At 42.4% G+C, this 144,179-nt stretch overlaps 1 protein-coding gene and 1 pseudogene across 1 annotated transcript; both read right to left on the minus strand.

The window, feature by feature from the left end:
• Positions 1–5,131: 5,131 nt before the first annotated feature.
• LOC124778863 lies at positions 5,132–5,249 on the minus strand (annotated as a pseudogene).
• Positions 5,250–50,670: 45,421 nt separating this feature from the next.
• LOC124776006 (UDP-glucosyltransferase 2-like) lies at positions 50,671–116,950 on the minus strand. Its single transcript, XM_047250848.1, has 5 exons — positions 116,774–116,950; positions 79,508–79,689; positions 73,001–73,460; positions 51,726–51,862; positions 50,671–50,881 (listed from the first exon to the last, which is right to left on the minus strand). The coding sequence occupies exons 1-5, from the start codon at positions 116,948–116,950 to the stop codon at positions 50,671–50,673; spliced, it is 1,167 nt and encodes a 388-aa protein (XP_047106804.1).
• Positions 116,951–144,179: the final 27,229 nt, after the last annotated feature.

The following is a 144,179-nucleotide window of genomic DNA, read 5'->3' on the forward strand; positions in this document are numbered from 1 at the left end:
CCGCCACTTCCCAGCAAATTAGGGACACTGTTGCTCCTGGGGTATCGGCGAGGACCATTCGCAACCGTCTCCATGAAGCTGGGCTACGGTCCCGCACACCGTTAGGCCGTCTTCCGCTCACGCCCCAACATCGTGCAGCCCGCCTCCAGTGGTGTCGCGACAGGTGTGAATGGAGGGACGAATGGAGACGTGTCGTCTTCAGCGATGAGAGTCGCTTCTGCCTTGGTGCCAATGATGGTCGTATGCGTGTTTGGCGCCGTGCAGGTGAGCGCCACAATCAGGACTGCATACGACCGAGGCACACAGGGCCAACACCCGGCATCATGGTGTGGGGAGCGATCTCCTACACTGGCCGTATACCACTGGTGATCGTCGAGGGGACACTGAATAGTGCACGGTACATCCAAACCGTCATCGAACCCATCGTTCTACCATTCCTAAACCGGCAAGGGAACTTGCTGTTCCAACAGGACAATGCACGTCCGCATGTATCCCGTGCCACCCAACGTGCTCTAGAAGGTGTAAGTCAACTACCCTGGCCAGCAAGATCTCCGGATCTGTCCCCCATTGAGCATGTTTGGGACTGGATGAAGCGTCGTCTCACGCGGTCTGCACGTCCAGCACGAGCGCTGGTCCAACTGAGGCGGCAGGTGGAAATGGCATGGCAAGCCGTTCCACAGGACTACATCCAGCATCTCTACGATCGTCTCCATGGGAGAATAGCAGCCTGTATTGCTGCGAAAGGTGGATATACACTGTACTAGTGCCGACATTGTGCATGCTCTGTTGCCTGTGACTATGTGCCTGTGGTTCTGTCAGTGTGATCATGTGATGTATCTGACCCCAGGAATGTGTCAATAAAGTTTCCCCTTCCTGGGACAATGAATTCACGGTGTTCTTATTTCAATTTCCAGGAGTGTATTATGGTGTATGTTAAATACAGGCGCGTTATGCCTGGGCGCTGGTGGTAGTGAACTGGTGTAAGCCCCGGCACACTCGCTCGCCTTTGAACCTCTTCCAATGATACAGCCCTTGTTTCGCCTCACCTATTGAGACGATGGTGGAAGCGTAACTGTTGTACAGTCTTCATCGAATACAAGTTCCCGTTGTTTCCGTTTAAATTAGGAAAATGGACGGGAAATTTGTAAGATTACTAAACGTATATGCCTCGATGATTGTTTTTAGTTCTATTCGAGTAGATCAACTGATATGTCCTTAAATAATTTCAAATGATCAACTCGATTCCATCGAAGTTAATTTTCCATTAAAATACATTTAATGTCACATGATCAACTGGCCAATAAAGAGATTCATTATTCTTACGTAACAGATCAGCCATCTACAAAGACTTCAAGGAGCCTAATTTAAATGTGTGTGTGTTAATTTTTGTCTGAAAACAGGGTCTGCAGGAGCCATATTTAGTGAATGCTTGCTCTGGATTGACTGTGAAATTGTTCACAGCACTTACATAAAGGCACTCATAGGAACCGTTTTACAAAACATTAAAACATAGAACTGCTGCTGAAACATATCGGTTTATATGTGGGCAGAATGTATGCTGCAGCTTCTTGATTCTAATGATTTAATACAAGGGCCGCCAGATGCCAGAGCATCAGTGATACAAACAAAATAAAGTAATATATTCTAGGGCCTTTAGCCTGATCGGTTGCAATCTGTTGTTTAAACGAAGATTTGCACCATAGAATTGGCATAAAAAGTAATTTCCTAGACATATAAGTATGGTTGTTGGCCTTGGTTGATGTATATTCAAGTGACATGGGACTAACTAACTGGTGAAATGATATGAAGGGAATTCGATTGCTACTCATTTATTTTAAGGTTAACACACACCTAGATTTAGGACAAAATGAGGAGATGAAACAGGACACAAAAATAAAATTTCATACGGAATATTTCAGCTAGGCACCCTCTCTTTGCCATACGCATGACTTCAGTCACATATAACCCCCTGAGAATTTCATTCCCAATGTATTTGAAAAATCCACTACTACACCACTGAGGAAATTAACAATTCAACAGTGTAACATATTTGGATCTGAGTTAACAAAACCAAGCGACGAACCCAAAGCATTTTGGGTCAGATTCAGATGTAGAATAAGTCTCACCCAGAGCGAAAAAATCTAAAAAAATCGCAAGTGCACCAATCAACAAATTTATTTCACTCCATTTATGTCAGTCCTCTCAACACACCATACACATAACTTCCAAGGGGAGGCCACCAATTGTGAAATTCAGATTCAATTAATACTGCGCATAATAAAAGCTCATGGCCAGATTACATATATTTAAGCTCACACAAATAAAATCACCACCGGGAGACTTAAGTAACCAACATAGCAGAATCATCGTAAACTTATATACATGACCAATGGAATACCGTTCCAGTCACAATCACTTAATGGAGATCCAAAATCACCAAAAACTGCACAATGCGCTGTTTAAGCCGGTCAGCCTGCATCTCTTATTCGCGTCGGATTCCGGTTACTAAATCACCAAAAATAATTCTGCCAAAAGCTCGTGTCGGTCAACCAGGACACGTGCTTATTTGTTGACTTTTCACAAGAAAGAACATTTTCCGCACGAGTTCCCTCCTGTCGTCTTATGAGCCTCAGGAATTTCGACGCCACATAATAACGCAGACTGAGAACCCTTGTCTCGGCATTAGCCTATCAGACGTGAATAAATGCTCACATCTTCCGCTACCATTCAGACTATTTTCGAAAGCAAGCTAACTAAACCACAAAAGTTGTCTCGGGTCATGTAAAGACCTTTGGAGTCGCTGAGTCAGCAGAGAGCGTAACTTTCTACTTAATCAGCACTCTGTCAAATCTTGGCCGGCACCAGCATACGAGGGTTGTTTTTTAAGTAAGGGCCGTTCGCGCGTATAGTCCCGTAGTTCGCGCAGACGCCGCAACAAGCCACCGCGCCACTTGCCGGCATCCTCCCCGTTCACACTGATGCAAGTTGCAGCTCTGTAGCTGACGTGTACGCATCGCTGTGCTACCTTATAATGTTTACGATTATTGAATCGCCCGCCGCGTGTGAGATACGGTCAGTGATACGTTTTTTGGCCGCGAGAAGCCTATCAGCTGCAGAAATTCATCGTCAGGTGCATTAGCACAGAATATCTGGCTGCTTTTCATCCCTTCTCAGTGTACCTCATGGCATAATCAGGGCGAATATTCACTTCACTGTATTTTCTGCATGTTACGTGAGATATCACTGTGCCGGCCGAAGTGGCCGTGCGGTTAAAGGCGCTGCAGTCTGGAACCGCAAGACCGCTACGGTCGCAGGTTCGAATCCTGCCTCGGGCATGGATGTTTGTGATGTCCTTAGGTTAGTTAGGTTTAACTAGTTCTAAGTTCTAGGGGACTAATGACCTCAGCAGTTGAGTCCCATAGTGCTCAGAGCCATTTTTTTAGATATCACTGTACACTTCGTTACTTTACACACTTGATGTTTCACTACAATTCTGGTGGTGGATAGCCCTCTTCTCTTACTTCGGTCCTCAATAAGCGTAACACATTTTCGCTATTACAGTATTTGGATTTAGCAATCGACAAAAACAATTCTGAAATCTTGTGCTCACTAATTAAAATGTAACTGTCATTTTCACTATTTACAACACCACATTCTTGTTCATTTTCGGTAAGATGTTGATTTGCGTTTTGAAGCACTGCTTGGCGAACTGCTATGCCTAATATCACTTCGCTGCGGCGTAACAGTTTCTTCATTTTTGAAATTGCTGACAACACGCTTGTGTCGAATACCGTAAAATGTACGATTGCAGTGAAACTTCGTCGTATTTGGCATTTTAAGATGTAAACAGCAGTCACAACCACAAGTTCAGAACACGAAATGCACAAGTAAACTTAAGTGATCTACCTTTATAGATAGAAAGATCGACTGCAATAAATCCCTGCTCATAGTGCAGTCGATATGTTCTTAAAGGATATTACGCCAGTGAGCTGCTACGGAAAGAGCAAGCCAAAATTAAATAACTAGACCCTGTGGGCAAGATTTTGTGTTTGACAGTATTGTGACAGCTAGAAATTCGAGCGCCGTGTCTGTTTTAGGAAGGTATTTAAGCACGAAAACGGTGAGGTACTGTACATAGAACATATATTTTTGGTATTAGGAAGAACCACAGAACTTTGTTAAATAAAAAAAATTCATTTTTGGACTCTCAGGATATCCAGACCCCTTTAACCGTCTTTAAGTCGCAGCAGGTGGATACTTCGGTCAAATTGTAAGTAGTGAGACACATGGCACCATCTTCCCATGTTTTTTTATTAATCTATCTCTCAATCGTCAGCCGTCGGATTGCATTTTCATATTAGCTGGCTTTTAAATAGAGGTAGGAGGGCGGATCCAGATTATCATTAATCAAACATGTAAACCTAAAGAATAAAACGACACCCTTCTTTCCCAGAAGTTGGTTATTTTCGCATACATTCAGCAAGTGGCAAAATCCAATATACAGTTTAGAAAAACAAAAATATGTGAGCAGGATCTGACAGTTCTTTAAATGCAGTAACAATAAAATGGAAGACAGGTATGATGTAAAACATGTAAGCAAAGGTACTGACATTACTTTAAGTAAAAGCTGCATGTTCATTAACTGACAATAATACTATTTCTATTACTGTTATCCATTGTTTTTCCAAATAATTCCAGGTGAATGTTAACTTCCGATACTATTTTATTCCTTTTCTCATTATTGTTGCTTTTATTCTCGTACTTCATAGATCCCTGCTTTCTCTTACAACAAACTCTGTATACACTGTCAATTAGTCTAAGGCACAGTTACAGAAATGTCCAATTGAATGCAATAAAATAAATGAAGTAATAAAAAACAGTCTATCACCGTTCCATCTTACATTTTATTTACCGTCTTTTAAATACCCAAAGCACTCCGTCATCAGGCCATGAGTGACCTACCGGGACCATCCGACCGCCGTGTCTTCCTCGAGGAGAATGCGGATAGGAGGGGCGTGGGGTCAGCACACCGCTCTCCCGGTCGTTATGATGGTATTCTTGACTGAAGCCGCTACTATTCGGTCGAGTAGCTCCTCAATTGGCATCAAGAGGCTGAGTGCACCCCGAAAAATGGCAACAGCGCATGGCGGCCTGGATGGTCACCCATCCAAGTGTCGACCACGCCCGACAGCGCTTAACTTCGGTGATCTCACGGGAACCGGTGTATCCACTGCGGCAAGGCCGTTGCCTCTTTTGAATACCCAGGGTACAATTATTTTTAAAAAAATGCTGAAGGCCCCACATTATAATGATTGTTACGTGCAGAAACAGAAGAAATTTTCTTTAATGAACTATACAACACAGTAGAAAAATTCTTTCAAAATGGAGATACAAAAAATAAGACATCTAGTAAACGTCCCCATTCTATGCATTTACTATGCACTGAGTATTGTTATCATTAAATGAAATCCTTACACGAAAAAGCAAATAAATTATATGTATTTGCGCATTAAATTTCAATGAACTTGCCACATTTTCTTCTATTAATATTAATTACACTTCTTAGTTCACAATATAGACTAATTCGCTTGAATTACGAAGATAATAATCATGGACTGCAAAAGGAAGAAGGGAGGCAGGAAGATTAGGGAATTACACTCCGTCGGCATAGAGGTCATTAGAGACGGAGCACAAGCTGGGATTGATTCAGGGATGGGGAAGGAAATCGGGCATGCCGGCTCAAAGGAACCATACCGGCATTAGTCTGGAGCAATTCAGTGGCATCAGGAAAAACCTTAATATAGATGGTCGGACTGGGATTTGAAACGTTGTCCTCGCCAGTGAGAGTCCAGTTTGTTAATCAGTGCGCCACCTCGCTTTGGGGCTGCAAAAGGATCACTCTAAGCTAAAGATAACTTTTAGGTTAAAGATAATTTTTAGGTTAATAAGCTTTGGTACGAAGCTTTTTCTAGTAAGTAGCCTTCATCCATGAGTTCTGATGTGGAAAATTTGAAAGACAGTATCTACAAGTGTTATTACCTCCTCTTCACTGGACTCAAAACGTTTTCAGGGATAGATGCATTTAGATGGGGGACTAGCTGGAATCAGAGGGTGGTAAAATGGTGAATAGGGAAAATTTCCAATAAATAGCAACTGAAATTCCATAGCTTTCTCATCTTCAAATCACTTTTATGGGGAGGTGCATTGTGCTGAATGACGATGACTTGCAATCCAAGTCTATTATCATGCATTTTTTCATACAGGCAAACAGAAGGAAAGATTAGGGCTTCATGTATGTCGACGAGAAGGTCATTAGAGCCAGTGTGTGCCTCAGCCATTACAAGAAAGGAAAACATTTACTGTGTAGAACGACAAAAGTGAGCCTAGTCTATAATCAGAAACCTATTGCTCTGAGAGTGAATGTGATATTTAGTGAAATACCTTTCGCGCTTGATGTTCTAATTTGGAGATAAATTGATCCTTCACAAAATACTCCTTTTCTTGTCTTCTGAATTTTTTTGGGTTCAAAACTTTGTCTACATGTTAATGTTAGAAAATGAATGCACAGAGCTCACATCGATACAGCTGGCAAGAATACCGCACGTAGTGCGATGGACAATAAATTTGATGGGTGATGGTTAACAACGGTGGTAATGTACTTTTTGATTAATGAAATTTGCCCCAATCAGGGCTTCGAACTGCAGGTTCTCTGTTACCTCACCATGAACCAACAAATCTTCCGAATCGCGAATTGAATATAACTATACAGAACATTAAATAACCTGGAAAAACTCCTTTTTCTTTTTTTCTACCCTCTCAAGAACCTCTGACTTGAGTTTCTATTACTGAATAAAAACAATAGGTAACTTCCGTGCAGTTAACGTCACAGTTCAGATTAAAGCATTTTTGTTACATACATCCCATCTCTATCGCATTTCACAGTGGAAGCCATTTTTTCTTCTTCTCTTTCCGAAAGGCACAGAACAAAGGGTGGATGCACTTCACAGATACCAGTGAACTTTAAACACATTTTGCGATCGTCGTCGTATCTGTCGCATAGCGAACACGAATAATGCCAATGACGATACGCTAGAGGAGGAAAGAAATTTCGGCACCACCTCTTTATGGGAAGTATCTGCATTTGTTTCAGGAGTGCTTTCTAAGCCTGCTCCTCCAGAATTTTCACCTAGTTAGCTAACAGTCTTTTGGTTTAATCCTATTTCTACGGAAGAGGTACGTAGTATTCGCCAACATTGTTTCACGCGTTACCAGTCCACAAAATATTGGCCGCATCCACACGACTATTCATCTTGGAGTATAGAATCTGTGAGACTGAGGGCGTACCACCAGACTGCTGGAAAAATATCCACACAGCCCCGAAGACAACAAGGGCACATAAGCGCGTTATAGCTGGCACAACCAAGTTTAACAGTTGATGCAGCTGTTAAGAATAATATACAGAAGAATGAAAAAGAAAAGTGAGGATCTATTAGATGATGATCAGTATGGCTTTGGGAAACGTAAAGGCACCAGAGGCGGTTCCGTCGTTGTAATTGATAAGAGTAGCAAAGCTGAAGAAAAATGAAGACACGCTCATAGGGTTTGTCGACATAGATAAAGCACTGGATAGTGTAAAATGGTGCAAGATGTTTGAAATTCTGAGAAAAAAAGGAGTAAGCTATAGAGACAGACGGGTGATGTACAAGAACCAAGAGGGTATAGCAACAGTGCAAGACCAAAAACGAAGTGCTTGCATTAAAAATGGTGTAAGACACGGATATAGACTTTTGCGCCCGCTGTTCAGTCAGTACATCGAAGAAGACGACGTAGAGTGCGTCTAAAATTCAGAGGGAGAGGATGTCAATGGTAAGATTCCTAATGACAATGCTACACTCGGAGAAGGTGAAGAACACCTGCAGGATATGCTGAATGAAATGAACAATCTAATGAGTACAGATTAGTTATTTAGAGTAAGCCCGAGAAGACAAAAGTAATGAGAAGTAGCATAAATGAGAAGAACGAGAAACTTAGCATCAAAACTGGAGATCACGAAGTAGAATAAGCCCAATAATTCTGCCAGCTAGACAGCAAAATAACCCATGATGGACAGAAAAATTGGACTTAAAAAGCGAACTATCACTGGCAAGAGGGCATTCCTCGCAAAAGAAATTTACTGAAATCAAACATTGGCCTTAATCTGAAGAAATAGCTTCTGAGAATGTACACACATTGAAAAAAATTTTTGCATCACCTCGGTTCCGAGAGTTCCGGAACCTGTACTGAACACTGGATAGAGATAAACGTAAACATTATTTCAACCATTTTAATTGCTCAAGAAAATCACATATTGCATGTCGTACCACCACACACCGAGACCTTCAGTGGTAGTGGTCCAGATTGCTGTACACACGGGTACCTCTACTACCCACTAGCACGTCCCCTTGCATTGATGAATGCCCGTGTTCGTCGTGGAATGCTATCTACAAGTTCATCAAGGCACTGTTGGTCCAGATTGTCCCACTCCTCAACGGCGATGCGGCGTAGACTCCTCAGAGTGGTTGGTGGGTCACGTCGTCCATTAACAGCCCTTTTCAGCCTATCCCAAGCATATTCGATAGGGTTCATCTCTGGAGAACATACTGGCCACTCTAGTCGAGCGATGTCGTTATCCTGAAGGAAGTCATTCACAAGATTTGCACGATGGGGTCGCGAATTGTCGTCCATGAATACGAATGCCTCGCCAATATGCTGCCGATATGATTGCACTATCAGTCAGAGGATGGCATTCACGTATCGTATAGCGGTTACGGGACCTTCCACAACGACCAGCGGCGTACGTTGGCCCCACAAAATGCCACCCCAAAACAGCAGGGAACCTCCACCTAGCTGCACTCGCTGGACAGTGTGTCTAAGGCGTTCAGCGCACAGTTTGAGGCGTAACAAGACGTCCTGAGGCTGCACGAAAAGCGTTATTCAACATGATGACGTTACTGTCAGGGTTCCTCCGAGCCATAATCCGTAGGCAGCGGTCATCCACTGCAGTGGAAGACCTTGGCCGGCCTGAGCGAGGCATGTCATCAACAGTTCCTGCCTCTCTGTATCTCCTCCATGACCAAGCAACATCGCTTTGGTTAACTCTGAGACGCCTGTATGCTTTGCTTGTCGAGAGCCCCTCCTGGCACAAAGAAGCAATGCGGACGCGATCGAACTGCGGTATTGACAGTCTAGGCGTGGTTGAACTACAGACACCACAAGCCGTGTACCTCCTTCCTGGTAGAATGACTGGAACTGATCGGCCCTCGGACCCCCTCCGTCTAACAGGCGCTGCTCATGCATGGTTGTTTACGTGTTTGGTTGGGTTTAGTGAAATCTCTGAACAGTCAAAGGGACTGTGTCTGTGATAGAATATCCACAGTCAACGTCTATCTTCAGGAGATAAATTCTGCCGAAATTTTTACAGAGGTACAGACGGTGTTTAGAAAGGATAGATTGCATGCAACCGATGGTGGAGTGTTCGTCGCTCTTAGTAGTAGTTTATCCTGTAGTGAAATAGAAGTGGATAGTTCCTGTGAATTATTATGGGTGGAGGTTACACTCAACAACCGAGCTAGGTTAATAATTGGCTCCTTTTACCGACCTCCCGACTCAGCAGCATTAGTGGCAGAACAACTGAGAGAAAATTTGGAATACATTTCACATAAATTTTCTCAGCATGTTATAGTCTTAAGTGGAGATTTCAATTTACCAGATATAGACTGGGACACTCAGATGTTTAGGACAGGTGGTAGGGACAGAGCATCGAGTGACATTATACTGAGTGCACTATCCGAAAATTACCTCGAGCAATTAAGCAGAGAACCGTCTCGTGGAGATAACATCTTGGACCTACTGATAACAAACAGACCCGAACTTTTCGACTCCGTATGTACAGAACAGGGAATCAGTGATCATAAGGCCGTTGCAGCATCCCTGAATATGGAAGTTAATAGGAATATAAAAAAAGGGAGGAAGGTTTATCTGTTTAGCAAGAGTAATAGAAGGCAGATTGCAGACTACCTAACAGATCAAAACGAAAATTTCTGTTCCGACACTGACAATGTTGAGTGTTTATGGAAAAAGTTCAAGGCAATCGTAAAATGCGTTTTAGACAGGTACGTGGCGAGTAAAACTGTGAGGGACGGGAAAAACCCACCGTAGTAAAACAACAAAGTTAGGAAACTACTGCGAAAGCAGAGAGAGCTTCACTTTAAGTTTAAACGCAGCCAAAACCTCTCAGACAAACAGAAGCTAAACGATGTCAAAGTTAGCGTAAGGAGGGCTATGCGTGAAGCGTTCATTGAATTCGAAAGTAAAATTCTGTGTACCGACTTGACAGAAAATCCTAGGAAGTTCTGGTCTTACGTTAAATCAGTAAGTGGCTCGAAACAGCATATCCAGACACTCCGGGATGATGATGACATTGAAACAGAGGATGACACGCGTAAAGCTGAAATACTAAACACCTTTTTCCAAAGCTGTTTCACAGAGGAAGACCGCACTGCAGATCCTTCTCTAAATCCTCGCACAAACGGAAAAAATGGCTGACATGGAAATAAGTGTCCAAGGAATAGAAAAGCAACTGGAACCACTCAACAGAAGAAAGTCCACTGGACCTGACGGGATACCAATTCGATTCTACACAGAGTACGCGAAAGAACTTGCCCCCGTTCTAACAGCCGTGTACCGCAAGTCTCTAGAGGAACGGAAGGTTCCAAATGATTGGAAAAGAGCACAGGTAGTCCCAGTCTTCAAGAAGGGTAGTCGAGCAGATGCGCAAAACTATACACCTATATCTCTGACGTCGATCTGTTGTAGAATTTTAGAACATGTTTTTTGCTCGCGTATCATGTCATTTCTGGAAACCCAGAATCTACTATGTAGGAATCAACATGGATTCCGGAAACAGCGATCGTGTGAGACCCAACTCGCTTTATTTGTTCATGAGACCCAGAAAATATTAGATACAGGCTCCCAAGTAGATGCTATTTTTCTTGACTTCCGGAAGACGTTCGATACCGTTCCGCACTGTCGCCTGATAAACAAAGTAAGAGCATACGGAATATCAGACCAGCTGTGTGGCTGGATTGAAGAGTTTTTAGCAAACAGAACACAGCATGTTGTTATCAATGGAGAGACGTCTACAGACGTTAAAGTAACCTCTGGCGTGCCACAGGGGAGTGTTATGGGACCATTGCTTTTCACAATATATATAAATGACCTAGTAGATAGTGTCGGAAGTCCCATGCGGCTTTTCGCGGATGATGCTGTAGTATACAGAGAAGTTGCAGCATTAGAAAATTGTAGCGAAATGCAGGAAGATCTGCAGCGGATAGGCACTTGGTGCAGGGAGTGGCAACTGACCCTTAACATAGACAAATGTAATGTACTGCGAATACATAGAAAGAAGGATCCTTTGTTGTATGATTATATGATAGCGGAACAAACACTGGTAGCAGTTACTTCTGTAAAATATCTGGGAGTATGTGTGCGGAACGATTTGAAGTGGAATGATCATATAAAATTAATTGTTGGTAAGGCGGGTACCAGGTTGAGATTCATTGGGAGACTCCTTAGAAAATGTAGTCCATTAACAAAGGAAGTGGCTTACAAAACACTCGTTCGACCTATACTTGAGTATTGCTCATCAGTGTGGGATCCGTACCAGATCGGGTTGACGGAGGAGATAGAGAAGATCCAAAGAAGGGCGGCGCGTTTCGTCACAGGGTTATTTGGTAACCGTGACAGCGTTACGGAGATGTTTAACGAACTCAAGTGGCAGACTCTGCAAGAGAGGCGCTCTGCATCGCGGTGTAGCTTGCTGTCCAGGTTTAGAGAGGGTGCGTTTCTGGATGAGGTATCGAATATATTGCTTCCCCCTACTTATACCGCCCGAGGAGATCACGAATGTAAAATTACATTAGAGCGCGCACGGAGGCTTTCAGACAGTCGTTCTTCCCGCGAAAAATACGCGACTGGAACTGGAAAGGGAGGTAATGACAGTGGCACGTAAAGTGCCCTCCGCCACACACCGTTGGGTGGCTTGCGGAGTATAAATGTAGATGTAGATGTAGATGTAGATGAGTTCTGGGAACGAGGGTGATGCAAAACGTTTGGAGCACAGCATCGTATGGTAGTGTATCATGGACAGTGAAAAGAATTGGTACAGAAGGGAATCGAAGGGTTTGAGATTCGGTGCATGCAGAAGAATATGGGAAATTAGATGGTTAGTTAAAGTCAGGAATGAGGAGGTTCTCCACAGAATCGGAGAAGAGAGGAACACAGAGAGAACACTAGTGCAAGACACTGACAAAAAATAAGGGGCATGAGGGAATGACTTCCATGGTACTAGAGGGGAGCTGTAGAGGCTAAAAACTGTAGAGGAAGAAAGAGACTGGAATGCATCTACAGGAAGTAGTCAAGTGCTACTCTGAGATGAAGAGGTTTGGGCAGCAGAGGAATTCGTGGTGAGCTACGGTTAGGACGACCTACATCCGCCCACTTTTTTAACTGCCTTTTAGTTTCTAACAGAAAGATATGCACGCAATACTCATCTGTAGTAACACGTCAGCCCACTAAATCAGTGGAAGTCTCCCAGAAGTGCAGACAAACATTAAAGATTGATTTAGAAAGTTGCTTTTGGTGCACATTCAACCTACTTTGCTCAGATTTATCTCACAGTCAATTCTTTGTGTAAAATAGACAACAAGCTTTCTTCTTATACGCCTACTTCTTCAGCTAAGTCACACAGTTTTAATCACCAAATCACTCAGTATCACCTTTTGAACTTTCTTCATATTTTAATCTGTTAAAAAAATCTTTGGATGTCTTTCTTTGAATTTAGCCACACGTCTTGTATGGATCCTACTTACTCACATGTCAGGTTATTTACTATTTTTGGTTGTCTTTTTCCTTAACTTGCCTTTATGCTGAGTGTTAATAGTCCTGCAGCAACAAATGATTTAACTGTACCCAGCAGTAAAAAAGAATCTCCGCCGGTGAGAATGTTTTGCATATTACCACTGCCGATTGGACATGCGCATGGCATGATATGTGAATCAGCAGCAGTTGGTTAGTAATAGTCTTGAAATGCACACGTAGCGAGGGGTGTGCATTTCGATATAACTGGGCTGCAACTACATCCTTCTCGAGATTGTGTTATGTACAGTTCATTTACTCGCGCCGTGTTTTCTGTATTACCTAAAGTTTCACGGTGAAGTAATTTATTATGTGATGTAGCCAGAGTGCCGGCCGGTGTGGCCGTGTGGTTCTAGGCGCTTCAGCTTGGAAGCGCGTGAACGCTACGGTCGCAGGTTCGAATCCTGCCTCGGGCATGGATGTGTGCGATGTCCTTAGGTTAGTTAGGTTTAAGTAGTTCTAGGGGACTGATGACCTCAGATGTTAAGTCCCGTAGTGCTCAGAGCCATTTGAACCCAATGAATCTCAACCTGGCACCCACCTTATCAACAATTAAATTTTTTTTGATCATTCCACTTCAAATCCTTCCGTCCGCATACTCCCAGATATTCCCCTGTTTCCTGCTATGAGGCAGAATGTACACTCTCCTTAACCCTGAGTGCCTGGATCAAGAAAAGGTAGTCGTAACGCAAAAGTAACGTGAACTCGGTACAAAAACCACACACATTACTGCACTGGTATTTAATGGAATATGCTCTCTGACGCCTGAGATGTTTGCGGCAAGTACAATATTTTATGTTCATATCAGAAGTGTTTATCTCCCAAGGTTTCGATCATGTCAGCCGTTTCGCCTTTACTGGGTCTTCATATGTTAGGAACATCTGGCACGAACAATAATATTCACAAGAACGGTGGCGCCAATTACATAACTGCGATATTAGAAATTCCTATAGCAAACCTTCTTCCTCAAGAAATGGAATACGCAACCCTTTCAACTGACTTTCCAGAATTTTAAACACGAACAGCTGCTAGCACGAGTTTCTTAGAAGTAGATACCTTAGGGGTTGCGAAGCAACTCAAATCACTTGATACGGGCAAGTCTTCAGGTCCAGATTGTATGCCGATTACTTTCCTTTCAGATTACGCTGATACAATAGCTCCCTACTTAGCAATCATATACAACCGCTCGCTCACCGATAGATCTGTACCTACAGATTGGAAAATTGCGCAGGTCGCACCAGTGTTTAAGAAGGGTAGTAGGAGTAATCCATCGAACTACAGACCTATATCATTGATGTTTGTTTGCAGTAGGGTTTTGGAGCATATACTGTATTCAAACATTATGAATCACCTCGAAGGGAACGATCTATTGATACGCAATCAGCATGGTTTTAGAAAACATCGTTCTTGTGCAACGCAGCTAGCTTTTTATTCGCACGAAGTAATGGCCGCTATCGACAGGGGATCTCAAGTTGATTCCGTATTTCTAGATTTCCGGGAAGCTTTTGACACCGTTCCTCACAAGCGACTTCTAATCAAGCTTCGGGCCTGGGGGTATCGTCTCAGTTGTGCAACTGGATTCGTGATTTCCTGTCATGAAGGTCGCAGTTCGTAGTAATAGACGGCAAATCATCGAGTAAAATTGAAGTGATATCAGGTGTTCCCCAGGGAAGCGTCCTGGGACCTCTGCTGTTCGTGATGTATATAAATGACCTGGGTGACAATCTGAGCAGTTCTCTTAGGTTGTTCGCCGATGATGCTGTAATTTACCGTCTAGTAAGGTCATCCGAAGACCAGGATCAGTTGCAAAGCGATTTAGAAAAGATTGCTGTATGATGTGGCAGGTGGCAGTTGACGCTAAATAACGAAAAGTGTGAGGTGATCCACATGAGTTCCAAAAGAAATCCGTTGGAATTCGATTACTCGATAAATAGTACAATTCTCAAGGCTGTCAATTCAACTAAGTACCTGGGTGTTAAAATTGCGAACAACTTCAGTAGGAAAGACCACATAGATAATATTGTGGGGAAGGCGAGCCAAAGGATGCGTTTCATTGGCAGGACACTTAGAAGATGCAACAAGTCCACTAAAGAGACAGCTTACACTACACTCGTTTGTCAGAATATTGCTGCGCGGTGTGGGATCCTTACAAGGTGGGATTGACGGAGGACATCGAAAGGGTGCAAAAAAGGGCAGCTCGTTTTGTATTATCACGTAATAGGGGAGAGAGTGTGGGAGATATGATACGCGAATTGGGATGGAAGTCATTAAAGCAAAGAGGTTTTTCGTCGCGGCGAGATCCATTTACGAAATTTCAGTCACCAACTTTCTCTTCCGAATGCGAAAATATTTTGTTGAGCCCAACCTACATAGGTAGGAATGATCATCAAAATAAAGTAAGAGAAATCAGAGCTCGAACAGAAAGGTTTAGGCGTTGGTTTCTCCCGCGCGCTGTTCGGGAGTGGAATGGTAGAGAGAGAGTATGATTGTGGTTCGATGAACCCTCTGCCAAATGTGAATTGCAGAGTAGGCATGTAGATGTAGATGCATCTGTAAGAGATACTCTGTTCAGGAATATTCTACAGACTGCGTCCTTTGGAGACACGTACGTTTCATGCTACAAATTTCGATGCCCAGTACAAGAGCATTCACTTTCATTTTGCCCATGCAGTGTCAGCTGCAACAGCGGAAATAACTAAGGAATATCGTTCCGAGCATGGGCAGATGGGTCAAGTGGCTCCTGAACGAAGAGCATCAGGTGTAACACAAGACGACTCTAACAAGCCCTCTGTTGTCCCAAAGCTCAGTCATGCAAGAAATTCAAAGCTCTCTTTCCGCGGCCAACGAGCTGTATTAAGAGTTCCTTCAACGAAATTAGGACGGAACTGTGATCTTGTAAAGATCTGACTTGACAGTGCCACACCATTTTTTTGTCAGGGATTGCAAAAAGATACTTAACATGCTAAGCCTCTTCTGTTTCGTCGGAAACAGTGGCTACGTTAACGAACTTGGTTGAGCCAGATAACAGAAGCTGACTGGCAGGATAATTCATTAAAGAGATAGTTCTATTTGTAGGGTGGGGGGGGGGTTATTTGGGGCAGGAGAAAAAAGTGCGAGGTCATTGGTCTCATCGGATTAGGGAAGGACGGGGAAGGAAGTCGGCCATGTCCTTTCGCAGGAACCATCCCGGCATTTGCCTGAAGTGATTTAGGGAAATTACGGAAAATCTAAGTCAGGATGACTGGACACGCGATTGAACCGCCGTCCTCCCGAATGCGAGTCCAGTGTACTAGCCACTGCGCCACCTCGTTCGGTAGTTCTATTTATGTCTATTGCTGATGATCACTGGTTTCAGTAATCAGTTTTTTGCTGTAAATAAGTGGTTTTAAAGTACACTGTGATTTTTTAGTAAAATTTTTAATAGCTTGGCGTAACATTCATGACTTTATTATTATTATTATTATTATGTTACAGGCATTTAAGTTTTCTTTAATTAAGGTGGTCATTTTGAGAAAAACGCACTCAAAAGTTCAAAGTAACACAGAACTTTTACATTTTACATTTAACGGGCCTTGTCCGTGAATACCAGGGGAAACCTTGAAAAAAACCTGTTTTCTGAACAGTGTAACTCAAAGAATAAGATTTGTTAACCCATATAATGCTTACCATCTTTTAACGCATCTTTTGGGAACATTTATGTATGAATCATAGCTTTATCTCTCACATTTTTTTTAATTGTATTTTTGTTGCAAATTAATAAATGGTGCTAATTATTTGTGTGCATCATAGGTACACATTACTCAAAATTCTTTCCCTGTAAGTTCTTTACATGATTATCTTTAAAGCAGGCTATTGAAAGGATGGTGCTGTCATAAACTGTGGCACAAAAAGACTGTAAGTATGATAATCAATTATTGGAAATAAATTCATGGTTTTTCTTCGAAAAAGCATTTTTTTTCAAATTAAAGTCACGAAAATAGTCCACTTTTTAGTTAAGCATGTTTTAAGACAGTATACAAAATATCAGCTCTCTGTCTTTAATAGTTTTTAGTCAAAGTGTACCAGATCATGAAATGATTTAACTTTTGGGAAATTCGAGTTAAAGTTGAAACTTGCTTTTTCTATTAAACTTGCATGGCAGTAAGGCATCCCAGGTCCATAGTCATCTTGTTTCCTATGTCGTTCTTCCTTGCTTCTCTTTTTCACACCATCTTCTTATTCTTGCTTCTTTGGTGGCTTCCAAAACAGATTTTTCTGATTCGAAGAGTCTCCTTTAGTGAATGGCTATTAGAGCTCTATGCATATTTAGTCCACCAAGCACTCCCATCATAACATTAAGCATTCACACTGCACCGCCATTGAAACATAGAACAGCATCTAGTATACATACTTTCAAAGTATCTAGTCCAACTAGAACAGTTTTTGGTATCTGTTTCCATATACAATTGCTGAAAGTTTCATTTGGATTTTGAGTGCTACCATGTAAACATTTCTCTAATAATCTTGTCACTAAGATCCCTACATACAGGTTTTATATCTTCCGTTATAGCAAGTGGCAAAGAATTTTTATTATTGTAGGTCTCACCTTGAGTAACAGCCCTCTGATAACCACACCATAAATCACTGCCAGGTGGTCATCATCTGTGGAGGATTTATGGAAGAAAGTAGCCCATACTGCCTTTCATCACTCCCTCTAAGGAATTTTACTTTGTCATATGGCGTGTCCATAATACCGCAACCTGTCTATTTCTTCGTCTGTAAGCTAATCACATCCATTAATGCACTTACCATCAGCTAATTCAATTTCCTCCAAATTTCTAAGTTCCTCAATCTTGTACCTAACTTTTTTTGGACATGTCCAACACATTTCCTTTTTTTTTTTTTTTAATTTTTGTGTCAGCATAAGGTTTTGATTCACAATCATTTTGGTATCCTTTTGAGACTCCATCTCCTAGGTAAGATGTAAACATCGCACCATATTTCTCCACAGATGTGTGAAATATCTTCACAACACCTTCAGGTTCCATCCCTCCACTATAACGACTAAGATTATCAAACATTTATGATTTTCAGTTCCACTATTACAGCAATGGTTACGCTTGGTAATACATTCCACATCAGTGACTTTATCACTGCTCAAAGAGGTAGCTGTCACTACACCATTTAGGGAACTGTGACCTTTTCGTTGCCAGGATGAGTCCAGGGCTACAGACATACATGTATTGTCGTCATTCACGTCTACACTATCCTATCCTGAACAGTATATTTCATACTATCATTTGCTAGTTCTTGTACAGTCTGTAGAATAATTTTATTGTACCTGTCAAACCTTGTCGTGGGAGGTAAGTCCATAACATCACAGAAAATTTGTGCACTTGTATACCCTTCACCCATAAACCTAGCATAAGCAAGTTACATATTTGTGTTATACACTCTGTTTAGTTTGCCACAGGCAGAACCAAAATCGCTTAAATCACAGAAATTACAAACAATTCCCAATTTTGATGCACAACCTCTTCTAGCATGTTTCTCCTCAACTACCTTCACACCACTATTAACACATTCCTTACATTGCAAAGCTTTATTTATTAGTTAAGATAGAGCAGAGAGTTCGATAATAACACAACCTAAATCAATAGTTGGCGTCTCTATATTATCAACATTAACACTGTCAAGCCCATAGTCCATATATTTCAATTTTAGCTTCGATGCACTTGGAGTAGTTGAAGCTGATTGAAGTGTTGTATCACGTTGTATTTCAGTATTAGCAGGGTTAACCCGTTTTTCATAAAATTTACGTTGTTTTACACTGAACTTCTTAATTCTTTCCATCGCTTTCAAATGAAATTAGAAACTCGTGCACACAGTAAGAAACTCAGGTACACAGTTACTTCGTTGTTAACAAAATATTTTCCCCAAACTAACAATAAACAATGACTAAACTCTCTGTATAAACAGAAGATAATATTAGCCAACTTAAGGGACTAAAAGGTCATAAAAACGAAACAAATGAGAACAAAACTTTATTTTTAACAAAGCTGACTGTGTGACATGGGGACCTCGTGGTGCGTGCAGCCGCTTTTATTTATAGTATGAAGGCTTTCACGACCGAATGACATATCTTCTGGTAAACCTTCCGGGATGTAAGGTCGTGGTCCATGAAACTCTTCGGCTCCTAACTTTTCGTCCAGAGCTGCGCTGGACATCTTCAGAGGGGTCGGCAAGAATCACCAGAGGAGAAACACCCCTCTGAAGATGTCCAGCGCAGCTCTGTACGAAACGTTAGGAGCTGAAGAGTTTCATGGACCACGACCTTACGTTCCGGAAGGTTTACCAGAAGATACGCTTTTATTTACCTGTAATTTTGGTACTTTTTGTGTTCCATTTTCCTTGAGGTAAATTTATTCTCGTTCAGAAAACTATAGAGAATTTTTTTTAGACAAATTAAAAAATCGATTTTTTGATAGTTATTCACGTACAAGCTCCCTTAAGAAACTAATTTAATGCCAAAACTCAGCTTTAAATGTCCTCTTCTAAATAGCATAAAAATGTGCATCACAACTCTACAGTTTGATATCTTAAACCGGGCGTTTCCGACGCACTTCTGAGGGTCTGAACTGCTCATGGCTCATCAGATTCAGGATCGGCAGCGGCATTACTTCTGGTTTCAATAACACGTTCAAGTGAACTTGAAGACATAAAACGTCGTCGAATTCATCCTTGCAGTATGGCCTGATGTTTCTGAAGCGATGTTCTTGACATTTCCTTGCCATTCCTTTTGGAGACATTTCATCGGGAAATGCATGACGTTCATCTTCTAATGGGGAAAGTCTGGTGCATTAACAGGTTCCCTGCAATGTCGATTTTGCAGTTCACTCTACCTCGGTTCTCTAAATTTTACTCACAGTGAGTGTACTGAGTTACAAGGAGTATTTTCTTTGCATCATCGTTGTGAAAAAATTTAACCAGTGCTGTATTTTTACAAGAACTGTACATTTTTCAGTCTCAACCATCATAGCGGAATTAACAGTTTTGTTGGTGTTATTTTATCACAAGGAATTTTCTGAAAGGTTTACTAATTCTTCTTCAGGCAGATCTTCGTCTTCACTTTATTCGTAACTGCTTCAACATCTTTGAGAAAAATAATCTGAGTGTACATTATTATTGTAAATTATCTAAATCTGTCTTACTTAACATACCTAATACCTTATCTTCACTAATTTATATTATACACACATATCAGTCAAGTAAAACTTCATCACTTTTAATTTTAAATACATACTTAACAAACAAGTCAGAAACAGACGCTATCAGGTGTGTTATTTGCATTGCTACCCACACTCGTTTACAAAAAGTAAATACAGAAACTAAACGTTCAAGATAAAAAAAAACATTCATAATAAATAACTCTTTAAAAGAAATGCAAAGAGCTAGAGTTTGAATATCACCAATATTACCTGATTGTAAACCTACGAAAGAAAAGGGACCTGCAGTTGAGGAAACCTTATTGCTGTCAGGAAACGTTCTTCTGTTAAGAGAAATCGGTAATAGCTGTCTAGTTGCCGCTAGCATGCAGGACAGAATAATTTTCAAAGTGATGCGAATCAGTCAAATGCATTAATGGAAAGGGACGACTTGTCCACCTATTCATTTCTCCATAAGCTCGATATTTACTACTTTGACAGATTTGAGTGTTTTACCTTTTAGAAATTGCTTTATTATCGATTGCAGCTTTCAGACGACAAAGTAAAGAGTATTAAATTGTAAAAAAAAAGAAAACCAACAGTTTTGGGGCAAACCACTTTTTAGACGATGGTGACAATTTTTTGCCGACAAGAAGTCCCATTTTGCTTTCCGCCCCACAAATATTAAAACTGTCAACCGATATAGTGGACTATCAATATTTTTGCCACAATAATATCGGTATCTTATATCAGTAATGATAGAATGTAAATAGAAATTTGTCCATCCTTAGTCCAGCCCGGACTAGCAGCGCACCGGCCCCTTCTGCACTGCTCTGCATGGGGCAACAAGAGTCTCTGACGAAGAGAGCAATGGCGTCTACACTTGGGTCGGGCAGCGCGGCGCTCTCTGATCGATGTGCTTTGGGCTCCTCGTAACTCTGACTGCAGTTAGGAGCAGCAGTCTATGGAAAGCGAACAGGTTTAATGGGACTGTGGAGTGTGTAGGTTAGTTTACTTTATCATCAACTTTTTTAGTTTTTCTTGTCATAGAAAATGAGTGAAGAACATACGGGTATACTACGAGTACATCAGATCACTCGGTCAATCTGGGAGCGATCTTGGGTGAGCTCTTAAGTTTCATGGAATAGCTTACGTATCTTCAAGAACATTTGTTTTAGTTTTTAGCAGCAATTCCACTTTAGACTACCATATGTAGAGACAAGGAAGACCAACTTTTGACACTAATTGAGGCGTTGACGTGGGGAAGGGAGTAACTCATGAGAAGCAAATTTGACAGGAGACACAAAAAACGGTTTCGACACTGAGAAATACGAAGTTATATTTACAAGTGGTTACACAAACTCCAAATTAGCTTTATAAATATAAATTTAGCAATTTGTTACATTAGTGTAAGAAATATAATTATGGTGTGCAAAGATTGAGGTAAAATGCACGACATCTGATGTCCATGCAGTCCAGCATCGTCAGGTGGGCCTTCAACTAACTGGTCACAGAGAAAGAACTGTAGAAGTGTTATTGAGAGATTTATACTCCCTTCAACGGTTCCATTTCACTGAACGAATCTTCTGTTTCTGTGATGGGCAGCTTATCCCTCGCAGTTCTAATCCAAAAAGCAGAACTTAACCTTCACCAGTGCTGTATGCAACAATGTGTCAAATACCGGGGTGAAATCATAGAAATCTTCCATTGTCGTCTTTACAACACTGAATGGTTGTATATTCTTTAATTCTCTAATCATGTCAGCTATTTTTCAGGAGTCATCGGTTGTGAAACCTTATTTTCTTCTCTATTATGCCGAAATCTCGGCTACAAGGCATGAACGAATGCCTCGACACTAGAAATTTCATAATGTCCTTATCAACCATACTGTTTGTCAGTGCATACATTAAAGTCTTTGCCGGCCGGAGTGGCCGAGCGGTTCTAGGCGCTACAGTCTGGAACCGCGTGACCGCTGCGGTGGCAGGTTCGAATCCTGCCTCGGGCGTGGATGTATGTGATGTCCTTAGGTTAGTTAGGTTTAAGCAGTTCTACGTTCTAGGGGACTGATGACCTCAGAAGTTAAGACCCATAGTGCTCAGAGCCATTTGAACCATTAAAGTATTTAAAACGATGCGATTTTATATTGGCTGATGCAGTTATCACATCACATCACACAGTCGTAATTAGTCAGTGACAGATATTTGTCTTCCGCTCAAAGCAGTACAGTCGCTGTTACGTAGTCTTCTTTGTTTTGTATGTACTATGTTCATTAAATCAAAAAGAAAATTATCCTAAGTAATACAATTTTGGTTCCAAAACTCTAAGCGCAGCTACTGTACGTCATTCTCTTGAAAGCTACGGCAGTTATGTGAATCTTCAGGTTTTGGCGGCGCAAAGACTGTACCATTAAGTTTCGGGTATGCAGCCGCAAGAAATCTCATTCTTCCAATATTTCGGCTGTATACCGTCCAGCAGCCATCTTTAGAGTAAGTCGCAAGACTGCCGCTCCAGTTTTTTTTTTTCTTCATTGAATTTAAATTCCCCCCCCCCCCCCTCCCCGAAGGGGGCGGTCTGGCAGCATCTTAGTATGCCTCTCTACAGCCTACAGACTTTGTTAAAAAGATGAAGAGAATAAATAATAAATATAGGCGATAAAATCGGAGACTTTGAGTAACATGGCGAAAAAAAAATCGTGGAACTTTAAACAAAGAACAGAGGGATGACAAAATACATACGAAGCAGACAGGTAAAACAATATAGACAATTAAAAAACACGGCGACAGTCTGGCTTCTGTTCGCAAAAGATATAAAATTCACACCTAGCGATAGCATGGTTTCCGTTCGCAACACGAGAAAGACGAGCAACACTGAAACACTGCAGTAAAAAGTTGGCAAATGTGACATACCACAGCCGAGAGCAGGTGGGGGGAAAACTGGACAGACGATGGGAAAATAAAAAAGGGGAGAAGGAGAGGAAAAGCGAAGGGGAGGGGGGGGGAGAGGCGGGAAAGGAGCCGAAGGAGGATGAGGACACATAAGAGGGTGCCGCTCCAGTGCTCGCTTCGTCCCTTCATACCCGTGTACCGCGCGACTGCGCATGCGGCCACAGATGCAAATGCGTCAGAGACGTTAGTCGGCGGCAGAGACGTGCATAATTCGCGAGTTGTATCTATGACTCCGCAGATGGCGGACGGTATACAGCCGAAATATTAGATTTCTTGCGGCTGCACACCCGAAACTTAATGGTACGGCAGTTATATTTTCATTTATAATTCGTCTGCACAAAGAAAAAATAGAAAGCATTTACGTCATAATAAAACACAAAGCTAGGAGTTACCACTAAATGTAATCAAGTAAATCTTATTGCAGACGAAAATTTGACTTATCTGTTTGTATGGAACAGGTTCCGGAGGCATTTTGTCTTACTAACAGCTCCTAGTAACGTTCATACCGAATCAATAACAATATAGTGAACGATTGGTCACAGAGTAAAAGGTGGTTACTCGGTGAATTGTTGACTTATGGACCAACAATTGCATATCCATGTCATCTCACGTGATATTATTACAAGAAGCATTTTGCGTCGTTTGTAAAATCGCAACCGTTCACTACTTTGACATTCTGCCATTTCTATGCCACTGGCAACATGCCTTACTACGTTTTCGATAAAAAAATCTGAAAAATGATTTGTTTTGACTTACTACCTTTCCCATGTCAGTGCCCCAACTGAGGAACACCAACCTTCTAGCTCTTTATTCCATCGACTAAACTCTGCAAGAAAACGGTTACCCTCATACTGCCGCTATCCATGTAGACCTAAATACTAGAGTACTGGTCTGGAATCTTGCAAAGACTAGGATCCGTAGTGCTAACACGTCAAGCATCTGGCTCTACAAGTCGAAAAAGTAACTTTTTGTGCTGAGAAAAACAAGTACGTGTCACACATACAGCCTGGTGCAAGCCTCTAGACGTTACGGTATCTCGGTGACTTGCGCGTCAGTTTCGATACTTATATACTCAAGGAACTTTCACTTATCTTCATAAGGCTAACTGCATCTCTTTCCAGACCTTTCCTCACAAGAAACATGTGCCGTGGTCAACAGGAATGGAATCAGAGACCTCAGCGCTACTAGAGAAAAACAGTGAACTTTTATTTTGTTGTTTTTATTATACTTAAACGCAATTAATTACGTAGTTTTACAGATGTTGGTGCATAGCTTAAAAATCGTCATCATGCCTTTTCAAATTATTTAGATTAAGCAAGGAATTGATAATAACAACAATACAAAGGGAAGAGGATGTAGATGAGATGGAGTATATTACATTGCGCTAAGAATTTTTGGGGTCAATGAAAGACCTAAATCGACGCAAGACCCCGGGTGTAAACAATATTCCGTCAGAATTACTGATAGTGGGAGAGCCATCAACGACACAGCTATTCCCTCTGATGTGCAAGATGTATGAGACAGGCGAAATAACCTCAGACTTTAAGAAGAATGTAATAATGGCGACTCCAAACGAAGCAGGCGCTAACAGGTGTGAAAATTACCGAATTATCAGTTAAATAAGTCACGGTTGCAAAATACTAATACGAAGTCTTTGCAAAACAGAGGAAAAATTGGTAGAATCCAACCTCACGGAAGATCATTTTGGGTTCCGTAGAAGTGTAGGAACACGCGAACAATACTAACCCTATAACGCACATTAGAAGACAGGCAGAGGAAAGGTAAACCTACGATTGTAGCACTTGTAGACTCAGAAAAAGGCTTTTGATAGTGCTAACTGAAGTACTCTCTTTGAAATTCTGAAAGTAGCAGGGGTAAAAAGGCTATTTACAACTTGTTCAGAAACCATATGGCAGTTATAAGAATCGAAGGGCCTGAAAGTGAAGCCGTGGTTGAGAATGGAGTCAAACAGGAATGTAGCCTACCCCCCCATGTTATTAAATCAGTAAAATGAGCAAGCAATAAAGGAAACCAGAGAAAAATTTGGAACAGGAATTGAAGTTCAGATATAAGAAATAAAAATTTTGAGTTCTGACGATGACATTGTAGTTCTGTCAGAGACAGCAAAGGACTTGGAACGGGATGGACAGTGTCTTGAAAGGAGGATATAAGACGATGCTGAGGGAAGCAGATTATGAAATGAGACACTTAAAGCAGTAGATAATGTTTGCTATCTGGGCAGAATAACTGATGAAGGGCGAAGTGGAGAGCGCATAAAATGTAGACTTGCAAGGGCAAGAACAGCTTTTCTAAAGAAGAGAAATTTGTTAATATCAAATGTAGATTTAAGCGTTAGGAAGTCTTTCCTGAAGGTATTTGTCTGGAGGGTAGCCATGTATGGACGTGAAACGGGACGATAGACAGTTACATAAGAAGAAAATAAAATCTTTTGAAAGATGGTATCACAAAACAATGCTGAAGATTAAATGGATATTTCAGGTAACTGAATTTCAGGTACTGAATAGAATTGAGTAGAAAAGAAATTTGCGGCACAACCTGACTACAAGAAGGGATCGGTTGATAGGACACATTCTGAGACACCAGTGGATCTCGAATTCAGAATTGGAGGGATGTGTATCGGGTAAAAATCGTAGAGGGAGACAAAGAGATGAATACAGTAAGCTGATTCAGGATGCAATAGTCAGAGTAGCATGGAGAGCTGCATCAAACCAGTCTTATGATTGAAGGTCACAACAACAATGATAACGAAAGGCCGACTACAGCAGTGTACAGTTTGTATCCATATGCATATAACATCTTCTTAAACACATAGTGTTTTGCGTTCTTCTTGCACATTATTTCACTTATGCTAAGTGAATACGTTGTTTGAAATGCTTTAAGATGTAACTTGACAAGGACGCCAGTGAGGTGTTTGTAATTTTTTACATTCATGTTACGTGAAGTTCGATACTCAAACACCAGTCTCCCAAAGCCGTCTATATAACTTTCAAAATTCTCGAGAAAATCGACTTTGAAATTTTCCGACTATCATTAATATGCTAAACTTAAGTCGATTATTTTCGACAGGCAGTGTAGCCCTGTGGCAGACTGCTTCACTACAGTCCTTCCTGAGTTTTGTTTCTGCCCAGTGGAGACCTCTAAACCGAGGTCTATGTTCTACTAACAAGTGGCGTAAAATACATAAAGATAGGAAAAATCGCTAGCACTCGAGACTGGTAGTGGTAATAGCTGGCTCGAGTCTTGTTTCAGTCGGCCTTTACGCTCCTGTGACATTACTGTTGTGAATATTATCAGACTGAGGTATGTTGTTCCCAGCTGGCCACACGTGGCAAAAGCTAGAACGTTTTATTTGACTTTTGACTTGCGCATAGCTGCTCTAAATGCTTACCATTGCTTTTCACCAGTGTAATTTTACGATGTAGCAAAATTTCATTCTAATGAAAACACCCCTAGTAGGTGTCGAAACCTAGGTTAATGTACCTACCACTCATGAGCAACCGGTTGGCTGTATAATCCTATGTTGAAAATGAGAATATTTAAAATTTTGCATGCCAGCCTACAAAGGTGTGGAAAGAATTACTACCACAAGTTATACCAAGAAAGTAACCTATATGGGCCTTAGCTGTTTGTCTTGTCTGTCGTTAGGTGCAGTTTCATCTCATCTTCAGAACACACATTGACATTCTTAAATGTGTCATTCCTAAAAGCACAGTCTACAGATATGCTCTTCCTGGACGATCTAGTATCATTCTGTACATCTACAAAGAGAACCAGAAATCTCTGTAAAACATCGATTGTGAGAATTAAACGTCAGTGCTCGAGATTTTATTCATCCTAACATGGCAAATTATCCGATAACTATTTATTCACAAATATCCATCCCACCTGATGTACTTCCTCCGAGCAATTTTTTCCCTTGCACTGTCTACTAGCTATCACAGTGATACTTTAAAATAGACTCGGTACCTTTGTATTATCCTACTTGAAATGGAAGTGTGTTCACAGCGATCACACATTACCAATCAGTGATTGCAGTTGCCCTCGCTAGATTATCCTCGCTTCAAACCAGACCGATTTAAACAATACCAATAAAAAAGCGCAATAAACAACTGTTCTCTTCGTTCAGTGACACCTTGATGGTAGTTGTCCTTTTGTTCATTAATGAGGTGTTTCATCTCATACGAAAAAACTGTTCCTGTTATTAATGCCACACAGAATCGTAACGTCTACGGAGCCCTGCAAAGGATATTAACGGGAGTCATTTTGAATGCATTTAACAACTACATTTACGTGAGACAATCGCATACGTGCAAAAACTTCACTTAGAGAAGACAAATAAAATAAACTATTTGGATCGCCGTAACTTGTTTCTCATAAGAAACTGCAAAACAGTGTATGATTCCGTTTATTATAACAAAACCAAGGAGAACACTTAATTTTCGATGATCAATAATTTATATTTCTTCTTCGTCCACGCCAGTGACTTTATGGACCAGAGTATACCTGTATGGATCACCACAAATCTGTACGACTGGTGGCGTTGGCTAATGAGTTCAGCTAGCGCTGCGATACAAGAGCCATTGATAGCCCAGCGGCCAAGCAGCTATTATAACAAAATACATTTCGTGATCTGTCATTAGCTGCTGTCGCTTAAGTCATTTACTGTTCGTATATAAACATGCTACTCGAAGAACACGCGTGATTGTCAAATTAAAAAAGCAAATTTGGAAAGGACTAAAATCCTTGTGGCTGTGTTACAATCTCCTAACTGTTGAAAACCAAGAGTCAGATCTCTTCTAAACATTCACCATATTTGGGTTCATCTTTTTGGTCCCAAAATAAGCAAAACAAAGAAATTTGAATAAAAAACACTTACCACAATTACCTTGAAAAGCTTCATAACAAAATTAGTCCACAAACCAAGCTGGCACATGACATATACCATTGCACATCACAACAAAAGATAATTTCAATGATACCACAACCCTCTCTTCACCACTTCAAGATATCTCCTGCTGATAAAATTTCCTGTGAACTTACTGACGTTCATCCAAGAAACTCTGCCATAATTTGAGAAACTACGTGCCTGAACAATTTAAAGCACACCATCGTCGTTTTTAAATACGTGGCGACACATTTTGCAAATATAGCGTGGTCATGTGACGATTATCTGTTGTCAGTGGGACAAGGAGCATGGCAGTAGGAAAATACTCTGTTCACAAGAACAACCCAAGTTCTGAAGTCTTCGCTGCAAGTTTCAGCCGTCTTACTATAAGCATGGTTTGTGAGCCAGTGTTGCAGTCCTGTATAATGAGTGATTGAAATAGTTAGCAGTTCCTGCAGTTTCTCAAGAAAGTTTTTAATGTGCTTTTCCTTTCTCATTTGCCTCTTCCTACAAAAATTTAATCCCACTCCGAATAATCTCACATGCCTATTTATGGAGAACTTTCTTGGACCTACAGCTGGTTAAGAATACTGCCTATGTGAAGTTGAGGTACTCCTGTGGCCAGCCAGATTCCCAAATCCCTACCCTGTAGAACATGTGTGGGACCAGATCCATCCCACAGCCAACATTTAGGACATCAAGGGCGAATTATAACAGTTGTCGGTTTCCTTCCTCTATCTGATTATATATAGGGTGCCCCATTTATCTTGACCACCAGAAATAATAGGGGACATCAATCAGCATGATTGCCTTGGTTGTAGCTTCGTTTTTTTTACAAGGATATGAGCAGCGGTATGAGTTGTTTTAAATGACAACTTAAATTTTTTTATTCGGTAATTCATTTCCTCTTCTAAAGACCGATTCAGAAATATATCACAGTGTACCATTCACTGAAACACAAAGTTATTAATTACATAACACAACATTGGCTTTGAGCCTGGGATCACAAACTTGTCCACTTGCTGTAGTTGTCAGAAAACAAACGCAAACCAAGTATAAACATAACACAAAATTGACTTCGACTCTCCTGTGCCATTGACCATGAGCAGAACACTCAAAGGTGCTCAAAGTGGTGACCCTAAACACCGATACACTGGTGCATTCTTTGAGTGAAAGAATTATTTACTGCTTCCAGTGTTGCCTGCTGAAGAGAATTATTAGCAAGCACGATATGTTCCTGCATGTCCTCTGGAGTTTTTGGAATATCGCGATAGACAACGTCTTTAATCCATCCCCAAAGAAAAAGGTCCAGAGGATTTAAATCAGGAGACCTAGCAGGTCAAGTAACTGTTGCTCCTCGACCAATCAATGTGGCAGGATACCTTCGGTTCAGAATACTACGTGCACGCAAGGCATTATGTGCTGGACATGCATCGTGGTGATACCACATAAGCATTCTGGTTCTTAGCGACACTTCGTCCAGAAGAGGAGCAAAAATTCGTCTGAGGAAGTCGGAATAGGCTGTGCCGCTTAGACTACCATTGATGAAATGAGGGCCAATAATTGTAGTACCAAGCATGCTGTATGCTAAAAAAGATACCTAAAGGTGTATAGGTTGCCAGGTGACAGTCAATTGAGACGGCCACACGTTCAGAAAAAAGGGATGGGCTCGCCCAGCGCTCAGGACGAGGATGCATTTCTGCTCTGAGTCACGTCATTTTTAGAGTTGTACGTGTACCCGCACAATTACTAAACCTGGTGTTACACGTAGGATGACTAAGGCACTTCTCTGCTCACAATTAAAACTGTGATGAGCTTGAGTGAATAGAATGGTCCACACATAACTATATTACTTTGGGAGAGGAAAAGGGATGTCTAGTTTCAATTCCTGCAACGTACTAGATGCTGAGGATGTCACAGTTATGTAAGAAAAGCAAAGCTGATAAACTGCTGCGACAAAAAAGGGAGACGTGAATGCCGGAGCTGAAAAGACCTCAACTGATAATATTATGAGAACGATGGCGATAGCAGGTTTAATAGGAAAGGGAAATTGGTATAAGACTTCTCATGTTTTAATGGCTTCCACATAATGAATACATTTTGTGACGTAAAGAGATACATACTCTCCTGGAAATTGAAATAAGAACACCGTGAATTCATTGTCCCAGGAAGGGGAAACTTTATTGACACATTCCTGGGGTCAGATAATCACATGATCACACTGACAGAACCACAGGCACATAGACACAGGCAACAGAGCATGCACAATGTCGGCACTAGTACAGTGTATATCCACCTTTCGCAGCAATGCAGGCTGCTATTCTCCCATGGAGACGATCGTAGAGATGCTGGATGTAGTCCTGTGGAACGGCTTGCCATGCCATTTCCACCTGGCGCCTCAGTTGGACCAGCGTTCGTGCTGGACGTGCAGACCGCGTGAGACGACGCTTCATCCAGTCCCAAACATGCTCAATGGGGGACAGATTCGGAGATCTTGCTGGCCAGGGTAGTTGACTTACACCTTCTAGAGCACGTTGGGTGGCACGGGATACATGCGGACGTGCATTGTCCTGTTGGAACAGCAAGTTCCCTTGCCGGTCTAGGAATGGTAGAACGATGGGTTCGATGACGGTTTGGATGTACGGTGCACTATTCAGTGTCCCCTCGACGATCACCAGTGGTGTACGGCCAGTGTAGGAGATCGCTCCCCACACCATGATGCCGGGTGTTGGCCCTGTGTGCCTCGGTCGTATGCAGTCCTGATTGTGGCGCTCATCTGCACGGTGCCAAACACGCATACGACCATCATTGGCACCAAGGCAGAAGCGACTCTCATCGCTGAAGACGACACGTCTCCATTCGTCCCTCCATTCACGCCTGTCGCGACACCACTGGAGGCGGGCTGCACGATGTTGGGGCGTGAGCGGAAGACGGCCTAACGGTGTGCGGGACCGTAGCCCAGCTTCATGGAGACGGTTGCGAATGGTCCTCGCCGTTACCCCAGGAGCAACAGTGTCCCTAATTTGCTGGGAAGTGGCGGTGCGGTCCCCTACGGCACTGCGTAGGATCCTACGGTCTTGGCGTGCATCCGTGCGTCGCTCCGGTCCGGTCCCAGGTCGACGGGCACGTGCACCTTCCGCCGACCACTGGCGACTACATCGATGTACTGTGGAGACCTCACGCCCCACGTGTAGAGCAATTCGGCGGTACGTCCACCCGGCCTCCCGCATGCCCACTATACGCCCTCGCTCAAAGTCCGTCAACTGCACATACGGTTCACGTTCACGCTGTCGCGGCATGCTACCAGTGTTAAAGACTGCGATGGAGCTCCGTATGCCACGGCAAACTGGCTGACACTGACGGCGGCGGTGCACAAATGCTGCGCAGCTAGCGCCATTCGACGGCCAACACCGCGGTTCCTGGTGTGTCCGCTGTGCCGTGCGTGTGATCATTGCTTGTACAGCCCTCTCGCAGTGTCCGGAGCAAGTATGGTGGGTCTGACACACCGGTTTCAATGTGTTCTTTTTTCCATTTCCAGGAGTGTAGAATACCTGGGATAAAGAAAGGACAGCAGTCGATTTTTTTGAAATAAAAAAAAACAGCTGCAACATTTACAGATGTGACAATATACAGGAGCAAGACGGAACTGAATACAAATCATTATTTTTTTAGTGGCAGTGATACAGGTTCAATCGTAATTGACGAAGTACATGACTTCTAAGAACCATGAGAAAAGGAAATGGAAAATATATTTTCTAGAAGAAAATGCCCTCAAAAAAATATACAGGGAGAGCCTGAATTAACTGTGTGCTAAAATATGAGGCCAGCATCTAGAGATGGAATTTAAAAATAGAACAGGACACTGCAGAGACGCGCTAAAAATATAAGTCAAAGAAAGGACAAAAACAGAGATTGAGCTACTGGAACGGCGATATAGATAGATTGATGAAGAGGATAAAAAAGGCATATTTGAAACGGTTACAATACAGGACAACTGAGAATGGAGAGGAATCTAAAATACTATCTAAACAAGCTAAGAAAACTGTGTTGGAATATTACTCAAGAAAGCTGTGAGCTACTCATTCTGTAAGTGGAAAACAATGTCCATGATAGACGGGAATTTGCTAATAAAACGATAAAGAACTTGAATAAAAGTATAATAGATGATGCATTCAGCTCATAAGAAATCCATTCACATAATAATTTCAAACTACCTATAAATTTCATACAAATGTCATTTTTTGGAGGTTTCAATAAAAAGCAGAACACCACATAACGCTAGAGCTGACTGCTGTCGCTGTTGTGATTTTATTGACCAAACACGTGCTGCCATCACTATGTCCACTATGACTTCTCTGGCATTGCTAAGTGATAAGATGTTACAAAACTACCTCTAAAATCGCTTTTTCTTATTATATGGAACCAACTGCAATTACGAGTGCGCTTGCATTTGTAGCTAAAACGTTACCTACGAGGAGGGCATACATATTCTCACACAGTCTACATACGCCGTTAAATTTCTTCAGGCTTATGTGGCACAGTCGGACACCGTGGCACATGAAGAGCTGCCTGCTAACGGGCGATATTGGCCATCATACATTGTTCAATTCCGTTTCTATGTTCTCAGCTGAGTGGGGAAGGTCTGCAAAGGTAGCCATTCAAAGTTATTGCCTCTCACAGTTACGAGTGGCACTCAGTGCCACAGTAATATTTTTCATGCTTACTGCATCGCTCGAGATCAAATTGAGAACTTAGTACAACTGACTAGACAACAACTCTCACAAATGACTTACAGCTTCAATTAATAGCAGAACAAGATGCATAATACATTCAATATTCTATTCAAGAGTGCTGCAAATGATTGAATGCGTCTCATTACCAAGATTGAAAGGCGAATTAGAACAGCTAGACGCTGTGGCCGAGCGGTTCTAGGCGCTTCAGTCCGGAACCACGCGGCTGTTACGGTCGCAGGTTCGAATCCTCCCTCGGGCATGGATGTGTGTGATGTCCTTAGGTTAGTTAGGTTTAAGCAGGTCTAAGTCTAGGGGACTGATGACCTCAGATGTTAAGTCCCATAATGCTTAGAGCCATTTGAATTACAAGAGTCTATTTAATCAGAAAATGCAGTTGAGAATGGGCAATAGTTCAATTTTCACTTTCTTTGCTGGTCACAGTTTTGTTATTGTAGTGAATAACATTAGTGCTGTGTTCGGCGAGTCGACTTCTGCAGATAACCTACTTGCTCATTGGTTACCCTCAGCTGGTTCAGAATTGAGTGGAACCATTATCATTTAACATCTGAATTGAATAATAAGGACAAAAAATAATTGAAGCCACACTTACATAGTAGCAAGACAATATTATTTTACTTGATTCTTGAGATAATACAATGACAGTGTGAACCATCCTACTCAGATGTGAGTAGTTAAAAGCATTCTCCAATCATTAATGTCTGATGGCTATGACGGTTTTAGAGATGGGAAGGATGTCCTTCCTTGATGCTGCTGTGGAAACGGCAGCCATCACTATCCACGACGCTAGCATCCGTCTGATCATCATTACCACAGATGATACGTCTTAAATACTCGTGTTTTGTACCGCTGCCTTGTGTTTGTTCCTCTCTCACGGGTGACTTTTCACCTTTTGACACAGACTGATTCTTCAACATTGTGTGTATTGTGTGTGTTTTAGACCGGGGACCTAGAAACGACGGAAAGGTTTCGTCGCGCCCTAGCTCTCAGTGGTTCACAACCCCACAACAGGCCACAGCAGTCCACCCACCCCGCCGCCGCTCCACACCGAAGCCAGGGTTATTGTGCGATTCGGCCACAGTGGACACCCCCCTCCCCCCCCCCCCCTCCAGAACGTCTCATACCATACAAGTGTAACCCCAAACATTTGCCTGGTAGAGTAATTATGGTATACGCGTACATGGAGACAGTGTTTGCGCATCAATCGCCGAAATAGTGTAGCTGAGGCGGACTAAGGGGAACCAGCCCGCATTCAGAGAGGCAGATGGAAAACCGCCTTAAAAACCATCTCCAGGCTGGCCGATACGCCGGACCTAGACATAAATCCGCCGGGCGGATTCGTGCCGGGGTCCGGCACGCCTTCCTACTCGGGAAGCAGCGTGTTACACCGCGCAGCTGGCCGGGTGGGCTACCTTCAGCATTAGGCCCACCAATCTGCCCCACAGAGAAGCATCCAGACCGGTCGCTTTTCCTTACACATCTTAATCATTTGTATGGCTCATGTTCTCACAAAAATTTGGTATATTACTACTTTATCTATTTTTGTTACGGTTTTATCTGTCTATATTCAACAACAGTTTAAATGTTCAAATAAATTCTGTTAATTGATGTAATGGAATATAAGTAACATTTTGAAAAAAATAATGTGATGTCATAGCAGGATTCTTACAATGTTTTCACTGCTATTTTCATAGGGAAAATGTTTCAAACAGTAACAGAGTTCTTAATACACTACTGGGGAAAAAATCGAAACACCAAAGAGTTTTGCGACGAAACGAAAGTTGATAGGCGTGTTTCTACATCTCAAAGATGACGTCTACTCAAATTTCGTGCCAGTCGCAGACAAATGGCACCACTACCACGACTCGAATCAGGTTTGCTTTAAATACACGCTGTAACTGTCGTAACCATTAGTAACCTTTGAGATTGGACGTGGTGAGTTGAAGTTACTCAAGAATACCTTTAAGGAGACAAACACGCCTTTATTGCCACCTCACTGAATTTGAATAAGGTCGTGTAATAGTGCTAGGAGAAGTTGAATGTTCCTTTTGCGATACTGCAGAAGGACTTCGCAGGAATGCAGCCACTGTATGTGATTGCTGGCAGAGGTGGTCACGAGAATGTACAATCGAAAAAAGACCGGACTGCAGATGGCCACGTGGCGCTACCGAAAGGGAAGGCCATCATGTTTGGCGTATAGAGACAGACGCCCTGTAGCGTGCATTCCACTGACCCCACACCACCGTTGAGTTCAATGGGGTCAAGCGGGGGCTCATTAGAGGGCAAGGTGGTGATCTGTTGTATTTTCTGATGAAAGCTGGGTCTCAGTGCCAGTAACGGCTATGGGTTTGCTAGAAAGAGGCAGAGTTAGAGCCTGTTAGCAACCTGTGTGCTACACATACTGGACGTACACCTGGAATTAGGGCTTGGGATTCGATTTCATAAGACAACAGAAGCACTCTCGTAGTTATGCCACCCACACTGACTGCAAAATTGCACGCCAGTCTGGTAACTGAACAGCATTCCATGGGGTATTTTCCACCAGGATAACCCTAGCCCACATAACGTCGTTGTAACCAGACATACTCCAAGGAGTATCGATATGTTGCTCTGTCCTGCTTGAGCATCAGATCTGTTTCCTGTCAAGCACATATGGGACACCATCAGACAACAACTCCAGTGCCATCCAGAAACAGCAGTAACTGTCCCTGTACTGACCGATCATGTTCAACAGGTATGAAACTCCATTTCACAAAGTGAAATCTGGCACCTGTACGACACAATGCATGCACTTTTGGATGCTTGCTTTAAATATTCTGGCGGTTAAACATGTTATCAATGTACTGGCATTTCACGTTTACAATGGCTCATCTCACACTTACATCAACCTGTGATCCAGTCATGTTAATCACTTAAATATGTTACCTAGACAAATGTTTTCCCGAAATTTCATTACTCTACATTAACTATTTTTTGGTTTTGCGATTTTCTTTACGTCACTGTACCATTCCTCAGTATTAGTTGCAGTAAATTTCCCACTACATTTATGATATCTGTCAAATGATGCGAATTAGAATATGATTTTTATGTTTGAGCTCTACATGTGTTTCACTGTGTCACAGATATGCTTTGCGTCGACTCTGAAGTAATTAAATAGGTCTTGAAACTATGTTCCGTACTTGCTTGCCGCAATCTATTGTCAGATTTTCAAAAGTGGTTCGAATGGCTCTGAGCACTATGGAACATAACTTCTGTGGTCATCAGTCCCCTAGAACTTAGAACTACTTAAACCTAACTAACCTAAGGACATCACACGCATCTACGCCCGATGCAGGATTGGAACCTGCGACCGTAGCGGTCGCGCGGTTCCAGACTGTAGCGCCTAGAACCGCTTGGCCACTCCGGCCGGCTCAAATTTTCACATCAAAGATATTTTCAGATACAAATGCTGGTGCACTGCCACAGCTATATTTTTCATTGAAACTACTGTTCTTTAAACTACTCGGCTTTTATCCTCACTTTTAAATCCTAAGAGGAGCTGGACAAGTCTGCGAAAAGATATGCACATAAGATAGACTGCAATGGCGGCAACCACAAGCATGAAGGCGACGACGTCCAGCAGTAGTCGCTGCCACCAGTGCAGGTCGATGGCGGCGCTGCGCAAGTGCAGGGCCCCCTTGTGACGTATCACATACTCCAGCCACCACACGGCGAGATCCAAAGAGTCCGCCTTGTGCCCACGGAATATAGACGACAAAGTTCTCATGCTGTCCCTGTACCTGAAAAAAGATAAAGATCAGAAAATGACATTTCAGAATGAAGAATATGAGTATATTTGTCTCCTTCTGCAAATCTTTCATCTTGTTAAAATTCTACATCGATTTAGTAATTATGTTCACCCTTAGAATAATTGAACGCTTAATCGAATATTCCTTCAAACAGAAACAAATGTAGTCGTGATTGTCATTGTTTCAGCGATATATTGAATTCAATCTGCACGCACTGAACTTATAACGATCTTCATTGCTTTATAAATTTCGTATGTGCCCTTTGTAGTAGTGCAAGCAATAATCGTAATACAAATCATAATGTTTATGATGTGTTCTCTGCTGTGGCTTACATTTTTGTTACAGAAATCAGCCTGACTTCATCTTTGGTCATGCTCTACTTATGAGAAAAATTTCAAGTTACCCAAGACATATTATTGACTTATTAAAGCTGAACAGTTCTAAGTGGTGACATTGTAATCACGTATTACTGGCTGTATCTTCTCGCCACATCTATCTTTCGTACCAAATATTAGGATTATTCACTTTGGGTATGGTACATGCGATGCATAAGGCTGCAACTCACGCTGATTGTGAGTTACGTTTGGTCTCTTTCGTCACTTGACAGAAGTGGTAGAGACTGGTGAAAGCATTGTACAAATTTTTCTATAGTGTCACATCTAAAATTTTTGTTTGATCTTTCCCAGAAACTTAATCATGTTTCACAGGAGAATGCACTACCACAGACAGCTCAACGTGGATTGTAACAACGTGGTCAGTTAGAGTCCCTGCCTGTAAAACGTGTTGTTACAGTGTCAAGAAGGCATAGCTAAATGGCTACATATGTATACAAACAACGGAAATTCCTCTTTATTTCCAGATGGAGATGGATGGAGATGGAGAGGGTTTTAAGGGCGCACGACGGCAAGGTCTTTAGTGCCCGCTCAGTGACAGATTGAGATGGGTGTCAAGAAAAGACTCAGAACAATAAGATAAAACAGAACGTAAGACACAGGAAACTAGCATGGAAAAATATGTGCCTACCCACACCGAAGCGTGGGGCGAAGCATGCCGCCAGCAGTAAAACATGGACAACCCAGGAAGAAAGTGGTAGAGGGAGCTAAAACAATATAGCATATGGTAGTGGCTGGCTCATCGCAAGGAAAAAGGGAGGAGCCAGTCACTTTGCAATACACTAAAACCTCCAGCCTAAAAGTTTAGGCCAGAGTATAGACACATCACAAAACTTTAGAACCCTAAGCACACACGTCTCATCATTAGCTAAAACACAGGGCAGATCCCCATCAACTTGTGCTTCTGCCCTTGCATCACGGTATAGAATGCAGTCTGTTAAAATGTGCCGGACAGAGATGTGCACACGACAAGCATCACAAATCGGGGGATCCTCCCGCCGTAGTGGAAAGCTATGTGTGAGAGGACAGTGCCCAATCCGAAGACACGTGAGGGTCACTTCTTCCTGCCTGAGCACCCGGCAGGAGGTACGCCACGGCCGAGTTGTTCACTTCACCAACCGCAGTTTATTGGCCGTCACCGCCAGCCATTCTGCCTCCCACAACTCCACGCACTTCCTGTGGAGTGCAGAAATGATCGAATGCAAGGGAATAGGACACTGGACAGAGTGTATGCGCCAGGAACAGTGTTCAATTGTCTGCAATACTAAATTCATGAGATTAACACTAATTTGCCATCATTTATGCCTGTATCTAGCAACAGTCTCATACTAAGGCTCGAAACTGGGTTCCATTCGGTGAAATAGTACTATCAGTGTTGGTTGAGACTCTCAGAAGATGAAGCTTTGGGGCAGCGAGAGGAGTTTCGAAGAAACTTTACGACAGAGAAGCTAAAATGAGCACATTTACATGGAGCATAATAAACACGTGTCTATGAATCCATGCATAATTATGGTGTTTCGAACATGTAATACAGAATTACATAGAGTACCACATCCAGGCTCTTAACGACTACATGTTATGTACCTCCTCTGCCTTTTTTGACCTTCAGTCGTCCACATTTTTCTTTTTTCCTTTTTTTGTGACTTTAATACTGATCTCTTAACTCTTCCCTGCCGACTCAATTCTTCAGATAAATCATCCCCCTCACAGATGTCTTCAATTTACTCTTTCCACCTATCCGCTTTCTTAAGGTTACTGTCATTTCTTCTAATTTCACGGAAGATTGTTTTGACTTTTCTATATGCTGACTCAGTCCTTCCGGCAGTTGTATCCTTTTCGACGTCTTTACATTTTTCTTGTAGCCATTTCGCCTTAACTTCCCTGCTGTTACTATTTATTTAATCCCTAAGTCACTTCTGTTTCTGTACTCCTGAATTTTCCTTCAGGTTTTTGTACTTTCTTCATTCGTCGATTAACTAAAAAACTTTTTCTTTGACCTATGGTTTCTTTGCAGTTTCCTTCCTTGTACTCACGTTTCTCCTTCCAACTTAGGTGATTGACCTTTCTAGAGATGTACATTCCTCTTCAATGAAAGGCCTACTGAGAGTTTCATTATCGCAGTATCTACAGCCTCAGAGAACTTCAACTTCTTCACTCCTTAGTACTTCGGTATCCCACTTTTTTGAGCGCTGATTCTTCCTGATAATCTCTTAACTTCAGTCTGATTTTTTAACATAATCTCCTTTCAGTGCGAGGATCAGTAAGCCGGCGCGATACCACTCTACTGACCGACGTCAGAGTCAACGTCTTGCTGCGTCAACAACCTCCCAATCATCCACGTACTGCTTCCCGTGGAATGTATCCTTCATTGGGTCAAACAGACGGAAGTCGGAAGGTGCGAGATTCAGGCTTTAGGGTGGATGAGAAAAACAGTTCAATGAGTATTTGTGAGCTCCTCTGTGGTGCATAGACTTGTGTGAGACCTTGCATTGTCATGGAGAACTTAGCATGCATATGTGTGGTGACGAACGGACTGCATCAGTGACAACTGTAATGACCCTCCTCTGAAGTACGTCCATGACTATTCCCGTACCGACTGGAATGCCTACCGGGATACCCTCTCCACCTGGGTCAAAGGCCACCCCTTCACCTACCACCACCCTGACGATGTTACCCATGCCGCATCCTTTCTCCAGCAGACCTTGTTTGAGGCCGTGGAGGGCCACGTCTCTATTGTCGCCATCCACCCCCACCGTCCTACCTTACCCCCACAGGCCGTCCTCCTCCTCTTCCGTGAATCCCGCCGTCTCTACCGTGCCTTCCTCCACACCCGTGACCCAGACACACTACGACGCCACCGGCAACTCCAGCGACACATCCGAAACTTGCTCGCGGCCAAGAAACGCCGGGACTGGCGACAGACATGCATCCGTTTAAATGCTACCCTACCTATAAACTCGTCCAAGTACTGGTCAGCCTTCCGTCGCCTTACTGGAACTAAACCCTCCCCCTACTATCCTCTTCTCCATGATGATCATCCCTTTCCTGACACCCTTAGTAAGGCCAATCACTTTGCCTCCTACCTTTCCGATGTCTTCTCCATCCCCGACGATCCCCAGTTCGATTACTCCCTCTTCCCAGATGTCCGCGATTGAACTGTTACCTCTGTCCCTCCCCTCGCTTCTGGTTTCCAGTACTTGGACAACATTGCACACACGGAACTCAGAGCCCCTATCACTACACAGGATCTCATTGCTACACTCCGCACGAAACGCAACACCACTCCTGGTCACGATCGTGTCACCTACCGCCACCTTCGTGAAGCTCCTGTCTCTTTCCTCTCCACCCTGGCCAGGCTCTACAATGTAGTCCTGTCCACCGCCTACTACCCCGACCTGTGGAAAACCTCCCGTATCCTGATGTTCCTTAAACCCGGTAAACCTCCATCTGCCATCTCCTCCTATCGTCCCATCAGCCTTACCTCAGTCTTCAGCAAGGTCCTGGAATCCATCCTCAACTGACGCATCCACCAGCATCTCCACCAGCACCGCCTCCTTCCCATTACCCAGTGTGGTTTTCGACCGTCCTGCTCTTCCGATGACCTTCTCCTCCACCTCACTCATCTCCTTTCTGAACAGCTAAACTCCCATCACTCCGCAATCTTCCTCTCCCTGAACCTCGAACGTGCCTATGACTGCGTGTGGCATTCCGGTCTCCTCTTCAAGCTCCAAACCATCGCCCATCGCCCTTACCATTAACTACGTCTGTCTGATTGGCTCCTTTCTTTCCCACCGTCCTTCCTATGTCACCATCCATAACATGGATTCCTACACCTTTTTTCCCTCTGCCGGTGTGCCCGAAGGCTACATCCTCCCCCCTTCTGTACCTTTTGTATACGGCGGACATGCCGCCGCCGTCACCCCCCCTCCACCTTCTCCAGTTTGCCGATGATACCGCCTTCCTTGCCCTCGCCCGCACCCTGCAGCGTTCCCAACACCTTCTCCAATCCCATCTTGACTGGTTTACCGCTTTGTGCAACCAGTGGTTGCTCAAGGTCAATCCCTCCAAAACCCAGGGGATCATATTGTAGGCAAAACCACCCCTTCCTTTCTATCTCACCATCTATGGCCGTCCTATCGCCCTCACCCCCACCCTTAAGTACCTTGGCGTCAACCTCAACCGTCGCCTCTCCTGGACCCCCCATCTCCGGACAATCCAAGTCAAGGCACACTCCTGACCTTCTCCTCAAGCTCCTTTCCGGCCGTACATGGGTCTGGACCCCTCCACCATACTCCACACCTATAAATCCCTCATCCGCCCTATCCTCTGTTACGCCCATCCTGCCTGGATCTCCGCCCCCCCTACCTTTTACCAATCCCTTCAGATCCTTGAACGCCGTGCTCTCCACCTCACCTGTTGAATCCGTCTCCCCTCCCCCATGCGGATCCTGTACGACCTCATTCCGTTCCCCCACCTCCTCCTTTTCCTTGAACAGATATGGATCCTGTACACCTCCCGAAAACTCGATCCTCCTCACCCACTTGTCTCTCCCATCCTCTCCCACCCCCTCCCACTGCCGCGCATGTATTCCCACATCCCACCCGGTCTCCATCTCTCCACCCTCCTTACCCTCTCCCAAGGTGGCTTCCGCCACCCCTCCTACCAACTTTGATCCTCCCTCCCTCTTCCTGTGTTTGCTCCTTTGGGCACCCCCTTCCCTTCTCTCCCCCCTTCCCTCCCTCCTCCATTTCTCCCCACTCCTCCCCCAGGCTTCCCCTCCCCTGTCCCTCTACTCCTCCTCCCATCTCCTCAGCCATTGGCATCTTTGTTCTCCCCTCTCCCCCCCCCCTCACCCTTCTTCCCCACTTGGCAGGTCCCCGGACTCGCACACGCTACGTGGACATTCGCGCGCTGGAGATCATCGCCATTAGTGTCTCGTGTGTGTCTTCATGTTTAGTGTTCGGTGTCCACCGTCACACTCCATCGTTCACCAGTGCCATCGACATCTTCAGTGATTCTGCTTCATGTCAACAGTTTGTAGTGTGGATTGTCATCGAGTGTGAACGGCTTCATGTTTTTTATGTTCATGTGTCTACTGTTTTTTCCCCGCCGTTTTGTTCCAACTCATGTGTCTTGTTTGTTTTATCATTGTACTATATTTGGCTGAAGAGCGGCGTATTGTGCTGCTGCCAACCTACCTTTATACGGGTATTAAAATCACAATAAAGAAAAAAAAACTCACATGAGACGAGAATTTTCACTTCCGATGTTGTGGTTATGCACGGTAAATTCTTTCATTTTTATTTGGCTTTTAGATTGAATCCAGAACGTAGATTTTGTGAAAGAGTTTAGTTCCTGTGGCCAGGATATCCACTCATTCCATCAAAATTTGCGCCAGTACTTTAAGTTCGTATCCTTTCTCAATTAGCAAACAGTTGGACTTGCAGAAACTGTTATTTGAACTCTTTTCTTGATATACGAGGCTTTTCTTGATATACGAGCCTTGAATATTTTAATAAATCAAACGCAGAAATAATCTTTAGAATGTGATCTTTAATTACCAATATTCACTTTTCCGCTTAATCACCAGCCAATCGAATACACCTCTGCCAACGATGAACAAGTTTTCGGAAGCCGTCACAGAAGAAGCTGACACTCTGTTTCCGCAACCCCAGTCTCACAGATCTCTCATCATCTTCATCAGAAGCATAATGATGTCCCCGCAGATCGTCTTTCATGGCAAATTTCAAGTCTGTGCGCTTTCATTTCAGAAGTCAGCATCCGAGGCACCCATCGTGCACAGATCTTCGGATAGCCAAGCAAAGCAGTAATGTGACCCACGCATTCTTATGAAATGGCAATTGTGCTTGCAGTTTCTCCCCGAGTGATATGTCAATCTTCATGACTCGTAAAGGAAGTGGCTGGTCTGCACAGACAGGTCGAGGATATAGAATCAGTGTGTAGTGGGAATGTCCGTATTAGTGATAAGTCGCATATATGTACAGTATTTAATAATCACTTTCTGAATATAGCATGTGAACTAAATAGAAACCTAGTCCCAAAAGGGAACCATATAGCGCTCGTAGAAAAAAGTGTTCCGAGACTGTTACCTGAAATGCTCTTACATGATACTGACAAGAGGGAGATTTAGGTAATAATTAAATCACAAAAGGCCAAGAACTCTCATGGATATGACGGGGTATCTAGCAGAATACTGAAGTATTGTTCTATATATGTTAGCCCAGTACTTAGCCATATCTGTGACTTTTCCTTTAGGAGTGGTAGGTTTCCTGACCGATTAAAGTACTCGGTAGTGAAGCCACTTCATGAAAAGGGAGACAGGGATAATGTTGACAATTATAGACCTATTTCTATGCCATCGGTGTTTGCTAAAGTTATCGAGAAGGTTGTATATACAAGGTTACTGGAGCATTTAAATTCACATAATTTGCTGTCAAATGTACAGTTTGGTTTTAGAAATGGTTTAACAACTGGAAATGCTATATTCTCTTTTCTCTGTGAGGTTTTGGACGGATTAAATAAAAGGTTGCGAACGCTAGGTGTTTTCTTTGATTTAACGAAGGCTTTTGGCTGTGTTGACCACAAAATATTACTGCAGAAGTTGGAACATTATGGAGTAAGGGGAGTAGCTTACAATTGGTTCGCCTCATACCTTAAAAACAGAAAGCAGAAGGTAATTCTCCGCAATATTGAGATTGGTAGTGATGTTCAATCCCAATGGGGCACTGTTAAGTAGGGTGTTCCCCAAGGGTCGGTGCTGGGACCACTGCTGTTTCTTATTTATATAAATGATATGCCTTCTAGTATTACAGGTGATTCAAAAATATTTCTGTTTGCTGATGACACCATCTTGGTAGTGAAGGATCTTGTGTGTGATATTGAAACAGTATCAAATAATGTAATTCATGAAATAAGTACGTGGCTTGTGGAAAATAATTTGATGCTAAATCACAGTAAGGCTCACTTTTTACAGTTTCTAACTCACAATTCAACAAGAACCAATATTTTGATCGGACAGAATGGGCAAATTATAAGCGAGACGGAACAGTTCAAGTTCCTAGGTGTTCGGATAGATAGTAAGCTGTTGTGGAAAGCACATGTTCAGGATCTTGTTCAGAAACTAAATGCTGCTTTATTTACCATTAGAACAGTATCTGAAATAAGTGCAGTTCAACACGAAAAGTAGTCTACTTCGCATATTTTCATACGCTTATGTCACATGGTATTATTTTGTGGGGTAATTCTTCTGATTCAAAAAGGGTATTTTTGGCTCAAAAACGGGCTGTTCGAGCTATGTGTGGTGTAAGTTCGAGAACGTCTTGTCGACCCCTGTTCAATAGTCTGGGAATTCTGACATTGCCCTCACAGTACATATTTTCTTTAATGTCGTTTATTGTTAGCAATATTAGCTTATTCCCAAGAGTTAGCAGCTTTCACTCAGTTAATACTAGGCAGAAATGAAATCTGCATGTGGAATGCACTTCCTCGACTCTTGTGCAGAAAGGAGTGCAGTATTCTGCTGCATCCATTTTCAATAAGCTACCACAAGAACTCAAAAATCTTAGCAGTAGCCCAAACACTTTTAAGTCTAAACTGAAGAGTTTCCTCATGGCTCACTCCTTCTATTCTGTCGAGGAGCTCCTGGAAGAGCTGAACAATGAAGCAAATTCCAGTGTTACATTGTTGATTTTCTTTATTTAAACTTACGAATTGTCGCCTGATTATGTTACTTATATTTCATTTTATCTGTTTCTACTATCATGTTATAATTTCATGTATTTACTTGTTCCATGACCATGGAGACTTCTCCTTAATTTGGTCCCACGGAACAATAAATAAATAAATAAAAAATAAAATAAAATATAAAATCTGTCAACATTTGCTTGTGAAACTCGGTGGTTGCTGTCACAGGACGTCCAACTCTTTGTTTGTCACGCAGGTCAGATATTCCCGCCTCAACATCTTTAGACTTACTCGCTCAACGGTGCCCAGTACTCACATAAGAGCCGGCCAGTGTGGCCGTGAGGTTCTAGGCGCTTCAGTCTGGAGCCACGTGACCGCTACGGTCGCAGGTTCGAATCCTGCCTCGGGCATGGATGTGTGTGATGTTCTTACGTTAGTTACGTTTAAGTAGTTCTAAGTTCTAGGGGACTGATGACCACAGATGTTAAGTCCCATAGTGCTCAGAGCCATTTGAACTCAAATAAGCACAGTCACCATAAACTGTTTTCATTCTCTGATGAACCTCCTTTGGGGTGACACCTTCTGCTGTCAAGAATTCAATGACTGCACGTTGCTTAAATCGCATTGACCGACCGTCTGCGCAGGCTTCCATACTTTACACTGTTGCAACGCAACCGTTCAATGCTAAGGCTTCCCGCCAACTGGAGCTGTAGAGAAGAGGCTACGGAACAAGCCAGTACCTGCCGCGTACCAATGCTACCAACTCTTGAAGAGTTACGAAGGTAGAGGCATCACTTTTCAGTCAGCCCTCGTATTCCACCTAATTGGTTGACATAATATTGAGTAATAACCTTTGGGGTGCTCTTGTTTGTCCTGTGAAAGATATTTTCAAGAACGGAGTGAATTTGGAATGAATATTGTGTCCATATAAACGCTTTCTTCCGATATTTCCTTTTTTTACTTTTCTTCTGATTTTCACCAGTTAAGGGTCAGTCGCCGAACAGGAAAACCTGCGGCAACATAGACGGCATTCATTGCATCGTCTCTTATCAAATATTGAATAATTACAATCTATTTGTACTACCTGCGTGCTTAAGCAGTGCACACGTATGTTGTAATTTGTTCAAACAGCACCCTATTTACACTACTGTTCGAAAGTACATCTTCTCGCAGAAATGTATATTTATTTATTTATTTATTTTGGGTGGGGAGGGTGCTTTGCGACAATGCCTAGCAACAATGTGATCTCATACTGCCGATTATTGCCTCAGAAAATGCTCTGTGTTAACTGAGGTTTGGCGTTCGCCAGCTCTGGTATAAAAGTATTGCTGGAATTTTTTTATTTTCTTTCTACCGTGCGTATATGCATTTATCGACATGGATAAAACTCGTGAATTAACCTCAAGAAAGAAAAATTGCATCTAGGTTTTATTCAGCAAGCGCCTAAACAACACTTAAATTGTGAAGAAACAAAAGTGTTAAATGTCAGCGGTGTGGCGGAATCTGCAAAGCTGACGGCCAAGGGAAATTGGAAAATTTGTTACGAAGCGAGCGCCGACGCATTTCTTCGCCCTGAAAGGACAGAATACTTCGCCGACTAAGCCGGAAAAAGCAGGAGTGATAGTTCAGTCGAACTGGCAAAAGAATGTGAAGAGTGAAGTAGCAACGCAAGTTGATTCCAGCTCATCATTTGCAGCAGAGATAAAGGCTAGAGCTGCCAAGAAGAAGCAATTTGTAACTGCTGCAGTGAGGAAAGAGAGTCTGGCGTGGGCCACATTCCAAATAAAATGGACTAAGGGTCTATGGAGAATTATGGTATTTTTAAATGAAAGCCGATTTTCCATGATGAGTGACATCACAACTCGTCAGGTGTGAACCCATTGAAAGGATGGATCCTGACTGCCTTGTGAGAACCATGAAATATGTTCCATCGCTTATGGTATGGGGTGCAATGACATATCAAGGTGTTGGGAGACTGTATTGTGTTCAGGGGACAATGGACAGTGATCATCAGTACCGTGTTGTGATTCGGCGAACTCCAACGTTCACAGCATGGATTTTCCAACAGTATCTGGCTCCATGCCACCCATCAAAATAAGTCAATTTTGGTTATCTTTGTAATAAAAATTTCCAATTTTACTGCTGTTATATATCGTGCAAATCTATCATTTCACATGCCTTATGCTATGACTGAATTGAGTATCATAGAAATTCTGTGGCCGAGAAATTCACCATACCTCAATCCAATTAAGAATTTGTGGTGACTGGTTGGGAGAGAGGTTCAGGAGAAGAAGCCTCTGTGAAAACAGGAGCTGTTCGAGGAGACACTGAATGTGTGGCACCATCAAATTGACATCAGTACCATCAGAAAATTCATCTACTCTATTCCTGACAGAGTGAAGGCTGTTGTAAGTGGTAAGGAGATCCAATAAAATACTAAGATCGTTTAAAATACGACTACTGAATATGCACTTGTGGTACACAATATTTTACACTATGACCAAATTAAATGGATATTTCATCAAAATATTTAATATTTAAATTCGATACCATCAGTGACATGGCATGTCGTTATACAGATATGCACGTACTTCTGTCACATTCCCAAATATTACAAACAATCTTTTCATTGATAATAATGTTCCTTCTCATTCGTAAACTGTCCCTGCTTAACAAATATTTGAAATTTCAAAGACGAATTGGTTTTTAAAAGTTTTGTTCCAAAATTCTACGGGAATGTGCAAAACCTTTGAAGAGTAATATATGTTCATTTTCTGCGCTAAAACATCATTCTTGTTATTAATCATTTAAAGTGATACAGTAGATTATGTTCCACTGCGACTTACATTGCGAATGCTAAATGTTGTTGCTACGTTGTATTGTCATATGGGTAATTAAATGGGCCTGCCGTGAAAACAGCTTCACACAAATGATGAGCATTGTTACCTTAAGATCAAATAGCAGAGAACAGTTAGCTTACAAAATTTTTCAAATTAAGCAGAGCAATGATTAGACAGTTTGGTTTCATTTAGAGGCAGCATGAGTGCAACAATGAGACGCACCTCCTCGTAATGTCCCACCCAGTTGGTGTGCAACGAAGTTAATCACCCAAGCACTACTTGGCTAGCATTATGAGGAAATTATTGCAAGCAAAATATGTTTTCCAGACCTGGTACCAAGGAAGGCAGGATTGGGTTGCGACTGTGGACACGGTCATAATCAGTTACTGTTGGTTGGTTTATTTTTCAATCACATACACTTTATTAGGAATCAACAACAAATAAAAGGTGACAATAAATTAATAAATGTTCCACTGCTGAAGGCCTTAATGTCAACAAATTCAAACTATTTCTCGGCTGAAGACCCTAATAGTGATAATTTAAAACTATTTCACGGTTGAAGGCCTGAATAGCAATCTTAAGAACCAGTTGAACTACTTTACCAGCAATTACAGTTATTAAAATATTTTTAAAGAAAAATCATCAAAATCTCACTGCTAGAACACAGTTGTTTAATTAAAATTTAAAGACAAGTAACACTCAAGGCTGAAGGCCTTAAAGACAACAAATTCAAACTACTTCTCGGCTGAATGCTCCAATAGTAATAATTTGAAACTGTTTCACGGCTGAAGGCCTGACTAGCAATCCTTTTAAAAACCAGTTAAAAATCTTCAGACTTGAAATTACAGTCATTACGATATTTTTTTAAAATAAACCAAGGGGTAAGGGGCCGAAGACGTTGCTCCAAGGATCGACCTGGGAAAGTCCCTCAAAACTTCGCAAGTGATGAGACAGGCAGCCAAGAGTTGCATTCACTTCACGAGATGGTACCTCAGACTAGTAGCAGCATAAGCGCATGACCAGTAGTCATTTGCCGAATCTAACGTTTGATGACCAATGCAATGATGGAATAACTCAACCAAGCCGGAACCGGCGGTCAGTACTAAGTCTTCAGACTCCAGTTTTTAGGGCATTCGGAAGCAGCAAGGAACCACGATTTCCAGAGTAGGGAAAAAAAAGAAAAAAGATCACCTGACCCACAAATCAAGGAAGCTGTCGAAGTACACGCCTTACCAGACAGCAGTGGCTGGGCGAGGAAAAGTACACTGCCATAACATACACTAAGCTCCAGCTCAGGTTATTGGGGCTTTAACGGCAACTAGGCAGGAAAAATACCACTGGTTGAACGTCGCAAATAATAACATATAGAATGCAATAATTAATAAGAAGGGGAGGAAGGCTAATTAGGTTCGCCTTCCCCAAACGCTCCACTAGCTGCTCTTCATCTCGGCGACATTGCGAGCAGCAACACACAAGCAAATGGCGAGGTCTCACAATGCTGGAGGTTTCACTGCTTGAATTAAGGCCCACTCAGCTTAAACTTCCTGGGTCCGGTTGACAACGAGGTTGTACCCCTCGTGACCACAGCCCTTCCATCCGGCAGTGCATGTATGCCACCAGTGATCCCGGCCTGTGCACGCTGCTCATCCGTCCCCAACCGAACTGCCGACTCACACGCCACGAAAAACCACAACGCCGCCCCAAAGGTAGTACCACCATTACTACATATCGATAACCGCCGCTGCTGCCACTAGTGGACAGACAACGCTTGCAATCGGAGTGGCGCCAATGAACACAAGAAGAAGATGACAACCGTAGCTATACCAACTAAATGATGTCAACCTAGCGATGGCACCGCACCAACGCGAGCCGCAGCGTCGTTCAGTTTTACTTATCTTTCTCTCTTGCTTCCTCGTCGTTGTCCAAGGTCGGGTTCGTTATGTCATGACTGAAATACGTGCCCCCTCCATCCCCTATTTTTCGTCATTTACTTACATCAGATCATCTGATCGAGATAAGTGAAGCAAATGAAAAACATCTTCAGACGAGTGGCGTAATAAATTTGAAGTTGTAAGTTAATGACAGACTGAGTGCCACAGTATCTTCACTGGTCAAAAGCTAAATAGCCTCGTAGAATTAGCACGCAAGGCCCATATTTACAACCTCGCATTTCGCATGAGAGTTTTCTCAAACATAAATTTTTTAACCTCAGTAATTTAATAATCATTCCACAAATTTTGATAAAAGTGTATATGTTTATAGAAACATGAAAATTAGCGTTACAAAAATACAGTATGATATTCGTTATTCATATGTCACTCAATTTTATAAAAGAATATCCTAGAATGCGTACGTTATTACCACCGATAACTACTGAAATAAATTATTATTGGGAAAAAAATTATTCTTCTAAATGTGGAGAAAAGCGAGATTTGAATTTTGTTATTCCAAAGCTAACGCAAAAAACTTTCACCTGTAGAAATTTTAGGTATTACATACGTTTTAAGTATTGTAAATTTAATGTATTTGTTTAAAGAAAATGTTTGTAAAAACCACTGTCTATATTATTACAGCTGGAGACTGGTAACTAAACACTGAACAATAAAGCTTAATGTAAAAAATTCATAATAAAGTTTCAACAATTTCTGGAACATATTGATTACACACTACATATTTAATATGGAGATAAAACATAACTGAAATATAATGTGTTATTTGGATCATTAGTTACGTTTACATTACCTCTTTCGCTTTAAAGTGAAGGATGTGATGACGAATTTTCGTTACTATACGTTAAACATACCTTCGATATTTGACTGCAGTTCAAAAGAACTGCTTTTATTAGATACAACACATGCTGAGTGAAACAATTCCTTATATATCATCATATGTATCGCATAATTCAAATATGAGTTAGTACCGAGAAGCTTTATGAACGTTGGTGTCGACTGCTCCAGTAATGGAAATTTACCTACCCCCGCCCAGATACAGTTCAATCTGACGAATTTAAAACTGAATATGAATGTATGTATTACAGAAACAAGTGATCGTGCTACCCAACAAGCATCAAACAACTATGCTGGTGTACGTTGTCGGAGGTACTGAAAAAAATTGAGTCTTGATGACACCTCTCTCGGCCACGCCGCTCAGGATGGTCAGTTTAAATGAACTGGTCCTATCTTACGAAAAAACACCTCAATGTTACCTTACTTGGAGTCGTGAACGACGGTCCGTATGTCCCTCAGCAGGGTGTCATTGGTGACATCACTGTACTCTAGCCAGACGCCAGTCCCACTTTGTCGTACCTTGGCGGCGTTGTGTGCCTGGTCGCCGAAGAACGGGATGGCGAGCAGCGGAATGGCGTGGTACGTGGCTTTATTCAGCCTTGAATAATGAAGAGTCGCACATTTGGATGAGCTGTAACACACACAGACGAGGAATAGGTGATAAGAATAGTTCTGTTGATACTTCTTTGATAAATAACTATTACCACCTTCCAGTGAAGATATGTGTACTTGTATCCGACAGCTGGCTGCTGTATGGAATGAGCGCAGCAAGATGGTCGACGTGCAAACTTGAGACAATGACAGAAAGAAGCTGTCGTTTTTTGACGTGCCCATGACTAGTGATCGAAGTTGCCCACTGTAGTGGACGCTATGTGCCACAGGGTTAAGGCAAGATGAACGCTTTAACAAGACCCGCCACTAGGGACAGTGTACTCATCAGTTTTTGTTGTGACATGATCATCAACTTCCTAGTATCTGTGAGTGCTTCCGTGATAGGTCCCATGAAGTACTTAAAATCGTCGTCAGGTGTTACTGTTGACATTTAGGGCTGGCAGGTTGTGTATAAGTCTGTCATCGAGTCTGAGAGGTAATTCGTGGCAGTTTTCGATGTTGCTAAGGTTGAGGTCGCTGAGGCCGGTGCAGTGGCTGAAGTGGCTTGGGTAGTCAACAGATAAGTGGCAAACGTCCTGAGAGGTCGGCCTGATGCTTGTTGCGCGCCGAGGAGATGGTCGTTGGGCAGGAGCTCGTCGTTGGTAGTCTTGGAACAATTCTTGGTACTACTGGCAGCTCAAATATGAGGCAGACTGCTCTTGCTCACAATTACGGCACTAAGATTTTTCCGTACTTTGGAGTGATGGTAGCCAGCACATCTCACGCATTTCGGTGGGAGATGGCAATGATTCGCTATGTGCAGAAAGAGCTCGGATGGCTTACACTGGGATGGTCCCTCCTTCGGTCTATTAGCTGCGACCCACATCCTGGTGCCAAAGACATACTGAACATTATTGATACGGTTATTGTCCTTCTCTTTCGGCAGCATGATGAAGTAAGTAGCAAGAGGTCGCAGGTCCTTGGACAGATCCTCTTGCTCCTTTATACTTATAGACAGAGGCTGCAGGAAAACCTTTCCCACTCATTTCCTTCGTCAATTAGCCCACCGGGACTTGCCCTGGAAGACCTTTCAAAACAACTGTCAGCCACTTTTCTTCAAGGAGTTGATGTGTCAAACAGTCAAGTTGATGTTGTTGGAAGAAAGCGATGACTTTCTGTTGGTCAGAGTAAGTTTCAAAGTGATACTTGACCTTTTTTCCTTGATAAATAGTCTTCAGTGCACCCTCTATTTATTTTTTTGGCGCGGCGTTTAGTTAGAGGTATTTTCTGTGTAATAAATTGTAACAGGTGCGACTTTCTTCAATGGTCTTGGGGCATCGGCTGCCGCGGATTCCTGTTGCGATGGGTGGATGTCCGATAGATCTTCCTGTGGTTCGTCATTTTGGGCCCTCGGTTGCATAAGTGGCTGAAAGCGACTGGATGTGTCTAGTATCTCCACTCGCCGTTTACGAAGGTTTGAATCCGGTGGCAGTGCGCCAGATTAATGTTGGCGCTTATATTGCCCAGCAATTAAACTTTTGTCGTCGACGGTTTCCTGCGACGGCGCGTTATTCGTGAAATCAACGTCTTCCCGGTCCATATTTTCAATCAGCCCATTTTCATCGTCGTCGTCCTGGACGGCATCGACGTCGAACGGGCGTTCCTTTCACTGGTGATGGTATGTTTCACGTGGTGTCGTATATTGACTGGTTGGTAGTTGCTGGACAACGGTTTCGATAGGTTGCTCCGTTGCCTCAGGTCGAAAGTAGAGAGCCGAGTGGCTGTCAGTAGCGACTCGGTCAAGTTCTTGTGGGCTGACCTGTGCACCAGACTGCGAAGCAGTGATCCGTAATTTCTGTTTCCGTCGTGGGGCCACAGACTTTGCCTCCTGGAACGGTGAGTAGCGTGCAGCCTTAAGCGCTTTAACAGCTCTCTTTTTGGACGCAGTGCCTGGCTTTGCCCCAGTGGTCTTGACCTGCCTTGTGGAAGGCGGGCTGACCACCCTCAAGCCTTAAGCTAGCCATTCCCTAGCATTCTAGCCGAGGCTGTGTCGCCTGTACCTATGACGGTGTTGAGACGGAAACAAGCAGGTGAATGATAGACAAGTTGAGAAAACAAGTCCGCTGCGCAGAAGAGGGAAAGACGCGATAGGGAAATAACGTCATAGCGGAAAACAAGTGCGACGTAAACACGCTCGCGCGACTTGCTCGTACTTCGCCAACTCCAGCCGGAAAGTGCCGGAACTGCTAAGAGCTGTCTTATATTCCGGGCAACCACAGCTGTTGAGAGGCATGATGATGTTAGAATGAACTCCGCTTGCAGCAGGTAATATTGTTGTTTATTAAAATTTATAATATATTACATATTAAAATTGCTTGTGATAAAATGCCATGCGCGGCAAAGACGACGTCTTAGAAATTTATTAATTTAAGCAAGACACTAGCGACCCCAAAAACTAATACATACTTTAACAAGATATGTCTTAAATGACGCTGTGTCCCGAATTATGTTAAACGTAAGTTCAATACTAAATATGGACTCACTGATAGTAGCCGTAAGCGGATTATACGTTTTTCCATCACTAATGAGGACAGGGCATTGTATACCAAGAAAGATTTGATTGAAACTATATGTGGCACAACCGGCTTTCAATTTGATAAGGCCTACGAGAATGTGGCTTATCACACATCTCAGGTGAGGCTGAAGTTATCTTCCACACATCAAAGGAAATTGGAAACGTTATGCCGAGAATATGAGCGGGTTAAGACGGAGAAAGTCCCCAAAAACTCATTTTCATTTTACACCTAGATTATGTAACGTAATTAAAATTATATTCTATGAGAAAGAGGGGATGTTATAAAGAAAAAGTTTATCCTACAGTTTACTAATAGCATGCGCTCGGGGGAAAATAGGTAGCGTAACAGCTCTGTGGGGTAAACGGATAGCATAATAGCTCATAGTATGGCCGCTTTGGGTGATGCTCGACTATCGTCATGAACTTGCGGTCAAGGTTAACCTGCTTATATCTACGGAGGAAAAGGAGAGAAAATCAAAAGCAGAGAATTAAAACAGTGTCGTTACAAAGTCAATTAATAGTAAGTTATCAAAATAGAAAGCACTCATAGTACAGCGGTAGTAATCTTAGAGACGGACTGGGTCGTTGGTGCCGGTCGGTGTGGCCGTGCGGTTCTAGGCGCTTCATTCTGGAACCGATCGACCGCTACGGTCGCAGGTTCGAATCCTGCCCAGGGTATGGATGTGTGTGATGTCCTAAGGTTAATTAGGTTTAAGTAGTTCTAAGTTCTAGGGGACTGATGACCTCAGATGATAAGTCCCATAGCGCTCAGTCATTTGAACCATAACTTTGGGTGGTTGGTTGGTTGATTTGGAGGAGGGGACCAAACAACAAGATCATCGATCCTATCATTGAGGGAAGGATGGGGAAGGAAGCCGGCTGTGTCCTTTCCAAGGATGATCCATCATGGTATTTGGCTGAAGTGATTTATGGTAATCACGGAAAACCTAAATCAGGATGTCCGGACGCGAGTTTGAACCCGTCGTCCTCCCGAATGCGAGTCCAGTGTGCTAATAACTGCACCACCTCGCGGACTAGAGAAATAAATTTCAATTTTTTTGAGCAGAATAAACGTTTCCGACATTCTTGCTAATTTCCGTATAAAAATGGGAGAAATCATATAAGCAATTTGCAGGATGTAATCATACCGACAACCACACGTATGACGACATGTGACGTCAGTAACATGTATGCTAATATATCTATTGTTCAGGTGCAAAGTATTACCACGGAGAATCTGAGTACCTTTTCGGAGAGACCATCTAAGGAGGTGGAAGAAACTCTGGCTATACTAAAAATTGTTTTAGCTTTCTATTATTTTAAATTCTGGGACTAATTTTATTCACTACAAGGAGGCTTAGCCACGGGCTCTCTACTTGCCTATTGTGTAGCAAATATTTTTATGACCAACTTTGAGCAAGAATTTAAGAAAAAATTCCCTCAACATACTAGAAGGTTAATGTTATGGAATGGATATGTTGACGATGTTTTTATGTGATGGTAATAATGTTGAAAGTGAGCAATTTCTTCGGGATCTAAATAGTTTGAACCAAGAGGTACAGTTCACTGGACAGTGCGCTGAGAATGACATTTTACGGTTTTTGGATCTCCAAGTGCAAATGTAGGCTTCGGTATATACCGAAAGCCAACCACGACTGATCTTGTTATACACAGGTAGTCACCTCACCCAGTGAGATATAAATGCGTAGCATTCCGAGCCATGTCAAATCGTATGTATGAAGTATCCCTCATCAGAGAAGCCCAAGTTCCTGACTATGAAGTTATACAGTACATAGCGTAGCAAAACGGTTACGATCCAGAATTTGTTAAGGCAGTTAACAGAAAGTATATTGAAAAAGAAAATTCTTCCTTTCCATAGCGGATTAAAGGCAGTTTTCATAACACTTAGACCACCCATGCAGACAAATGAACGCTTTCTTTTTGTAGAATACCATATCTGGGTGCAATATCCGAAAAATTGGCACATGTAGGACATCCAAAATATTATTCCAGCGTAGTTTACATTTTCAGATCGAGGCGTAAATCTCAGGCACAAGCAAAAAGCTGTGGTAATCAAATATAACGAAGCGGGTGTATACCGCATTACATGTAATTAGTGCCCCAAGAAATATATAGGACAAACCGTACGTCATTTCGAATAAGATTTCAGGAACACCTTAAATAACTCGCGATCTGCATTAACAGAGCACTTACTCGATAACGGCCACAGCATCACAAGCCCTTCAGAAAATTTAGAAATACTCCCCAAAAAAGAAAGACGCCATATTTTGAATATATTAGAGGTTGTGAAAAATTTTAGACATAAGAAATAAAACGCACAGTTCACGTTAAAAACCAATTGGAATAAAAGCAGCATAGCATTCTGGCTAATTTTGATTGTTTAAATGATCAGGTGTTAGTAGGTATTACATATTATATTATTCGTGCTTGTAAAGGTAACGACCCAGCACTTCCAGTCATGAGTATATGAAGTCACACAGTCCACATGGATAGTTTTCGTTCCGCCAGACAGCTAGTCTCTCTTCCTCGCCCGTGCGGGCCGCTTTTGCCTTGCCCTACGCTGAACTGCCCCGATGTCACACTGGTGACACTCTGCCACGCGATACCTTTCACATCGTCCGCTCGCTATAAATATTTTCCTTTTTCTTTTTAGAAGCAGGCAAATTTTAAGAGATGGAACACGTCTTCCTTACCTTTCGGTCGCCATAGTATTGATGACATTCTCTAAATTGTAAATTCTGATTAGGAGCGATGGGTATGCCTATGATATTTTAACGTTGTGAGTATATTTTAAACATTTCTTTATTAACTTTAATATCCACAAAATGTGGTGACGCTGTACTTTGCATTTTACCCTGTAGGTTCACCTGATGGTGCGGCCTGAAGCCACGAAACCGGTCGTGTTTTAATAAACTACACTCAACACTTTTATCAGCGTTAAGCGGAGTTCTTCCTAACATCATGCATTGATCTGCCCAATGACGTTCCGCGTACGCGTCGTTTCGGCCCTCTCTGATAAGTTCCAGAGTCCGCAGTCGAGGCTATGTAAGCGGAAAACAGTGCCAGCTCCGACAGTCAGTGGTTTTACTCCTGACGACGATGGCAAAGACGGCCATCTAAAACTCGAGAATTTTATTCTTATTGACGCGGCTTGAAAACCGAGAATATTTTATTCTTACAACTGGTTTGTTCGTTGTTGTTGTTGTTGTTGTTGTGGTCTTCAGTCCAGAGACTGGTTTGATGCAGCTCTCCATGCTACTCTATGCTGTGCAGGCTTCTCCATCTCCCAGTACCTATTGCAACCTACATCCTTCTGAATCTGTTTAGTGTATTCATCTCTTGGTCTCCCTCTACGATTTTTTCGCTCCGCGCTGCCCACCAATACTAAATTGGTGATCCCTTGATGCCTCAGAATATGTCCTACCAATCAATCCCTTCTTCTAATCAAGTTGTACCACAAATTTCTCTTCTCCCCATTTCTATTCAGTACCACCTCATTAGTTATTGATCTACCCATCTAACCTTCAGCATCTTTCTGTAGCACCACATTTCGAAAGCTTCTATTCTCTTCTTGTCTAAAGTATTTATCGTCCACGTTTCACTTCCATACATGACTACAGTCCATACAAATACTTTCAGAAACTACTTCCTGACACTTAAATCTATACTCGATGTTAAGAAATTTTTCATCTTCAGAAACGCTTTGCTTCCCATTGCCAGTCTACATTTTTTACCCTCTCTACTTCGACCATCATCAGTTACTTTGCTCCCCAAATAGCAAAACTCCTTTACTACTTTAAGTGTCTCGTTTCCTAATCTAATTCCCTCAGCATCTCCCGACTTAATTCGACTACATTCCATTATCCTCGTTTTGCTTTGTTGATGCTCATCTTATATCCTCCTCTCAAGACACTGTCCATTCCGTTCAGCTGCTCTTCCAGGTCCTTTGCTGCCTCTGACAGGATTACGATGTCATCGGCGAACAGTTCGCATAAGAATGGTGTGTTATACAAGATGGCACTTGATTCTCATATTTGTGGATTCTTGTTTGATAGACAAGCAGAGACTCCACACAGAGATCACTGTCATCTAACAGAGAAATTCTGCGCCACAGAACACAATGCTTGTTAGATGAAATACCAAGAGCTACACTATACTTAGATGTAACTTACTTAGACAGGCATGCCATGCAACAGTCTCTGCCAGTTGGAAGATTTCAGTGGCTGTTCGATAAGGAAGGTCGAACTGGTTAAGTTCAAAAATGTGAGGTGATTTCCCACTAGTCTGTATGATGCACACAGTGACTTGCTGCTATGTCCAGAGCTACTAGTTCCAAGGAATGGTTCCAACCTCAAGCTGACGAAGGCAGGTAATAAACAAGATATGTTATTCAGTACAGAAACTTCTATCAACGCCTGAGTTTGGGGCTGAAACATATTAGAATCACCAGCATCGTCTCCTTGCATCAGTCACGCTGGTCGAAGGAGTATTCAGATGCACCGAAAAGAGGGCTCTCAGTGTGTGTGATTCTTATATAAAGCAAACGGTTCAATATTCAAACTTCTTGGATTCTTATAAAAAAAATAAAAAAACTCTTATTATTCGAGTTCGCAAAAATTACGATTTTTATAATCTTTTATAACAAATTTTTACCGAAAAATTTAGCCACCTTTAGATCTGAAGTTTTATAGAAAATTGCACATGAAGGAGTCTAGCGTGACGCAATCTGTAATTATGACAAAGGGTACGCAAAAATCGGTATACACCAAATAAGACAAGCACTGTTGTACCTGATTACCAGGTCAGTAGGAGACACAATGTCATCAATAAAATCCATACTTGGGCATAACAGTATTTGTAGCCCAACGTTTTTATACAATCTGAATACAAAATATGATGTGATGTGTCACTATTACAGAGGTTCAAAACAATCCATTCTTACCCAAATATATGATATCATTGAAAACATTGTACAACATTGTGTGAATAAGTATTTACATTAGAAGTGGCTTATCACAAACTAGCAGACAAATTTACCTCTACCACGTAGCAGCAGCGAATAACAGTCATATGCCCCTGTCAGAGCAATCAGAACACAGACTAGTACTATGTGCTGAGACTTACAGGAAAACTACATACTACCATTTGGCACTGCAGTTACAATATTTTAACTGAAGCAGTAGAATAACAGCATCAGTATAACGCAATGTGCACAGAAGGTAATAATACGTAATAGCTGCAGTTAAAGAAGTAGACATATCCCAGATAAAATTTAATGCTAATGTACATTGATATTTCAAAGCGACACAGTAATTATGAAATGTAATCCAGAATAGTAACCAAACATGTATTATCACTGATATTAACGAGTTAGGTGTAAGCAACCAAATACCTTCAAGTATCCAACATTAAATGATAAAAACTCGTACATTAATGAGGAATGAAGCTGAGACCCACCTGCCATAGGTGTTTTGGCGGCATATAAAGGCATTGCTTTCCAACATTAATAGCAACGTAGTTCGCATAGTGAATATTACAAATTAAAAATTCAATATTTTGGAAATAAATGTAAAATTTAAGGAAACTTCGAGAAATTCATTGTTTAGGGCATTGGGATGGGCATCATGGCGCAAGGAGTTATATTGCCAAGCCATGCTTCAAGTGGCCACTGTTTTCAATCAAGGATTAGTAGCTCTGGAGATCTACAATCTTTTGTCAGACTTCACAAAGTTTACTTATGTCAGTATGTCTGTGTTGTACCTATAATAACTCCGCATGTACTGATTTCACTATGAGTTTACGAAACCTAATTTCGCTTAGTCAGAGTTACTTTACATGGATACATACAGCTGCATCTACTGACAAAGTATGAAGTAATCAGATGCCACATTTACACACTCAATGCGCCTGGCTAAGTATCCGATCCTTTTGGAATAACACCTCGAAACAAGGAGATTATCAGTCTGATGAAGGCTGATGCGAACTGTTCACAGACTGAGGAGTTTGTGGGTCTCAGATCGAAGATATATGCTTAACATACAAGTGTAGACACAGCTGCCACCCAAATTTGGGCTAAGGTTGTGCACTGTGAGCCGCCAATGGCTCTAGCGATCGACTGCTAGAAAGAGCGCCTGCTCAATGCTATTGCAGTGTCGTGTTCCCTCATGACCTCATGATATTCTGAACCACGTAATTATTTAATCACGAGAGCATGTTGTGCACACTATATAGCAACTGAAAGTTGGTCGGTGGTGCCACCATGACAAACAGTTCATCTGCATGGATGGGGTCAGAACATTTTTGTTCTAATACTATTTACATGGATGATTGACAGTGGATGGGTATTTATTTGTAAATAGTGCATGTGTGGGCAAGTATATCGAATAATAATAAGGACCACGTGTCATCGGTATGTATGTGTGTATACTAAAATATTAGAAAACTAATCATAAAATAATTATTAAATATTTTCGCTGTGGGAAATGCATTATATTGTTTCTTCTCCACTAATATTTGTTTCAATGCTCAAATAAATTACAAACATTGAGAGCAAGTCATCTCTTTTCCTTCGGATTTGTCCAAATCGACAGTTGCCATATATACATAAAATTAAGGTCAGACACCCAATGATCTCTTCAGTGCAGACTAGAATACGCATAGGAACCGGCGAACTGCCGCGAGTAATGGAGATCATGGGCAAATGGCACTCATTAGAAGTGTCCAAATAAGTTGAGACTTTGGGTCTGACGGTAGATGTGCTAGTGCAATCCGTGCAACTGCAATGATCACAGTGTCCAGATGGCTCAGTCGTCAGAACATCTGCCTAGTAAGCCTCAATTGCTTATATGAGATCACATGTATCGTATAATTCAAATATAGGTATAGACTGCATTTGTAGACTTAGAGAAAGCTTTTGACAATGTTGACTGGAATACTCTCTTTCAAATTCTGAAGGTGGCAGGGGTAAAATACAGGGAGCGAAAGGCTATTTACAATTTGTACAGAAACCAGATGGCAGCTGTAAGAGTCGAGGGACATGAAAGGGAAGCAGTGGTTGGGAAGGGAGTAAGACAGGGTTGTAGCCCCTCCCCGATGTTGTTCAATCTGTATATTGAGCAAGCAGTAAAGGAAACAAAAGAAAAATTTGGAGTAGGTATTAAAATTCATGGAGAAGAAATAAAAACTTTGAGGTTCGCCGATGACATTGTAATTCTGTCAGAGATAGCAAAGGACTTGGAAGAGCAGTTGAATGGAATGGACAGTGTCTTGAAAGGAGGATATAAGATGAACATCAACAAAAGCAAAACAAGGATAATGGAATGTAGTCTAATTAAGTCGGGTGATGCTGAGGGAATTAGATTAGGAAATGATGCACTTAAAGTAGTAAAGGAGTTTTGCTATTTGGGGAGCAAAATAACTGATGATGGTCGAAGTAGAGAGGATATCAAATGTAGGCTGGCAATGGCAAGGAAAGCGTTTCTGAAGAAGAGAAATTTGTTAACATCTAGTATTGATTTAAGTGTCAGGAAGTCATTTCTGAAAGTATTCGTATGGAGTGTAGCCATGTATGGAAGTGAAACGTGGACGATAAATAGTTTGGACAAGAAGAGAATAGAAGCTTTCGAAATGTGGTGCTACAGAAGAATGCTGAAGATTAGATGGGTAGATGACATAACTAATGAGGAAGTATTGAATAGGATTGGGGAGAAGAGAAGTTTGTGGCACAACTTGACCAGAAGAAGGGATCGGTTGGTAGGACATGTTCTGAGGCATCAAGGGATCACCATTTTAGTATTGGAGGGCAGCGTGGAGGGTAAAAATCGTAGAGGGAGACCTAGAGATGAATACACTAAGCAGATTCAGAAGGATGTAGGTTGCAGTAGGTACTGGGGGATGAAAAAGCTTGCACAGGATAGAGTAGCATGGAGAGCTGCATCAAACCAGTCTCAGGACTGAAGACCACAACAACAACAACAGGTATTGACTGTTCCAATAATGGAAATTTACCTACGCCCCATCTAGATACAGTTCAACCAGACGAGTTTAAAACTGAATCTGAAGATATGTAATATATAAGCAAGTGATCGTGGTACTCAATATGCATCAGAAAACGAAATTGGTATAAGTAATCGTCGGAGGCACTGAACAAACTGGAGTCATCAAGCCGTTGTATAATCATCTGAGCAAGCTGGGCCACAACTGCTGTAACTGGGCACTGATATCCTGGATACTAGCACTGAAATGGTGTTGGCATCTGAGTTGGTCCGACACAATTTCTGTCAGGGTCAGATCTTGGGGACTGCTGGCCTGAAGAGTGCCTAAACGTCATGCAGACAGTTCACAGCGACACATCTCTTGAAGGACAGATGCCTTGAATGGACGAGCACTGTCCCATTAGAAAATGTCACCATGATCCTGTTGCATAAGAGGTAATACATGGGGGTGCAGGATGACTGTGATGACCACTGTGCTGCCAAAGTATCCTCAATCAGAACTACCTCAAGGCATGACGTGAAAAACATAGGAAAAATTGGATGTTTCCCGAGTTTCCTGTCATATTCGACAATGATGCTCATCAGAGGTGGTGCAGACCCACAGTTCATCGCTGAACACAATGTGACGCCATTATCAACAGTCCATGCTTCCCATTCACGTCTTTCATGATGTAGTATTAATGTTCGGCTACTCATGAGTGGTAATTCCCGAGTCCGCATCGTGCTAGTCTCTAGGCAGTCGTGTGGGATGACACAGAACGACGCAGGGCATCCCCTACTTGTTCCCAAATGCCAGGAGAGAAAATGAAGGGGTTAAAATGTGTTTGGTGCACAATGCTACGATCCCCCTTGTGGTAGTCAGATGAAGTCGGCCAGAACATTAACAACCAGAATGCCTGCCCTCACATTCCCATGCAGCACATCGTCAGGACACCGTTGTAACTGAATGCCCCACAAATCTGGATACTGCGTGATTCGGCCAGTTGTCGAAATGAAGAGCCACAATGAAACACTGTTCAAACTCTTTCAGGTGCTGATAATACTGCCTCAGACGAGTATGCAGCATCTCAGTGTCATTCACAGTGATCACTCAACATATCGTGCTGTCATCAGACCTGCTACAGGGAACTGCAACTGTAATCATGTACATGTTCGATGATGGTGTAAGAGTACAGAGTTACATCTGACCACATCTTTTTCATGCCTAACTTTTCTTGGCAGACATTGTAAGTATCTCTGATGTTAAGATTACCTTCATGATCTAAATGTAATGTAGAATTGCTGTTACTTCATGAGGTGTTCACATGTATTTAATTATTCTCCTTGCTTCCTTTCTAAGAGTAATCACAAATGGATTTGTTTACTTACTATCATCAGAGAGAGGTTCGGTTGATAGGTAGTGTAATGCTCAACAATTTGTCTCCTTTCATGATTTTCCTGGGAACTCGGTGTTGTGAATGGTAGTTCCAAATGATATGCACATCATGATGTGCGTTAATCTAACATAGATGTAGAGTAAATCCAAACTCCACAGACAAAATTCTGAAGCTTGTTCATCTCTATTTTCTGAGGTTTTTTTTGTGTAAGGGCGCTTTATTTCCCGTGGCTTGGAACGGAGTAATAATTTAATTACGATTTATTCTATTTGTTACCACAGTTGACTTCGTTTTAGTGAAAATACCTTCACAACAGAGAAAATACTAGTAATATGCAATCACCAAAACGCATAACACAAAATGCAGAGTAATGCAACAACCCTCAAATGAGCTGGTACCGTACTGTGGTTTGTGTTGCTATGGGAACAGCACAGCAGTAGAGACATTGTTCCGCTCTTCCATTACATTCAGTGAACCCATACACGAGATACACATAGTATACTGCGTAGTAATTGTTGTGGACTGAGAGCGGCCATTTTGATGAAAATCTCGTTGCCGCTAAAACTAATAAAGGTGAACCTGGTAGAATGGAAGCATGAGTTCTAGGGCAGCACACACATAGTGAAAGTAACGTGGAATACTGAATAGTAAAACATATTAATCAACATTGGTAACGCTAGTTACAGTAACTGTAGAATGTAGGTGTAATGTATTTGTCTTGCGTTGACTATAGTTCCATGAAGAAAAACTAAATAAAGTTCTCTGGAGTAAAGTAGGAGGAAAACTATACGAAGAACAGTCCCAAACTAATAGTACTCATAACTTTTGCTCTTTGGGGCCCGCAGTGCAAAATATGTCTTTTAATGACATGATTATTTATGAATAACATCCAGCTACACTGCTATGTAAGTTGTTTATATTTTATCTCATTCACAATCAGCCCATTTCAGCAAATTGCCATCGTCAGGTGCTCTCTACATATATAGATAAGCTATGGTCTTAATATAATGGTTTTGCAACTATGATCTGATCTTTTAATTTTCATAAAAAAACCATCAACATGACTGAAATTACTTTCAATGACCAAGGACAAAAATTATTGGATAAAGAATTAAAGTATACTATCGAATCTAGATTCCACAATAGTGTACAAAAGAAACTAATAGCATCTGCAAAAGTAGCGCTAGACTTTGCAAACTTACCCATAAAACAACAGAATGAAATTACTATCAAAATAGCAAAACCAACAGAAAGAGAGCTCAAAATCAGGAAAAGCTATAACAAAACACTATGCCAAATTAATAAAAAATTTACGAATAACAATTCCCTAGCAATTAAGTCAGATAAAGGCAATAGTCTAGTTATCATCAACAAAAATGATTACATACAAGAAGTTAATGATTTCTTTGGAAGCAATGGTATCACACAAATCAATAGAAAACCCACAAACAAATTTGTAGCCCAAACCAAGAAAACCATAAAAGCATGCCATACAATACTTGTAGAATATGAAAATGGAACATGTATACCCTTGAACCCCTGCACAACAAAGATCCGTGGACACCCTAAGATACATAAACAATTCGTTCCTATATGCCCTGTAATAGACCATGTTAACAGTCCCACATATTACATAGGCAAGAAACTAAACAACCTCCTCAATAAATTTTAGACATGCAACAAAAAATATACAATAAGGAATTCTAAAACAGTAGCTAAAAAAATCAAGGAAATAAAAATACCCCCAAATGTAAGATTTTTATCTTTTGACATTACTAAGCTATACACCAACATCCCAATCCAGGAAACAATCGATATCATAGAACAAAACCTACTCAAGTACACAAAAATCACAGTACAAGGCACTACAGGAATTTTGCAACTAACGAAACTTGTCTTACACCAAAATTACTTCGAGTCTGATAATAAAATATATACACAGAAAGATGGAGTCGCAATGGGATGTATTATTGCTGGAACCATAGATGACATATTCCTTAACAACTTGGAAGAAAAATATTTTTAAACAAAAAACACAACTAATCAAAAAATCATATACTGTTACAGATATGTAGTCGACACTTTAATGCTTATACAAGGTAACTTATCTGACATAGACGAAATACATAAAGCACTGAATCAATTATACCCCAAAATGAAATTCACCATAGAACACGAAACTAACAAAACAATGATCTTCCTCGACCTAACTATTAAGAACACTAACAGCAAACATTGCTTCCAAATTTACAGGAAACCTACCATAACAGAATGTATTATCAATGCACGCTCATGTCATCCAAAAGCCCACGAACTCGCATTCTTCCACACAATGCTGAAAAGATTAATAACCTTACCACTAGAGGACGAAGCAATCCAGAGGGAAATAAAAATGTTAGAATACATAGCCCAGCAAAACGATTATGACCCCAAAATTGTAACACAATTATACCACAATAAAACAACATCAAAGGCACAATATACATAAAGAAATAACACTAAGCATACAAACAACGAAAAAGAAAACAAAATACACAACCACGACCTATCTAGGAAACATATCGAACAAAATTAACAAATTATTCAACAAATCCGACATCGCATTTGCACTTCAAAACACACACAGCCTCAAACACAAAATTCACAAAGGCATCTCGAAAACTCCCATACACAACAATCCCGGCATTTACAAAATTTCGTGTAACACATGTCAAAAATTCTACATAGGGTAAACTGGTACAAACTTCAAAATTATATTTAAAGAGCACACCAGAGAAAGTGAAAACAACTCATCTACATTTTTTAAACATTTATAAGCAGAAGAAAAACACTATGTAAAACACATAAAGGAAGCACTAGAAATCCTCCATATTACGCAAAAGGGAACACTGTTGAACATCCTTGAGGAAATATATATTCACATACATAGAAATATCGGAACACGTGAGGCAATACTGACCCTACGACTTATCTTAGAAGCTACATTAAGGAAAGGCAAACCTACGTTTATAGTATTTGTAGACTTAAAGCTTTTCACAATGTTGACTGGAATATTCTCTTTCAAATTCTGAAGGTGGCAGGAGTAAGATACAGGGAGCGAAAGGTTATTTACAATTTGTACAGAAACTAGATGGCAGTTATAAGAGTCGAGGGACGTGAAAGGGAAGCAGTGCTTGGGAAGGGAGTGAGACAGGGTTGTAGCCTCTCCCCGATGTTGTTCAATCTGTATATTGAGCAAGCAGTGAAGGAAACAAAAGAAAAATTCGGAGTAGGTATTAAAATGCATGGAGAAGAAATAAAAACTTCAAGGTTCGCCGATGACATTGTAATTTTGTCAGAGACAGCAAAGGACTTGGAAGAGCAGTTGAACGGAATGGATAGTGTCTTGAAAGGAGGATATAAGATGAACATCAACAAAAGCAAAATGAGGATAATGGAACATAGTCGAATTAAGTCGGGTGATGCTGAGGGAATTAGATTAGGCAATGAAACACTTAAAGTAGTAAAGGAGTTTTGCTATTTGGGGAGCAAGATAACTGATGATGGTCGAAGTAGAGAGGATATAAAATTTAGACTGGCAATGGCAAGGAAAACGTTTCTGAAGAAGAGAAATTTGTTAACATCGAGTATAGATTTAAGTGTCAGGAAGTCGTTTCTGAAAGTATTTGTATGGAGTGTAGCCATGTATGGAAGTGAAACGTGGACGATAAATAGTTTGGGCAAGAAGAGAATAGAAGCCTTCGAAATGTGGTGCTACAGAAGAATGCTGAAGATTAGATGGGTAGATCACATAACTAACGAGGAATTATTGAATAGGACTGGGGAGAAGAGAAGTTTGTGGCACAAATTGACTAGAAGAAGGGATCGGTTGGTAGGACATGTTCTGAGGCATCAAAGGATCACCAATTTAGTATTGGAGGGCAGCGTGGAGGGTAAAAATCGTAGAGGGAGACCAAGAGATGAATACAATAAGCAGATTCAGAAAGATGTAGGTTGTGGTAGGTACTGAGAGATGATGAAGCTTGCACAGTATAGAGTAGCATGGAGAGCTGCATCAAACCAGTCTCAGGACTGAAGACCGCAACAACAAAACAACAACAGAAACCCAACAAATTTAATGAACGAACAAACCAGCCTAAGGCACAAAAAGCATATAGAAAACTTTATTCACATTACAAATCGGGAAAACGGGTAGAACAATAATATCAGTGACTCTTAAACAACACATATCCATAGTAACAGCGATAACATGAGTAGTGTTAAACAGAGACAGGACAACAACATAAATCATAGACAACAACAATTATTACGAAAAATTAAAAAGTAAAATAAAACTATAACTTCAAGCAAAAACATAATTAGAAACAAACCTAAATGGAAAAAAAACAATATTTATAATGGTAACCATGTAAACATGTAACATCGCTGACCCACTGTCATCCAACTGGAAAACAAAAAATATCTGATATACGTCTCCACTCTACACCTGGGAGAAAGTAATAATTCCAAAACAGACAGGACTTGACAGCAACGATGTTACGTGTAAGGTAAAACACCTAATGATATATTATAAATTTTCAGATCATAGTTACAAAACCATTGTATTAAGACCATCGCTTATCTATGTATTTACAGAGCACCTGACGATGGCCATTTGCTGAAATGGGGTCATAGTGAATGAGGTAAAATATAAACAGCTTACATAGGAGTGCAGCTGGATATTATACATAAATAAATAATATAGTATTCATTTAAATCTCTATCCATACACAATACATCTATCTACTGTTCTGTTTCTACTGACGACTAACCACTGCCTCTCTACCGGCCACTGTTTCTGTCTCACATGACAACTTGAAAACGAAGACATGACGCACGTTCTGCAGGAACTCCGTAGGAAGACTCGGACTGTTAACTAGGGGCTGAGAGCTTCTGTTCGTGCACGGCTGCTTAAGCGCACTTCTCTCTTCCTGATGGAGCTACCGATCGGAGGGGGGGGGGGGGGCGTGATTCTCGTGGGCAGCGTGATTCTCGTGGGCAGCGTGATTCTCGTGGGCAGCGTGATTCTCGTGGGCAGCGTGATTCTCGTGGACAGCGTGATTCTCGTGGGCAGCGTGATTCTCGTGGGCAGCGTGATTGGTTTGAGCGCAGAAATGTTCCTGCTGTGGACGAACGAACACGGCGTTTCTGGTACCACCTGAAACAAAACTCTTCTTGTAAGGTATCTCAGTACACCACAATGACAGTAATCCTATTTATGCTGCAGTGTCTCACTGTTAACGTACAACCATACTGCTGGTAAATCAAATTCAAGACAGAATCGAGCGGCCCCTCCCGCCGGAGGTTAGAGTCCTCCCTCGGGCATGGGGGTGTGTGTTGTTCTTAGCATAAGTTAGTTTAAGTAGTGTGTAAGTCTAGGGACCGATGACCTCAGCAGTTTAGTCCCTTAGTAATTCACATTAAGGAACATTTCAACAGAATCGAGCAGTAGTGAACGCAAGCGCGACGGAAAATATTAAAGTGTCCACAATATTTGTCAACTGTAAGTATTGTGAGTGAGCAGCAGAGGTGTATTTCTAAACATTACAGTAGAATGACGACGGGGCCTTTGTACCACTTTTAAAGCGGTTGCCGCTAATCGTCGTTGCAGTCACCAAAAGATGCAAGATGGCTGCAACACGAAATTCAAAAATGGACGATGGTGCTGAGGGAATTTGAAAAACGAAAAATGCCACTGGCAACAGTTTCGAAAACCAACATGGTGGTAGTGGGAAATGCAAAAAATACTTCATGGCTGAACTAGTCGTGTTGTGCTAGTGGAAAATACAAAAAGCTCCAAGGCTCCGAAACTAATCTACTTATGTTAGTGGCCATTACGACGTCATGTACAAAAGTATCTGAGAACGATCTGAATTTTACACCACGTTCAAGAGTATCGAAATAATCTGTATTACTCATCAAAAATACCTGATCATACACTCACATATTGCATAACATCCCACCTCTGTATTGTTTATCAAAAACATTTATATCATACATTGTATTGCACTGACAGTAAATTTCATCTTACTCTCTGTTTTATACTTCACTAAGAACTGCTCATGTCGAATACTGTGCTGTATCACTGATTACATTACCTCAGGTAAGCCAAAGATTCGAATGCCAATATAAATATGTATTTAGCTAAATAGTACAGACAATTTAGACATGGAAATATAGTTCTGGCACTTAATTTGCGAATCCACATTCATGTTTTAGGTGTTATGTGTAAGATACAAATTAATTGCGCTCTCCCAGTCGATAACAGTTGTAGATCAGCAATTCAGACTGCCTGTTTGTTTATGGTTACTGTCACCGTTGCCTGCTTAACAGCTGCAGCGGTGATTAGCGGGAGCCACTTCAACTGTGGCCCAAGACCACCTCACATATTCTACTTATAACACGTAGCGCATTCCGTCGTCGTCAGCACTTTTGTACAGATGTTTTCACTTTAATACAATTACAGTGATAAATAATGTTAAGAAAATAAAAGAAATCTAACCACCCTATAATCAGCAAGAAAGAATACAATTTGCATATTACCAAAATATTCGGACAGGATCCCTGAACAACCTCTGAAATTTTGTCAGTGCAGCTCGGATTCATTCTGTATATGCAATTTTGAAATTTATATGTTTCTTTGGTTTCACGATTTTTGTTAGTGTGTGATACGCCTACTAAACCCGCTGGGCAGAACAGGTAATTAGGATGGTGGAGATGGCCAAATAAGGTTGTGGTCAGTTTCACCTTCTAATTGTAATTTAATAACACTTTTACAACCAAAGCGGCAAATAACCGGACCTTTACCGAATGCAACTCCTTCACGGCTAAAGGTCTCCAAACAAGAAATCTTAACGAATCAACAAGATAAAAACCCAATTAAGACAGCAATAAAATAATTAAAGAAACATCACAGCAAAGTAGATAGAACAAACATATGCAAGGTGCAGTACCAATGGCTGAAGGCCACAATTAAGTTTCTAAATTTTAAAATATATTACCATAATCTATTAAAGGCCGAAGGCCGCAATGTTTAAGCTTGAAAGATAATTTTAAGGATAAGGTTGCAAGACTGAAAGCCCACAATTACTTCTGCAAAATTTGTAAGAAAAAAAGAAAAAATAACCATAAGCCTTAAATTTTAAGTAGCTGAAAACATAATTAAACACCGGTGATAAAGAGAATAAACACAACGGCACTCAGACGCCTCCAGAGAGGTCGGTCTGCCCTCGTTGACTTAGGCGAGATAGGTGGTGAGCTCAACTACACTTGATCCGTTGGAACCCAACCAGGGGACAGCCACGGTCCGACCAACACAAAGACTTGCTTCCTATCAATCAGTACATGAGAACTCAAATAGGAAAGGTTACAAAAGTGATAATCCACAATGGAGTATGTATTAGCTGTCAAAATTACTATGTTGGACAGTGACAACAGGTGAGGAAAGGACACTGTCTGAAATTACGTTAATGGCCAAGGCAGGTAACCGGGACACAAACGGCCACTAGGTAGAAAATTCCGCTGGTACATTTGAATCTGAAATACGGTCAACCAATACAGTGAATTCCACCGCATGGCGGCTAAATTTCAGTAATACAAACACTCCGTGTGGCTCACAGGAAAACCTACCCAACAGCAAACCACCGAAACGAACCACACAACATAAATGGACGTGGCTTGGTACTTAAAACACCACTCAACTTCGACGTCCTTGGTCGGTGAGCCCACGAAGCTCGTAGCCATCGGACGGCTCAACAAAGGCTCCGACACTGCGCAGGGGCTGCCAACGGACCCAGCCGACTGCACCGCGCCGAGATAACAACTGACCAACTCTTCTCAGAATGCCGACAACAGTTCGAACAGTCATCAGTGGAAATAACACCAACTACACACACAACCAGACAAACACTTGCCCGAAGACCTGAATGATAGGTATACACGCACGAAGACAATCGGGAGTCGAAGCGCGCACGCGCGCGCGCGCCCACCCCTCCCCCCCCCCCCTCCCACACACACACACACACACACACACACACACACACACACAGAGAGAGCCGACTCATGAACAATCGGAGAGCCAAAACGCGTCGTCCGGTAGGACGACCGACCGACGATCCTCAAGTGATGCTTGGCGGCAACGGTCGGGCGAGTCACGTCGACGCAGACCTCACGGCTGCTCCAACCTGACTGCACTAAAGTGCGAGTTATTTATGTTGGCGGCCGAGTTTAGGTTCGTTCTGCGCAACTGACGTCACAAAACACAGTCAGCCAATGATCAGAGAACGACGTTGCCAGATCTCGACTGCAGAGCAGAGCACGGACGAGTGTCTTCAGTTTTAGAAACGTTCAGTCATAAATAAAGTAATAGAGCAAAAGCAATGTCTTGATAGCAGACATTCTGTTATAGATAGTTTGGAAAAAGCATTCTTTATACCAATTGTTTCATATTCTATTAATTAATTAAACCAAACAAGCAATAAGACTCCTAATTCAGGCGATAGCAAGGAAAGGTGTTTGTATCAATCTCACTAACCGTTTTTTCGCAATAAAGAACAGAGGTAATTGTTTATTTCCTATTGTACTTCGACGAAGTGTGAGTAATTCATAGTCATACCAACAGTGTTTGTCAGTATTCTGCGTGACATGTTAGACTCCTTATGGAGACATATTGTTTGATGAGCTGCGTTAGCGTAATGGTTAAGGCATTGGGTTAGTAAGCGAAAGGTGAAGAGTTCAAACCTTGTGCAATGCTGAATATTTTCTTTATTTAAAAACAATATGGAAGGGTCTTACTTCACGAATTTTATTCGTTTGAATTCAATTTTTTGAAATTTCTAGTGCTTCGTCTCTTCATTAACCCTTTCGCTGCTGCAGACACGTGCTCCCCGCATTCCGCGCTGCACTGCTCGCCTGTGCAGACACATGGTGTTCAGACTGCTTTGACACACTTATCATTCGATTTAACAAAAACGATTTGGCCCAAAAATTTGATTTTTACACATTTTTTGGACTGATACCTTCCCCCCATAAATGACTTAATTTTGTTTCGATGTTCAACGCAGTTATTGTGTAGTATTAAATGTAGTAAACCATTGCACGAAATTTTGAAGAGTTTGCAGAGGTAAAAGTTCATAGCGTATACTTTCTGTATGGTCGATTTTAGTTGCCACAATGTTGAGAATGAAATGTGGACAAGATACCTAAATTTCATATAAAATTTACTGTATAACAATATCTCATTTAATTTAAGTACCACATAGGTGTCGTATGTAATATTGAGAAATATTCCGTCTTTCGCGACTGTAATAAAAGTTTAATTTACACCGGACGCGTTTGGCTTTATTTTAAAACACTTCAATCAATCAAAAGGAAATAGACAAAATACATTAAACAAAACTGTGGACTAACAAAAACATTAGGACTTGAATATACCGTCCATCAGTGAAGGCGCGTGCGTCGTGTGCAACTGGCAACGCAGCAATCTCCCGCGTCTGGGCGGGCATGCGCGAGCCGCCAAGATAAAACAATTGTACTATAGTGCCGCATTGCAACTCCCCGACTGACAGGTCCGGACAGCGCTCCAGACGCGTTCCAACTGACTGGCAGCCCGAACGCCTGACCCGAACTCCAAAACCTGAACTGGCTCACGACAGACAAAGAGTGGGAAGTAATAGCAATCGAGCAAAGATGCTACAAGATGGGATACATCGATACGCGCTGCTAACGTCGCTCACGGTCAGGCAAAGCAGAAACTTTGTGACAGTAGTAATTTAAATTAACGTAGTGAGGTGGATGCACGTTAAAAACAGGGTGCAAAATACATGATGGTGGGAACACGAGCCATGCACGGCTCAGTGTGTTAAATACAGTCAAAATTGTTTATGAAATTATCGTGAAATGAAAAACGAAACATAATTTGTAAAGCAGCTGATCGCAAATTATGTCAGCCGCAGCATGTGTAAGAGAAAGATACGTAAAGAAACCGATAGAAAATGTAAGCAAGTACAAATTAACTAACAATTAACTGCAAAGACCACATGCTTATCTTCTTGCTTACGTTTTATCAGTGATTCCCATACCTACTGTTCAAGTAATACTTAGCAATGTTTGCATCAGCGGCCCAAACCATTACGAAAGAATATGAATAGTACTACCTTTGACAGAGGCTTCTGTTCTGTGGCAACGTGGATTCCGGTGATATCTATGATGTTGGGCAGGTGCGGGTGAGGATATTCCATGACGAAGTGGTTGGTGGTTATGAGGAGACTGACGTTCCTGTCTGCTTCGTACACAGACGGAGGATCTGGACCAAAGTGTTTCCTCATAAGTGCTTCTTGAAATGGCATCTCCTTACAGAACCACATGTGCATCAGCCTTAAATAGAAGTACGTGTTGTACAGTCGCTGCCAGAAATTCATACGGTCTGAGTACCCGAGCCACATATCCGGCATGAAGGCAGGGTTAATTGCGCTTCCGAAGTTGTAGTAGACGGACGAGGGTGCCGTCAGAGTCAGAAGCTTCACAACAGGAGGCGAGCCCATTTTGTGTATGAGTCCATAATAACACACGTAGATGAAGCCCTCCAGGATCTCAAGGTCATACGGTTCGCCAGACCTAGAAGTAAGAAGAATATTTATTTTATTTCTTTAGTATTTGGCAGAACTACAGGAAAAGGTGACACATGTAAAACAGAAAAATGAAATAGATCAAAAATACGAAAATATCAATAGACTAGTATAAAATTATGGTAAGAGAATTTCATAGTTTCATCGTAGATCTATAACCACAAATTCAACTTTGCAAGAGTCGTAGGAGAGACCTCCATGTACCAGTATTCTTCACGTCTTCTTATTCGGCACTCTTGGATAATGTGATCTAGTGTTTCTTCCATTGCACCAGAGTCTCGTTCAGGACTGTGTATGGTCACCAATTTATAAAGGCATGTTTTTCAGCCTTTGTGCTTGGTATTGAAGTGGTTAAGGCGGTTCCATGTTTTCCTTGGCAGCTGCATACCTATATGCTGTATGATTCTGTCCTTATGAATCCTCAGGCGCTGTCGACCAGACGGTGTCAAAAAGGTCTCTAGCATTCTTCTGTATGCCAAGAAGCAGACTGGTGGAGAACGCTGAGTTCCAAAACAGGTTTTCTACATTTCAGCCTGCTATGTGGAAGGTGGGAATTTATTGGGTCTGACCCATTATACACTAACAGAAAAAAATCGCAGCAACAAAAAATAATAAACCTAGAGTATAGAAATGTCGGGAGCACATACTTAACTGAGTAACATTGTAAGATCACAGTTTAATGTAAGCGCGATATCAGCCAATGCACATGTGAAATGCTGGTACATTAACAACCGGTATAACCGCCAGAATGTCGAATGCAAAAGTGCAGACGTGCATCCATTTTGTTGTGTAGGTGACGGATGTCAGTTTGTGGGATGAAGTGCCATGCCTGTTACCCTTGGACGGTCAATACAGGGATGGTTAATGCTGTTTGTGAAACACACTGGAGATGTCGCCCAAAAGCGTCCCATTGTGTTCGACTGGAGACTAGTCCGGTAATCGAGTAGTTCAAGTCAACATGTCGACATTCTACAACAGTGGTATGTGGGCGAGCGTCATCCTGTTGAAAACACCACTGAAAAGCTGTTCATGAACGGCAGCACAATAGATGTAATCGTCAAATTGACTTACAGTATTGCAGTCAGGGTGCTCGGGATAAACACGAGAGTGCTCGTGCTATCATACTAAATCGTATCCCAGACCACACCTCCAGATGTAGCTCCAGCTTGTTTAGCACACAAACACAGTGGTTACAGGCCCAGGCCCAGGCCAACACGTGGCCGTCACTGGAACCAAGGCAGACTGAGTTTATCAGAAAACACAGCAGACCTACAGCCTGCCCTCCAATGAGTTCTCGCTTGACACCACAGACGTCGCAAATGGCGGTAGTTTGAGGTCAGTGGAATGCACGCTACTGGGCATCTAGCACGGAGCTGTCCTTGAAGTAACTGATTTGTAACAGTTCGTTGTGTCACTCTGATACCAACTAGCGCCCAGATCTCTGCTGCAGACGCAGTACGATGCACCAGAGACATACACCGAACACACCCTCTCTGTAGAGCCACTTGGGCATGTTCAGGCTGGTCTTCTTGCGACCATACATTGACAATCGCAGCCAGCAGCCATGCACAGTAGCTACATTTATGTCACACAACTTCTTTTGGTAGTGCGAATTTTTTCCGTCAGTGTATTTCCATACTCGCTCCACAACATGCTGAAGTCCGAGATTTGGTGGTGCTAAACGACAGTAGATAACACATGCAGTTCCATAATGCGCGTGACGAGTAGACAACCTCCAACCCACTCCTGCAGCGCTATGATATGGGAGGCTGACTAAAAGTCTACACAAACTGCGGCTGAACTAAATATTGCGTCCTTCCCTGACAGGGGAAACTACAAAAGAGCAGGAAGATGACAGGTAGTTTTGTAGTAACTGTGAAGGGAGACAAATTGAGCACCCAACGTTAGTTGTATTCAATGTGGTGCAGCCAATACACTTCCATAATCAGTCCTGTAACCATGTTCTCCTCCCCCATGAACCATGGACCTTGCCGTTGGTGGGTAGGCTTACATGCCTCAGCGACACAGATAGCCGTACCGTAGGTGCAACCACAATTGAGGGGAATCTGTTGAGAGGCCAGACAAACGTGTGGTTCCTGAAGAGGAGCAGCAGCCTTTTCAGTAGTTGCAGGGGCAACAGTTTGGGTGATTGACTGATCTGGTCTTGCAACATTAACCAAAATAGCCTTCCTGCGCTGGTACTGGGACCAGCTGAAAGCAAGGGGAAACTACAGCCGTAATTTTTCCCGATGGCACGCAGCTTTACTGTGTGGTTAAATGATGATGGCATCCTCTTAGGTAAAATATTCCGGAGGCAAAATAGTCCCCCATTCGGATCTCTGGGCGGGGTCCACTCAGGAGGACATCGTTTTAGAAAAAAGAATTCTGGTCTTGTACGGATCGGATCGTGGAATGTCAGATCCCTTTATCGGGTAGGTAGGATAGAAAATTTAAAAAGGGAAATGGATAGGTTAAAGTTGGATATAGTTGGAAGTAATGAAGTTCGGTGGCAGGAGTAACAAGACCTCTGGTCAGGTGAATACAGGGTTATAAATACAAAATCAAATAGGGGTAATACAGGAGTAGGTTTAACAACGAATAAAAAAATACTAGGAGCTCGGATAAGCTACTACGAACAGCATAGTGAACGCATTATTGTAGCCAAGATAGACACGAAGCACACGCCTACCAAAGTAATACAATTTCATATGCCAACTAGCTCCGCAGATATGAAGAGATTGCAGAAATGTATAGTGTGATTAAAAAAATTAATCAGATAGTTAAGGGAGATGAAAATTTAATACTCATGGGGGACTGGAATTCAGCAGCAGGAAAAGGGATAGAAGTAGTAGGTGAGTATGGACTAGGGGTAAGGAATGAAAGAGGAAGCCATCTGGTAGAATTTTGCGCAGATCATAACTTAATCATAGCTAGCGCCTGGTTTAAGAATCATGAAAGAAGGTTATACATATATATATATATATATATATATATATATATATATATATATATATATATATATGGAAGTTAGATTATATAATGGTAAGACAGAGATTTAGGAACCAGGTTTTAAATTGAAAGAAATTTCAAGGGGCAGATGTGGACTCCGACCAGAATTTATTGGTTGTGAACTGTAGATTAAAACTGAAGAAACTGCAAAAAGGTAGGAATTTAAACAGATGAGACCTGGATAAACTGAAAGAACCAGAGGTTGTAGAGAGTTTCAGAGACAGCTTTAGGGAACATCTGACAAATACAGGAAAAAAAATATAGTAGAACTAACTTTGAGAGATGAAATAGTGGAGGCCACAGGATCAAGTAGGTAAAATGACGAGGGCTAGTAGAAATCCTTGGGTAACAGAAGAGATATTGAATTTAATAGATGAAAGGACAAAATATAAAAATGCAGTAAATGAAGCAAGCGAAAAGGAATACGAACGTCTTAAAAATGGCTAAGCAAGTATGGCTAGAGGACAAATGTAAGAAGGTAGACGCATATATCACTAGGGATATGATAGATACGGCCTACAGGAAAATTAAAGAGACCTTTGGAGAAAAGAGAAACACCTATATCAACATTAACAGCTCAGATGGAAAACCAGCCCTAAGCAAAGGCGGGAAAGCATTATATAGAGGGTCTTTACAAGGGCGACGTACTTGAGGGCAATACTATCGAAATGAAAGAGGATGTAGATGAGGATGAGATGGGAGACACGACACTGCGTGAAGAATTGAAAGACTAGGTCAAAAAAAGGCCCCGGGAATAGACAACATTCGATTAGAGCTACTGATATCCTTGGGAGAGCCAGTCATGACAATCCTCTACCATCTGGTGAGCAAAATGTATGAGGCAAAATACCCTCAGACTTCAAGAAGAATATAATAATTCCAATTCCAAAAACAGCAGGTGTCGGTAGGTGTGAAAATTACCGAACTCGCAGTTTAAAAAGTCATGGCTGCAAAATACTAACACGAATTCTTTACAGACGAATGGAAAAACTGGTAGAAGCCGAACTCGGGGAGAATCAGTTTGGATTCCGTAGAAATGGAACACGCGAGGCAATACTGATCCTACGATTTATCTTAGAACATAGATTAAGGAAAGGAAAACCTACGTTTCTAGCATATGTAGACTTGGAGAAAGCTTTTGACAATGTTGACTGGAACACACTCTTTAAAATTCTGAAGGTGGCAGGGGTGAAATACAGGGAGCGAAAGGCTATTTACAATTTGTACAGAAACCAAATGCCAGTTATAAGAGTCGAGGGACATGAAAAGGAAGCAGTGGTTGGGAAGGGAGTGAGACAGGATTGTAGCCTATCCCCGATGTTATTCAATCTGTATATTGAGCAAGCAGGAAAGAAAACAAAAGAAAAATTTGGAGTAGGAATTAAAATCCACGGAGAAGAAATAAAAATTTAGAGGTTCGCCGATTACATTGTAATTCTGTCAGAGACAGCAAAGGACCTGGAAGAGCAGCTGAACGGAATGGACAGTGTTTTGAAAGGAGGATATAAGAAGTACATCAACATAAGCCAAACGAGGATAATGGAATGTAGTGTAATTAAATCAGGTGATACTAAGGGAATTAGATTATGAAATGAGACAGTTAAAGTAGTAGATGAGTTCTGCTACTTGGGGAGCAAAATATCTGATGATTGTCGAAGCAGTGAGGATATAAAATGTAAACTAGCAATAGCAAGAAAAGAATTTCTGAAGAAGAGAATTTTGTTAACATCGACTATAGATTTAAATGTCAGGAGGTCGTTTCTGAAAGTATTTGCATGGAGTGTAGCCACGTATGGAACTGAAACATGGACGATAAATAGTTTGGACAAGAATAGAATAGACGTTTTCGAAATGTTGTGCTACAAAAGAATGCAGAAGATTAGATGGGTAGATCACGTAACTAATGACGAAGTATTGAATAGAATTGGGGAGAAGAGGAAATTGTGGCACATCCTGACTAAAAGAAGGGACCAGTTGGCAGAGCACGTTTTGAGGCATCAAGGGATCACCAATTTAGTATTGGAAGGTTTGTGGATGGTACAAATAGTAGAGGTAGACCAAGAGATGAGTACATTAAGCAGAATCACTAGGATGTAGGTTGCAGTAGTTGCTCAGAGATGAAGAAGCTTGCACAGGATGTAGTAGCAGGGATAGCCGCATCAAACTAGTCTCTGGACTGAAGACCACAACAACAACAACCATGTTTTGTAATTTATCGATAGCATCAGGTCATGAAGTGTCTGGAGGTTATATGTAGCGCAATGTGTAAATGAAACATACAATCATTCGGAAACCAGTACTATGTGCAGTCAGTGCCTACAGAAGAACCTACTGACGCATCAAAATAATAAAGAAATGAAAAACAGTGATGATACTAGGTATTAATAGGTGAAACATATTTGGTTCAAAACAAAATAAACATTCACTTGACGATATTGTTCTTATCTGCAAGATAAATATAAAATAAAAATCAGTTGCAAGGTGCTAGGTTTCGTCATTATTATCTGCGAAATAAACAACCAGTCTGCAAAAGACTTTTATACACAAATGTTAAACTCAAAATGGTTTCCAATAATTATAATTATGATAATAATTATGTAAAGATAACAGAGTTACCTGAATGTTTAACAGTACTTAATTGAAAGAGCAGTTATCAAAGCAAGTATGATTTCAAAAATGGTTCAAATGGCTCTGAGCACTATGGGACTTAACGTCTAAGGTCATCAGTCCCCTAGAACTTAGGACTAATTAAACCTAACTAACTTAAGGACATCACACACATCCATGCCCGAGGCAGGATTCGAACCTGCAACCGTAGCGGTAGCGGCGTTCCAGAATGTAGCGCCTGCAACCGCTCGGCCACCCCGGCCGGCAAGTAGATAATTTCAATACTATTGTATTAGTTTCTGTTCAAGATACATGTGTCAACATTTATCTGGCAGTGGCTTGCAAACAAAGTTTTCAGCGTAGCACTGAAGTACAGAAAATTAAACAATACAGTAATTACGTATAAAATAATTCGTCTACCTTATGAAACTCTGCACCGAAGTCTCATTTGGCTGCACCTCAGCCGAATACCCGACAATGCCCTGCATGATGTTCATCGACTTTATTGGTGGTTCTTCGTATATCTTCACAAAATCATAGTCACCTCTTATGGGTCTGTAAGCTACTGACAAGTCAATCTCGGTATAGTTCTCGTGAGATATCTGAAATGCGAATGCAACAGACTCAGTCATTCCACCTAAATGATATTTAGATGTATCGTTATGATATTGATCTGCAAGAATAAAAAAGGTTGGTGTCTTAAAAAAATTATTTCTTCTCCCAATAATATGATCTGGACAAGCATTTCTTCTGGCATTTGGTGTAATTGATTCCAAGATACAATGAATAATTTTGGTGGACTAACATCTCTGCTGACTGGGGTCTACTTGTTACCTAAGTACACAAAACAGTTATATGATCAGCGTTTTGACAGACCACATGGAATCAATGATATCTTCATAGTTACCACTCTGTATAATTTCTGTGGAGTTTTATTTCATGTCACAATGATTTTAGGCAATAGCTCCAACATTTCACAAGTACAATTCAGTAATCGACAAAGGTGTGTTCATACTATATTATCTTTAAATTCTTTACCAATCTGTAATGTTTGGTCGATTCTAGTTTCGTGTATGCACAGCCCATTCGAATGGAGTGTGGATATCGGTAAAGTCTTCCTGCAAATAAATAGTAACTTCTAGTGTTTCAGTATCACTCAATCTCAATAAAAAATTAATTATGTAATTCCGTTTTTCCCACCGACAATCAAGAAGGCCCCATGTGTACGATGCAGGCCGGCCGGTGTGGCCGAGCGGTTCTTGGCGCTTCAGTCTGGAACCGTGCGACCGCTGCGGTCGCAGGTTCGAATCCTGCCTCGGGCATTGGTGTGTGTGATGTCCTTAGGTTAGTTAGGTTTAAGCAGTTGTAAGTGCTGGGGAACTGATGACCTCAGAAGTTAAGTCCCATAGTGGTCAGAGCCATTTGAGCCATTTGTACGATGCTACTGTTCACAATTTTTTTAGGAAAAGTATAGCAAAACGTAATGTAAAGGTTAAGTACGCTTACAGGTAACATTCCTATCTGATATCCTTTTCATTATTATTTATTCTTTCATACTGAGTGTTACTGGTTGTCCCTGACATGCCTGCCACTCCATGTACGAATAATAAACAGCTGCTGAAAGAATATGAAAAAGAGTATTCCTGACTGCCGACAATGGACCATACAGAAGCAGTGTTAGAGCTGCCAAGTCTCTAGGTATTGCTTGAAACTGCGAATTCGATTACGCCTAACGAGTAGATTAATATCTGAATAGAGTGTACAAAACGCAGAAGTGCATCTGCATCGGAAACATGCTGGTGATATAGAAATTCAGTGTGAAAATGTTAATGTTACCCTGTGGCACACAATCTGTTGTTATTTCTGTGAATCGTGGGATAATGGAGGGATGGAGTACGTAAAATTACGTTTGCTAGCCGAAATAAGACTGCTCTTATTGTTGATTCCTAAGGCATCGACTGCACAACTACCAGCGCAGCACCGCGAAATGGCAATAAAGGGCGCTGACCGCAGGCCGTTGTAAAGAACGGGTAGCGCGATACCACCAGCAAGAGAGACTTCAGCGCCCCCTATAAAAGCTGATTTAACCAGCCGCCCGCCGCTGATCAGCCCCAAGTTCGGTCGCAGACTTCGAGAGCATCAGTACTGAGTAACAGGAGACATTACTGAGCCGGTGCCCTGAGAGCAGTAATAGGGAGTAAAGTACTTCTCTTTAGGAGGCACCGGAAGAAGTTACGTTTCTTTTCTTTTTAGAAATAATGTGATCAACTAATCTCGAAGTGTTGTCTACAGATGATTTTGGATCCTGCCATCGGCGATCGCTACTTCTCTCCTTCCGTGTTAGTGTCCTTGCTGACTCCCACAGTAGCTAACACACACCTGGATATGAGGATTCCAGAACCAACTCTGCCTTCGCTCTAGCTGCTCCGTCACAGCGCGTCCTAATATTTCTCTCTATTCCTTCAGAGGCGCGTTGTTACTGTGTTTTTTCTTTTGCCATGCTTCTACTTACAGTTTGTTGCGGCACTCCTCTCGTTACAATGGCCTCTGACCCGCCTCCTACATCACTTGTGCCTACACCTTGTAATGTCTCTTGCAGCGGTCTCTCCGCGATATTTTCAGAAATTTTATAAATTATATAACTCAGTACATATTTCTAAATATCTCTTCTTATCTTACCGATTATCACTGCAAAGTAGTTTCAAGCCCTATTATTCCTTGGAGCGTCCATTTACTCCATGGAATACCTTCTCTGCTATTTACTCCATGGAATACCTTCTCTGCTATCTATGTTTTCTCTTATGAAAAGAAGGAAGGAGATCTTGCCGATTAGCCGTGAAAGAACGAAGATGTATATGTATGTATTGTTGAGCTAGTCGCCATCTTGATGAGCTTCTGTATGAGAAGGAATTTAATACATGAGCTAAACTAAAGTAAGTGTGTTCGCGTATTATTTAACTGATTATTATTGACAGTGTCTGCTTACTACGCTGTGTTGCACGGGATCAGTGGGGAACGTCTGATTTACACTGGACGAACCTGCCGTTTTGTATGCTCAAGATATCCAGTTTATTACTTCCAATAAATAGGCTAACACGGTCTTACCAGCAGATCTTCGGTCTTCCCCATGTGATCACCGAAAGTTATTAATTATTACAAATGTTTTCAAAAGATCGACTAACAATTTTCGTCGCACCGAGACTTCGAAATTGCTTCACTGCCTTATGGAATTTAAGTTAAGCTCAATTTAATCAGGATAGAACAGTGTTGAACTGTGTGAATGTGATAATCCTGCTTTGTGAATGAAAATTCCCTTAATATACGCATGTTTTTTACTATCCTGATCAGTGAAGCTAAATCAGGCCGGTGTAAGAGAGGTTTTAAATTTTAAATCCCACAAAAAATATTAAATTTGGCTTCACTGTGACAGGACACATTTTTGGGCATTACTTAAACAATGTGTGAATTTTATGTTGCATGTGCACGAGAGAAAAGAAGACGAGGCCTTTTCCAGAAGTCACAATTTCGCCACAACCTACGAGAACGTCGTTCAGGCCAGACAATATACAATTAAATTTTTGTAGATAGAAATTTAGAATAGCTATTTAAATATCTATCGTTGGACTTTGAATATTTTTTGAATCAGATTGATTGAGTGACTGTTGGGTTGAATTTTAGATAGGAAGTGTTTATTATAAGTGAATATTATGCAAAGTTTAGGTCAGTGACATTATTAACTCGGATGCGAGTGACTTTACATATTTATTGTTCTGTGTATTAATGGTTCTTACTAGGGCGGCTTATAAAATGGCAATGCAACAGGAGAGCGAATCACAACAGCCCTCAGCTGTTTCTGAGGTTAGTGAAACATTAGACGCTAGCTTAACTGAAGCAGTGCCTAGCGGCAGCATTAATCAGGCCCTACAACAAAGCTTAAGTGTTTCGATGCCATCTGAGCAGGACGAAATAACCCATTGACTGTAATCATGCAGCAGTTAACACTGTTAGCCAAAAATGTAACAGATTTAACGAAAGCGCAAATAGAGACTAAAAGGGAATTAACTAAAGCGCAACTAGAGACTAAAAGGGAAAGGAATGAACAATTAGCAGCCAATCAAGTGAAAGTGGAACAATTAGCAGCCAATCAAGTGAAAGTCCAGGAGCAATTACTAGCTAATCAAACAAAGTTGAATGAGCGAATTAGAAGCTAATCAAGCGGAATTAAATAATAAATTAGTAGAGAGTTTTCAGAAACTTGATGATAAATTAAATAAAACTGCGGAAGAATTGAAAATTGAGAATGAAAAGACACAATTAAAATTAGCTGCTCAAATTGAGCAAGTCACTCAACAGTGTAATGAAAATGCGAAGAAGTTACGCCTAGAGCTAACCGAGTATGTTGCTACTGAGCTTGATACTATTAAAGAGCAGGTCGAGTCAATCCCAAAGATAGTTCAAGCACAAGAACAGATGCAATGTTCTATGGCGGTAATTCCGGTATTAGTTGAAGTTCAAGATGAATTAAAGCAACAAGTAAATGAGATGTCAGCAGATATGCAAGATTTGAGACAATCACAAGACAAGATTCCGAAGGACATCCAAAATTTGGATAAATCCATAAATAACATAAAGGAGAGATAAGACGAGGTTGATCATAAGGTAAACATTCTCGTCGCGGGATAATTCTCGCAGTTAAGTTTGGAAACGCAAAGCATTTCTTCAGACACCAATCAGTAAACGAGATTCGAGAAGCCAGAGAACCGAAGAAAGTTAATTTAATAAAGTGTTTCGAGAAGCCAGAGAATCTTTAACTTTATCTCGAGAAGATTTGCGCTCCACGCAATTACTAAAGGGTTTCGAGAAGCCAGAGAATATTTAAGTTTATCTCGAGAAGATTTGCGTTCCACGCAAGGAAATGAACCTACACTCCTGGAAATGGAAAAAAGAACACATTGACGCCGGTGTGTCAGACCCACCATACTTGCTCCGGACACTGCGAGAGGGCTGTACAAGCAATGATCACACGCACGGCACAGCGGACACACCAGGAACCGCGGTGTTGGCCGTCGAATGGCGCTAGCTGCGCAGCATTTGTGCACCGCCGCCGTCAGTGTCAGCCAGTTTGCCGTGGCATACGGAGCTCCATCGCAGTCTTTAACACTGGTAGCATGCCGCGACAGCGTGGACGTGAACCGCATGTGCAGTTGACGGACTTTGAGCGAGGGCGTATAGTGGGCATGCGGGAGGCCGGGTGGACGTACCGCCGAATTGCTCAACACGTGGGGCGTGACGTCTCCACAGTACATCGATGTTGTCGCCAGTGGTCGGCGGAAGGTGCACGTGCCCGTCGACCTGGGACCGGACCGCAGCGACGCACGGATGCACGCCAAGACCGTAGGATCCTACGCAGTGCCGTAGGGGACCGCACCGCCACTTCCCAGCAAATTAGGGACACTGTTGCTCCTGGGGTATCGGCGAGGACCATTCGCAACCGTCTCCATGAAGCTGGGCTACGGTCCCGCACACCGTTAGGCCGTCTTCCGCTCACGCCCCAACATCGTGCAGCCCGCCTCCAGTGGTGTGGCGACAGGCGTGAATGGAGGGACGAATGGAGACGTGTCGTCTTCAGCGATGAGAGTCGCTTCTGCCTTGGTGCCAATGATGGTCGTATGCGTGTTTGGCGCCGTGCAGGTGAGCGCCACAATCAGGACTGCATACGACTAGACCGGCAAGGGAACTTGCTGTTCCAACAGGACAATGCACGTCCGCATGTATCCCGTGCCACCCAACGTGCTCTAAAAGCTGTAAGTCAACTACCCTGGCCAGCAAGATCTCCGGATCTGTCCCCCATGGAGCATTTTTGGGACTGGATGAAGCGTCGTCTCACGCGGTCTGCACGTCCAGCACGAACGCTGGTCCAACTGAGGCGCCAGGTGGAAATGGCATGGCAAGCCGTTCCACAGGACTACATCCAGCATCTCTACGATCGTCTCCATGGGAGAATAGCAGCCTGCATTGCTGCGAAAGGTGGATATACACTGTACTAGTGCCGACATTGTGCATGCTCTGTTGCCTGTGTCTATGTGCCTGTGGTTCTGTCAGTGTGATCATGTGATGTATCTGACCCCAGGAATGTGTCAATAAAGTTTCCCCTTCCTGGGATAATGAATTCACGGTGTTCTTATTTCAATTTCCAGGAGTGTATAACAAGATCTATCGATGAAGCTACATTATTTAACCGATCAAATACAGAAAGGGACATTAATGCACACGTTCGTTTTTGCAATCAACATCAATCACAACACTATGTGGGTTGTCATAATGACTGTAATTGTAAAAGAAATACTGAGGAGAAAATGCTGAAACAACGTCAATTCCAGATCTACAACCCAGACAAGAAAAACGTTCATCCCGTAGTGTTTATAAGAAGTTTTAGGGGAGTATTGCCAAAAAATTGGAGTGAGTGGAAAAAGGTTAGTATCGTGACCGGTTATATTCAGGGGTCAGGAGCTATATGGGCATCTGATATGATATCAACTTGGGTCACATATGAAGATTTTGAACGAGCATTTTTATCCAAATACTGGTCCGAGGGGTACAAGAACGTTTAAGGCAGGAGGTTTTATACCCGGAACCTTTTTCCTTTTCACGTGGGTCTTTAAAGAAATACTTTGAGAAATATATAAACAAACCGCGGTATTGGGACAAGCCTATGCCTCTACAAGACGTGATTGGCATATTAAAATTTCGACTTCCGGCCAGCATCAGAAACAGAATACTGTTTATTAATGAGCATGACCTTGACTCTTTCGTGACTGCGCTTGACTCTATAGATACGATCGAGGAAGATGAACATTGGCCAAGACAACCGGTTATGCAGAGGAGAGCGATTGTGGCGCCAAACGCAAACCGGAACGGAAACGAATTCAATAATTATTATACTAGGAATAGTCAGAGATTCAACAGAAACAATTGCAACGGAAATGGAAATTTCGATAACAGTGCTGCGAGGGGCAGGTTCAGAGACAATCGAACAGGCCGCAGATACAACCCAATGTTTGGAAACGCAAGAGATTATCAGAACCAGCAGTTTTCAAACAATAATAATGCGTACAGAAATTCTGACCCTCGATTTGAAGCATATAACACAACCAGTCATCAACAACAACCAATCATAACAGAAGTAGTAGATGATTCAGTTCCGTAAAGGGGCAAACCTGTTTTAAACGAAATTAATTCCGTGGCAATGTTGAGATATAATGAAGGCGAATTAATGAGAGATGAATTGACGAGAGACTTAGAGGCCTGTGTAGTCGAAGATAAAACGGTTCCTGTGTCTGAGATCATCACAGAAGTGGGAGGAATTTTAACCAATGTTGTATTGGACACAGCTTCATCTACAGACGTAGTATCCGGAACTTTGTTTCGCAGAATTAGTAAAATTAAGAAAATCCCTGTCCTACCAGTACAAAATTGCCGAGTTATAGGTGCAGTGGGAGCAAAATCCCGGAACGTCAAAATACAAACGCTTACAGAGATAAAATTGGGAAATGTAGCTAAACAGCGCACATTCCTTGTAGTGGAAAAGTTGTTAGTAGATTGTACTCTTGGTATTGGAACTTTGCAAGCCTGCAATTGCAAGTTGGACTTGGTAGAAGGAAAAGTGCATTTTAAAATCTAAGGTCAATTTGTTACACTGATCTTACTGAGAAAGGAGGCAGTGTATGAGCGATATTTCCGTGGTGCTGCTGTGCAGTTGATATACCGACTACCGATCAAGTCAGTTCATGTAGAGGGTTTCCGACAAACAGTCGAACAGAAGATTGCTGTGTCAGATTGCCTAACGGATAGTCAGAGGGGACAATTATTCAATATATTAACAGAATATGAGTCAGTTTTCGATGAAAAGCCCGGAATTATTAGAGGATATGTTTGTACATTACAGATTAAGCCCTATAAGACATTTTGCCGCACGCACTATCCCATTCCCTGGCGATTAAAACAACCAGTTCAGGAAGAGATACAAAAAATGTTAAACTAGAATCTTATTGAACCGTCGAACAGCCCACATTGTCCTCCGTTGCTTGTTGTACCAAAGCCAGGAGGAAAAGTTCGATTGGTATTAGATGCAAAGGAAATTAACAAAATTATAGTACCTGTGTGCACACATCCGGAGAACATCGATGAGTTAATACAGAAATTTCAAGATGTATCCTGTTTAACCAGTATTGATTTGTGAAGTTCGTTGTGGCAAGTCCAGTTAGACAAGGACTCAAGAAAATATACTGCTTTTATATATGGAGGGAGAAGCTATCAGTTCAAGGTCGTTCCGTTTGGTCTCAATATCAGCTCTGGAGTTTTTATTTCTGCGTTGGACTATGCCCTTGGACCAGAACTACGTAGTCGAATAAGAATTTTTTCTCTACAGAGAATTAAATTCTTAGGACATATGATTAATGCAAAAGGCATTCTTCCAACATAAGCGAAGATTAGAGCGATAAAAAATTTTACAACTCCAAGAAACAGAAGACAACTGAAAGTCTTTATAGGCTTGGCTTAATTTTACCGTCGATTTATTAAAACTCATGCAATGAACTCTGAAGCACTAAACCGGCTCCTGAGGAAACATGTACCATGGAAATGGTCTAATGACTGTGAAAAGGCTTTTTGTGAAATTAAGGATCAACTGATAAATGCTCCGTTATTATACCACCCTGATATGAATGTCGGATTCTGTTTAGCCACTGATTCATCAGATATGGGATTAGGATCTTGTTTATTTCAAATGAGGTACATCGATGGTGTAAAAACCTTTTGTCCATTTGCATTTGCTAGCAGAGTTTTATCCACCTGTGAAAGAGCATATACCACTACGGAATTGGAAGCTTTAGCAGTTATTTGGTCTTTGAAAAGGTTTAATTATTATGTATATGGCTCAAGGATAACCGTTTATTGTGACCACCAATCACTAGCCTTTTTACAAACTTGTAAGTTTCTGCATCCTCGCTTGTCAAGGTGGACGCTGGCGCTGCAAGAATATCAGTTTCAAATTATTCATGTAGCCGGAAAAGAAAATATTATAGCTGACGCGTTGTCAAGATCTCCGGAGGGAATAACACCTGAAATGGATGTAAATAATAAGGCAGAATTTCCAGTGCTTCTTCTTCAAGAAAATAATTACAAGTTATATTACATTCATTTATGTAAGACAATGGCTCAGCTTCAGAAGAAGGATCGGCGATGGAATGCTATAATACGACAATTAAATCAACAAAATCCTACGGTCAATTTGGAATACTACCGGCCTGTGAATAATATTTCATTTTTTAAATCTGGGAAGACTGAGAATCCAAAGTGGTGTGTCTGCATACACGAAGAATATCAAGAACGATTAATTTGGTTTACACATTTGACCTGGGGTCATGTTGGTGTTGTAAAGTGTGCTAATAAGATTAGATATTATTGTTACTTCCCAAATATAAGGCGAAAAGTGCACAAAGTCATACAGAAATGTGTTGTCTGTGAAAAGGCTAAGCCGGACATCAAGGGAAATAAAATTGCGCTTCGCTCAAAAATATCTGAAGCACCAACATCACTTATACCATGTGATATTTGTGGACCACTTCCTAGAGCCAGAGGTGGTGTTAAGTACATTATTGGATTCTGTGATGTGTTTACAAAATATGTTAAACTATATACTATAAAATCAGCAACTGCAAGAGCTGCTGCAGTGAAGTTTGTAAATGAATACATTCCTCATGCAGGGATTCCAAAATCTATAATCTCTGACAATGCGAAGATATTTACTGGATATTTATGGAGAAAATTAGTATCACAACTAGGAATAAAACAGATATTTACATCTTGCTACCATCCACAAGGGAATTTAATTGAACGGTTTTTCCGAGAACTAACTGTCATGATGAGAATGTACTGTCATAATAAACTAACTACCTGTATAAACTATTTGACCGAGTTTGAGCAGATTTATAATAATTTACCACATAGTTCTACAAACTTTACCCCGAATGAACTGATGTTCAGAGATAACGAAAAAACTTTTGGGTAGATAACTTGCCTAAACTCGAGGACACCAAAATGTCATGGGAAGAAAAAATTCCTAATGCTCTTATTAATATTACGGAGAAAGCAAGACATTATAGAAACATCAAACGGATTCAGACTTTCAATATCGGACAGAAAATTCTTTTAAGAAGACACATCAAGTCATCAGGGTTGAAGAAGACCATCAGAAAACGGAATTTGGTTTATACAGGTCCATAGATAATAGTTGATATACCGAATCCTGGTGCGCATTTATTAGCATATCCGGATTCTGGAAGAATAAAAGGATTATTTCCCCATGTAGACCTAAAGAGGTAGTTTTTAGGCAAGTGTGTCAAATTAAATGAAAAGTCTGTATGAAGTATTTGGGTGTTGAAACAAAAATGAAGTGCGAAGGACAGTATGCCTCAGCTACTGTGATAGATTAAATGACAGCATGCCAAGCATCTGTGATAGTTTAATGAACAGTAAGCGATTGCTTCTGTGATAGTACAGGAATATTTAGAAAAGTAAGTGGAACTGTAGCTATTGCTGCTGTGAAGACTTACGGATTATCTGTCTACACGATGATCGCCAAAGAAGTTTGTGCGTGTGAAATAATATACATTCAGGAAGTGTTAATCTCCAGTGATAATAAGTTTACTGAAACTATATGATCGAATACGGCGCTTGCGTGTGAAGTTAGTGTTTGTAAACTGACAGTTCACAGGAGAACAAATGAACCGCATTAGGAAATTAGAATCGATTGCAACTGTCCACAGACATAAAGACTCGCTGGTTCTTTTTGTGTGTTTATAAAATTAGAGTTAATAAGAAAGTTCTCCATTGAATTTATAATAATGTGTCATTTTCCAGTTGGATTTGTTTATTGTTATATTGCATTCATATATGTTCATGAGAAAATGCGGCAATCGGAGTATAAAAGAGAAAAATTTAATCGACAATCACTACTAACAAAGATTTATTTCAGCTGGAGAGGTCATGCAGCAAGACTTAATTAAACGTTCTCTTTCAGCAAAATTTCATTGTAATCATGTATGAATAAGATATATTTTTTTTAAATCGTCTCAAATAATAAAGTTTTTACTATTCTGACATGCTATCCACATTCGTACTTGAAACCAAATTAGGAAAGATTCAGATCTACTTCCACCTGGAAAAGCCAACGAAACACAAAAAATAGAAAAAAAATTATTAAAACCAGGATTAGAACCTTTCGGCTTACTCAAGTAGATGGATGAAATTATCCATGTTTTCAAAAATTGTTTTCCGATCTGGAGTTGTGATATGCAACTACAGTATCGATTAAGACTCCTAGCTGTGGAAAGTATAAGACGAATGGATTTTCCCATTTCTCAGATGGAAGATTGGATGGATCAGGTCCATATTTGAGTTCAAAATGAATCTGGAGAAATTCGACTAACCCTTCTCTACCAGGAATCTTTAATAGTTGACCATTCCTTATACGAATTTCGATTGTTTCATGCCACAATCCTGAGTACCTGTTCCTGAGGTTCCTTCTGGTCTCTCAAATCCGTTACGTCTCCTGTCCGGTACGCCAATGCGACGCCTGTCCTCCGTGCCGTGTCCCATGTTCCTGTTCGATCAGTTTCACCGCAGTTCAGCAAGACATCGATGAAGAAAATTTTTCAGTAGATTGTAAAAATTTGCATGTGTAAAGATTTTGTTTCGCTATGAGGCAGATTTTATCTTTCCTATGAATTCTAGAATATCTCTCAAATTTCTAAATTATTCTGTCTTTCCTATCATCTGTGATACCTAGTTGGGGTCTACGCCTCCAGGTTTTCCGGGGTTTCCCTGTGAAGGCCAGTTCCTGAACAGGTAGACCTTTTTAACAACTATATAAGTCCATCTTCCCTGGTTGTGTACGTGGGATGCGGGTATGCCCCAGTACACGTGAAAGTAACAACTAGGTACCTAGGTAACGAAGATCGGTGTTACCTATACCAAATCTCTTTCAATTCTTGTAATCAAAAAATCTTAATAACTTCTTAAAATTTATAGGAACGTATGTTCCACAAATTCTAACAAGTTAGCTAAGCCAATAGTTAGCTCGCAAAGTGGATGCATATCAACTTTGCTCGCTGCGAGGGGCGATGTAATGTCTCTTGCAGCGGTCTCTCCGCGATATTTTCAGAAATTTTATTAATTATATAACTCAGTACATATCTCGAAATATCTCTTCTTATCTTACCGATTATCAATGCAAAGTAGTTTCAAGCCCTATTATTCCTTGAAGCGTCCATTTACTCCATGGAATAGCTTCTCTGCTATCTATGTTTTCTCTTATGAAGATGGAGATCTTGCCGATTAGCCGTGAAAGAACGAAGATGTATATGTATTTATTGTTGAGCTAGTCGCCATCTTGATGAGATTCTGTATGAGAATGTATTTAATACATGAACTAAACTAAAGTAAGTGTGTTCGCGTATTATTTAACTGATTATTATTGACAGTGTCTGCTTGCTACGCTGTGTTGCACGGGATCAGTGGGGAATGTCTGATTTACACTGGATGAACCTGCCGTTTTGTATGCTCAAGATATCCAGTTTATTACTCCCAATAAATAGGCTAACACGGTCTTACCAGCAGATCTCCGGTCTTCCCCATGTGATCACCGAAAGTTAATAATTATTACAAACGTTTTCAGGATATCGACTGACAATTTTCGTCGCACCGAGACTTCGAAATTGCTTCACTGCCTTATGGAATTTAAGTTAAGCTCAATTTAATCAGGATAGAACAGTACTGAACTGTGTGCATGTGATAAGCCTGCTTTGTGAATGAAAATTCCCTTTATATACGCATGTTTTTTACTATCCTGATCAGTGAAGCTAAATCAGGCCGGTGTGATAGATGTTTTAAATTTTAGATCCCTCAAAAAATATTAAAACCTCTGGCTGCTGCTGGCTTTGATCTAACGCAGTTTATTCAGTGTCTGAACCAGTAAATGTCGCAGTTGATGACGACAGTCCACAAGCTCACTAATGCACCAACCTCTCCTGCAGCAACTCTGTCACAACAGCCAGCTACATCCACGGCATTGCCTCTGTGTATTCCTCCGTCCCGAGCTTTCGATGAACAACAAGAGGAATGGAACGAGTACTATGCTCAGTTCAACGCTCGTTGTGCTACACATCAAGTGCAAGGTACTGTGAAAACTTCTTATTTCTTGTCATGGCCAGTAGAGGAGTTTACCACCTCGCTCAGAAGTTATTCCGGACTAATAGGCCGGAGTCGATAGTTTTAAAGATTTAGTTTCCGCCCCCACAAAGTACTATGAGGATCAGGTACAGGTTTCTGCAGCTCGTTACAAGTTTTTTCGATTGCGGAAAAAGCCAGAACAGACAGTGGGTCACTAAACATCAGTGTTTGGCATGAAAGCTTCGTTTTCAATGTAGCTGTGGACACTAGTATAGTGAATCATGATACAATTACGTACAGTGTGCCAGACAGTCGATTGACGAACAGATTCTTAAACATTCTGAAGCTACTTTGAAACACGTGTTACAATTTATTGACTATCAGGACTTGTGTGATAGTGCTATAGTGCTGTGGAAAACGTTTAGGTAGTTCACATCTGCAGCACGACGTAAAGGGACAAACAGATATGGCCATGCGACCGATCACATCACGCAAATAGGCCACTGCGTTGTGGCCAGAGTAAAAAAAAAAATGGTTCAAATGGCTCTGAGCACTATGGGACTCAACATCTTAGGTCATACGTCCCCTAGAACTTAGAACTACTTAAACCTAACTAACCTAAGGACATCACACACACCCATGCCCGAAGCAGGATTCGAACCTGCGACCGTAGGAGTCCCGCAGTTCCGGACTGCAGCGCCAGAACCGCACGGCCACCGCGGCCGGCTGTGGCCAGAGTAAACAAGTACCAATATGTGTGATTGCTGTGAAATCATACCCCGCTGCTTTGTCATGCATAAAAGACAAACCTGCCCTTTCTGGAATGCGACTTTCTTTGCTTGTGGAAAGCCAGGTCATGTACAGTCTGTGTGCTTGCAACAGAAAAAGAACTCTACCCACGTTCTTTCTCATAAACAAGGAGCACCTTCTCAGTCAGTGAATGTAGTTTTTTTCTGGAATGGCTACACGTACCAGTAATTCAGGAAGTACCTTCACCGCGACCAAACGCTGTGCAACGAAAGTCAAACAATCTGTCTGTGAACTTAATCACTGCCGGACACTGTGTGCAACTTAAGTTAGGCCGGCCATGGTGGCCGAGCGGTTCTAGGCGCTTCAGTCCGGAACCACGCCACTGCTACGGTCGCAGGTTCGAATCCTGCCTCGGGCATGGATGTGTCTGATGTCCTTAGGTTAGTTAGGTTTAAGTAGTTCTAAGTTCTAGGGGACTGATGACCTCCGCTCTTAAGTCCCATTTTTGAAATTAAGTTAGACACTAGCGCTTCCGTAACATTGCTTAATCGTGCCACTGATGAACGGTTAGGCTCGCCACAGTTCAGAAAATCTTGCATACAACTTACTGGTCAGGACATTCCAGTGCATGGTACATGTAATTTCCTACCAGAAACCAGTCTCACACCAGAACAGTGAAACCATTTTGCATTTGCGACACTGTGAAAATGTTTTTGGGTTAGATTATTTTGATCACTTTTGTCTTGATATTCAGGACAATGTAGTTTCTGTTTCTGCGTGCAACCGATCAGACAGTATTACTCAATTGATTGAGGAGTTTCCCGATTCATTTTCTGAACGATTTGGCAGAGCAAATAATTTCGTGGTGCTCGTTACAATAAAGGACAATGTGCAACTTCAGTTTTCTCGGAAACGTCCTGTCCGTCATGGTCTTAAAGACAAAGTAGCAAGTGAATTTGAAGAACGGCAAGACAACGGTGTTATCGTTCCTGTCCAAGCTAGTCAAAGAGCTTCTCACTTAGTAATCTTACGAAGTACTTCTGGAAGACTTCCTCTTTGAGTTGAGTTTAAATCCACTGTGAATCCGCACACAATAATTGATACTTATCCACTGCCTCTCCCTGAGAAATTAATGCACGGGCTGAGTGCAGACCAATGTTTTTCAAAAATTGACTTACGCTATGCGTATTTTCAAATTCCACTAGGTGAGGAGTCTCAGAAAATGTTTGTTGTCAATACACATTTAGATTGTCGTTCAAATTTTTGCACTTACCCTTTGGCAGCACTTTCACGCTTGCCATATTCCAATGCTACTCAAAAGAGCTTACTGCAAAAGTTCCATTCTGTTCAAATTACTTGCATGACATTGTGGTGTCAGGACCTACACCGGAGGAACATACCAATAACCTTCCTACGCTTTTTCAGGTGCTTTCAGCTGCAGGTTTGAAGTGTCAACTGGAGAAATGTGCCTTTTTTTTGCCGGCCGCGGTGGCCGAGCGGTTCTAGGCACTTCAGTCCGGAACCGCGCGACCGCTACGGTCGCAGGCTCGAATCCTGCCTCGGGCATGGATGTGTGTGATGTCCTTAGGTTAGTTAGATTTAAGTAGTTCTTAGTTCTGTCGGACTGATAACCTCAGATGTTAAGTCCCATAGTGCTCAGTGCCATTTGAACCTTTTTTTTTGCCTTTTTTTCTGACTGGAATTCAGTACTTTCAGCATGTTCTTAATAGTCAAGGTGCTCATCCCGTTCCCTCAATTTTGCTGACCATCCGAGTCCTCCCTGACTGCGGAACGTACCGGAATTGCAGTCAGTTCTCGGGGAGTTTCCATTTTATTCCCAACGCAGCTCAGACCGCGGCTCCTTTAAATCGTTTGAGCTGGAAGAATGTGCGTTTTTTTGGACCAAAGAGTATCAGGATGCATTCCAGAAACTTCAATATGCCTTGTTGAGTGGCAGATGCCTTGTTCTTTTCGATCCTACTAAGCCTGTGTTTTTGGCGGTAGACGCTTCTTCGTACAGAATCAGAGCTGTGCTCTCGCACAGATTTGGCTCACAGGACATGACGATTGTTTTCGCTTCCAAGTTATTGACGAAGACTCACTGTAACTATTCCTGAATCGAGAAGGAATCCCCCGCTATTATCCATGGCATGACGAAGTTTCACCATTATCTGTTTTATCTATTGACGGACCAGAAGCCAGTTCAGTCTTTGTTTCATCCTTCCAAACCTGTTCCGCCACGCACGCTCATAAGCTGTAATGTTGGGCGTTGTTGTTGTCACAGTATCAGTACGAAATATTGTACCAGCCCACATCAAAGAATCCAAATCCTAATGCCCTTTCTCGCCTTCCTATTGTTCCTCACCCTGAATGATGCTTGCTTCGAAGGTTTGCCTGAAGTGTTGCCTGCAGACAACGGCTCAGGACTTTGAACAGTTTTGTACAGCAAGTGGCATCTCTCACCTTACCAGAGCTCCGTTTCATCCTCAGTCGAACGGAGAAGCTGAACGATTTGTGCGCACACTCAAGCAGTAAATGAATAAACCATGTGGCTCCCACACACGGGAGCAAGCGCCGCTACTCTTGCTCGCAACGTACCGCTCCCAGCCCCACGACGTTCCGTCGGCGGTGGAGCTTCTACATGGCCGGCGCCACTGCACACTGCTCCAGTTGCTGCACTTAACGCAGCTCACAGCGCCTCCCACGCTCCACAAGTATCGCTTTGCACCTTATGATTCCTTTCTTCTAAGAATTTTTGGTTGCACCAGGCCCTGGGGGAGAGGAGCGACTCTTCGAAATTTGGGCGCTAGCGTGTATTTAATTCAATGTCCTGCTGGGTTGCTGCGCCGCCATCAGAACGAGATTCGTGCTTCTACACTACTGGCCACTAAAATTGCTACACCAGGAATATGACGTGCTACAGATGCGAAATGTAACCGACAGGAAGAAGATGCTGTCATATGCAAATGATTAGCTTTCCAGAGCATTCACACAAGGCTGGGGACGGTGGCGACACCTACAACGTGCTGACATGAGGAAAGTTTCCAACCGATTTCTCTTACACAAACAGCAGTTGACCGGCGTTGCCTGGTGAAACGTTATTGTGATGCCTCGTGTGAGAAGGAGAAATACGTACCATCACGTTTCCGACTTTGATAACGGTCGGACTGTAGCCTATCGCGATTGCGGTTTATCGTATCGCGACATTGCTGCTCGCGTTGGTCGAGATCCAATGACTGTTAGCAGAATACGGAATCAGTGGGTTCAGAATGGTAATACGGAACGCCGTGCTGGATCCCAACGGCCTCGTATCACTAGCAGTCGAGATGACAGGCATCTTATCCGCATGGCAGTAACGTATCGTGCAGCCACGTCTCGATCCCTGAATCAACAGATGGGGACGTTTGCAAGACAACAACCATCAGCACGAACAGTTCGACGATGTTCGCATCAGCATGGACTATCAGCTCGGAGACCATGGCTACGGTTACCCTTGACGCTGCATCGTAGACAGGAGCGCCTGAGACAGGTGTACTCAACTACGAACCTGGGTGCACGAACGGCAAAACGTCATTTTTTCGGATGAATCAAGGTTCTGTTTACAGCATCATGACGGTCGCATCCGTGTTTGGCGACATCGCGGTGAACGCACATTGGAAGTGTGTATTCGTCATTGCCATACTGGCGTATCACCCGGCGTCATGGTATGGGGTGCCATTGGTTACACGTCTCGGTCACTTCTTGTTCGCATTGATGGCACTTTGAACAGTGGACGTTACATTTCAGATGTGTTACGACCCCTGGCTCTACCCTTCATTCGATCCCTACGAAACCCTACATTTCAGCAGGATAATGCACCACCTCATGTTGCAGGTCCTGTATGGGCCTTTCTGGATGCAGAAAATGTTCGACTGCTGACCTGGCCAGCACATTCTCCAGATCTCTCACCAATTGAAAATGTTTGGTCAATGGTGGCCGTGGAACTGGCTCGTCACAATACGCCAGTCACTACTCTTGATGAACTATGGTATCGTGTTAAAGCTGCATGGTCAGGAGTACCTGTACACGGCATCCAAGCTCTCACTCAATTCACAGGCGTATCAAGGCCGTTATTACGGCTAGAGATGTTTGTTCTGGGTACTGATTTCTCAGGATCTATGCACCCAAATTGCGTGAAAATGTAATTACATGTCAGTTCTAGTATAATATATTTGTGCAATGAATACCCGTTTATCGTTTGCATTTCTTCTTGGTGAAGCAATTTTAATGGCCAGTAGTGTAGATTGCGAGATTTTTTCGCAGATTTTCTGTCCCCAGATTGCGCGGCCAGCATGGCCACTCCCAGGTGCGAACTCAGCACAGTCCATGGAACAGGAAGAGAGTGGGTGCCTTTTCCTGGGGTTTTCCGACAGACGTTCCCCTAGGAGCGCAGGCCGGATATCGGGGCGCTGCCATGCGCTCGGGGTAGGCCTCAATTGTGGCTCCAGATTCCTCTCGCCACCCAACTTCCTCCCTTCATCCCCGCTGTCGTATGATGGTTTCCTGCACGACAACGGTTCAGCATTTTGGGGGACAGGAATGTACAGTCATAAACTATCTACTGCACACCGACCAGCACAACGGCACGAAACTGCATCAAGAAGGCGCCGAGCCACGCGCCATTGGAAATAGCGGGCACGCTACATCTCAGCGCCCCCTGTCAACGTTGATTTAACCAGCCACCCATCGCTGGTCAGCTCCCAGGTTGGTCGCAGACTTCGAGAGCATCGGAACTGGCCAATAAGAAGACGGTATTTAGCCTGCACTCTGCGAGTGGTAATAGAGAGTAAAGTACTTGTATGTAGAAGGCGTAGGCGGCACAGGAAGAAGTTAGGTTTCTTTTCTGTTTAGAAATAAAGCGATCAATTAATCTTTTGTAAATATGATTTAGTGCCTGCCACCAGCCATCACAACATCTCCTTCCTTGTCTGTGTCCATGGTAACTTCCACAGTAGCCGACACAACACTTATTTTAGAGAATTAAGAAACAGCATTGATTAACCTTTGTACAATAGGAGGAGGAATCCTATATTTCTCGAGGGATATCATAATTTTGAGTTCGTGCATAAGTTTGTGCCGATTTCTATTTTATTAGTATAATTGTTGAGTGGTACTTAAGATAGGTAAATAAATTAGTAAATTCAATGTGAAGTGAAGCAGAAATTAGAAAATAAATGAAAAACTTAGTTAGTTTAGAAGAGTTACACACTGGCAAACAGCGGGCAGAGTAGAAGAGGCAATGACCGTGAAGTCAGCACGTTCAGGAGGAGCCATCGCCCTCCCCACATAAGCAGAAACTGTCGATTCAGCTGTCAGGGCATCGCCCGACCAGCTCACGTGTTTCTCAATTGTCACATCTGATCAAAGGCCCTCGCCTACATTCCAAGAGCCAATGACCGACGTTAAGAAGATTCTTCGAGAAGCTTTTCAACGTGACAGAAGAGGCAATGACCGTAAAGTCGTTCACCTCCAGTGAACTGAATAAATAAATACACGAGGCGCAGTGGGCCTGACAGTAGTTTCTCAGTTCAGTTCCAGTACAGTTCAGTCGGTGCTGAAGACTGTCATGCAGGAAGAGACTACATCGTACACAGAAGCACCAAGTCCGCCGCTGTAATGGAATAGCAAGCAGCAGCCTCGCCGCCAGAAGACAGAAGTTAAAAGGGATTTGAAGACTGATTTTTACGTTCCCAGGTGACTCGTGAGGACGGGAAGGAGACGGCCTCACATCAGCAGTCACCTGTGAGCTGGTGATGAAGATCTGACAGCCGAAGACTGGCAAGCTGGAGTTCGTTGTTCGAGTCCAGGACACTGGCCTTCCCCCGCTGCACCGCTCCGCTGGCCGACGCACAACACCGACAGACGCGGCCGCATACAGAAGGCCGGCCGAAGTGGCCGTGCGGTTAAAGGCGCTGCAGTCTGGAACCGCAAGACCGCTAAGGTCGCAGGTTCGAATCCTGCCTCGGGCATGGATGTTTGTGATGTCCTTAGGTTAGTTAGGTTTAACTAGTTCTAAGTTCTAGGGGACTAATGACCTCAGCAGTTGAGTCCCATAGTGCTCAGAGCCATTTGAACCATTTTGCATACAGAAGAGAAACACTGCGACGCCACACCCAAGGTATCACCATCCGATTCACGACTCCGTTCTCAATAATTAAACGGGCCATCTCACGATGCGCGCCTCCACTCAACTGGGCGAAACAGTGACACGAGATATACACCGCCAGGCGTAAGCAGACGCCGCCACTCACGCAGCAGAGGCTTCGCAAACGACACAACTGTCGCTCTCCCAGCCAGAACAATCCAGTAAGGAAACCTTTGTACGAATCTTTCAGTAAAAGTTATCTTATGTAAAATTGCTGTTTCATTCGACCTCATACCCGAGCCAAGGAAGAACCCACCCTGCCCACATGTTGTTAAGAGAGAAAAAGTAATTTATTTAGTGTTTTTCACCCTGACATAATGCTTTAGAATCAAATGCCCTTTGCAGTACTGCTCATCCTGACAATTGGCTAGCCTCAAAAGAGGTTACCCAGTTACATAATATACACTTCATTGCATGGCAGTTACAGTCACAAGACATACACTATCTCTGTCAACGACCATCTGCTACCATTCAGACAGGAGTTCAGTGCCTCTCTTGTGTATCTGTCTAGCTGATGAAATCTGTTAGCCAGTTTCTATGAGAAGCTTCATCATGATACATTTGTCCCTGAATAATGTCAGAGAGAGAGAGAGAGAGAGAGAGAGAGAGAGAGAGAGAGAGAGACTGGAGAAGTAGATTCTGGAAGGATCGAAGTCTGGTGAATCAGAAGCGTGAGCACGTGTTTCCCTACCCATTTCAGCAATCGAATGTATAGTGATTCAGGTCGTATGCAGGTGTGCATTATCGTGGAGTAACAAGACAGATTTACAAAGTATTTTGTTTTCAGTAACAACAGAACTCGTCTTAGATATTCAGTATATGGCTCTGAGCACTATGCGACTCAACTTCTGAGGTCATCAGTCGCCTAGAACTTAGAACTAATTAAACCTAACTAACCTAAGGACATCACACACATCCATGCCCGAGGCAGGATTCGAACCTGCGACCGTACCGGTCGCTCGGTTCCAGACTGCAGCGCCTAGAACCGCACGGCCACTCCGACCGGCTGTTCAGTATATGAGGCAGCTGTTATCGTCTTATTTTTTGGTTAAAGTTCGTGATGAAGAACGCCACTTTGGTTCCACAATAAGTACAAGACAATATTTTTTGTAGTGTGCACCATCCTTTACATGGTGTTTTGCTTTTATCAGTTGCCTGAGAAATCCTTTCCCCTTCTTTAACCACAGACATAGATTTTACTTCGGAGTGGAGCCACAATCATCAAAAATTTTTTGAGAGATATACACGCCATTTCACTGTGCAACAGGTTTTATTCCACAATCTAGATTTCGGCCTTAGGTCATTTTCAACTGTTCCAAGTATCAAAAATCATCAGACTTGAGTCGTCGTAGAGACACCATTTCTAGTCACCTGTAACAATGTTCTTGTCCCTGTGCTGAGCGAAATGGTAACGGGTTGCCAAAAAACCAAAATATTCTCTCATTTTTGTTTGTGTCACTTAACACAAGTGATGCCTAAGTACTGTAGGCGCCCCGGTGGTCCCGGTCGCCTGCGGTGGACTGGATGGCCGAGCGGTGACCTCTCCAGTTGTCAGGATGCTAGGAAATGGCTGTAGAAGCGTCAGAAACGCCAAAGAAACATTATTAATTCATAACACCTTTATTCCTGCCGAGTACATTGTGGCTTGGTGATATCAACGACCTTCCCCGAGTCCTCGCTGACTCCTAGCGATGACACCAGATCTGGGCCGCACCAGTCTTGCCAACGCAGCGCCGCGTGCTGTGACGTAGCGAAGGAAAGCCCTTACTTCGGCCGCGCTTGGCTGGCCGGTTCGGCTGCGGACAGCAAGCTGCTGCGCGTGGAGGATGTGGGTTCGAGTCCCGACGCTGTCGGCACGAGAGACGTTCTCGTAGTGCGGGGTGTACTCTATCCCACCCCATCTTCTTCCCTGCTCCTCCTGGTGGCTCGTCCACGGTGGACGGGTGGAACGGGCTGCAGTCCCCCAGCGTCGTCGGCTCACCCGGTTGTGACGGCGGATGCATAGGACCTAGGCCCCGCACGATCTCGACGACGGCTCACTGATGTGGTCGGCATTGGCAGCGAGCGAGTCTGCCGCGATGTCTGCTAAACCTGGGTTGATGATTGACAGCGGCAGCAGAGAGGATCAGAGCTGGTACTGTCCCCTGACGTCTGCTGCTGGATGGGCCGTCCTTACTGCAACATCTCCTTAATAAATATTAACATGTCGATCACCGAGCTGAGCGCTACACAGCGACCCAGTACACATCTGACCACAAGCCTAACTGCGAGTGCGAGTGCTTTGTTGCTATCAAAGCTGGCGTATTTAAAGGAAGCATGAGCGACGTCCTGACGTCATGCTCGTTTGTAATGACCTCATTCGTTTCACTTATACTGCTGATTCATCTGTCGTACTCGCCCCTTAGGTGTTCTTGCGACAGAGTTACGTGTTGTTGCGGCAGACTTACTCGAAGTTGTGAAATGCAGTACAGCTGACGCTATACCTCTGTCTTGCACTCTACGAAAGTCTCCGTCTAACACAAACCCACGTGCTAAGCAAATCCCTCTCGCCTGTTGTGTGTAACCAGGCCATTGCCCCTGCGTGACAACACATTCCGATATATGTGCAATTCTCTTAGCTCTTGGCTAATGTACTGCCTCTGGCTCTCGGCATAGGCAACGAAACTTTGACAATATTCCGCGTTTCCAACTCTTTACTATTCCGCGACACTACAGTACTAGAGCCCTGCACGTGCATGCAGTGTGCGAGAGGGAGAGAGCGAAAACCCTTCTCAAAAGCTGACGGAATTTGCCGAAGATGACCGATGCCATCTCGCCTGATAACAAAGGCGCGTGAGCGCTTCTTAATAGACAGGCATAAGTCATGTGCTTGCAGATGCCACGCGCTTGCACTCGCTCGCATGTCGTCTGCGAATGTGTAGTGTTCACATGCGCAGTGTGCTGAGCTTTATCACTTTGAGTACGTGTATGCTGGGATATCGCATCTTGCTGCTCGCCGGGTGTTTTGTTTCATTTACGCTCCACACTCGTTGCACGCCGGGCATTTATTTATTTATTTATTTATTTCAACTCTTCCAAACATAACAACATTGAGCAAGGATCTGATAGGCATACAATGAGATCTGCAGTTTCATTGATAGTTAAAGTTGCTTCATTGACACCCTTAAATTAAACTGCCAAAACGTGTCATTAGAGGGCAGTTTTGAGCCCGTTATTTGATGCTTGTCTTTGTGAGTGGAATCATACACGCACATTAACCCGGCCCAGGGTGCTTAGAGCCCGCTTCTCTAAGCGCAATTGAGTAATTCTCAGCAGGAGCGTCCATGTCGCGGGGGTGGGTGCAGCTTTCGAGCTGGTGTCAAAGTTCTGAAGGGGACCCAGTATCGCGGGGTATAACGCGTTACCCATGCCCAGGGTTACGGGTGAAGACCACATCGGCAAGGAAGGCGAAGAAGATGGACTTCGGTACGGCGGACTTGGCGAAAGTGGCACCTCATTCCCAGAGGAACCCGAGGGAGGGATAAACAGAGTCCCTGAGCCCAGAAAGGCAGTCGTCCAGTGGAAGAAAACCGTGAATAAAAATCACCTGGTCCTCCAAGTTGGGGGCTTAGGCGATGAACCCGCACTCCACCCTAACAAAAGAAATCAAATGCAAACCTCCCAATTTAGCCTCGGAACGGAATGGATCAAAACGAAGACGACAACAGGCACGAAAAAGGACAATGAGAATTGCAACATGGACTATACAGGGAATTTCTACAAAGAAACGTGAAGTCTTTAAAGAAATAAAGCGCCTTGATGTCGAGATAGTGGGCCTAACAGAAAACAAAGTGAAAGGGCATGGTACAGAAGAGACAAATGATTACGTATACATTTATAGTGGCATACCAAAGGAACAACGAGCCCAAAGTGGAGTTGCCATTGCCATAAAGAAACAACTCAAGAAAAACTAACCACCTGGGAATATGTCAGTGATAGAATTCCGCAAGTACAGATGAAAAGCAGGCCGAGGTGACCAAGCGGTTCTAGGCGCTACAGTCTGGAACCGCGAGACCGCTACAGTCGCAGGTTCGAATCCTGCCTCGGGCATGGATGTGTGTGATGTCCTTAGGTTAGTTAGATTTAAGTAGTTCTAAGTTCTAGGGGACTGATGACCTCAGAAGTAAAGTTCCATAGTGCTCAGAGCCATTTGAACCATTTTTTTACAGATGAAAATAAAGGGCCATCCTGTGGCGATTATTGTGGTCTATTCACCAAACAACGACGCTGATGTAGCGAAGAAAGACTTATTCTACACTCAACTGACGAAATCTCTTGAAAATATAGTGAATCGCAAAGAAGTCATTTTACTAGGAGACCTAAACGCCAGAACAGGATGGAAAGCTAATGACAACATAGTGGGACAATATGGTGAGGAAGCCATAAATGATAATGGTGAAAGATTGATAGAATTCTGCATGCAAAATGACTTAAGAATTACGAATGGATGGTTCAAGCATAAGGACATCCACAAATACACATGGACGAAACCAAGCGTTAACCTCAAATCCATTGTAAACTATGTCATAATAAAGCAAACAACAAAGCTAGTAGTACAAGACGTGAGGGCTATGAGAGGTGCAGAGTGCTAATGTCTAAGATATTATTCAAGTTTATCAAAGACACAGAAATTCAAGTGGAAGCTGAACCAGAGAAAGCCAGTAATATTCAATATAATTTACAAAGCCTTGACCATAGTTCTACCCGTTTCTTGTACCAGCAAAGGCTAGCAGAAAAACTTGCTGCCATTGAAGAAACCTCTGCAGGTAAGATGTATGAGATGGTTAAAGAAGCCATCCACAACGCAGCTTATGAAGCACTGGGAAAAAAAGAAATCCAAAAGAGAAATAGAATATGTGACGAGTGGTGGAACCACTCGTTACAAGAGAAGGTAGAAATTAAGAAGAAAGCTTATAATAAATAATTTAACTCAAGATCAGACAATGATTGGCTGGAATACAGAGAGCGGAGAAAAGATGCACAGAAAACAATAATTAAGGAAAAAACCAAATCCTGGCAGAAAACCTTTGAAGAGATAGAAAAAAGCATGGGGAATACACGAGCAAATAAAGCCTGGAAGGTATTAAAAACAATGAGAACACAGAATAAAGATAAAGCAAATATAAACCTCATTAGAATGCAGGAACGGGTACAACAGTACCAAGGACAACTAACTGAGAACTGAGCTGCATTCACTGAGAACCCACCAGGCATTGAAATCAGTAATGATAATATACCACCGATAACTCCAAAGGAAGTCCAAAATGCAATTAATGCCATGAAAAACATAAAGTCGCCAGGTCCAGGATTAATTTATATAGAACTGGTTAATGCAGCACCGTCAAAACTCTTTGAGATATTGGCAGTGATTTTTGACAAATGCCTTAGAGGTGACGAAGCCCCAAAGGAGTGGAAAAAGGCAGCAATTACATCAATATTTAAGAAGGGCAACAGAATGAATTGTGCAAACTATCGTGGTATTAGTGTGATGCCATCCATGGCGAGAGTCTGTGGCCGTATCCTAAAAAAAGAGGATGGAAGAAGAAATAACTGAATCTGAAGAACAAAATGGATTCAGATCTGGTCGCTCCTGTATCGATGGAGTATTTACCCTCAAAAACCTAGTGGAGAAATGGACAACAAGGGGCCTTACAGCCCACCTTGTCTTTGTAAACCTCCAGAAAGCTTATGACACAATTCCACAGAACAAGCTATGGACAAGTCTAATTGATAAGGATGTGTCACCGAGCTACGTGAAAGCTGTCAGACTAGCAATGTTGTACAGCAATGGTTAAAGTGAGAAATCAACTATCTCAAGAGTTTGAGGTGACAAAGGGACTACGCCAGGGATGCACACTTGCCCCTACACTCTTTAAGATCTACCTAAAGGAGGCACTAAAATCATGGAAAAGGAAATGCGGAGGAATGGGTGTCCCTATAGACGACGAGATCTTGTTCACTCTATTTTTTGCTGACGACCAAGTATTAGTAGCTGAATATGAGGAAGATGCAAATTACATTTTCCGCAAATTAAAAGAAGAATATGAAAAATGGGGTCTTGTCATAAACGTATCTAAAACAGAATAGCTGAAAGTGGGAGAAAATAGTGTTAACGACTTACAGCTCGGTTCTGCTACTGTTAAAGGGTGTCATAATTTTAAGTACGTGGGAGTGACACTGTCATCCAATGGTAGAAGTATGGATGATGTAAACAATAAAATAGGCCAGGAAAAGCGAGCCATAAAACAACTACATGGTATTCTCTGAAACAAAAACATACCGTCTATCACAAAATTATTGAAAGTATCACAACATATGGTGCAGAGTTGTGGGAACTAACTCAGACGCAGAAAGATCGCCTGCTGGCTGTCGAGATGGGTTTCTGGAGACGGAGTTGTGGATACTCCAGACTTGACCATATTACAAATGACAGGATCAGAGAGGTTATGGATGTCAAAAGCACAATCCTAAACTACATAGAAAGGAAGTGCCTACTCTGGTATGGTCACTTACAGCGTATGCCAGACACAAGATGGTAAAAACAGGTATGGCAATGGACTCCAGATCAAAGAAGAAAGCGCGGTAGACCTGCGAGACGACGTCAACGAAGCAATGGCGGCGAGAGGCCTTAATGAAGGAGACTGGAATGACCGTGAACGATGGAGATTGGGATGCGAGAGGCGGCGGCAGCCGTAGAAACCTCGCTCATATATATATATATATATATATATATATATATATATATATATATATTTGATGCTTTAGCCGCCTACTTAAAACACACACTTTTTGGAACTGCTCCATACAGCGTGTGTTAGCTTTCAGATGGCGGACCACTCCCTGGTCCTGAATCGGCAGAAGTCAGCAAAAGTCGGACGGCTTTGGCGGCTTACCATTCGGTTTTGGCTACAGATAACATTAGCTATACGATAGTACCGTGCGAGGTAGCCATTGTCGTCTGCTGTGTCACTGTGTTGCCGTTCAATGTATTTAGTATTGTTTCGTTTCCTTGCAATAAGTGTACATAATTGCTGCGGCCAGACTCGGTATTAAACATGCCAAACGTACAACGATTTCAGTTCCATTTACGAACAGCATTTCAGCGATTTTTTTCCTTCCGTGCGTGACTTCTGTTCCGTGGAAGCATGTAACGTAGTTAATGGTGCCAACGCTGCAGGGTAGCTTACGCTTAAGACATGTTCACTGACTGACAACAATCTGTTCACTGACAGTGTTAAAAATGTTTACAATCATGTCAATGCAATACTGCGTGGTCGCCTTACTTAGCAAGTAGTCACATGTTTCAGTACAAGTTGGCACAGGTTACCAAGATCCTACGTTACGAAGTTTTATTTACGTTTGATTTTCACACTATATAAATAAATTAAGAGGGTATGCGTTCAACAAAAAAGACTTCGATTTCTCTAGGACGCTGTAGTGGCTATTAAATAAAAATTGTCCGTTTCTGGGTAATTATTTTAACGCCAGTTTCGATATTTGTTTCAGCGTGGCTCGCACGTTCAAAGGGTGACTGAACCAAAGCGTTTTGCAAATAGTGCAAATGTACACTACAAGCACATAAAAAAGTTTTGTCTAACCATAAAAATTGTAACAAGCATTTACAGGCCCTCAGAATTCTCACAAGTCGGTTTCAGCACTTCAAAATTAACATTTCATGGTGAAATATAGAGACAGAGAAATTGTAGAGCTGAAAGTGGCGGGATTCATTGCGGAGCATTGTTCCGTATCAGCAGTAGACCCACCAAGACTTCTGTTGCCAGCTTTGGACAAGTCGTCTACTGTTCTCAGTGAAATGAAGTTGCATCACACGTGGGTGCAGGGCTAATTACTAATGTGTTTCACCATATTTGTTTGAGGATCTCCTTAAAGACATTGGCAATAGTCCTTATTCGATGATAATAGATGAGAGCACGTCCACTGACGCCAAGAAAATTTTGTGCATTATTGTCCGTTATTTTAGTCAAAACACGAAAAAGAAAATAACAACGTTTTATAGTCTGTTCGAAACAGAAGGTGGTAACTCTGACTCTTTTTCTGACGCGTTTAAAAAACAACTAGCTGCACATGACCTTGATTTAAAAAAGTTAATAGGTATAGGTGTGACGGAGCTAACGTAATGGCAGGAGAGCACCGTTCATTCTCTTCTGTTCCAAAAGAGTCTCTGTCCCATTTTACTACCGTCAAATATGTGTCACACACATTGCATCCTGCCGCAGAAAACGCTCGCAAAACATTACGTTTGCATTTAGAATGCATCGTTAGAGAAGGATTCACAACTCGTTTTCGTACAGTACCAAGCGGCAAATTGAACTGTCTTTTCTGCATGAAACCCTGGCCGGAAAGAAACCGATGAAAATAGACAAGTTATAGGGGCGCGCTTGATGACTCGCGTAGGAGCCATTAACAAAATCTTCACTTTAAATTGGCCAAAGATACAGAAAGACGGTATACTGCAGGTCAATAACGTCTTATGATATTATCAAAACCCAATAAATTGAATCCTATATTTTTGAAACACTCAAAGCAATCATCGATTGCAACCAGATGTTTCAGGCTGATAATGTTGAACCTCTTAAGCTGTTATCAGAACATCATACTTTACTGCTGAACTATCTGTCAATTTTAGTTGCCCCAGAACGATTAACTAATATCAAGAGACAAGATTTGACAGGCTTCAATAAAAAGAATTATGTGATGAATATTGAATGCATCAGTTTAGGATTTAGTTGCAATGAAGCGACAGTTGGTATTGACCAAAAAACTTACTTAAGAGCTACGAACGAGCAGTGCGTATTATTTCTTTGTCAATTATGCCAAGAAATTCAGATGAAAATTCCAAAAAATCTACAGCTTGTAAAAAATTGCCTGTTTCACACCTAACTCGGCTACTAGCCAAGTCCGGCCTCATGCGGGGGATATAATGACCCAACTTTGAAGAATTTATATTTTGTATCGGTAGATGCTTAAGAGATCTAAAAAAATTTAATTACGCCCCTGTAACTGCACTTTCGTCACGCACTAAGCACCACACAATATTTCTTTTATCTATTTTTAATGTTTCTGTGATTTCTAATGGCAAACCAGTAGGACAATGAAAAAAGAAACATGAAGAAAGCAAATTTGGCGCCCATAGACCATGCTTTACATTTTTGGTCAGGCTATCTGTTTTTATTTACAAATGAAAAATTTTAGTTTGTGTAGTATATTTTTTTGACATTATCTTCTGGTGATAAACCTATCCATTCCTTTTAGCTATTATTTAACATATCTGGGGAAATTTGCCAAAATTGTATTATTTTGGGTACTTTTTGTCTGCTATGGCGAAATTTAGAAAATTTAACCCGGAAACACATGAAGCCACATCGCTGAGAGATGACTGTGGGGCGCTGCCCTTTGGCATGCTGCACGTCTGTGCTACAAAATAACAATTTACAAGAGTTTTCCCTTTTGCGATAGTCTCTGCAACCGGGACAGTAAAAAATAATTCTGAGTTCGATATTCATTCTGTTGGTCTTGTGGAGTAGGTATTTACAACCAAGGCCGTTTCTACCATTTGGCAAGACTAGGCTGTCGCGTAGGATGGCAAAATTTTAGGTGCGGAAAAAGGCGGGAAAAATTAATTTCAATAAAACAACGAATAAACTGAGCAAATTAAGAGAAAAAATGAAAAAGAGGAAAAATTAAAACACTAAACTGTTTTCAAAAGTACAGAGTTACTTAAGACGTTTTTAATTACTTTGATGAAAGAATACACGTTGCCTCTACGTACCTCAAAACTTAAGCAACAGCTACTGAATACGAAACTGAAATAATGACCTTGATGCATCCGTGTTGAACGCTGGAGCAGGACACGTGCGCTGGCTTACTATCGTGTTGCGACTTGATACCATACCTCCCTCAGTCCCTCTTTTTGTTTTTGTCTCTTCAAATCATTTGTCAAGCGCCAGTTGCGTTGAATGGTTCTATTGATGTTTTTAGTTCTACTGTTGTTTCCTGAATTTCACGTATACACAAGCTGGGTTTTGTAATGCTCTGTGAACATATCTAAAAAGATAGAAGCAGTTCATCATACCAGTACATTTTTATGAGTTGGTCTCTCTCTCTCGGAGTGCCTGAGACTAGCAGCGCGAGCAAAGAACTACGTTACCTTTTCTCAAACAAATTAGCTGTGGTTTTCTTAAAATTAGACATACACTCAAATAATAACCAGGAAGGAGAATATACTTGTAGAAATTGTGCACCTTATGCTTGCAATCAGTTGTCTTCTAAGTAGGCTGTTTAGGTTTTTGTATTGGTAACGCCACGTAGCGCTCTGTGGCTGGTTGGCATTGTTGGAATATTCACTATTGTAGTGTTGGGCGACTTTTGAACACTATTAAGGTAAATGTTTGTTCTCTACGAAAATCTTTCATTTGCTAACTATGCCTATCAGTAGTTAGTGCCTTCAGTAGTTAGAATCTTTTATTAAGCTAGCAGTACTGGCGCTCGCTGTATTGCAGTAGTTCGAGTAACGAAGATTTTTATAAGGTACGTGATTCATGAAAGGTATAGGTTATGGTTAGTCAGGGCCATTCTTTTGTAGGGATTATTGAAAGTCAGATTGCGTTGCGCTAAAAATATTGTGTGTCAGTTTAGTGATCATCAGAATAAGTAAAGAGAAAACTGTCTGAGTACGTTTGAAAATCAAATAACGTAAGAGGTTTACCAGCACAGTCATTCATAAATTTTTCTATGGGGATGTTTCAGTCTCAGTATAACATACACATTAGCGCATACTATAATCTCTGTTATTGCACTTGTCACACAGTTGCATTTACACAAAAAGATAATTTTCCGATTTAAAGTATATTAGGACTAGGCTTCGTGCACTGTTAGGACAAGAGCTCTTAGAAGCATTCACAATCTTAAACACTGGAGCAGTATTACTAACGACATTGATTTTTAAGAAATTTGTAAAATAGAAAGAACGTAGAGAACTAAATAGAAATACACGACATGGTTTCCTACGAACCAATATCCAGAACTTCAGCACTAACGTATCGAAAGAACATTCTGTGTACCTCCTTCCCACAGCTGACCTACAATTAAATAAGCACATTTCATCAGTAAATTGTCTATGAGGCTCTGGCGTCATTGAGTTTGTGAGAGCAGACGTTTTTACGTAAGAAAATGGCAAGGAAATTTGCAGTGTCCCTGCGACAAAGGCGTAGAATGCGCTTATGACGCCATTTGCGTTAGCCACGTGGCAGGGCCACGGTGAATGAACGCCGCGTGCTTCCTCATGCGCTTGCGTAGCGAGTGAGGGTGCCGTGTGCGGCTCGGGCGGTTTCGCTATGTGGATACAGGGCTCTACGCATGTACCCAATTTTTACACCTTACCCGATGAATTTAAATGGCGTGCAGTGGGTGTGTGTTCACATCTAATAATTTGTATCAACTCCCATGTTGTCTGACGAAGATTATTGTGAACAAACTGATTCCGGTAGTTTTCATCAAAAAGAGGTTCGGTTCATGTGGTTCATTACATAAGCGGAATTTTCCTTGTCAGAGACGAGAAATTCATCTCTGTGCGCTCTTCTCAGCAAATACTTCCCTCCCGTACATACCACGAGCTTGTCAAATTCTTATCATGGGTTCTACCGTGCAGGAGTCTCAATTAAACTCAAAAGTAAAATGTGTCGGAAGTGTTCATTTTCCTTTACCTGACAATTCATACTGATCAGTCTTTGAAAATAGTCAAAACGAGGTGCTAGCAATTTGCGAGGTTCTGTTCTCAGCGACCAAACTCCAAAAAATTCAGTAACGAAATACGAATGCAGCGGTGCCAACCAAATGAAGAACAGCGCGTACTTACACCTATAAATTGGACTTCGCACTGCAACTGTGTGATCCTCACACACGGCTTCTGCAATGTGAAGGTAACATACCTACTATACAGCAAAGAAAATAGATCACACCACAGATGATCCTAACAACACAGCAACAGAGAAAGCAGTCGGGCGTGGTGGTCTAAAAGCAATCCGACAGGTCGCGGGATTGAATCATAGTCGGACCACGGAGTTTTCACTCTGCGTTTTAACCTAGCCTTTACCTCTCTATAGTGTGAGCCGTCGCCAGAAAAGAAACGTGGTTCGGATTCCACGTTCAACTGGAGGTCACATTTCCCAGGTTGGGTAAGTGGAATAGGTCAGAGACACATAACATGCCGAAATGGCGTCAGCTTGAAAGACATGTACCATGACATTGAACCATATGAAATTATGAGGAAGTAACTGCTATATTTCCTGTTATTCGACCAAACTTTAGCATTATTTTACTGCAGTAGAATTACTGGGGTTGTGTTGCAACTAATTTCCTTTTGGTAACATGGATACATGGTGAACTAGAGGTAATATACATTTTTTTTAGTTGCGGCACTCAGAAAGGACAGAGGAAATAGAGCCTTAAAGTATGGATACAACTTTGTACCAGTAGTAACTGATTAACACTTTAGTGAGACGGCGTATACGTAGCCCCAGCCTAACCTTAAAGTTTAATGCAATGCCAAGCTCATTCTACATCTGCATCTACATCTACATCCATACTCTGCAAGCCACCTGATTCCAGCCTCATATGGTTCGTGGAAAGAAAGATTGTCGGTATGCCTCTGTGTGGGCTTTAAATCTCTCTGATTTTATCCTCATGGTCTCTTCGCGAGATACACGTAGGAGGGAGCAATATACTGCTTGACTCCTCGGTGAAGGTACGAGGGTGAGTCAAATGAAAACCTTAAATTTGTAATAACTAATCGAGATTTCGCTCCGTTATCCTGTAAGTTGGTAAGCGTGCTACAAGCAGCGTGCACAATGGCCTGTAGGTGGCAGCATAGTGCAGATGCACACATACCGTCGCAGTATTAGTATCAAGATGGCCGCCCCACTTGCGACTTGCACCAGGGAAGAACAGCGTTCTGTTATTCGGTTTTTGCGTAGTGAAGGTGTGAAACCTATTGAAATTCGTCGACGAATGAAGGTTCAGTACGGTGATGCATGTTTGTCACAGCAGCAAGTCTACTAACGGAGAAGGAAGTGCGCAAATCGTATGACTTCAATGGAAGATGCTCCTCGCCCAGGTCAGGCACAACGAGTTGTGACTCCACAGAACGTTGCAGCAGTTGAAGCCATAGTGAAGAAAAACAGTCGAGTGACACTGAATGACATTGCAATATGTGGGTCAGCACACCACATTGTGCATGATGTGCTCCAGTTTCACAAAGAGTCTGCAAGATGGGTGCCACGGTAGCTGACTCCTGAAATGAGAGAATGACGTGCTGATGCCTGTGAAGAACTTCTTCGGCGCTTTGAACGAGAAGGTGATGGGTTCACTTCCACCAACCGAAAACGAAGAGAGCAACCAAGGAATGGTGTCATTCCTCATCACCAAAACCAAAGAAGTTTCGAACAGAACCATCAGCAGGGAAGATTATGCTGACTGTCCTTTGGGACGAAAAAGGCGTCATTTTGGATCATTGCCTAGAGGGACCACTGTCACCAATGCATCATACACTGATCTGCTAAAAAATCATCTGCAGCCTGTAATCAAATGAAAGCGACGTGGATTGCTGTCAGCAGGTGTCCTTTTCCAACATGACAATGCAAGGCCCCACAATGCCCGTACAACAGTTGCAACCATCACAGACCTGCATTTTGAGTGTCTTCCTCATCCACCATATTCACCAGACCTTGCCCCAAGTGATTTTCATTTGTTTGGACCACTCAAAGACGCAGTAGGAGGAAAGAAGTTCCGGTCTGATGAAGAAGTAAGCCACGCGGTGCATGAATGGTTGTGTGGATTACCAAAAGAATTTTTTTCTAAAGGAATTTATGCACTTTGTAAGCACTGGAGGACTTGCATTGAGCGTGGGGAGATTATGTTGAAAAGTGATGACAGCTCTGTGCCACTTCTGCACAATAAATAATATTTAAATTAAATATTTAAGGTTTTCATTTGACTCACCCTCGTATGTTCTCGAAACTTCAACAAAAGCCCATACCGAGCTACTGAGCGTCTCTCTTGCAGAGTCTTCCACTGGAGTTTATCTATCATCTCCATAGCGCTTGCGCGATTACTAAATGATCCTGTAACGAAGCGCGCTGCTCTCCATTGGACCTTCTCTACCAACCCTATATGGTACAGATCCCACACTGGTGAGCAGTATTGAAGCAGTGGGCGAACAAGTATACTGTAACCTACTTCCTTTGTTTTCGGACTGCATTTCCTTAGGATTCTTCCAATGAATCTCAGTCTAGCATCTGCTTTACCGACGATTAAAATTATATGGTCATTCCATTTTAAATCACTCCTAATGCCTACTTCCAGATAATTTATGGAATTAACTGGTTCCAGTTGCTGACCTACCATATTGCAGCTAAATGATAAAGGATCTTTCTTTCTAAGTATTTGCAACACATTACACTTGTCTACATTGAGATTCGATTGCCATTCCCTGCACCATGCGTCAATTCATTGCAGATCCTCCTGCATTTCAGTACAATTTTCCATTGTTACAACTTCTCGATATACTACAGCATCATCCGCAAAAAGCCTCAGTGGACTTCCGATGTTATCCATAAGGTCATTTATATATATTGTGAATATCAACGGTCCTACGACACTCCCCTGCGGCACACCTGAAATCACGCTTACTTCAGAAGACTTATCTCCATTGACAATAACATACTGCGTTCTGTTATCTAGAAACCCTTGAATCCAATCACACAATTGGTCCACATGCTCTTACTTTGCTCATTAAACGACAGTGGGGAACTATCAAACGCCTTGCAGAAGTCAAGAAACACGGCATTTACCTGGGAACCCGTGTCTATGGCCCTCTGAGTCTCGTGGACGAATAGCGCGAGCTGGGTTTTACACGATAGTCTTTTTCGAAACCCCTGCTGATTCCTACAGAGTAGATTTATAGTCTCCAGAAAAGACATTATACTCGAACATAATACGTGTTCCAAAAGTCTACAACTGATCGACGTTAGAGATATAGGGCTATAGTTCTGCACATCTGTTCCACGTCCCTTCTTGAAAACGGGGATGACCTGTGCCCTTTTCCAATCTATTGGAACGCTACGCTCTTCTAGAGACCTACGGTACACCACTGCAGGAAAGGAGGGGGGGGGGGGGGAGGGGAAGTTCCTTCGCGTACTCTGTGTAAAGTCGAACAGGTATCCCATCAGATCCGGCGGTCGACAGACGTGAATAGGTGAAAACGGAATGCCCCCTTAGCATAAAAAAAACATCTAGTGAGTTGGAACAGTGTAGAATGATTGGTTTTTGGATAGTGAATCTGTCGTACAGTGTGTAATATTATTGGGATTTCCGCAGTATGAAAGCTGTGAGTACCGTTGGAAAGGCATTCACCTATCTGTATATTAAATGATCAACCTATGAGATGAGACCTATTCTTTGAAAGACATTCGTTCATCGAACCGCCTTCAAGCTATTTCTCCGCCGTTCCAATCGTGAACAATGCGCGGGTTACACGAACACTTAAATCTTGTCGTGCAAGCTCTTATTCCTCTTATTTTGTTACGATGGTCATTTCTGTCTTTGTAAGTGAGCGCCAACAAAATATTTTCAATATCTGAGGCGGAAGTAACGGAAATTTCATGAAAAGATTCTGTCGCAATGAGCCGGCCGGAGTGGCCAAGCGGTTCTAGGCGCTGCAGTCTGGAATGGCGCGACCGTTACGGTCGCAGGTTCGAATCCTGCCTCGGGCATGGATGTGTGTGATGTCCTTAGGTTAGTTAGGTTTAAGTAGTTCTAAGTTCTAGGAGACTGATGACCACAGAAGTTGAGTCCCATAATGCTCAGAGCCATTTGAACCATTTTTTTGTCGCAATGAAAAACGCTTTTTTTTTAAATTATTGCCACTTCAATTCGTGTATCAAATCCTTAAACCTCTCTCCCACATCTCGCGATAACACTAAACGAGCTGCCCATCTTTGAACTTTTCGATGTTGTCCTTCAGTCCTATCTGATGTGGTTCCTACACCACACAGATATACTGAAGAAGAGAGCGGACAAACAGAATCTTTGCTCCTACCGAGTATAGACTGGGATATCTGTGGATTCATTGCAGGCACTACAGACAGACAGTCGTGCGAAGTACTTGTGAACACGTTTTCTGAAAACTTTCTTGAGCAGCCATTACGGCAGCCCACATGCAATGGAAATATCTTAGACCTTCTAGCTAAAAAAATACTCCGGACTTTATCGACAACGCCAGTACAGAAATGGGGACCAGTGATCATGTTATTACAGCAAATGTAGGTACAAAAGTTAATAAATCAGTGAAAAAGTCTAGGAGAGTGATTCTCCTAGACAGAGCAGATAAGCACTTGTTAGCATCTCACTTAGTGAATTGACATCGCTTATCTGCAGTAAGATGGGCGTAGAGGAATTATGGGCAAAGTTTAAGAGGATTGTAAATCGTGGTATGGAGAATTATGTGCCCACTTAGTGGATGAAGGACGCCATGGTTTAATAACGACATTCGGAAAATGCTGAGTCAGCAGAGGCTGTTGCACTCACGGTACAAAGGAAGATGCTCAAATGACGACGAGCAAAGGTTATTAGAGATTCATGCGTCTGTGAAAAGATATATGTCCGATGCGTACAATTTTTACCACTGGCATACCTTCGCGAAAGAACTGGCAGAGAAGCTATGAAAAGAAATTGCACCCCAGACCATCACTCCTGGTTGGTGGCAGACAGCCATGTTGGTATCCCACAGATGTCCAGGGAGTCTCCAGACACGTCTTAGCTAGTCATCAGGGCTCAGCTTGAAGCAGAACTCATCTCTGAAGACAACTCTACTAGAGTGAACGAGATTCCAGGTCAGAGACGTGTCTGGAGACGCTTCAGACAGCGATGTGGCCCGCCGAACTTCCCACCAACAGGAGTGATGGTATGTGGTGCTATTACTTTTCGCGGAAGGACCCCTTTGGTTGTCATCGACGGCACCCATACAGCATAGCAGAACGTCGACGATATTCTCTGCCCCAGTGTGTTGCCCTTCATGGTAACCCATACTGGCCTTACATTTCAGCAAGATAATGCCCGTCCGCAGTCGGCAAGATCTTCTGTTGCTTGTCTTCCTGCATACCAAACCCTGCCTTGGCCAACAAAGTCGCCAGATCTCTCTCCAGTTGTGAACGTTCGGAGGGTTATGGACAGGACCCTCAATCAGTCTACAGATTTTGACGGTCTAAACCGCCAATTGGACAGAATTTGGCACAGTACCCCTCAGCAGGAAATCCAGCAATGTTATCAATCAGTGCTAAGCTGAATAACTGCGCAGAAGTGGACCAACGCGTTACTGAATTGCTCATTTTATGAAGCTTTTTCTTTTGAATGAATCATCCACTTTCTCTGAAACCATAGTCATTTAGTTGCTTCTGCATTTGGCTGACCTTCATGGAGTGTGTCATCAGGATGGTGACTCGGTACCCCCTCCACAGCAGAGCCTTGGACAAGATGTGGAACGGCAGCTGGTGGCTGATGGTCGGGGTTGGTGCGATCACCAAGATCTTCGCTGCTGAGGATGCGCGCACCACCGCCAGCAGCGAAAATGCAAACGCTCGCAGCATGGTTCCTCCTGCAATGAACACTGTCGTCTGGTAACGGCAAGTGAATTACACATTTCAACATGAGCATCATGCTTGGAACACGCTGCATGTTACAATCAACAGACCAGGCAAAAGCGAGGACCTTCTGAATTTGAACAAACCCCACCCAACTGCAAAGACGGGTTCAAAGAAAAGTTAGGCTGAAACAGGTGGCACATGGCCTTAAAAGCACCCTACCTACGCTCCATCTGTGAATGGAATGGAGAGCAACTAAACTGCTTGGTACCATAGAACAAACTTCATAGCGTTACTGAACATAGATGTCGATGTACACAATTACTGAGGTCTTACAGTCCAGGAGTGAAAGCATAGTATGAAAACATTACTATTAAATCTTCTTTCGGAGGCTGCGGGTCTACATCTACATGTACACTCAGCAAAACACTGTGAAGCAGAGATCAGGAACGTAGCGAGTACGAGTCTAGCGCTGGGACCACATTCTCCACAAATCATGCCGCCACAGTTACATCATTAGTACTGGGCTTCCATAGTTCCAAATATAGCCCCGCGAGTATGATGTGTCAGAACTGTGGCGCTGCGGTTGCTTCATACTCGTAGACTCTCTTAGTGAAACACGCAGGAATATGAGGATAGTCGTGACTTATTGTTAGTACGGAAGATGCACAATCTTGCGACTGTAAAATACCACTGACAAGGGGAAATGACCTACTGTCGTTATCAGGTGACCTTTCATTAAACTACTTTTTGTGAGACTGTGGAGGGCGCAAGACGAAAATTAATTTACAGACAGCACAAAAATGCAAATGTGTTCAATTAGAGGAGGAGTGATATCTATGTTTCATACTACTGTCCACACTTCAGATGAAAAACATACTAAATTTGGTCTGATACAAACGAAATGGTTGCAGTTTTGTTTACTCCACCTCCACCGTGAGAAAACATACAGTCGTAGAAATCAGTATAAAGGCATGGTTTCATGGAAGTAATAGTACAATGTCTGTAGCATTCATTTATCGAATTTGCTATGAAAGTAGTAGATACGTATAAGACATAAACAATCCCGATGGAAAAGTTTCTTTCATGATACAAGTAACAAAATAAGGCGTTCGCATTTCTTGGACGGAAATTGGTATAAAAACACTGACTTGTACTGTTAGTACTTTGTTCCACCTCCGTTCTTCCTAGTTCCCTTAAAAATTATCTTCGGCACTGATTTCGTTCGGGTTTGTAGTTCTTGCAGTGAAATTGTCACCCTCTCTTCTTGTATCGCTTTCTTCAGCTCACATACGTCCTCAGATTGCCTTTAATTGCGACAAACACACCTTGCAAGTATCCCATTAAGATTTTCCACATAGGCTAGTTCAAATCCGGTTTACCTGCAGGCTAGGGCAATACATTGATATCTTTATCTTCAAACGACTTTCTGGTAGTAGAAGAACCATATACAGACGCACTATCCCGATGAAACATTAGATTTTCGTCTTCTAGGTCCTCATATAATATAATCAAGCATCTCTAGCATCTCAGTGTACACCAAGTTCATTCTAGTGTTCAATCAAGCATTGCCTGATGTTTCTCTAGCGCAGAATGCTGCTCAAATAATAACAGCTCCAAATTTCTCCTCATTCTTACTTCCTACTCTATTCTTAGATCAGGCCAATAACACTGAAATTTATCCTGCCCATTTTTCTCATCACTGAAGCCCATTTTATCCCATTTATATACACAGAGTGTTTCACTAAATGTGTTTGTCTCTGTAAGTTACGAAGTAATAGGCGACGGAAATATTCATTGTGGTAGGTCACCATAAGAAGCGTTATACTGTCTGCAGAGCTATGAACATAGTTTATTGCGTTATTATCCAAAGAGTTACAGCGAAAAGATACTATTTTTTAAATGGAACTGAGCCGAGGCGGACCAGCGCCAGCACCAGGTACGCTCGTTATATCGTTGCAATCGATTTTGGAGGTTATATGTGATCTTTGGATATCGTGTGGCTTTCTTCTGGACTGGCGGGCTTCAAGAGTCAGCCGTCACCTTTCGAAAGAAAAACATTGAGAGACTTGAGATTTCTATGGAGGAAGGTGTGTCGACTGCGACCGGGTGTGCCCTATCAGCATGACTATCCAAAGAGTTACAGCAAAAAGATACTATTTTTTAAATGGAACTGAGCCATGGCGGACCGGCACCAACACTGGGTACGCTCGTTATATCGTTGCGATCGATTTTGGAGGTTATATGTGATCTTTGGATATCGTGTGGCTTTCTTCCGGAATGGCGGGCTTCAAGAGTCAGCCGTCACCTTTCGAAAGAAAAACGTTGAGAGACTTGAGTTTTCTATGGAGAAAGGAGTGTCGACTGCGACCAGGTGTGCCCTATCAGCGTTATTATCCAAAGAGTTACACCGAAAAGATACTATTTTTTAAATGGAACTGAGCTATGGTGGGCCGGCGCCAGCATGGGGTACGCTCGTTATATCGTTGCGATCGATTTTGGAGGTTATATGTGATCTTTGGATATCCTGTGGCTTTCTTCTGGACTGGTGGGCTTCAAGAGTCAGTCGTCAGCTTTCGAAAGAAAAACATTGACTTGAAATTTCTATGGAGAAAGGAGTGTCGACTGCAACCAGGTGAGCCCTATCAGCGTGATATGCTTCGGAGTTGTACTGGTCGGTAAGTCTGTGTTTTGGGGCAGCTCGGAGATCCAAGTTTCATGATTTCTATCAAAGGAAAGGTCCCTGAAGTGGTTAAGCTGCTTGAGCCGCTGAGTTATGCTGTGTGCAAACATCACTTTGCAGTAAAGTCTTAGTTATAACTCTAGTGGTTGTTCTCTAATTGATTATTAAGGGCATTAAGTGATTGAAAACTGCACCTAAGTGATATTGCTATTATCGGTGAAACGTCCTTAAATGTTTTCAATTTAAAGTTCAGTGATTGCTGTGGACGGAACGTTTTGTAGACTTATGCACGTATGTCTGGTGCAAGGATTCTGCCCTGTATTTTTGTGTGCATTTCAGAGAGTTTCAATCGTCCTGTGTTTGTCAAAAGCTGCTGTAAGTGCCAACGCCTTGGTCAGAGAGTGAGGTGTAACCCGCAGCCTAGATCCAGCTGTGTTTATGTAACCCTGCCATGGCTGGATTGCTTTGGGCGATGTCCCCATAGCAAAAGTTTAATATCTCTTTCCTTTCCATCAAGGAGGATAAAACACGTTTTGTAATTTGATTGTGATTTTCTGATGTTTAGACCAATGTTTGTTTGGGTTACATAAAAATAGACCTGCAACTAAGTAAACGTTAGTAGGTGTAAAGTAACTAATTCTCTCTATCGATTGTCATGTAATTTTGGGCTCTGTCTCTGTAGTAACAAAAAAATGGCTCTGAGCACTATGGGACTTAACATCTATCGTCATCAGTCCCCTAGAACTTAGAACTACTTAAACCTAACTAACCTAAGGACATCACACAACACCCAGTCATCACGCGGCAGAGAAAATCCCTGACTCCGCCGGGAAGCGAACCTGGGAACCCGGGCGCGGGAAGCGAGAACGCTACCGCACGACCACGAGCTGCGGACTCTGTAGTAACAGACAGTCCACAGTGCTTGTTGAGTCGATGTCACATCTCTATTTAAGTTACAGTGTATAATCAAATAAAGTTTAATCTGGGTTTGTTTCATGGCCATCTTTCTTGCTTCTGTTAGTGTTCTACTGAATGTTCTAGTGAATTGTGGTTAACCACATGAGATTTAAGTGTTGGGCCGTGTAGTCATCAAATGCAATTAAGGGGCTGGCCCACTCTGATAGGAATGTACTGTCAGTTGTAAGCTCTTGTTAAGTGTGGCGAAACCACGGCAATACTGTGTTTGCTAGTTGTTTCTTAACTGATTTCATATGCATTTTATGGTTATACTTGTTGGGTTCTGATAACTGTCTCGTTTTAATAAGAACTTATACTAAGTAACTGCGGCATTATACTGAAGATTGTGGGGAATTATCTGAAGGAACCTTCACCATGAGAAAGGGTGTGCTGTGTCGGACAAAAACTCACGGACTTCGAACGTGTAAGAGAGATTTCCACAATTCTAATCATCCCTAGGTCCACTGTTTTCGACGTGATAGTGGAGTGGAAACGTGAAGGGACACGTACAGCACAAAAGCACAAAGGCCGACCTCGTCTGTTGACTGACAGAGACCGCCGACAGTTGAAGAGGTCCGTAATGTGTAATAGGCTGACATCTATCCAGACCATCACACAGGAATTCCAAACTGCATCACGATCCACTGCAAGTACTATGACAGTTAGGAGGGAGGTGAGAAAACTTGGATTTCACGCAGATAAATGCCAAACGACGCCTTGCTTGGTGTAAGGAGCGTAAACAGTGGACGACTGATTAGTGAAAAGACGTTATGTGGAATGACGAATCACGGTACATAATGTGGCGATCCGATAGCAGGGTATGGTTATGACGAATGCCCAGTGAACGTCATCTGCCAACGTGTGCAGTGCCAACAGCAAAATTCGGAGGCGGTAGTGTTATGGTGTTGTCGTGTTTTTCATGGAGGGGGCTTGCACCTGTTGTTGTTTTGCGTGTCACCATCAAAGCACAGGCCCACATTGATGTTTTATGCACCTTCTTGCTTCCCACTCTTGAAGAGCAATTCGGCGATGCCGATTGCATCTTTCAACACGATCAAGCGCCTGTTCATAATGCACGGCCCGTGGTGAGGGGGTTACACGACAATAATATCCCTGTAATGGACTGGGCTGCACAGAGTCCTGACCCTAATCCTATAGAACACCTTTGGGATGTTTTGGAACGCCGACTTCGTGCCAGACCCCACCGACCGTCATCGATACCTCTCTTCAATGCAGTACTCCGTGAATAATGGGCTACCATTCCCCAAGAAACTTTCCAGTACCTGAGTGAACGTATGTCTACGAGAGTGGAAGCTGCCATCAAGGGTAAGGGTGGGCCAACATCATATTGAATTCCAGCATTGCCGATGGAGGGCGCCACGAACTTGTAAGTCATTTTCAGGCAGGTGTCCGAATACCTTTGATCACATAGTATACTGTATGTATATGTACATATACACACATACATATGTATGTATATAAGTGTACACAAACAAACACGCATTCATACATGCACACATGCACAGCTGCACACATACGTGTGCATGTGTGTGTGTGTGTGTGTGTGTGTGTGTGTGTGTGTGAGAGAGAGAGAGAGAGAGAGAGAATAAACAGAATTGTATTCACTGCTAACCGATCAGTCATTATATTGGTACAAAATAATTGCGTCATTTGTTATATTGGCATAAAATAACTGTCATGCCCAATGGCTGTTTATGTCGTTTAGGGATGTCGGACATTTTGTGACGTTGCAACTTGCACTTCAGAATGGTTATAAAGTCGAAGTCATGGTCATGTGAAATAAATGAATAATAATTGACTGTCTAATGGTGTAATTTTTTTTTTCCAAAATGTTTGCGTCTGTAGCGGAAATGCCGCGAGTCCGATGTTGTACTTGCGAAGTAGAGTACTCGCTCACCGGCCGGCCGAAGTGGCTGTGCGGTTCTAGGCGCTGCAGTCTGGAACCGCGAGACCGCTACGGTCGCAGGTTCGAATCCTGCCTCGGGCATGGATGTGTGTGATGTTCTTAGTTAGGTTTAACTAGTTCTAAGTTCTAGGGGACTAATGGCCTCAGAAGTTGAGTCCCATAGTGCTCAGAGCCATTTGAACCATTTTTACTCGCTCACCATTCTGAGCGAGTCAAGTCCACTTGTATACCCGGCAACAGACTAAACTGGCAAGTGGACGGCGGCGGAGACCCACGATTCTAGTCTACGAGTACACGGGGTCGGCGAATTCTGAGAAAAATGGTTCAAATGGCTCTGAGCACTATGGGACTTAACATCCGTGGTCATTACTCCCCTAGAACTTAGAACTACTTAAACCTAACTAACCTAAGGACATCACACACATCCATGCCCGAGGCAGGATTCGAACCTGCGACCATAGCGGTCACGCGGTTCCAGATGGTTCAAATGGTTCAAATGGCTCTGAGCACTATGGGACTTAACATCTATGGTCATCAGTCCCCTAGAACTTAGAACTACTTAAACCTAACTAACCTAAGGACATCACACAACACCCAGCCATCACGAGGCAGAGAAAATCCCTGACCCCGCCGGGAATCGAACCCGGGGCGGTTCCAGACTGAAGCGCCTAGAACCGCACGGCCACACCGGCCGGCCGAATTCGGAGATTACGTCACAGGACGCGATGGCGATTTTAGAGTGATTATGCTGATCTCTAGTAACTATGCCTCGTTTACTGCTGACGCGATATATTAGCAACAGAGACTTGCATCTACATCAACATACACACTCCGCAAGCCACCGTATGATGCATGTACCATTACTGATCATTCCATTTGCTGTTCCACTCGCAAAAGAAGCGAGAGAAGAATAATCTAAGAATTTTTAACATATTGCAGCCCTGTCAGCTACTGTGATAAATTAATATATCAAAAATCCGCCTCAGTTAACCCAGGTTTCAGCTGGAGTAAGCTATCCTTCTTCAGAAGCATAAAATAAACTAATACATGCCAGAATAAGGCACGGTCAAACATAAAAAGCTAAAGTACTAAGGTACCATGTCAAGCTACGTTACTTAGCTGAGGAACAGCCCCAGCCCCACTTCGTGGAAAGCGGTCGGTTAGGCGCGGACGCTACGTTAGAACGTAGCTTGACGTGGTACCTTGGTACTTCAGCTTTATATGTTTGATCTGCCTTATTCTGGCATGAATTAGTTTATTTTATGCTTCTGAAGAAAGCTAGATTAGCTGAAACCTGGGTTAAGACCAGCAACATTTCGCAACTGAGGCGGATTTTTCATTTATTGGAAGAATAATCCGTTTATGTGCCTTCATACGAGCCCTAATTCCATATGGATTGTTCCGCGATCTTTATGCGAAATGTACGTTGGCGGCTGCAGACTCTTAGTCAGCCACAAATGCCGGCTCGCTAAATTTTCTCGACAGCGTATGACGAAAAGAACGTAGTCTTCCCTCAGGGATTCCGATTTCAGTTCCCGGAACATTTCGGTGATACCCTGGAATTCATCCCGACGACTATCTTTAATCCGACTTGCAGTCGTACTCAATAGTGGCTCGCAGTAGTATTCTACACTTGTTCTCATTTAGAGATGAGCTACACTTTCCTAATGTTCTTCCAATAAAACGAAGTCGACCATTCGCCTTCCTTACCAACGACTTCACGTGCTCGTTTCATTTCGTATGCCTTTTCAACGTTACGCCTAGATATTTAATCACTGTGACTGTATAAAGCAGCATACCACTGATATAGTACTCGACTGTTGCAGGACTGATCTTCCTAGTCAACTGCATTAACTTACAGTTTTCTGCATTTAGAGCAAGCTGATATTCTTCACATCACATAGAAATTGTGTCTAAGTTATCCTGCATCTTCCTACAGCCACTCAACGACGATAGTTGGCTCATAATTAAATTCACTTTGATCAGTGTTCCAAATTTCAGTATGACTGTAACTCGAAATTTGCAGTTTTCTTGTTTGCTTCTTCGACAAAACAATCCACAGGCTGGCGAATATCTCGGGCGTCCTGTAAGCCTCTGGTTGTCATGAGAGAAGTGATGTGTCTACGGTACATTTCGTATTTTTTCATAAGAAGTGCTATGAAAACTGGAGAATATTTAAACTTGGTCTGCATAATTTCCCTTGGTTTTTGCGCTGTCCAAAATTTCAAGTGTCAGAAATGAAAATATTTTCCTTCATCCCTTGCTATGTAAAATTGGAATAGACCGTGTCGTTTTATCTCCAGTTGTTTGATTGTCTTGTTTCTTCGAAATGGATGTTCATTAAGTCTTTTTTCCTCCACGAAAGCAAAAATTTCTTTGTGATTAAATGTGCTTTTTATAGATCGATGTCTCTTCAGTAAGGAGGTGTAGTCGCAACTTACGTTAATCAGCATAAATACGTTAAAGACGTTCTTCCGGAAATTTTGTTAAAATACTAACAGTACTGTATTTCTTTTCTGATGAAGGATCATAGTCACAGAGCGTTTGGCTGCTCTTTGAGGAGTACTGTTTTTCCGCTGCAAACCAGTGCTACAATCTTGAACACTATTAATAACATTATCGTCGATAAAATCGTTTTCTTCATCCACTATCCAATCCAATGTAACTTCAGTTGACTAGTCAAATGAATATTCATGTTCCTGAGTAATCAGATGCACCAAAAATTATGCAAAAGTTGCATCACCTCTTATCAGATAACACCTTCTCAACTTGTATGCAACAATATATGAACCATTAACCCTGCAATTGGTTTGGAGGCCTGCGTGCCTAAGTAATAAAAATAGCCATACCATAGGTGCAACCACAAACAGAGGTGTATCTGTTGAGAGGCCAGACAAACCTGTGGTTCCTGAAAAGGGCCAGCAGCCTTTTCAGTAGTTTCAGGGGCAACGGTCTGGATGATTGACTGATCTGGGCTTGTAGTATCAGTCAAAACGGTCTTGCTGTGCTGGTACTGCGAACGGCAGAAGGCAAGGGAAAACTACAGCTGTAATTTTTACCGAGGGCATGCAGCACTACTCTATGGTTAAATGGTAATGGATCCTCTTGGGTAAAATATTTCGGAGGTAAAATAGTCCCCACGTTGGGATCTCCTGGCGGGAACTACTAAGGGGTACATCGTTATCGGGAGAAGCAAAACTACCGTTCTACGGAACGGAGTGTGAGATATTAGATCCCTTAATCGGGCAACTAGGTTAAAAAATTTAAAAAGGGGAATGGATAACTTAAAGTTTGATACAGAAGTTCGGTGGCAGGAGGAATAAGACTTCCAGTCAGGTGAATATAGCGTTATAAATACAAAATCAAATACAGGTAATGCAAGAGTAGATTTGATAATAAGTAAAGAAATAGCAACACGGATAAGCTACTATGAACAGCATAGTGTACGCATTATTGCAGTCAAGACAGACACAAAGCTCGCACCCATCACAGTAGCTTTTATGCCAACTAGCTCTACAGATGAGGAAGAGACTGGGGAAATCTATGACGAGATAAAAGAAATTATTCAGATACTTAAGGAAACCGAAAATTTAATAGTCTTGAGGGACTGGAACTCGATGGCAGGGAAAGGAAGGAAAAGTACCAGCTGAACATTTGTTGATGGAAAGGAATGAAAGAAGAAGCCCCCACCTGAAATTTTACAGGGAGCTATTACCTGCTTTAAGAATCATGAGAGAAGGTTGAGAGAGGACAAGTTGCTCTCTCGCCTATACTTCACATACAGAAAGTTATTAAAGATTTCGTTACAACCTGACACACCTTGAACGAGACTCTAGAAAGTTAACAGCGAGACCAGATGTTGATCGAGCCTGATAGGCCCTTAAAAGCATGAGGTATTTTTATGATTCTTAGCTCATAGAAACGGCTTGCTGGGAGTTGAAAGCAATTTGCGGCGAGCCAATTCCTTAGTAAAACTTGCCGGACAGGTCCACTGCTGTACAGGGCAGACAGGACAGCCCCGTTTTCAGAAACGACTCCAGCAGAACAATGCCGTTCTACCTCCCGTAGTGCCAGCAGAAGCCTGGGCTGGGGCAGCGGTCCGAAGGAACGCATCTACACAGTGGAGTCGTAAACTGGGCATTGTGTGCAGAGCCACATATAATAAAAATTCACATGTTTTAGTGTTCGCTGATAGTGCAAATAGGCCAGTGAACCACTTCCCTCGGCCACCTCAGTTGTATAAGAAACTCCGGTGTCTAAGAAACGTTTAGAGATAGAATCTTTATTAAACCCCATAGCTAGGACTAACAAGCTCCAAGGCACAGGCAATTTAGATAAAGATCTTTGAGATTTTATCTGTTTGCTTGTTGCTGTGGGAAGCGACACGTCTTTGGAGAAAATCATCTCTTCCCCCTCTGCAAAAACTTAAAAATGCCAGTAATTGGCGTTTTTTTTTTTTTCAGAGATGCAGGTTTCTTAACTCTTGCCCTAGTTCAACATGAGTTTGTGCTGTCGTGTGGGAGGGGAGCTTTAGCGTCTCTAGAGCCCAGTGATTGGCTCAAGATGGCGTGAAGGCGGTGTCATTCATGCACTTTGCAGGAAAAACGGAATTTCTTTCTGGTATGGTGCAAAGCACTGGGGTGTGGGACTTTGGTCTGGTAAGCACTTCTGGTTGAAGCTCTGACATGTGTGGTTGGTACTTGGGACCTGTCCTGAGACTGACTCCACTTGCGAGTAGTTTAGACTGGGGAACCTGTGGTGAAGTTCTTACTGTACCGACAGTGTGACTTCAAATGTCTCGGACTACTCGTTTGTCGAGGGCACACTTATTCGTTTTTTGTTTACCAGTCTTGACGTTTGGTATCCTTGTGTGCTCTGTCATATAAGTGAGCCAAATTGGTCCTTGGTATGACCATTGAACGGGTGTGTCACACACTGAAATCTACTGTGATTTCAGGGCTCTGGTAGAGAGTAGATTGCGATCCATCTGCCTGATCGCTAAACTATGAGATTTTTGCATTTCTTTCATGGCCGCGATCGATTCACATGTACCGCCTCCATGTCTCACCTCCACCATCGCTCACATCTCGCCAGCTGAAAGGCACGTCACCACACGAAGCAAACCGAGTAACTTACTGCCGCTCCGGCATTGTCAGGGCGTACAGATCTCAGTCACTACTTGCTCTCAGCTGTACCTATGTAGAGAAACTTCAGTAGATTTGATCAATCAAAGTCCGCTCAGCGTCAGATCAATTCAGCTTAAGTTGTCCACATTTTTAGGGCCAGAGTACTTGACTCACTGATCACCTAGTTAAACTGTCTTTGCTAACCAGGGTCCACCAAGCGAGAAATTAAATCACCTGTTAGTTGTTTAGGATATTCAATCTATAACTTTTTTAGTATAATTTATGTCTAGTTTGAAAAAATAAATGTTGTTAGTACACTAAATTTTGCCTACATTCTCAATCCATTATGAAGTCCCATGGAAGAGACCTGGAGACACTGGAAGATTTCAGATCGATTACATCATGGCTAGACAGAGATTTAGGAACCATATTTTGAATTTTAAGACATTTCCAGGGGAAGATGCTGACTCTAAGCACAATTTATTGGTTATGACCTACAGATTGAAACTGAAGAAGCTGCAAAAAAAAGGTAGGAATTTAAGGAGGGACCTGGGTAAACTGAAAGAACCAGAGGTTTTAGAGGTTTTCAGAGGGAGCATTAGGGAACGAGTGATAAGAACAGTGGAAAGGAATGCAGTAGAAGAAGATGAATGAGTAGCTTTGAGAGATGAGATAGTGAAGCCAGGAGAGGATGAAGTAGGCAAAAAACGAGGGCTAGTAGAAATCCTTGGGTGAAACAAGAGATATTGAATTCAATGAATGAAAGGAGGAAATATGAAAATGCAATAAATGAAGCAGGCGAAAGGGAATATAAACGTCTAAAAAATGAGATTCACAGGATGTGCAAAATGGCTAAGCAGAAAGGACTAGAGGACAAATGTGAGGATATAGGAGCATATATCACTCGGGGTAAGATAGATACCGCCTAGAGGAAAATTAAAGAGACCTTTGGAGAAAGGAGAATCAGCTTCATGAATATCAGAAGCTCGAATGGAAAACCAGTTCCAAGCAAGGAAGGGAAAGCAGAAAGGTGGAAGGAGTATACAGGGGTTCTGTACAAAGAAGATATAACTAAGGGTTATATTATGGAAATGGAAGAGGACGTAGAGGAAGATGAGAAGGGAGATATGGTACTGCATGAAGAATTTGATAAAGAACTGAAAGACAGTAAAGGACTTGGAAGAGCAGTTGAATGGAATGGACAGGATCTTGAAAGGAGGATATAAGACGAATATCAACAATAGCAAAACGAGGATAATGAAATGTAGTCGAAATAAATCACATGATGCTGAGGAAATTAGATTAGGAAATGACACACCCAAAGTAGTAAATGTGTTTCGCAATTTTGGAAGCAAATAACTGATGATGGTCGAAGTAGGGAAGATACAAAATGTAGATTGGGAATGGCAAGAAAACATTTCTGAAAAAAAGAGATATTTGTTAACATAGAGTATTGATTGAAATATCAGTAAGTCTTCCTGAAAGTATTTGTATTCAGTGTAGCCATGCATGGAAGTGAAACGTGGATGATAAACAGTTTAGACAAGAGGAGAACAGAATCTTTTGAAATGCGGTGCTACAGAAGAGTGCTGAAAATTAGCTGAGTAGATCACATAACTACCGTTTGGTAGGACACATTCTGAGGCATCAAGGGATCACCAATTTAGTATTGAAGGAAAGCGTGGAGGGTAAAATCGTGCAGGGAAACCAAGAGATGAATACACTAAACAGATTCGGAACGACACAGGTTGCAGCAGTTACTGGGAAATGAAGAGACTTGCACAGGTTAGCGTACCATGGAGAGCTGCATCAAACCAGTCTATGGACTGAAGAAAGCTGAAGATATGAATTGAAAGCTGTACTAGCCATTACACCATTGTAGCAGTATATGTAACACAGCTACACGGACTACCCTAGTCCACTGCGCTCCCTAATATAAACTTCAGTTCCAAACGTTGGTGACTTCGCTCATTTTCACTGTATAAATTATGACAAAACTGACATATTAAACATATCAACCACTTGCTGAGACAACTGGCTGACTGGCGTGTTAACCTCACTGCTCTAACACTGCAATATGCGTTGTGCAAAAGCCAAGGGAAACAAAACCACGGGCATTGCAGGACTGGTTAGAGATGTGAGACGGATTCGTGCTCAAATGTGTAAATACAAATTCCTGTTTGAATTGGGAGGCCTCCCTATTGAGTGGCATTTTGTGGTGTTCAGCGACGAGTTTAGATTTGTGGCAGTCAGACCAACGCCAACGTGTCGATATTCGATTGGGGAAATGCAACAGGAAGGAGCGCTTCTCGAGACGCATACGTTTCCAACACTTGGGCTCATGGCGTGGAGGAGTTGCTGATATGACAACAGGACTGTTTTGGTAACTGCTGAACGTAGGTTGCTTGCTCACAACTACGAAAACCATGTTGTCATATCCCTCATGACTCGGATACTAAATGGCATGCATCATCAGGATAATATAGGAACTCACATTGCTGTTTATATCAAAAACGCTTCGAGGAACGTACGCATCCTTGACTAACTTGCCCAGTCCCCTGACTCTTCGCCCCTTTGAATGTGTCTACAATGTGGTGCTAAGATACATACTTTCATTCCAGCCTCCAGCAACCAGTCGTCATGAACTGAAGTAGCATATATTTCTGGTATCACAAGTTATTTCTCAAGGTGACATTTCGAGAGGGTTTGCTCCACGCCACAACGAATGCAAGAAATTTAAAGTGCCCATATGGGTCACACACCACACTGTTGTTGATTATGGACTAGTTACAAGCTGAAAATTTCCACGAAGTTTTATAAACGTGGGACTTGTGCTTCGTGGCTTAATGCTTCCGATTTACGCCAGGGTAGGTATAATACGATATTATTTCTGAACTACTCATACACATAAGTTACGTAAACCAAGGTGCAGAAATTTTGATCAATATGCATAAATGCGAGGGGCGTTCGATAAGTAAAGCATCATACATTTTTCTCGGCCAATTTCGGTTTCAAAAATGAGGTATTTGTTGCGGAACATTGTGTAATATTCCCTTCCAGCTCCTATAGTTTCATCAACCTACGATAACTGGTGACACTACACGTAGCCTTCGAAATGGCGTCTGTAACAGAGGTGCGTTGAGAGCTATCATTGAGTTCCTTTCAGGGGAAAACCAGAGCATCGTAGATATTCACAGGCGCTTGCAGAATGCCTGCGGATCCCTGTCAATGAACAAAAGTAAGTTGAGTCGTTGGGCGAGGCCTCTGTCATCATTGTAAGTAGGTTGTGCAAATGTATCGCGATCTCCCGCGCAGGCCAGCCGCATACAGCTGTGCGGACTCTCTCATTCGAGGTGATCGACAGACCACAGTCAAGCACCTCGCTACTCGACTGGACGTCTCTGTTGGTAGTGCCGACATAACCGTCCACCAGCTGGGGTTCTCAAAAGTGTGTGCTCGATGGGTTCCTGGCCGTCTAACGGAAGACCATTACGAGCAGCGAAGGACCTTCTATGTGTTCGTCTCCACAAAAAATGCAAACGAACTTCTCCTTATCCATCACAAAGCAAGTTGTCACACTCGTCTTCTTACCGGAGAGGAGCTCACAGATCTTCATTGAACCATTCTTCCTTATCCTCCTTACAGCCCAGATCTCGCACCGAAGACTTCCATCCCTTTGGCCCAATGAAGGATGCACTCACGGAAAGCAGTACATGCAGAAGTTATTGATGCAAGACGTCGACCAATAGAGTGGTACCATGCGGGCATACAGATGGCGTAAGACCGTCGCACTGAACGGAGATTATGTTGAAAAATAGGGTGTTGTTGCCAGAAGAGTGGGAATAATATGGTATATTGGAATTCTGAATAAAACCAACATGCTTTCAGAAAGAAGTGATGCGTTACTTATTGAACACCCCTCTTAAGTTAGAGACTATGACGTGGCTGGAAATATTTGATTCGACCTGTGATGTAAGATACCTATTCGGAGGATTTCGAACCCCCTCCCCCCCCCCCCCCCCCCCCCGCCACAATGACAATGAGGATAAAACAAAAAGAGTATTCCAAATCTTCACTAATGATCCGAAACCGCAATAGAAATTTTAACTGAGACATCTACATTCGGTATTACATTTATGTGATAAAGGTAGAAAATCGCGGAGATGTATTACAATGCGTCCTATTGCTAGGAGGGCGATGGCCATACATACAGGTCCACAATGTGCAATAAAACTTATCCTTACCTTATCACCTCGCTTCTGGACTGGGGGCGAGATACCACCGTAGGTGCTAGTTTGAACGCCCACGTAAAGTATACCATTTTTATGTATACCGTAGTATCCGCGGTCGTCAGAAGTAAACGATAACGTCAGAGCTAACGAGCACGTTATCGAAGTTTAACTGAAAAGAAAAAAGACTGCAGAACTTAGCTTCAGTATTTTGAAAGTGGGATACGGTGGCATTGAAGGTCACATTGTTAACTTAAATGATAGCAAAACTGCATGGTGTTGCAAGCGAAAGTATGTCAAAGTGTTGTCTCAGATATCACACACAAAAAATTGTAGCTGTCTTGCGAGGATGTATATATGTGACTAATGGTCGAAAGATTAGCCTTTTAACTAATAGCCCACCGCCGCACGCTGATAATGAGCCAACGAACATTGCCTCTCCTACACGAGCGTCGGTTCGGGCACTCACTGAGGAGACAGAAGACTGTGTTCAGTATTAATGCTAGACACATAATGGCTTCTACTGGGTACGTTTACACCTGTGCATCTCAAACCTAGTCGCCGTGCGCTTGTGTTTGCCTCATGCGAGAAGAGGCATATGTGTGTAGTTCCACGCTTCTTTTTCTACATGTGCACATGCATGTGTCCATTCACACCTAGACAGAGCCGCGGCGAGTGACCGCGTGGTTTGAGGCGCCATTTCACGGATTGCACCGCCACTCAGGCAGGAGGTTTGACTCCTCCCTCGGGCATGGGTGTGTGTTTTGTTCTTAGCATAAGTTAGTTTAAGTAGTGTGTAAGTCTAGAGACTGACGACCTCACTTGTTTCGTCCCTTAGGCATTCACACACACACACGCACACACACCTTTGAACCTAGACAGATCTACGCACGCTGTTCCAGTGATCAAGATGTCCACATTGCTAGAAGCAACTATCACCGTAACCAGAATATTTTGGGACAAATAAAATCCTATAAACAATGGTAAGTACTGGGAGAGTTAACTCCTTTTGCGCAGTGCATGTGTGTGTGGTGGGAGAGGTGAAGATGACAAGGAATGTTCTGTTTAATGACGGTACTCTTGATTTCGAAATAATATTTCATCATGTGGCCAACTGGTAGCGAAGGAAGTACAGGATACACAGACGCTATACCAATGACGACAAGATTACCTCAGGTACGTCGAATTTTTGCTACTATGGACAATTACCCCATTTTTAAGATCCAGTTTTTTGTGAGGGCAGTCACCGAATGTGTGTGCGAATGCCAGTTATTCGTGGTTCGCTAGAAACACACTTTTATTTAGGTCTCATTGCATACAGTTATAAACAAGTTCAGTAATTAAGGTGAGACCCAAGACGCAAATGCCGGCAGCGGTGGCCGAGCGGTTCTAGGCGCTTCGGTCCGGAACTGCGCGACTGCTACGGTCGCAGGTTCGAATCCTGCATCGGGCATGGATATGTTTGATGTCCTTAGGTTGGTTAGGTTTAAGTAGTTCTAAGTTCTAGGGGACTGATGACCTCAGATGTTAAGTCTCATAGTCCTCCGAGCCATTTGAGTCATTTGAGCCATTTTTGAACCAAGACCCAGATGACTGGATAAAATGATCGTTTTAAATCAGAATTTATGATGGTTCAGACGCTAAGAGCAGACGTGGGAAGTGAAGTTCACTTGTATATCAAGTCCAAATAATCCATTTGATGTTGAGTTTGGCGGAGAGTTGTCACCTGGAGGATAAGTCCAATTATTATAAGTTATTTTGTCATTTGGAGACTAAATCCAGCTAGAAGATTCACTGTTCATTTAGTCATTAAGTCTAAGGCAGTGGTCTATGGTGAGGACGACAGCTTCATTCAGGCGATGCCTTCGCAGCTCACTTACTGTTCTATTGATGACAACGTTCAGTGAGACAATGATCGATGATGGGGGCAACGGTTTCGCTCTGACGACAGCTTGGCTGCTCGCTGACTTGCTAGAGGGTATTTGGGACTGTCTTCGAAACTTGAACTGACTGACTAGTGCCAGACGGCCTCTTAAGTACTTACTGTATGAGAAGTTACATGTACTGTTCAAGTGGATACATGACCACCATAGAGAAATGGTCTGGTGAACGTAGCACTGCCTGTGGCGATATTGGATCAGTGGGTCCACGCAATGCTGTCCTTAAGCCAGCCAGTATATATGTGTTTACTGACCAGTGGATGATGCATGCTGCTGCGGTAACAGTTCAGCCTTGGCTGAGCTGCAGTGAAGCCGCTCTCCTAGGATACAGCATCCCCCACCACGACAGGAGAGAGATGGTGTAGCCATATAGATGACGAGTAGTCTTTTCTCGACGTGCATGCCGGCTGGATGAGGCGTCATTGGGTCGACATTATCGATATCCGTGGTGATAAGGGTGTTGCGTTCTCTCCTTGTAGGTGTGGTCCTGAAGATGGGAATGAATATTCCGGCTGTGGAAGCTGCGGGCTGACCTGGGGACAGGGTGTCTCTGGAAAACAAAAACTGGTGGTACCATTGTCATACAAGACTGAATCTCGGTGTGGACGGAACCAACTGAGGTGCTTTCTGGCCTGGGCCTAAGTTTACATTTGAACTTCCGAGGTGGAGCAACCAAGAACTGGGTAAGCCTTGCCTACAATCATTGTCATGTGTCCCGATGATCAACAGACGCAACACGTCGTCCTCGAGCTTGAAGTTACGAAAATGGATGAGCGGCGACAGATCCCTGTGATACATTGGGTTTGCTAAGAGGCAAAGATGCTCTATGGGGTGACCGTGTAGGAGTATCGCAGGGTGCAGACCATCGGAACGCATTTTTGGCGTGCAGATTCCCTAAAAATACTGCAAGCCCAAGAAACACTTATGTATCATAGTAAAAAGCGTGATTGAAAGTTGCAGTGTAATTCGCACTTCAAAGTCCATAACATCAGCAAGGTTGTCGTCGAAGTGAGTTGTGGATTTGTTGACAAGATCCAGGCGAGGTATGAGGTGTAATGGCGCTCCTAACAGAGCGACGGAGTCGAGTTCTGGCAGACCTAATTGGACGGTAGTAGGCTGCTTCGGCATCATTATTGTCACTGGTCAAAGGTAACAGCTGTGTTCAGCCTCACTGTTGGTGTGGGTGCCAACGGAACGGTCAGACGTTGCATCTGATGTTGAGGGAGTATTGATTTCTAAGGGAGAAAGGGAGAGGATGTCTCCATGGAGCGTACAACGTACTTACATGCCTCATCTGTGTGCTGCCTCTTCCATCAGAACTGGCACCAAACCACGTCCGACAGTAAATTATAATGTAGGGCAGTTGATAATTAGGATAAAAAACGGAGCTTCACAAGTGTCTGAGAATCCTTCCCCAAAGAGACTGGTTTCGTGAATTGTGGAACCAGCGGAAACGTGGGGTAGGTACAGAGAGAGCTGTAATGCTGCTAAAGCAGGTAAAGATGGAAGCCATTGTGGTGGTACTGACCTGATTGCCATACGACCGAGCCTGGTGCTGTGGTTTTGTTGTGGCTTAAATGATGGAAAAGGATGTTGCGATGTTGTTCTCAAACAACATCAAAATTACAAATTTTCTTCTGCAGCATGTTTCAAGTTTCATCCTTGGATGGGGAGTAGTGCATGCAAGCAATATTGAAGCTCACATATATGGTACGGAGCAAGGGTTTATGTCGAGCAACAAGTATCTAGGCCACGAAAATATTTACCGAAACTAAACAGCCTATTTAATGATCCTTGAGAATACCTAATACACCCAGGACAAGTGAATGGATGAGCAAAGAAGGCAACATCTTATTACCAAATTTAGCGTTACATAACAGGAAGAACACTTCAAATTTCATTTTTCAATGATGCAGTCCTCAGATTAACCCGTTGAACTGGTAAGGCCCAACTAAAACAGAGAAATTATAAAACCGTAAGGCCAGGCAGAACCGGCCACAAATGACATAGACAGTGAAACTCTAAGGATTCCTTTTAACAACTGAACAACAAGATCTTATATAATAAAACCGTTTAGTACTAGATAGTAAAAATCTTTAAGAATATTGAACCTTAAGAAACCAAATAACAAAATTTAAGATTTGTGATCTTAACTGCAGATAATGAGCTCTTTAAGAACATTTACATAACACTGACCTACTCCAACTCTATGATTTTAACTTAGATACTCTTTCTGGCAAACTCAATAACTGTGTTGCTACACCACAGCAGTCAAATTATTTATAACAAACAGCTTACGTACTTGTGATAGTGCACAACAGTTCACTATGAGGTATACGAGAATTTTGAGTTCCACAACTTACAGTACATTGTAAGATTAGTGTTTAACAACTTAGAAATCAAGCACCCCCCAGGTTAGCCGAGAGCGCTAATGCGCTGCTTCCTGGACTCGGGTAGGGACGCCGGCCCCGGATCGAATCCACCTGGCGGCTTAACGACGGAGGCCTGTGTACCAGCCAGCCTGGATGTGGTTTTTAGGGGGTTTTCCACATCCTACTAGGTGAATACCGGGCTGGGCCCCACGTCCCGCCTCAGATACATGGTTCGCAGACATCTGAACACATTCGGACTATTCCATGGATTTTGCACTAGGCGCAGACAGTTGGGGTACACTAATTCCGTCCTGGGGGACGGGGGGTGGTGGTATCTGGACACCCCTTAAATTAACCTTGCCAAATCCGATTAACCTTGCCGACCCTGCGTCATCGCAGGAAAAAGGCATAAACCAAAGAAAGAAATTTAGAAATCAAGCAAAGAGCAAATGGTCAGTAGAAACCGATCACTACAACCACGATAAAATATGCAAATGGTATTCAGGGTGAATCCTTAGGAAAATAACACGTGGAGAAAGTGGACAAGGTGAGCTCTTTTTCAAGGGAACAGCTCATGCATCGAACACACACAACACTCACCTTTTGCTAACATCATCCTGCCAAACGATGCATCCAGCTGTTTGGGTCAGCCATTTCCTCAAACTATCCCTTCATCAGCGACCACCATACAGCAGAACATACCAGGTCACACCTCGTCCCAAAATGACCAAGTACATTCGACGTACAACAAATGGCTCAGCTCTACCAAGACACCATTGCGTCACGTAAACCACAAGTGGTGCTGGGGACGAGGGACGAGAATACACAGGCTGCCCACAGCTGAATGAGGATGAGGTTTTCCCCTTCTACCTAGCGGACTCGGATATCAACGTGAATACGGCTGTGTCTACACTCCATACGGAATGTGGGCGCAACCCCACAGTTAACACTGACTGATGCACAGCACGTCACAGCCATAAGGCAGAACTCTGCTGTTTGCCTTCTTGGGCCCACTCGTGCCGAGCCCGTCCGTTCACGGCTAGAAGAAGCCTCACCAAAAACCATGGTGGCGCCAACAGAGCGGCCGCTCCCATGATCATATGAATGGTAGCACGCGTAAAATCAAATGGAGCTATCGCACCCGAGCCAGCAGCGAACTGGCTCAACATACAGCATTATTTTGCTGTCTCTAGTGAAAAGTTTCTAACAGTGTGCATCTTTAGCAAGACGCCATGTGTGGTTACACGAGCACCAGCTACCGGTGTGGCAGTTTCTATCGGTTTTGTAGTGCTGTTTTTTCTTGTGCAGTGAATACTGCTTATAAACAGAAGAGTAAGTCTTGAAATTTCATTATGCAGATGTGTTAGCTAATGCTTACCTGGAAGACAACAAACTTACTGATCTTTGCTGGGAAGAGGAAGCCTGACTTTGGCTACTGGATGGATAACAAGTCCAGAAGAAGAAGAAAACTGCAGCTCCAGTGTCAGTGAATGATGTACGATATGATAGTTTTGCGCACTGGCCAGACTATAGGCCGAAAAGGAAGATATTATAACTGTTGCAGACTTTATTACTGTATATCGGTACACTAGCGCTGCCTGGCGCGGCAGATAGCCAACCAGCTACAACACTTTCGAGACGAGATTTTCGCCTATATGAACAAATATTAATGAGCATTTAGCATCACAGGTTGCCCCAGAGAGCATCCCAGGGTGCCCCAGAGAGCTACAACACCAAGAAGAATCGCTTCTCGGCTATTGGCAAGATCAATGTGTAGCTTTGTTTTAACAGATAAGGATTAAGGATAAGGAAGGGAACTTTATTTATTTTCTATAATAATGAGTCAGATCACCAACGAGTGAGATCTTTTTACAGTTGTCAACAACTTTCACCCACACTGAGACAGATTCCGATTCATTTATTTTACGACGATTCCTGGTCCTGAGAACCAAAGGTTCTAATCTCTGTTGTACTCTTCACAAATCTGAAATGTCCCATAAGCGATGACATCACGTGAATTGAAATTATCTAGCCCTTTTACTTTATCGACTTTTGGCCCACGTACAAGAGCAACGGTGATCCAGCCGTTACAGTGTTCATTCGTATCCCTATTAGCGAGAGTCCACCGCAAAACCACAACGGACCATGCAAGATGACTTGGGCGCCTACGAAATCCTTGGTAGTAATAGAAATGTTGCTTTAAAAACTGTAAGACACGAACGCCTGCTCCTCCTAAAATGGCGCGGCATAACTAATCTATCTCGATGCTGCTGCACGTGCGGAATCTGTCTCAGTGTGGGTGAAAGGTGTTGACAACTGTAAAAAGATCGCACTCGTTGGTGATCTGACTCATAATTACAGAAATTAAATAAAGTTCCCTTCCTTATCCATAATCCTTATGCATTTCATGTTATCGGTATGGTGGTTGATTGTCGTCGCACGTACTTTGTATGATGTGAAATTTGACAGTTAATTGTTTGCTGTTCGTCTCACGCATCCTATATTATTAGCGATGTCATTCTATTTTATTTATTCTGTAGGGAAGGTATGCTGTTGCCTCTTAAGCTTGACTATTTTACTTCTGTTTCCACAAACCTGTTTCACTTCTGCTGTACAATTTTTATCCATTTGTTTTAAAATACTTGATTTATAAATGTACTCTTTGCCAGACCTTTGTAGGACACTACCGTCCGATTCTTATTTTGATATTCGGTTACCATTGATATCAGCCAATTTCGTTTCTCAAGATGACAATTTAAACTGTGAAAAACGATCAACTGAACTAAGTAAAGGTTTTCTTGTGCACCTGACAACTCACTTTTTACCTTTTTGAAATGTTCTGCAGCTAGCTGAATCACAGCTAGGAACAAAAATCACTGTAGCATTTATATTGAAGCATCCGTGTGCCTTTTTTGTGGACAATGTTACTTAAAGGCAACATACCGTATTTTGAAAAATGGATGTAAAAGTTTTTACGTAATCATACATACCTACTTTAAGTAACTCAGTATTTTTTCTTCACAATATTTCTGTGTGTGCCAAACGAAGGGTTGGTGATGGGCCAAGTCCGTATAGATACCGCGTATTTTAGCCAGTCAGTATCAGTCGCCGCCTGTAACCAGCTACCAGAAGTACTCCAAGTCAGTCATCGTCCTACCTCTGCTAGACAGTCTCATCACTAAGCTGTGGGACTGCCTGCTACGCCTAAGTCCAAATACCAATGCTAGCTGAACTGGTGCCTTCCAGCCAATTGCCTACAAACTTCCATCGACTGCTTGGGGGGTCCTTGGTTCACGCCCGGGTCTGAAAGGCTGCCTGGTATGGGCATAGTCTACTACTGCCCATTAGCTAGTGTGGCCACACTCTACTGCTGCTGATTTCCTCTGTGTAAGCAAAGGCTCACGTACCTTAGTGCTTCCTGCACCAGCGCTGGACCTCAAGGGCACCTTCTCCAGAGGCTTGCACAGCTGTTTAACGGACGCTTTGGACGGAGCTGTGAATCTGCGGTTCCTCCCTGCCTTAATGCTGACGACAAGGTACTGGACCACTGCAGCCGGCCTATTCTGTGAGTCACATAACTCTGTCTGCATCTCGTGGTCGTTGGTTATGGTGCTTGGTCAGTCAGTGTAGAGGCTGTCGGGAAGTAGAAATGATCCCTCCCCCCCCCCCCCTCACTTTGAGGATTAGCAGTTTCTTTAACACTCAGTAATTTTGTTTAGTTTCTTTTTTCACGTATTTCTGACATCACTGAGGCTTTTGGCAGATGATGCTGTGGTGTATCGAGAGGTTGTAACAATGGACAATTGTACTGAAATGCAGGAGGATCTGCAGCGAATTGACGCATGGTGCAGGGAATGGCAATTGAATCTCAATGTAGACAAGTGTAATGTGCTGCGAATACATAGAAAGATAGATCCCTTATCATTTAGCTACAAAATAGCAGGTCAGCAACTGGAAGCAGTTAATTCCATAAATTATCTGGGAGTACGCATTAGGAGTGATTTAAAATGGAATGATCATATAATGTTGATCGTCGGTAAAGCAGATGCCAGACTGAGATTCATTGGAAGAATCCTAAGGAAATGCAATCCGAAAACAATGGAAGTAGGTTACAGTACGCTTGTTCTCCCACTGCCTGAATACTGCTCAGCAGTGTGGGATCCGTAACAGATAGGGTTGATAGAAGAGATAGAGAAGATCCAACGGAGAGCAGCGCGTTTCGTTACAGGACCATTTAGTAATCGAGAAAGCGTTACGGAGATCATAGATAAACTCCAGTGGAAGACTCTGCAGGAGAGACGCTCAGTAGCTCGGTACGGGCTTTTGTTAAAATTTCGAGAACATACCTCCACCGAAGAGTCAAGCAGTATATTGCTCCCTCCTACGTATATCTCGCGAAGGACCATGAGGATAAAATCAGAGAGATTAGAGCCCACACAGAAGCATACCGACAATCCTTCTTTCCACGAACAATACGAGACTGGAATAGAAGGGAGAACCGATAGAGGTACTCAAGGTACCCTCCGCCACACACCGTCAGGTGGCTTGCGGAGTATGGATGTAGATGTAGATGTAAGGATCCCACTCCGCGCAACAGTATTCTAAAAGAGGACGGACAAGCGTAATGTAGGCAGTCTCCTTAGTAGGTGCGTTACATTTTCTAAGTGTCATGCCAATATAACTCAGCCTTTGGTTAGCCTTCCCCACAACGTTTTCAATGTGTTCTTTCCAGTTTAAGTTGTTCGTAATTATAATACCTAGGTATTTAGTTGAATTTACGGCTTTTAGATTAGACTGATTCATCGTGTAACCGAAGTTTCAGTTCCTTTTATCACTCACGTTAATTACCTCACACTTTTCGTTATTTAGGATCAACTGCCACTTTTCGCACCATTCTGATATTTTTTTCTAAATCGTTTTGCAGTTTGTTTTGGTCTTCTGATGACTTTATAAGTCGATAAACGACAGCGTCATCTGCAAACAACCGAAGACGGCTGCTCAGATTGTCTCCCAAGTCGTTTATATAGATAAGGAACAGCAAAGGGCCTATAACACTACCTTGGGGAGCGCCTGAAATCACTTCTGTTTAACGCGATGACTTTCCGTCAATTACTACGAACTGTGACCTGTCTGACAGGAAATCACAGATTCAGTCGCATAACTGAGAAGATATTCCATAAGCACGCAATTTTACTACGAGCCGCTTGTGTGGTACAGTGTTAAAAGCCTTCCGGAAATCCATGAATACGGAATCGATCTGATGTCAATAGCACTCAGCACTTCGTGTGAATAAAGAGCTAGTTGTGTTTCACAGGAAGGATGTTTTCTAAACCCATGTAGACTGTGTGTCAATAGACTATATTCTTCGAGGTAATTCATAATGTTCTAACACAATATATGTTCTAAAATCTTGCTGCGTATCGACGTTAACGATATGGGCCTGTAATTTAGTGGATTACTCCTACTACCTTTCTTGAATATTGGTGTCACCTGTGCAACTTTCCAGTCTTTGGGTACGGATCTTTCGTCGAGCGAACGGTTGTATATGATTGTTAAGTATGGAGCTAATGCATCAGCATACTCCGAAAGAAACCTAATTGGTATACAGTCTGGACCAGAAGACTTGCTTTTATTAAGTGATTTAAGTTGCTTCACTACTCCGAGGATATCTGCTTCTATGTTACTCGTGTTGGCAGCTGTTCTCGATTAGAATTCTGGATTATTTACTTCGTCTTCTTTTGTGAAGGCATTTCGGAAGGCTGTGTTTAGTAAATCTGCTCTGGCAGCACTGTCTTCGATAGTATCTCCATTGTTATCGCCCAGAGAAGGCATTGATTGTTTCTTGCCGCTAACATACTTCACTTACGACCAGAATCTCTTTGGATTTTCTGCCAGGTTTCGAGAGAAAGTTTCGTTGTGAAAACTGTTATAGGCGTCTCGCATTGAACTCCGTTCCAAGTTTCGAGCTTCTGTAAAGGATCGCCAGTCTTTGGGATTTGGCGTCTGTTTAATTTTGGCATGTTTGTTTCGTTGTATCTGCAACAGTGTTCTATCCCCTATTGTGTACCAAGGAGGATCAACTCCGTCGTTTGTTAGTTTATTTGGTATAAACCTCTCTATTGCTGCAGAAATTGTTTCTTTGAATTTAAGCCACATCTGGTCCATACATATATTATTAATTTGTAAAGAGTGGAGATTGTCTCTCAGGAAGGCGTCAAGTGAATTTTTATCTGATTTTTTGAATAGGTACATTTTTCGCTTATTTTTCGAGGATTTGGGGATTACAATATTCCGTCTCGCTACGATAACCCTGTTTTCACTAATCACTACATCGGTTTTGATGCTGGTTATTAACTCAGGATTATTTGTTGCTAAGAGGTCAAGTGTGTTTTCACAACCGTTTACTATTCGCGTGGGCTCTTGAACTAACAGCTCGAAATAATTTTCAGAGAATGCGTTTAGCACAATTTCGGATGATATTTTATGCGTACCTCCGGAATTAAACATGTATTTTAGCCAACATATCGAGGGTAAATTAAAGTCACCACCAACTATTATCGTATGAGTCGGGTGCTTGTTTGAAATCAAACTCAAGTTTTCTTTGAACCTTTCAGCAACTGTATCACCTGAACTGGGAGGTCGGTAAATGGATCCAATTATTATTTTATTCCGGTTGCCAACAATGACCTCTGCCCATACTAACTCACAGAACGTATCTAATTGAATTTCGCGACAAGTTAAACTGCTTCTGACAGCAACAAACACGCCACCGCCAACCGTGTTTAGCCTATCTTTTCGGAACACTGTAGGTTCTTCGCAAAAATTTCGGCTGAGCTTATATCCGGCTTTAGCCAGCTGTCAGTGCCTGTAACGATCGTGGATAATTTCCTCCACGATAGGACTTTCTTGGTTACTCAGAAGAGGTCAACGCTCGAGCGCACGTCACATTTCGATGGATACTGCGAGCCACTACGGACGAGAAATACCCATTTGCGAGCTACGCTGGGTCGAGAAAACCATTTATGACGTGCCGCGGTTTCTCTCTATGCGCGAGATCGGGAGAAACACACTGGTTGCAGTGGGTGATCACACTAATTTTAGTTCAGAGCCAGTTATCTAGTAAAATTAGATGGCTCGAGCCCCCAAGTGCTTCTGCACGAAAAAACAAAAAACAAAAAAAAACAGTTATCACCCAAGCACCACATAGCATGCATCCCCTTATGGTTCCGTGAAATGTGGTTGGACTTATTAACTAAATTGGCTACGTTAGGTCTGAGGGGTGCCAACCACATCCGCTGCACTGTCACCCGTAATTTTAAATTAATGTCAAGTTTATACAACAAATGTTAGCGGGCAGGAACAATTTTTAATGAACACAGCACACTTTTAAGTAACTGGGGTTTATTTTATCTTGCTCAGGACAGATTTGACTGAAATACTGTTAAGTGTTCTTGATTTGACCTCAGATATTTACCGAGTGAGTTTAATAGCGCCTCTCAAATATTAATCACAATCATTCAGCAGTTATTCACTTAATGTTTCTTTTAAAATAGCTGAAACCCCAAGATGAACAAAGTTCCAAGCGGAGAATACTTCTCGAAAAAAAAATAGTAACAATAAACCAAACATAATCCGAAATCCAACAGCAAGCTGAAATCATTATGTCCCACAGCGGTTGTTCAGAGTTAAAAGTTCGACACGACTTCGAGGTACAAAAATATTTGAAGTTCAACTCGTGCACGAAATTTTCACAAGTCTCACAAACGCATCACAGAGAATTCTTCAAAGTCCAGTTGCACCCAACTGCTGAAAATCACAAATTCCACGAGACTTCGCGGTCCAATTCGTGCACGGACTTTTGCCAGTCACACGTGCTACCCTTTTCAACTCAACTGAATGACTGCCCTCTACCACAGAAAATGGCCGCCCTTAAAAGCCCTTGGTTTGAAAACTCTGAAGTCAAATCAAGTTTGTTTGCACATAAAATTTACTTTTACAATT

This window comes from Schistocerca piceifrons, chromosome 2 (genome assembly GCF_021461385.2).
Source record: "Schistocerca piceifrons isolate TAMUIC-IGC-003096 chromosome 2, iqSchPice1.1, whole genome shotgun sequence".
Lineage (NCBI taxonomy): Eukaryota > Metazoa > Arthropoda > Insecta > Orthoptera > Acrididae > Schistocerca > Schistocerca piceifrons.

What these genes read in the sequence shown, in the direction of transcription:
- LOC124776006 (XM_047250848.1), bottom strand. Translation starts at nt 116,950, where the DNA reads ATGCTGCGAGCGTTTGCATTTTCGCTGCTGGCGGTGGTGCGCGCATCC. An exon ending in TGATGACACACTCCATGAAG is followed by an intron (nt 79,690 to 116,773) that starts GTCAGCCAAATG and finishes TTCGCATTTCAG; the next exon opens with ATATCTCACGAGAACTATAC. An exon ending in AACAGAAGCCTCTGTCAAAG is followed by an intron (nt 51,863 to 73,000) that starts GTAGTACTATTC and finishes GTTTTCCTGCAG; the next exon opens with CCTCTGTCTATAAGTATAAA.